General features: G+C 34.5%; 6 protein-coding genes, 1 long non-coding RNA gene and 2 pseudogenes across 8 annotated transcripts; 5 read left to right on the top strand and 4 right to left on the bottom strand.

The window, feature by feature from the left end:
• Positions 1 to 144: 144 nt before the first annotated feature.
• LOC111392251 (peptidyl-prolyl cis-trans isomerase FKBP53-like) lies at positions 145 to 4,531 on the bottom strand. 2 transcript variants are annotated; one of them, XM_023017571.1, is made up of 11 exons: positions 4,417 to 4,531; positions 4,262 to 4,335; positions 3,716 to 3,954; positions 3,399 to 3,553; positions 2,501 to 2,855; positions 2,180 to 2,374; positions 1,668 to 1,890; positions 1,186 to 1,273; positions 1,045 to 1,086; positions 899 to 947; positions 145 to 517 (listed from the first exon to the last, which is right to left on the bottom strand). In XM_023017571.1, the coding sequence occupies exons 1-11, from the start codon at positions 4,427 to 4,429 to the stop codon at positions 436 to 438; spliced, it is 1,515 nt and encodes a 504-aa protein (XP_022873339.1). In that variant the 5' UTR covers positions 4,430 to 4,531; the 3' UTR covers positions 145 to 435. The 2 variants fall into 2 exon arrangements, with proteins under 2 accessions (XP_022873339.1, XP_022873403.1); XM_023017635.1 differs by having other exon boundaries at positions 2,180 to 2,371.
• A 2,274-nt stretch (positions 4,532 to 6,805) lies between these two features.
• LOC111403745 lies at positions 6,806 to 20,357 on the bottom strand (annotated as a pseudogene).
• A 29,135-nt stretch (positions 20,358 to 49,492) lies between these two features.
• LOC111392177 (probable calcium-binding protein CML13) lies at positions 49,493 to 55,398 on the top strand. The gene is made up of 2 exons (XM_023017478.1): positions 49,493 to 50,010; positions 55,097 to 55,398. The coding sequence occupies exon 1, from the start codon at positions 49,563 to 49,565 to the stop codon at positions 50,004 to 50,006; it is 444 nt and encodes a 147-aa protein (XP_022873246.1). The 5' UTR covers positions 49,493 to 49,562; the 3' UTR covers positions 50,007 to 50,010; positions 55,097 to 55,398.
• LOC111403735 lies at positions 51,032 to 53,240 on the bottom strand. Its single transcript, XM_023032346.1, has 4 exons — positions 52,424 to 53,240; positions 52,046 to 52,169; positions 51,746 to 51,955; positions 51,032 to 51,629 (listed from the first exon to the last, which is right to left on the bottom strand). Exons 1-4 carry the CDS (start codon positions 53,238 to 53,240, stop codon positions 51,032 to 51,034), a joined length of 1,749 nt encoding a protein of 582 aa, XP_022888114.1.
• A 1,787-nt stretch (positions 55,399 to 57,185) lies between the features above and the next one.
• On the top strand, positions 57,186 to 60,019 carry LOC111392125. The gene is made up of 4 exons (XR_002702222.1): positions 57,186 to 58,204; positions 58,304 to 58,711; positions 58,797 to 59,174; positions 59,260 to 60,019. It is a non-coding gene; the product is annotated as an uncharacterized LOC111392125 (long non-coding RNA).
• Positions 60,020 to 85,493: 25,474 nt separating this feature from the next.
• LOC111403923 (probable pectinesterase/pectinesterase inhibitor 59) lies at positions 85,494 to 88,303 on the top strand. The gene is made up of 2 exons (XM_023032948.1): positions 85,494 to 86,485; positions 87,490 to 88,303. Exons 1-2 carry the CDS (start codon positions 85,525 to 85,527, stop codon positions 88,182 to 88,184), a joined length of 1,656 nt encoding a protein of 551 aa, XP_022888716.1. The 5' UTR covers positions 85,494 to 85,524; the 3' UTR covers positions 88,185 to 88,303.
• An 895-nt stretch (positions 88,304 to 89,198) lies between these two features.
• On the top strand, positions 89,199 to 90,716 carry LOC111403726 (annotated as a pseudogene).
• Positions 90,717 to 108,167: 17,451 nt separating this feature from the next.
• On the top strand, positions 108,168 to 111,838 carry LOC111391957 (NAC domain-containing protein 7-like). The gene is made up of 4 exons (XM_023017273.1): positions 108,168 to 108,547; positions 109,796 to 109,979; positions 110,126 to 110,397; positions 110,806 to 111,838. Exons 2-4 carry the CDS (start codon positions 109,820 to 109,822, stop codon positions 111,445 to 111,447), a joined length of 1,074 nt encoding a protein of 357 aa, XP_022873041.1. The 5' UTR covers positions 108,168 to 108,547; positions 109,796 to 109,819; the 3' UTR covers positions 111,448 to 111,838.
• A 3,984-nt stretch (positions 111,839 to 115,822) lies between these two features.
• Positions 115,823 to 121,086, bottom strand: LOC111391877 (monocopper oxidase-like protein SKS1). Its single transcript, XM_023017185.1, has 9 exons — positions 120,679 to 121,086; positions 119,678 to 119,787; positions 119,293 to 119,563; positions 118,854 to 118,992; positions 117,926 to 118,292; positions 117,071 to 117,436; positions 116,895 to 116,973; positions 116,322 to 116,524; positions 115,823 to 116,244 (listed from the first exon to the last, which is right to left on the bottom strand). The coding sequence occupies exons 1-9, from the start codon at positions 120,823 to 120,825 to the stop codon at positions 116,124 to 116,126; spliced, it is 1,803 nt and encodes a 600-aa protein (XP_022872953.1). The 5' UTR covers positions 120,826 to 121,086; the 3' UTR covers positions 115,823 to 116,123.
• Between the last annotated feature and the right edge of the window lie 2,466 nt (positions 121,087 to 123,552).

Here is a 123,552-nt window from a genome sequence, read left to right as displayed (position 1 = left end):
GGGGGGGGGGGGGGGGGGGGGGGGGGGGCAACCAGGTTAAATCATGTCACAACAAACTATTAGATGGGTTTTGGCGCAAAAAAATAGAAAATAAAAATAGAGTGGGGGTAAATTAAAACTTATGTTTCTTGTGCTACATCATGGTACTTGACAGAACCATAAAATAATGGTACCAAATATTCTTGGATGAATCATTATACAATGTTGCATGGCACTTGAAAGACTTGATTGACAAAACTGTAATATTGTTTGGATCTAGAACAAGAAAAGATGTAGCGAGATATTGGGAAACAAAACCAAGACAGAAATAGCAAAGTAGATCTCAAAATTTCATCCTGCAAAACGTTGCTGCACTTTTACAACCAGTTACAAAATTGGAATGCACGGCAAAACTACCCTGACAGGTCCAAAATGGAGGTGCAAGATTTATTGTGCTCAATTTACATCTGCTAACTCAACGTCAAATACCAGCCATGAATTTGGTGGAATAGTCCCACCAGCTCCTTTAGCTCCATAACTATATTTAGAAAACCAAATAGTTGTTGGTTATGCACACGTGAAGATGAAGTGGAAGATTTTATTCAAAATCTACATAGACAATAGACTTCCCTGCCTACAGAAAGATAACAGAATTTTGCACGAGCAGAAACATGCCAAATGGGAAATTTTCGCAATGTGAAATTTTGCTATGAGAAGCACGTTAGAATGTGCTTAAAAGTTTTCAAAAAAGTAATTTACGAATTAGTTTCTGGAAAAGCTGTCAGTCAAAAAGCTAGCTTTTAAAATCATGTATGACAAAATAAGTAACTTAAAGTTGCCATACATGCTGTAGAATGTGTTGTCGATTCCACAAAGAACATCACTAAAACTAAAGAGCATGAAGAGATTAATTGCATACCCCATGGCAGGTGGAATTGTAAGTCTCCTTTTGTCTCCAATACGCATGCCTGATGATAAAAGGAAAGGAAACAAATTATCAAAAATCTTTTACAAGCAATCAACAAAAGTTTATTAGAAGGAAGTATGCACGATTAAAATAATTACCATTAACCCCAACATCCCATCCCTTGATAACTTGTCCTATACCTGCAACGACAAAGTGCATTAATTAACACAAAGAATTGAGAAATTTCTTGAAGCAAAGAATTGAGAAATTTCTTGAAACACTTGTTGAACACAACATACCTAAACGAAATTTGAAGGGTGCCTTGCCAATATTCGAGTCAAATATTTTGCCATTCTTCTTCAGCTTGCCAATGTAATAGACACTAACCTGTATATCAGAAAGTAAAGATTTGTTTTGTACAAGTGTTGAAACATGTTCCAGAGGATCTTCACAAAAAGTCAAAACCATGAAAACATAGTCACATAAATAGAATAGTCTTGTCATAATTATAGTTCTCGTGATTAATAGTTTTGAATGCCAACCTGCAGCCTTAAATACATTTGATGTAGTGGGGAAAGATAAGTAAAGACCTCAACCCAATTTGAAAATAACACAATTTGCTTTTGATTCGTCCCATAACGTTGTTTGGTTTCATGTTATTACTCATATATTCTTTGTACAGAATTTTGAATGTGCTTTTAGATGGTCAAGGGTAAGGGCAGTGAGGATGATGGCTAACAGAGTGAATATATGAGTAACCCATAAAAAGAGTCCGAATCACCTTTTTCCCTAAAGAAGCTCTTTTCCCATCTGGTTTACCCATGGCCACCTCCTCTATGACCAACCCATTTGGGTACGTCCTCACTTGCAAAGATTTGGCTTCTTGCTTCTCTTCCTTCTCCACGATGGATCCATTTTTATCTATTAAACTTTTATCTTCATTCATGTTCGATGCAATCTCCTGTGTTTTATTCTGTTTACTTTTCTTCTTTTTTTCTTTCTTCCTGCATGATTTTAACGGATAGAATCAATATCAAAAGATGATATTTAGTGTATGAATTATTTCAAGGTACATAAAAATCATTAGACCTTTAAACACCTACCTACCACAGGGAAAGAGAGAGTATAAAGTGTGATTCTTTACAACGTATTACTATTTATTAAGTTGAAATGAGATACAATTTTGGATCAAAATCTTGGTCCACAAACAACAAAAACAACATTTCTAAGATTTGCAACTGCAGTGTTTAATTAAACAACTAAAAGACTACGTGTCGGGAAAGCAAAACTCACTTCTCATTTGTTGGCTTCGAGTCATTTTCCATCTCAGCCATTGGCAGCTGCTCTGCATCATTGGAATCTGCAACAACAGTTTCCTGAGCCTTCTTCGTTACCTTTTTCTTCTTATTCTTTTTCTTTTGTTTAGCATCATTTTTAGACAAATTATCAGGTGTATCTGAAGAGCCATGGGGTGTGTCGTCTTCTCTACTTACAAGGGTGGAACAAGAACATAGAAATAAGTAAACAAATGTTTAAAAAAGCAACCAATTTTAGAGTGTAGATACTAAAACTAATCGGCTACAGTCAGACAAAATTCAATATACAAATTCCCACCTTCCATGTTCTCCATCTCGACCAACTGCATCAATCTTTCTTTTCAAATTTTTGCTTGCTTCAGTTTTTGGTTTCTTTTTCTGGGATTCCGCATCTGCATTATCATCTTTGATTTGTTCTGATTTTGATATGGAGTTTGAAAAATGCGTTTTGTCTCCGCCTGTAGATACTGGAAAACCATCTTCATCTTCACTTTCCAAGACAGGAACATCGTGTCCACTCTTGACCACAAGCTGCCGATCAGAATCCACGTTATCATCAGACATGTTCGACCGAATTTTCTTCTTTTTTGACCGTTTAGACACACCATTCTCATAGACAGGCTTTTCATCATCCACTATTTCTTCTATTCTCACTTTTATGATGGACAAAAACACAAGAATGAAGAAAATATTGTCAAAAATAGTGATATGGATATGCCAGAGATGTTATTATGCAATTCATGGTAACATGGATAATTTAACTGGTAACGTCAAATTTCTGGTTAACTTTTTATCCATCTTTTGTCAATTAATCAAAAATCTACTTCCAAGATACATGGTAGAAATGTCATTTTGACACTAAAGTCGTACAAGTTAAAACAAACTGACGTGGCAGAATGTATTGGTAGATAATCTTCCAAATATCCATTTCCTCCTCCTTCAGAGACTAAAAAACCAGGACTATCTTAAACCATCAAAAAGCATTTGAAGGGAGGAAATGAAAAGGGACCACTAAAGGCACAAAGAAACCACAGAACAGTTTCACCCCACAATTGAAACAGGGGCCATTCACTCTCATGGAAGATTGTCTTCCTCATCTATTGATCAAGAAACAAGATCTTGAACTTGTTAAAAGGATTTAGCTCGAGGCAAAATGCAATTGGAACACAAGACAACAGATTACTTCCAGAAACTACCTCCACTGTTGGGGACAGGAGAAGTTGGGATTATGCCAAGATCATCATCATCATCAATAAAGACACCATCCTCATCTTCACCTTCAGAATCATAATTCATAAAATCATTCTCATCTTCAGAATCAATCCCCACGATATTCTCTTCATAAGCATCGCTTAAATCATTGTTAAAGAAATAAAACAAAAAATAGCTAAAAGCATACATGCACACTTTTACTCTTGATCCATATAAAAAATGTTATCTTACAAAGAAGCATACAATAAATAGCCACGAATATATACAAAGTATTAGTTAAGAAACAACTAAAGAAGGATACGACCCAGAATCATCTCCAAGTTTGTCCTGATCAGTTTCACCATAGAAGAAACCGGAGAGATGCACACTGTGAGGGCCAATAACCGAGAACATAACTTCATCCTCCTCCTCAAACTCGAGATTCAACGTGCAAGTCTCAAGTATTTCAGGTAGCAATGAACATAAGTAAATGGGACTTTTATCTCCCACATTACACTGAACTTTGCTCTTCTTAGTTGAAGAACCACTACCCAGCGTTGCCTAAATATCAACAACACAAGCAATCAATATTTCATGATCCAGGGCATAAACCCAAGCCATATGCCAATCCGGGAAATTAGAGCTTAAACACTTTATAATTTTGCAAAAACATGATAATTCAGGGTTAAACATTAACTATAAATCCATAATCAGACTGCGTGTGCGTGCGTAATAGTATATTGACAAACGGCATCTCTAAGCTCTCAAGTTCATATATATTAAATAAAGCATTTCAGAAATTAAAAGCATACCATCAAAACATTAGAAAGATTACAAAACTTACTAGAAAGTAAAGTAGAAAACAAACCTGAGATATATGAAGTCTTCCCCTCTCATTGTCGTACCGATGGATATAGGGTTTGCTTGGTTTTACTTCAATGCCTAGTCACAAAATCAAACATAAAAGATACATAAAAATAATGGTTTGTCTGATTATAATTATGTCTATGTAAGTTCGCATACCCCAGAAAGCCATTGGTGATGTGGAATTGCAGCGTAGTTCTCTAAACCCTAGGAGAGTGAAACTGTGCACTTTAGAAGCTTTAAAACCCTAGGGAAGGCAGCGGGCGGGGCAGCAGCTTGCCGGCCCCATCTTTTCAAATTTTAATTGTTGGAATATTACTTTTTTTTTTTAAATGTGTGATTAAAAAAAAAATTATTTGATTTACGTATAATATTATTTTATAAAAAATTGTGTTGTTGAAAATAAGAGAGAGAAAAAGAATGAGAACGAGAATAGGGCCAAACAGGGGCTATATATTTTTTTTTTTTTTTTTTTTTTTTTCCCACATTTTCAAAATTTCAAGTTATACTATTATTAGAAAATGAAGTACAAATTCAAAATGAAATTTTAATGAGTGAATTCTCTAAAAATATAATTATTTTTAAATTTTTCTTCGCGGTGCGGGGTGGATTCTTTTGGCCCCGCTAGAAGGAGTTTTTTTGCTATCACTATAAAACCCCAACGCCAAAATAATGGGGTTATGGAGGCACGGAAAAGCATCCTACTTGGGCAAAGTTGTGACACGTGGAAAACAAAGGTGGGAAAATGTTTTCATTTATATTTCATTTAGGCGATGTATTCATTTGAAACTTTTAAAAAATATATTAGAATTTAAAAAATTTAGATGTATTCAATTAGGACTTTTAAAGACTCCCTAAAAGTTATGGGGGATTCAATTAAAATTTGTAAGAAGTCTCTATAAATCATACTATATTCAAATAGATAGTGATTTTTAGAGTGTTTTTCTACTTATTGGACCAAATTCAAAAGAGAGTCTCTCACATACTCTGAAATTTATGAAGATTTCACAGCCCTGAAAAATATGTCTATTTTCTTTCAATTCTAGGATTTTTCTACATCTCTTCAATCATTTGTTGTAATTAATTTATGATTATTCTGTATGTATATACTTACTTTTGAATTAAAATTATATGCAATTATTTCAAAATGTAGAATTTCATGTAATCGATATAATTTTTTTTTTATTTTTTTGGTTAAGAATAATTTGTGTTCTTAAAAATTATGTTAAATTCGTTAAAAAAATAATAAATAAAAATAAAAATTGGTTATGTTCTTAAAAATTAATGTAAAAGTTTTTTACTATTTTCTTTGCGCCAAAATTGAATTACTGGACTTTGACTAGTGAATTTACTCAAGAAAATGTTGTGGGCATCATGGTTCTCAAAAATATTACATATGTAGTAAGAAAGATTGTAATTTTTCAAGTATACAATGAATTTGCAAAATGAAAAGTCTTTAATCAAAGTTTACAGAAGTCCATGAAAAAACTTTTACTAATTATTAACAAATCCATAGAAATCAAAGTTCATAAAATTCATAAAAGTCACTCACTTAAAAATAATAATAATAATAATTATGGAAGCCTTTTAGTACCGAGGGCAAAGTCTTGAATGACTGTTATACTTATGCACATCAATTTCTCCAAAACTTAAGTAGACACCTACCAAATAAATAAAAAAATTGTCACTTAAGTAAAGTATATATGTTTATAAAAAATTTCTCCAATACAATTTAGATAGAACTCCTTGTAGATACGAGTAATAGAAAGTGAATATTGTTGAGAAAACCTATTTGCTTTAGAAAATCTTCTGACTGTAAATGCTTTTTTAGACGATTGAAGTGACAAAATCCATTCGTATTTAGTATTGATGGTTCATGGTTTATAATTGTGAACATAGGCAAACTCTCTCTCTTGAGATACAAATAAAATTCAACATCAAATGCATTTACCAAACTAGCTGTAAAGAATTCACGACTGTCTACAACAAGAAGTCAGGCCCTGCTCGAGGAGATTAGAACCAAATCAGAAAATAATTAGTGGACTTGGCTTAAAGAATTCAAGACATACTCAAAACCTTGTTAGCTGGATGTGTACTACAGACATCTGTTACAATAAAATGTGTTGCTTGTGGTCAAAAAGCACTTTGATATTCACTAGTACTCGACGTGACAAGAATAATAAAAGATAAGAACATAAGAATTTGGTCGGTGCTCTAGGATAGTCTTAGTCCATTAACTCGAGTGCGCAGTCTCAAGGAAGTAAGAAATGCTCTGATCAGAGGAAAAAGATAAAAGAGCAAAGTGAAAGAATCCTTGCAGAATAAATTTCCTTAATACATGAGATTAAAAGGGAAAAGTAGACAATGGATCAAGACAACATTCACAAAACGGATCCAGTCCTCAGCAAAAGAACTGTGCCCATAATACAGTCGTTCTTAAAATTTTCACCATTAAGTTAGAAGGAATCTATCTCCAATTCGGCTGCGACGCTACATGATGCTCGAATAAGGAGTCAGGAGAAACTAGTGAATGTAAAATGAAATTAACTTAGTAACCGAGTTCTTGTAAAATTGTTTCCATTGACGGCCTCTCCTCCGGAGAATCATGTGTACACCACACAGCAACTTTCGCAATCTTTGCAGCATCAGGTTCGAAGAAACTCCCGTGAAGATTTGAATCTATGAACTCTTGGAATCTGCACGACTCTGCAGCAGCCCGCAAGGAACTGGTATATTTACGCTTCCCAGAAAGGATCTGGAAAATAAGCACCCCAAAAGCATAAATATCACTTTTTTCGGTGAACCTTCCAGTATTAATGTATTCAGGAGCAAGATATCCCATTCCGGCACTGGCCTTGAGTACTGAGAAGATGGTGTCATTTGTGAGAAGCTCGTGCAGGCCCGAATCAGATAGCAAAGGTTTAAATTGCTGGTCGATGAGCACGTTCTTAGCAGAAATGTTTTGGTGAACCAGAGAAAACTTGTTTATGCTTACCGCGTGTAAGTACTCCATACCTGCTTAGAAAAAATAAGAACCTTAGATTTGAGCGTAACTGATAAACCAAAGTATCAGGGATTCATGAAAATTTTGTGTTCCACGTACTGAACTACAGAAGGCATTATGAAAAGCAGACCCGTGGGATTTTAATTGAGTGGTATTGTGCAGCTTTGTGTTGTGTAGTAAATACAACAAGAAACGACCTATATAATCTAATAACATCTTCCAGGATCTAAAGAAAGGACAATGAGATGGAAGTTTACAAAGTTAGACTGTCAAGTACAACAAATGGAATAAACGGCGGGAGGATGTTTTGGAACCAAAGAGAAATGGAACTCGTTGGACACTAATGTAACTTACCATGCATGTTTGGTACGATTACTAAACAGTATAACAAAATTTTTGTTAATACTGTGAATGATATCAAATCCCCCATACCAAACATGTCGTCATTGTGTTATAATTGCTTTTGAAACTCTATCAAGAATTTAGAAGTGAACTCACCTTTGGCAATGCTGTTGATGATAAAAACTCTGGTAGACCAGTCTGTTGGGAATCTACTTATACATGCACAGCGGAATTTAAAATAATTTTCGATTCCCACCAAGAATCGCCTATGCGTTTAGATAGAAATTGTGATAAGATTGTACCTTTTCCAGATCTGCAATCTTTTTGCTTTTCTTTTCGTTCTATCAACCTTGATTCGCCACCACAGCTGTCCAATTGTCCAGCCTCCAACGGTGATCCACACAGAGAATAAGGTTGCAACTTCTAGGGTTTTCTCTTGTGCCAGCAAGAATAATGAAAACCTTATGGACCTCAAACCCTAGTTATGTATTTATATAAACCCAAACAGGCTCGACCCGGTCCGGTCCAATAATTAATTAATCCAATTAATTAAACCCGGTCCGTGAATTAATTAATCCAATTAATTAATTCGAAAATATAAATAACAAATCCAATTAATTAATTTATCCAACGATTGTTAAATTAACCAATTGGCAATTTGCAATCTTCCAATTCTCTTTTGTGTGTGACCCATTAGGTTCTCGACCACGATACCTAACGACGTGAAATATTATTTCGATCTAATCAAAATTGATAAATTAAAACACCCTTTTAATTTATCGTCAATTCACATTCGCCGTCCCTGATTGACATCTAGCAATGTGTCAGGGCAATACATGTGACGGGAAATGTCACGTGGTATGACAAAACCAAATTCGTTCGTTTACCGTAAAACTATAATCCCTTCGTCAATATGATCCGATCAATTACGAGATATGGAATTGTGTCAATCTCGATCATCGATCATATCTTTCACTCCACTATTAAGTCAATATAAATCGAAAACTCTTTTTCGACTTATGAGTACACCTTGGCCAAGGATTTGATCATTGACTTAATTGAATAAAACGCAGATCATAATCTCCTACTATCTAAGAGTGACGAATCCTTTATTGATCAATCACAACCTTCATACGATTCTTGACGTACCCGAACGATATCGTATTAGCGGCCCTTTTCAGAGCAACATCCAACACCGCCAAAGTATGACTGTCCTCATATAAGGTACTATGACGACCTCAAGTCAAAGGACCAATTCCACTACCGAACGTTAGAGATTAACCACTGACACTCAGATAGTTATCCATGTGGAATCTCTCGACGGGTCTCCAATGTTTTGTTCTATAACAAAAACATCCACATGTTCATTTAAGTGTCACCACACTTTAGCTTGTGAGATCAGCTACTTACTTCACAAGTAAGAAATGCCACACGTGATGGTCTATCCGTAATAACGATATCCGTATCTCGTTATTACTTACGACCACGGATGATTTAAGATTCAATCAGATGTAATTTGTATATCACAATCACAACTCCTTGTGATTAACAAATTACAAATATTTGAATCTACGGACTCTATTATTTATTTAATTGTCTATTAATTAAATAATAGATCTGCCATTTAATTGCATTAATTATATATAAAAGTATTTATGTCCAAAGTTGATTGGACCTAGGGCATAATACTTACACAGTCAAGAATCTGACCATCTCCCTCCTTGACATCGAGATACCGAAATAAATTTCCATTTGGAACAAGATCATAAACAAGGAAACACTCGCCACGGCCTCGGGAACAGCAAAACCCTCTCAGTCTAACTAAATTTTCATGTCTCAGTGAGCTTAGGACATTCAATCCCTTTAAGAATTCAGCTTCCTCAGACTTGCAACTAGTTTTCGTGATTCTTTTAATAGCAACAACAGATCCATCGCGTAAAATTCCTTTATATGTCACTGAATAGTTGCTCTTTCCCAACAAATTCTTATCTGCGAAGTACTGAGTAGCGGTCTCTATCTCTTGTGAATTGAGCCTAAACTTCTGCATAACCTCTTGGGAGAAGCCAAAACGCTGATTCTCGGCCAATGGATCCCACCCGTTGGAGTATTCAAGACTGACAGGCGGAGAACCATTCTTCCTAACGACCTTATTGGCCTGGTCGTACTGGGACAGCTATCAGACATATCAAACGCGCTCCCGATTTTCTGTTTACTACGTCGATACCGTATGAAGGTAAGAATACCTATGGCTGACACGATAACTGAAACCACGACTACTCCGACAGCCACCGATACTGGTGAGGTCTTTGACGACTTCGAACATTGACCATTGGTGCAGTTCAAGTTTAGATTGGCAGTCTCGGGAATGTCTCGTGTCGGGTGTCCAGTTGAATCACCACCATAAGGTTCAGGCCTATTAGGATCGACATTGTCTAAAGCATTGCAACTTCTCAAGGATGGAAAAAAAGATCCACATAGCCCAGGATTATTCTCGTACTGAAATCCATCAACCAGTCTCTTCAAAGCTTCATTAATCACAAAAGTTAAGTCAAAATAACATTCTTGAAGTCTAAAACAAACATATAAAAGAACACATTGACTAAGTGAATGAAAAATTACCAAGAGGAACATTTCCAGAAAGATTGTTGTTTCTGACATTTAGGACTTCAAGCAACGGAGCATAGGCTAGTTTTGTAGGAATTGATTCAAAGAGGTGATTAAAACTTAAATCGAGTCTCATTAATAATCCCATTTCTCCCAAGCTAGCAGGAATTGCTCCAGATAACTGATTTGATTGTAGAGCCAATACATTCAGCATCTTCAGAGATCCCAGTTGGGTTGGTATGCTTCCAATGAGCTGGTTATAACAGAGCTGCAAAACTGCACAGAGAATGCACATTGAACTGTAGATTCGAATCCAAAATAATCAAATTGCTTCTGCATTTGAAATTTACAAGAACATCCAAATATAAAAGTGATCAAAACTTGTGATGTAAAAATTGAGTTTTTTTATAGAAGCAACCGAACAAAAATCTTACAATTACAATGCACGAGCATATCTGCAGAAAAAGGTGAAGTTTTAAAAAAAAAATACATGAACTAAATGTCCAGTAAAAATTAGAAGTTTCTGATGGAGGAAAATCCCCGAAGTATTTTGGGTAATGCACAATTGTTTGCCAGAATATTGGAACTTTTAGCAAAGGATATAAATTGAATGCAAAAGGATGGTAAATAGATCGGAAAAGAACAATTATTATGGCAAAGTTCTTATCTTCATCCAACCCAGGGGGATATATAGTGAACAAGATTTTAGCTTGATCTTCATCTTTAATACCGATCACTACTATCATCAATCATTCCATAAAGGTTTAATTTATCAAAAAGAAATCCCAGATGCTCAAATTCTACTTTGCTTGGCCAAAAAAAAAAAAACTGCAGAAACACCAGATTTGAGAGGGGCAACCCAAAATAACAAAGATAATCAAGAAAAAGAGTAAAAAGTAGTTTCCTTGTGTAAGTGTTATGCCCTAAATCCAATCGATTTAGGTTGTAAACACTTTTAATATGTTTAATGTATTTAATTTTGACAAGATCTATTATTTATTTAAATTAATTTTGCGATAAATAATATTAAATAATAGAGTCCGAAAATCCAAGTTTAAGTGATTTGTTAATCACAAGGAGTTGTGATTGTGAGATACAAATTACGTATGATTGGATCTTGAATAAACTGTAGTCGTAAGTAATAACGAGATACGGATATCGTTAATACGGATAGACCATCACGTGTGACATTTCTTACTTGTGAAGTAAGTAGCTGATCTCACGAGTTAAAGGATGGTGACACTTAAATGAACACGTGGATGTTTTTTTATAGAACAAAACATTGGAGACCCGCTAAGAGATTCCACATGGATAACTATTTGAGTGTCAGCGGTTAATCTCTAACATTCGGTAGTGGAATTGGTCTTATGACTTGAGGTCATCATAGTGCCTTGTATGAAGATAATCATGCTTTGATGGTGTTGGATGTTGCTCTACCAAGGACCGCTAATACGACATCGTTCGGGGTATGTCAAGAACCATATGAAGGTTGTGAATGACCAATAGAGGATTCGTCACTCTTAGATAGCAAGAGATTGTGATCTGCATTTCGATCAATTAAGTCAATAACGAAATTCTTGGTCAAGGTATACACATAAGTCGAAAAGGAGTTTTCAACTCATATTGACTTAATAGTAGAATGAAAGATACGATCGATAATCAAGATTTACACACTTCCATATCTCGTAGTTGATCGGATCATATTGACGAAGGGATTATAGTTTCATGGAAAACGAACAGTTTTGATTTTGTCATACCACATGACATTTTCAGTCACATGTGTTGCCCTAATACATTACTAGATGTCAATCTGGGACGGCAAGTGTGAATTTGTGATAAATTAAAAGTATGTTTAATTTATCAGTTTTGATTAAATCAAAATAATATTTCACGTCATTAGGTATTGTGGTCGGGAACCTGATGGGTCGCACACAAAAGAGAATTGGAAGATTGCAAATTGTCAATTAATTAATTTAACAATCATTCGATAAATTAATTAATTGGATTGGTTATTTATATCCTCGAATTAATTAATTAGATTAATTAATTCACAGACCGGATGTAATTAAATGGATTAATTAAATATTGGACCGGATCGGGCCGAACCCGTTTGAGTTTATATAAATACATGGCTATGATTTAAGATCCATATTGTTTTTCATAATTCTTGCTGGCACAAGAGGAAAAATCCTAACAGTTGCAGTCTATTCTCTGTGTGGATTTCATTGGAGGCTGGACAATTGGACAGCTGTGGGAGGCAAATTCAAATTGCTGGAAAAAGGATAACGCAAAGGAGTTTGCAAAATTTAAAAAAAAATGTATATTTCTCTTCACAATTCTTATCTAAATACAAAGTTGAATCCTGGTAGGAATTGAAATTATTTAATTCCGCTGTACTTGTTTAAGTAAATTCCCAACAGTGGTATCAGAGCCAACTTTATATTTGTTAGGAACTTATTTACATGTTGATTAAATTAAAGGTTGATTTCTGCCTGTAGCAGCGACTGAGGCGCTGCTGTAGTAGTGCCTTAGCCACTGCTACAGGCAGCATCGCCCCTGTCGGCTATTGGGCGAGACGGCGCCAACCGGCGCCGCCAACAGTAGAAGAAGAAATAAAAAAAATCTAGGGTTTACGTTTTGGGGAAGATGGAGGTGGGGGCTTCTATTGCAATTAATGTAATTGCGAGCCCCTGCCTGCAATTAAGAGATATGGGTGTTTTTGCAATTTTGTTAGAGGGGTCTGTCATGCAATTTACGAAAGTGAGGGACTTGTGTTTTAATTTCGAATTGGGTTAAATTACAATTTTGAAAAATGGTTTTTAAATTTGAATTCAAAATATTTTTTGAAATTATGATTTTATTGGATTTGACCCATATTTCTAATTAGGCCCAAAATTAATGATATATTTAAAATTTGACAACTTTTATATTTTTGTTAAAATTAGATTTTAACTTAAATATTTAACTTTGACCCTAGATTGAATTTTTATTTTTGAGTTTTGTCCTAAATTAAAATATTAATTCAATTTTATTAGAATTGGACTCTAATATTATATTAATTAAAATTTGATTTCAATTAATACTACTTCCCAAATGCAAATTAAAATTTAGAGTATGACTCTAATTTAATAATTAATTAAAATTCGATTTTGATTATATTACTTCGCCCAATAATTATAGAATTAGAGTTGGACTCTAATGCTGGACTTAGTTAAAATTTGATTTTAATTAAATAGGCCCGCTAATTAAGTTAATTAATTAATATGATTAATTAATTATTTTGACCCAAAATTTTAAATTAGTTTTAATGACTATAATTGCTAGATTTATGAGACATTGTATATAATATTAGATATTATACATACGAAACATTTATGTTGTGAATGTTTATTTATGGATGATTATGGACTCGACCACATGGATGAGTTGAATGGTTGATTTACTTCTTGTTATTTTATGGGCCTGCAGCCCTTAATTATTTTGAATCTGCGAGTCCGTTATTATTATTGTTATTATGGGCTTGCGAGTCCGATTTCTTTTAGGTCTGCGTGCCAACTAGTATGGGATACATGTTGCAGCTTAATTAATTGAAGGCGCAAGAAGAGGTGGACACCGTGGAGATGGTGCATTGATGTTGATCCAATGTTGTACTATATATATATATATATATATAATTACTTGATGAGACCATTGCATGTTAAATCCCTCATTAAAATATTAAGTTAGTATTATTTGCCTTCCATCATTATAATGAAAAACGAGAATCTTAAATCGACCTTAGTTTGTTGAGTACACTCAAGACTGGTCTATTAGGGATATGTTTGACACTATGAAATATTTGATATTTCTGAATGATGAGTTTGACTTAACTAAAATTTATCTTTTGTTGAGCACGCTCAAGGAAATAAGGTTTAGAGGCATGTTAAGCTAACACATAAGATGTGTGAAGACAAAAGAGTTGTCAGCTTAATGATCTAGGAGTTGTATGGAGATACAATTGATAACAATATCTACCCAAATATTTTATTAAAATTTGTTGAGTACACTCAATATCTTGATACGACGAATGGGATCCCAGCCCATTGGGAATTAAATGTGGATTCAAATAATTAATGTATGAGGGTCATGAATTTATTTTAAACAGTGGGAGCACGTTTAATTAAAGTTCATATTGAATTTGTGCATCTGCATTATAATACATATTAATTCTATATTTTTCGTCATTTACAGTTTTTGAATCATGAGTAATCATATGAATTTGAGAGGCATACTGGATGCCAACAAACTGACCGGACCAAATTTTCTCAATTGGCACGGCAATTTGAGAATCGTTCTCAAGTATGAGAAAATTGGGTATGTCCTTGAGCAGCCATTTCCAGTGGTGCCTACTGAAAATTCCACTCAAGAAGAGGTGGTTGCTTACAACAAACACAGTGACGACGATAACACTGCAGCATGTGTGATGCTTGCAACTATGTCACCTGAGTTGCAGAAGCAACATGAGGGTATGGATGCTTATACTATGATTTTTCATCTCAAGGAGTTGTATGATGAATAATCTCGTGTGGAGAGGTATGAGACCTCTAAACAATTATACCAGTGCAAAATGGCAGAGGGATCTTCAGTCAGTGCTCATGTGCTGAAGATGATTGGTTTCATTGAGAAACTAGCTTCATTGGGTTTTATCATGGATCATGAACTAAGTATTGACTTGATTCTGCAATCTCTACCAGATAGTTATTCATAGTTCATTATGAACTTCAATATGAATAAGATCGAATACACACTCCTTGAGTTGCTTAATATGCTTAAAACTGTGGAGTCCAATGTCAATGCTAGCACTTAGCATGTCTTAGCTATTCATTCCTCCAAGGGCACTAAGAGGAAAATTAATGGAAGTTTTAAGAAAACATCCAAAAAGGTTAAGGGCAATAACAAAGCAATCAAAGCGGGCAAGGACAATACCAAATCTGATGACCCATGCTATCATTGTGGAGTGAAAGGTCATTGGAAGAGCAACTATAAGGCTTACCTCGCTAGCTTGAAGGGAAAGAAGTCTTCTGAAACTTCTACTTCAGGTATTTTTGTTATCGAGATTAATATGTCTACTTCATTAGCTTCTTGGGTATTAGATACCGGATGTGGATATCATATTTGTATAAATATGCAGCGACTAAAGAAAAGTAGACCACTGCAGAAAAGAGGAGTTGACCTGCGCATGGGGAATGGAGCAAGAGTTGCTGTATTAGCTGTAGGGACATACTTCTTACCACTGCCTTCGGGCATAGTATTAGAATTAGAAAATTGCTATTTTATTCCCGCAATTATTAAAAACATTATTTCTATTTCGTGTTTGGACATGAATGGTTTTTCAATTAATGTTAAGAATGATCGTTATTCGTTTTATAAATATGAGATTTTTTATGGTTGTGGTGTGTTGCAAAATGAAATTTATATTCTTGATACTGAGTCGTCTATTATGAATATAGAAAATAAAAGACATAAAAGTGATAATCTAAATAATACATACCTCTGACATTGCAGATTGGGCCATATTAACGACAAGCGCATTTCCAAGTTACATAAAGATGGATACTTGGGGTCAACTGATTTTGAATCATTTGACAAATGCGAGTTGTGCTTGCTAGGCAAAATGACCAAGTTCCCTTTTACTGGAAAAGGAGAAAGAACCACAGAACTGTTGGGACTAATACATACTGATGTACGTGGACTCATGTAAATAACCGCCAGAGGTGGATTCTCTTACTTCATTACATTCGTTGATGCTCATTCTAGATATAGTTATTTGTATCTGATGACATTCAAATATGAAGCACTTGAAAAGTTCAAGGAATTCAAACTTGAAGTAGAGAAATAGACTGGTAAAAATATTCTCACGCTGAGATCAGATCGAGGTGGAGAATATTTAAAGAGAGAATTTTTAGATTATCTAAAAGAGAATGGAATTCTCTCGCAGTGGACTCGGCCATATACACCGCAACATAATGGTGTATCTGAACGGAGGAATCGCACTTTGTTTGACGTGGTGCGATCTATGATGAGCTATGCAAACATCCCAAAATCATTTTGGGGTCATGCACTAATTGCTGCGTGCGATACACTTAATCGTGTCCCATCTAAATCGGTCGACAAAACTCCGTACGAGCTATGGAGAGGAAAAAGACCAAACTTATCTCACATGAAAGTTTGGGGCTCTGACGCTTATGTAAAGCAGAATGAATCAGATAAACTTGAGGCTAAATCTGATAAATTCATATTTATGGGATATTCAAAAGAGACGATTGGATATCAGTATTATAATTCTGTTGAGAAGAATGTGTTCATCTCAAGACATGTCATATTCCTAGAGAAAGAGTTTATTCTAGGAGAGGGTAGTGGGAGCAAACTAGAACTTGAAGAAGTTCAAGAATCCACAGATACCGTTGACCAATTAGATGAATTTGAGTCTGATCCCACACCTGTTGACGGACAGACTCTTGATCAGGATGTAGAGAACCCTGAAGACACTCCAGCTCAGCGTAATCTCCCAGAAGGTACGAATTCACGATTACTAATCAAGTATTATTAGTCGAGGATGATGAACCTACAAATTACGCAGAAGTGAAGTCAAGAAACCATGGAATCCGAAATGAACTCAATGTATGAGAACAAGGTTTGGACCTTGGTCGACCTTCCAGGTGGGATAAAACCGATAGGTTGTAAATGGGTTTACAAGAAAAAGGTCGATGTAGATGGAAACGTCCATACATACAAAACAAGGCTAATAGCGAAGGGTTACACACAAAGACAAGGCGTTGACTTTGATGGAACTTTTTCACCTGTAGCCATGCTGAAGTCGATTCGGATTTTGCTTGTAATAGTTGCATACCATGATTATGAGATATGGCAAATGGATGTCAAAACTGCTTTCCTTAATAGAAACTTACAAGAGGAGGTGTACATGACACAGCCTGAAGGTTTTGAATCCAAAGGAGCCAACAAAATATGTAAGCTAAATCAATCCATTTATGGATTAAAGCAAACATCTAGGAGCTGAAATTTTCGTTTTGATGAGACAATCAAAATGTTTGATCTTATCAAAAATGAAGATGAACCGTGTGTTTACAAGAAGACAAGTGGGAGCGCGGTCGTATTCCTAATATTATATGTCGATGACATATTATTAATGGGAAACGACATTCGAATGCTTCAATTGGTAAAATTATGGTTGTCAAAGAATTTCTCCATGAAAAATATGGAAGAGGTAACGTATATCTTGGGAATCAAGATCTATAGAGATAGATAAAAAAGATTACTAGGTTTATCACAGTCTTCGTACATAGAAAAAAATTTGAGAAGATTTAATATGGAAGAGTCTAAAAAAGGTTTATGTCCCATGTCACATGGGATTTACCTTTCAAAAGATATGTGTCCTAAAACACATGATGAAAGGAGTTGCATGGATAAGATTCCTTATGCTTCAGTGATAGGATATATCATGTATGCGATGCTATGTACGAGACCAAATGTTTCATATGCTCTAAGTGTTTCGCGCAGGTTTCAAGCAAACCCTGATGAGAAACACTGGATAGCGATTAAAAACATTTTTAAGTACTTGAGAAGGACTAAAGATGTGTTCTTGATCTATAGAGGAAATGAAATGAAAATTCATGGGTATACTGATGCTAGCTTTCAAACTGACAAAGATGATAGCAAGTCTCAATCAGGATATATGTTTACTCTCAACAATGGAGCGGTTAGTTGGAAAAGTTCCAAACAGGAGACAACCTCTGATTTAACAACAGAGACCGAGTACATTGCTGCTTTTGAAGTAGCGAAGGAAGCTGTCTGGATCAAGAAATTCATTAATGAACTTGGAGTCATTCCTAGCATTGTTGATCCCATACCTTTATATTGTGATAACAATGGAGCCATCGCATAAGCGAAGGAACCGATGTCTCATCAACAATCCAAACATGTGCTAAGGCGATATCATCTCATCAGGGAGATTATACAAAGAAATGACGTAACGATAGAGCGAGTTCCCACAGATGACAATATTGCAGATCCATTGACAAATTCGTTATCACAACAGAAACATGATCGTCATGTAGACGCTTATGATATTAGATACATGAGTGATTGGATCTAGTGCAAGTAGGAGTTTGTAAGTGTTATGCCCTAGATCCAATCGATTTAGGTTGTAAACACTTTTAATATGTTTAATGCATTTAATTTTGGCAAAATCTATTATTTATTTAAATTAATTTTGCGATAAATAATATTAAATAATAAAATCCGAAGATCCAAGTTTAAGTGATTTGTTAATCACAAGGAGTCGTGATTGTGAGATACAAATTACGTATGATTGGATCTTGAATAAACCGTGGTCGTAAGTAATAACGAGATACGGATATCGTTAATACGGATAGACCATCCTGTGTGGCATTTCTTTCTTATGAAGTAAGTAACTGATCTCACGAGCTAAAGTGTGGTGACACTTAAATGAACGTATGGATGTTTTGTTATAGAACAAAACATTGGAGACCCGCTAAGAGATTCCATATGGATAACTATCTGAGTGTCAGCGGTTAATCTCTAACGTTCGGTAGTGGAATTGGCCCTATGACTTGAGGTCATCATAGTGCCTTGTATGAGGACAGTCATGTTTTGACGGTGTTGGATGTTGCTTTGACAAGGGCCGCTAATACAACATCGTTTGGGTATGTCAAGAACTATATGAAGGTTGTGAATGACTAATAGAGGATTTGTCACTCTTAGATAGCAAGAGATTGTGATCAGCATTTCGTTCAATTAAGTCAATAACGAAATCCTTGGCCAAGGTATATACATAAGTCGAAAAGGAGTTTTCGACTCATATTGACTTAATAGTAGAATGAAAGATATGATCGATAATCGAAATTGACACACTTCCATATCTCGTAGTTGATTGGATCATATTGACGAAGGGATTATAGTTTCATGGTAAACGAACAGTTTTGGTTTTGTCATACCACGTGACATTTTCCATCACATGTGTTGCCCTGATACATTGCTAGATATCAATCTAGGACGGCGAGTGTGAATTTGTGATAAATTAAAAGAATGTCTAATTTATCAGTTTTCATTAAATCAAAATAATATTTCACGTCGTTAGATATCGTGGTCGGGAACCTGATGGGTCGCACACAAAAGAGAATTGGAAGATTGCAAATTGCAAATTAATTAATTTAACAATCGTTGGATAAATTAATTAATTAGATTGGTTATTTATATCCCCGAATTAATTAATTAATTTATGGACTGGATTTAATTAAATGGATTAATTAAATATTGGACCGGACAAGGCCGAACACGTTTGGGTTTATATAAATACATGGCTAGGGTTTAACATCCATATTATTTTCATAATTCTTGCTGGCACAAGAGGAAAAACCCTAACAGTTGCAATATATTCTCTGTGTGGATTTCATTGGAGGTTGGACAATTGGACAGTTGTGGGAGGCAGATTTAAGTTGCTAGAAAAATGATAACGCAAAGGAGTTCGCAAAATCAAGAAAAAGGTATATTTCTCATCATAGTTCTTATCTAAATACAAAGCTAAATCCTGGTGGGAATTGAAAATGCTTAATTCTGCTGTGCATATTTAAGTAAATTCTCAACACCTTGCACACATTATACTAAAACAGTAAGAGAGAGATAGAGAAATGAAAAGCTGACCTTCTAAGCTTTGCATGTTACCGATCTCAGATGGAATCACCCCAGAAAAATTATTAACGTTCAAGTACAAATCACTAAGTTCAGCCAAGTTCTCAATATCTTTTGGAATCTCCCTGTCTAGAGAGTTATAATGCATGTACAAACCCGTCAAGTGTTTAAGTCCACCAACCGCCGACGACAGTTTCTCGGCTAACCCTTTTCCCTGCAGAGAAATATTAGCCACTTGACCTTTCTCATTGCAGGCGATCCCCTCAAAGGACCCATCACATGGATCACCTGAAATAACCCATGACGTCAAATAAACATTCTCAGGGTCGAGACTTAATTTCAAGTCCATTAGAGCAATCAGTTCAAGGTATGCATATATGGGTTTTAGAGATGAAAATGTGAGAATTATAAGGAAAAAGAAGAAGAAATGGGAGAAACCCATGTTCTATTTTGGCTCAGAATGGTGGAGTGTGGGATTTTAGGCTATTTCGGGGTGTTTTATGATGAATTTTTTGGTTTTCGATTTGCTCTTCTAATATGTTTGTGGTGTTGTTTTTGTTAGTTTTTCCGATGAGGTAGAAGTCTCAGCGTCAAAGCGTGTAGGCAGAGAGAAACACAGTTCTTTGAGGAAATACACAGAAATGACTCAACGACTGTAGCAAATTTTAACATTGGACTTTGACCCATTAAGTCAATTAAAAAAAATTAGTTAAAAAATAACTTTACACACAAAAGGGCGATTTTACCCTTCCACATTACAACCTGTTTTCGAAGCCTGACCGACCGATCCAAAAGAAAATCGACGGAGGAGTTGCCACAAAAACAGTCCGATCATTTAACGTCCATGGTTGAGTGATATTAAACACCGAGTTCCTGCATGCCATTACTATAGAGTATCAGTCGCTCCAACTTAGGGGTAACGAGTACATGGTGCCAGAATATATGCTCAGGTGGGTCAAAGGAATGTCGTCGAGTGTCGAGGAAAAATGATGGAAGGGTTGTACACATATGTACATTCCAGTTTGCATCAATAATCACTATGTTAAGTTGGAGATCGTTTTTGCTGACACGACTATATATGTGTACGACCCAAATCATTCATGTTTGACACAAAGCCAGCTCGAGCAAAACCTGGAGTCCGAGCTGTAATTGTTCCTATGATGGCCAGATGAGCGGGGATGACTGTACAGGACAGACTGCGGATCGTTCGAAATACGACGACAACGCAACAGTCCATAAGGTAAGTGTTTGAACTTTGTTGTTTTCATCTTTCAGATTTAGTTTTTAGCTACACAGTACTGAACCGATCTATTCTTGTTCAATTGTAGCGGCGACTGCGGCATATTTGTTATTAAGTACGTTGAATTTTTAAATATACAACATAAGGTTGATGAAATCAACCAATCGTGAATACAGAACTGGAGAAAGAAGTTAGCTTGTGATTTGTTCGAATTTAATGGTGACCCGTAAATTTGTATTAAATATATGTAACATTCGAATTGTAAATTTAATTATTTTTTGTGATTATGAAATAATTGTAAATTTGTGTTCAATATATATAACATTCAAATTGGAAATTTAATTATTTTTTTGTAAGTTGATTTTTTGTTATTTTTACACATATGCCGAGTATGGAACTTTTTTTTCATATGAATCATTATAAATAACATTTATCAAGAATAAATATTGAACATTGAACATTTATGAAGAACAAATATTGAACGGTGTAAAGTAAACGGAAATATTATTCATTTAACGTACATGTCTAATTGTCATTTGGGGAAATTTGACTGTTACAAAAATTATCGAGTATACCCTATGGCTCTGCACCTGCCACACCTACGCGGTCAAGGAAACTCTTCGGTAGATGGTATTCTAAATGTATTTGGACATCTGGGACCACGCGGTTCAACTGCTGGTGGCAACAAAGTATCAAACGGGAGAATGTGCTCGAGAACTTCCCACTCGGCTTCATTCGGCAGAGGAAATATAGTCTCAGCATATGCTGTTCTTCAAGACTTAGTCATACAATACAAAGAGCATAAGGTTCTTGTTGCAAAGCCTCGATACATGGTCACCGCAACTGCATGCTCACATGGAAAACTCTCTAACTGAAATCTCGTACTAGTGCATGTGTTATTAGTCAAGTCCATCATATATGCCGTCTTATGTGCACATTGCAAGGAGAAGCGGAACTCGTCTAGTGCTTCCACATTCAACTTCCTCGCAACCTCTGCCGCGTTAAAGATTTTCTCCTCTTGAGTTGGGGCCAACACGCTAGTGCAACTCTATGATGCCGCACGTCGGTCATAAAATCATTGTTGCAGCTTGTTACGAATGTTCTCAATCATTGCGAGAATTGGTAACTCTCGATCCTTCTTAAACAATGCATTGAGAGACTCCGCATTATTTGACGTCATGATGTTGTATCGATGTCCTGAAAAGTATGACCACGCCCAATGTCCGATCCCCATGTTCGTCAGATACTCCAACGCCTTAATGATTTACTTCCTATATCGAACATGAACTTATTACACTCTTCAGCACTATAAGTTTCGACTGCTCTCCTGGCCAATTTAGCATAGCTCTCCTCAACGGATCCCATTAAATCCTTCGACGCACATTCTTTGGCCTTCCAGGCTTTCTGGTAGCTTATGACCACTCCATACTCTCGACGGACGTCATTAATGATGTTCGAAGATCCGTGGATCGTCCGTGGATTCTGATACTTGTGCATTATCTGTCAACCAATAAACCATGCTTGAGCTTGCCTGTGATCGTTTCGAAAAATTCCCACTTTGCAAGTATGTTCCTGTGAAAACCTGCGAATTACGAAGCACTCATTCGTATCCATCTTAATTGCTCTCAAGCGCCAATTGCAACTGTCATCGACGCAAGCAACTGTTAACAATGACTTGTTTGATTTCTTTACCTTGAACTCAAAGTTATATTTTAATGTCAGCCAGTGCACAGCTTCCTGCAAATCTTTCTTAGTTTCAAACAGTTGCTTGACATACAAGTCCTCGTCATCGGGAGCCACATGAGATGAATTGGAGGACGGTCCACTTGTTCCAACCTCTGAGCTCCTACTCGGCTCATGTCTCTATCGGGAATTGTCTTCAACTGTCGATGAAATTCTGTGCGTAATAGAGACATCACGATCAGGAGCAACTGCCTCAAGAATAACCACATCATCCGCAAGAACTATCTCCACTGTCTCCCAAAAACTTCGATCATTATTATCCCGCCTATTTGAATCTTCGCGTTCACTTTCGACAACATCCTTCTTAACTAAAGTCATACCAAGAACAGTTGGAGTCTGATGCATTTTATTCAATTATAATAGATAATTCAATTCAACATCATTAGTAATGAATATCAGTGAAATCAGAATGGATGAATCCCCATAACCGCTGAATAGATATCTCAATTGCATATCGTATTGAAATTGATCGATATTCAGCTTATTTTGTAAATAGTGGTACACTTCTGAGTATGATGTACTCTCTGTTATGGGAATTGTAATATAATCACATATGTCACTCGTCCATCTCCATTCCCACTGATTATTTTCATTCAACTCGAAATCACCAAAATAATAGACGGAGATTATCATATTTGCATGAGGAAATAGAATTTTTTTTAATAACTTACAACAAAAAAATTCATATATTTATTTATTTAATCAACTTTATTTATAAATTATAAGAAAAAATCAGTGCCAACAAAAATTAATTAATTAATTAACAGTTTTAACAATCGATTTTTGTGGAAATAGAAGCACAAAAATCGACTGTTTGGTTATTTAACAGTCACCTGTCGGCTATTTAACAGCCGACAGTCGGCTGTAACAGCTGACTGTTTGGATGTTTTGTGTATGAATTTTTTTCTTCTACGGTTCTAAAGAAAAAAAGTATAGATCTGTTCAAAAAAAATTTTGTTATAGCTAAGATCTATTAAAAAAAAATTATACTAACTATTACTATATCGAAATTAAATTTCTCTACTCAAACATATACTAATTTACTGAAAACAAAATTGAACATGCGTAAATATACTTACTGATTTGAAGTAATTGTTATGAAAAAAATTTCGGTTTCAACGTTTGAAAGTTTTTTGAGATTTTGAGGTTCAAGTAGATGAAAGATGAAAGTTTTTTCTGTATTGAAAGCTCGTTTTGAAGTTTTATAAATGGGAAAATGTTTGGTTTTCAATTATTAACTAAAAGGGTAGTAAAGCCCTTTCAACAATACATTGTTTTGTAATTGTATAATACATTTAAGGGCATCTTTATCTTTTACCATACAAGAGGTCAATGTGATAATATTCAAATTTTCAAAGTCAAAGTGAAATTTTGAATATTTGACTGGGTCAAATTTAAAAGTACCCCCAATTCTTTGCTGTTCACGTGTTTTTGTTTTTTACTCCCTCTCAGTGATGTCAATGGGGCGGGGTCGCCCCAACCCCGCCCCGCCCCCGACCCTCGCCTTAAAAGGGGAGGGGTGGGTTCGGGGCAAATTTTTGCCTCGTTTACTGCCCCATTTATTTATTTTACACATTTTCAAAATTTTGAATTATACTATTAAATTATAAAATACAAATTCAAAATAAATAATGCTCAAATTAACATCAATATTCAAAGAAACACTCGAAAAAACTTTTTAATATTCACGGGGCGGGTTTGGGGTAGGGTGGAACCATCAACTCGTCGGGGCGGATTTTTTTGCCCCATTCGGGGCGTGGCCCTGTCGTGACGGGACGGGACGGAATAAATTGCCATCTCTACTCCCTCTTATGTTAAACGTCAAAATTTAGCGGTAGATTTTACTATTTGGCCTAATTTTATATCCTTTTAATTTATCCATGGAAAAATCTATATTGTCCTTAATGAAATAATTCTTCTTATATTGCACGATATATCCCAATCTTTTTGAACTATATTCTATTTTGAATTTTTGAATATAAATTCATTCTATGATCTAATAAATTGGATTAATCTGCAACATATTATTCATATTTTTTATTTAATATAATATATTCTTCAGATGATAAATTTATATTTTTTAATTGAGAAATAATATTTTTTATTTCTTCTAACATTCTTTCTAATAGATTATCTAATTTTTCAATTGTATATCCTGACATTCAAGCATACAAATAATCCATACGATTCTCTAAGATCTTAAAAAAATTCGTTCAAATTTTAGCAAAAATTAATAGTCATACCTTAGTTCTGATCTGAGTCTTTATTCTTAGAATCGAGTGAACTTCAAACTCTAAAAATGTAAACTGCTTCCTTCAATGGCCTCTTACCTTCACGTAATTTTTACTATTTCAGTTTCTTGCTCTCACCGTATCAATTCTAAAGAATAAATCTCTATATTTCAATTAAAGAAAAATTCTCTTTTTACTAAAATAAGAAAGAAACTTTCTCTTAGATCCTTCAAGAATCTATGAGAAAAAGATTTAAAAACTCATATTGATATCAAAATATTGAAATTTTATTTCTATAAAGATTTATACAAGATTTCTATTTGATACAAAAGGATTTCCAGAAAAACTAATTTTTCAAATTGAGGATGGCTTAAGAGTAGTTATCGATTACAATTCGAGATTTCAAGATGTGTCTATCCTCCCATAATGCCTCTATTTATACAAACTTCTCTAGATCTATTATTGATCTATTTACATCATTGCACACATCAGAATTTTGAAAAGGCGCACATCTCTTTCTATTATTGTTCTCTTGGGGTCTACATCTTCATATGTAGCTTCAACTTTTTATCCAATGAGCATCTTCCCCTCTTTTCTTTATTTCTTCACATGCAGCTGAGATAATCTCTTACTTGGCAAGATTCTCTGATAGTGGTAGGATATCCTGAAAATTGATATCTGACGAATTTTGCAATATAGTCCTTTAAAATTTCTAATCTTCCATGTCCTCCATTTGAAACTAGCATCCAATTTTGATATTAACATAAACATGAGAATTTTTTATCATACAAATTTTTAACAATATTATATATTGCTTTGATTTCAAGTGCTCTCTATGCCTAATCTATGACTTGGTCACCTTTGGAACTTTTTTATCATTTTTTGTAACATCTATTTGGAAATTGGTTGCAATATATCCAATTGAGATTATGTGTTCAACTAGATAATAAACAATTTCATCATATTCAGGACTTATTGAATAGAATTTCAAATATATTTTTCGTCCCTTGGCAAATCTGGATATTTCTTTTATGAATATGTCATCAAATTTTGAAATTTCAATCAAATCTTTTCGTGGATATATCAAATCCAAAAATCCATAATAAGCAATAATCTTTATGAATGAAGGGTCTCCTCCTTTCATGACTGTCATTCTAGGATAAACATTATTTTTTGGAGAGATGAAATATGAATCACTTATTTTTATTTCATAAATGATTTTGACTATTTTGGCATATTCTTCTTCTTTTGGATCTAAAGGGATCATATGATCATGGTCTTGGTCTATGATAATGATAGTTTTGAAATTTTTTTGCCTCTATGTATCACCACTTTTTAAGTTGGTGTTGAATCTCATTTTTTATCAATTGGTATGGTGTCACGTCTGGGTCCACTGCTGTTTCCAGCTATCCCTATTAGGTATTGATTTGGAAAACTTATTTCTGAGCTCTTTGGTATATCTGTGTTAGACAGTATATCTTTTAGCTATGCTACAATAGCATCAACTTGATTTTTGAGTTTTATAGCCTCTTTATGATGTTTAGTAGTAATATTCAACAATATTTTTATATTAGAGTTGAACATCTATGATATTTGTGTTGCTCTAGTATTTATGTCTTCAGATTCTTCTTTAAGAAAATCTGTCATTTTTTGAATACGTATGATAGATTGGTATAAATTCATGACCCTGACTTTATCTATCAGCAAATTCTATGTTTCTACAGATAAAATCTGTAAGAAAATTATTAACTCCTTAAATATGAATTATATCAAAATTATAAAATGCTAAATAAGCTTGCCATCAATGGAGCCTTCTATATTGAAATTTTGATGATAGTTTATTTCTGACTAATTCTGTAACTTGAGAATTATCAGTCTCAACAGTAGATTTCTTGGATAGTAAGAATAATGAGAACTTTTTTATTCTTCTTATAATTGCTAATAATTCTTTCTCATGAGTGATATAATTTATTTCTGCTTGATTAAAAGTTTCATTTGAATATCTACAAATCTAATTTAAATCTACTTTTAATATTGCTGCCCAATATTTATTTGAGATATCAGTGTTAACAATCAAATTATCTTTTTCATCTAATAATCTTAATTTTGGTAAATTTTTACATTCTTCTTTTAATGATTTAATTATTTTTGTATGTTCTCCATCATTTAGTATTTGTTTTTTTAAATAAAATTTGTATTTTATGTCTTTTTTTAGAAAGATTTTCAATAAATCATTCTGCATAATTTAAATATCCCAAAATTTTTAGAAAGTACAATTCATTTTTTTTTTACATTCATTTATAAATTGTAATAAATAATTTCTATATTATTCTTTACTATTAAAATATATCAGTATGTCATCTATATAAACAATTAAAAATTCGTTAATTTTTTTAAATATATTATCCATCTTTCTTTGATATATTTGTGCTGCATTTTTTAATCCAAATGTCATTAGTAACCATTCATATTTTCCTCGAAATATACTAAATGCAGTATATTGTATATTATTTTCTTCCATTTTTACTTGCCAAAATCCTGATTTACAATAAAATTTAGAATAATGTTGTTTTCCTTTTACAAGATTTATTAAAACTTCTTTATTTGGTAAAAAAATCTATCAAATTTAGTATATTTATTTAATTCTTTATAATTTATGAACATTCTAGCTTTTCCTCCAACTTGTTCTGAATGTTTCATAACCATAAAGGTTGGACTACTATGAGGTTCATTACTAGGTCTGATAAGTTTTTGTTCTAATAATTCTTTTATCTGATTTTTGAATTCTTGTGTATCTTTTATAGTATACATCATTGGTCTGACTCTTATTATAAAAATTTCTATTAATTTTATTTTGACTTTAGGGTGATGTGGTTTCCAAAATAATAATGAATTTTCTCCATAAACTTTTTATAATTGTTCAATAATTTTTTCTATAATTATTTATATTCTCGTTTTTTAGAACTTTTTTATACAATATTCTTTTATTTTTTATTTCATTAAATATGATTGGTTTTTTCTCGCATTTATCACCATGCCAGGCTGGCTGAACTCTACAAAGTCTAAGTTCTCTTGAAATTTTTAATAAGTGTGAGCAAGGTGTTTGTAACATTATCATATAATTATTTTGTTTTTAATATTGAAATTGTTGTATAAAGTCATTTCCTAATAATATATCACATTCTAATTTATCATATTTATATGTTTTATTTATCGTAACTTGTTTACTTCCAATAATTATATTAACTTTATCAACACTATTAATTATTTGAGTGATTTCTCTTGTAACTCCAATTATTTTTATATTACTATTATTATTCCATTATTTTACCAAAAAACTTTTAAATATTGATATATCACTTCCTGTGTCTATTAAAACACAAGTTATGTTTGTTTTTACAATAATAACTTGTATATATACAGTTAATGGAAAACTTATCTGATTATTCATTTAGTTCTTTTTACATAATATAGTTTGTCCATTATGGACTATGTATAATCATTCTCTTTTTATATTATAATCTTCTAATTCATTCAGAAAACTCATTCCTAAAAGTATATGGGGGTTTATATCCACACTCTTATTTATATAACATGGTACTAAAAGGTTTATTTCTCCTATTTTTATTGGCACTTTAACTTCTAATTCTGAAATATGTATTTGTCCATCAAAATTTACATATCTATATTGATCAGTTTTATGGGTTTTTAGACCTTTATTTCTGATTGAAATTATATGACATTCACTAACTCTTGTATCTATTAGTATATTTAGTTCATTTATATATTCTCTTCCATTATAATATTCTCCTTCTATTTTCACATTTCTAGCATTTCTGTAAAATTTTATTTCTTTTATATTACTAAATTCTTCTAACTGATTTTTATTAGGTATTCTAAGACTTTTTGATCTTTTAATTAATTTTCCAACCTTAAATGTTATATTATTAGAACATTTTCCTTCAGTTAATTCTATTATTTTAGGTTTATTTTTTGTTATACTAAATTCACATTCTTCGTAATTAAACTTATTTATTTATTTGGTTCTATTATTTTGCTAATATCATTATATTATTTATGTACTTCAATATATGGTTTATTGGAATAAATATTTCCATAATTAGAATTGGTAAATGTAAATAAAACTCTATATTCTATAGTCATAATTTGATTACCTGGTTGCATAATATTATCTCTATGTAGCTTAAAATGGAATCCTAAAATTTCATTAAAATTTCTATCTTTCAATGATACATAATATTTTGGGTAGCATGTAAATATTATTTTTTGATATGCTAAATTTTCTTCTATTGTTCCTAAATGACTATCTTTTAGATTTATTATTCTTCCATCATGTAAGGTTATAGTTAAGGGTGAGTCTATCCCTTCTCTGAATAATGATTTAAACATTATTTGTATTCCTGCAAGATAAACATATTGGAATTTTTTTTCCCTTTGTTTGTTACCTACCTTTGCTAATAGTTCTTCAACTGTATTTTTTATTAAAAGATTTAATTTGTGATTTCCATATGCTGTTTTTATATATATAGTTTTATCAATTTTATGATATTCATTTATTGTTATCTTTTCTCTTTTCCAAATTCTATTTAAAACTTTCCATTTTCCTATTTTTAAATCTAAAAATAATTTTTGAATTTTCTTAAATTTATTATTATCAAATGTTACATTTAATCCATAACCTTCTATCCCTTCATATTATTGTATATTTATATTATTATTTTCTATTTCCTTATTCATATTCTGATTCATCATCCTCTGTTTTACTTATATAGACTTTTTGGTTATAATATTGTTCAAAATCTGATATTTCACTTAATTTATCTTTTATTTCGAAATATTCTTTTTGTAATAATTTAATTTTCTTTTTTTATTACAGTCAGGATTTATATGACATATTTCCCTACAATTTCAATATTTACATTGGCTTTTATTTTTCTGTTGACCATATGAGATATTTTTTCTTTTATAATATATTCTTCTAGATTTTATATATATTTTTTATTAAAATTTCTAAATTTTTTAAACTTTTTATTTTTATATTTTCTTTTATTAACCCTTCTTTCAGGATTACATCCTCATTGTATAAGGTTTTCCATATCTTCACAGCATATTCTAATTAATTTTTCTGATTTTTTTCGATAATTGTCTTTGTTGACATATATATGTAAGTGTTTCAAATAAAAATTTTATTCTTGAACCTAAAGTTCTAGGTATTCCAATATTATCTCTGACATATTTTTCAAATTATATTTTAAAATATATTCTCCATGAATTTGGTAACTTATTATAGTACATGTTTTGGTATATTTCTTGATTTTCATTACTATAAAACTGAGTATAATAATAATTTCTGAATTCAAAAGTATGTTCTTTAATTTTACACATATCACATATTGTTAAATTTATTAATTTAATTCTAGCATTATATTTTTCTCTTATTGCTTCTCCTTTAAAATTTTTTATCCAATTTTTTTCTAAAAATTCATCTGAAATATATTCTACTAACTTTTCTATACTTTATCTATTGGATTTTATTATTTCTGTCTGTACATTTCTTTTTATAAATATTTTTGTATCATTACTTATTCCTTCCCACCAATTTCTAATTACTCCTTCAAAGGATGCTATTAAAAATCTATTTTTCTTTCAGTACTTTCCATGTGTCATCTTTATTATATAAAAAGAATAATATAGCCCCCGTTTGAGCCCCATTATTTGTAAATTATAATGAGATTAATAGTGTGTTTTTGAAAAAAAAAGTGGTTGAAAAATTTTTGATTTACGTGTAATATTATTTTATTGAAGATTGTGTGGTTAAAAGTTATAGAGAGAAAAATTTAATTTAATATAATGAGAAATAATGGGGCTCAAACGGGGGCATAATTGAATCTGCCCAAGTTAATAAAGTTTTTTTAGTATCTATTTTACAATTTAAATATAATTTTGTTCCTCCATGGTTAATAGATTTATCATAGTTATCATTTAATTCAAATATATATCTATATTTATTTCCTTTAAATGGTTGTCTATCTCTTACTTTATCATAAAATTGTCTATATGATTTATTATATATAGGTGCATAATATTTATCCGAATCTTATAATTCTTGTTTAGAGGTTCTTATTGGATTAGATCCTCCTCCAGTATTCATTAAAATTTGATATTCACTTATATCACTTCAGTTTAATTGATCAAAATCTTCTATAAGTAAATCTAATTCCTCATTCATATTTATTTTATTGATTTTCTTCTATTTTTAATTTTCCTAACATTTTTTGTCTAGATTCTTCTTCTTCTAATATTTTAAGTAGTATGTTTTTTCTAAATTTATCATTCATACTCTATGTTTCTATTACTATATTTTCTTTTTTCAATATGTTTCTTTCCTATTCTGATAATTTCTTTCTCTATAAATTTTTTATCTATTTTATTTTCTTTATTTTTATTATTTTCTTTCAATTCTCTAATTTTAATTTCTAAAATATTTATATCATTTCTTGTTTCTTTTATTTTATTTCTTAAATCTTGAACATCATTTATTAATATTTTTACTAATGATTTTAATTTTTCCATATATTCACTTGTTGTCATCTTAATTTTTTCTTAATCATCTTTCTAACATATAGGTTAATTTACATCTTTTATCTTCTTTTTCATCCATTATTTTTTCAAAATATTCTATTAGCTATATCTGTATTTACTAGTTCTTCTTTTACTATCTTAAAATATTTACTTTGTATTCTTAATTTTTCACATTTTAATTTTATTAATTGTTTTTATTTTACTTTTATTCCATCTAGTATTAATATTATATCTTGTATTTTTTCTTGTGTCTTATTTGTAATTAATCTATTCAATTTTAAATTTATATAATCATTCACACTCATACTTTTCTTTATAATATATATATTAATTTCTTCATCTTCATATATTTTAATAATTTTTTCATAGATATATATATCTTTTATTGATTCTATTATTATTAATTTTTCTAATATTTGTTCTTTTATTTCTTTAGATAATTATTTGACTATTGTTAGTGTCATTATTTTTAATTTATTAAGAATATGTTTTAAAAATATATAACTTCATTTTTCTTCTTCTAAGTGCCAATAATTATTTATTTTACTTATTTTAATTTCCATGATCTCTATTGCTCCGATACCAATTAATCTGGGGGGTGCTACTTTGAGCAAACAAAAAAAAATAAATCAAATAAATCTATGTAAACTATTTATCTAAATTCGAGTAATGATTAACTTTAAGGAATAAAATGGAAGATTTCTATATTGTAGTGATTTGTATGTAATATTTATAAGGAGGGGGTATTTTAGGTACTTTAATTGGTTGAAATGGTCAAAGGCTAGTTTGGAAAAATAGCCTCTTCATTTTGGTCATTTTCTTGTATTTCCCAAATTTAGCTCATATTTGATGATCATTATTTTTAAAAAAATATTGAATTTTAAATAGTTACTTTTTAGCAAATGTGTTGTTTTTTTAAAAAAATAAAAATAAATTGATTTACATCTAAACTATTTCATTATACAAATGAGTGATTGAAAATTAGTATAGGAATTTAAGAGTTGTGTTATAAAAAAAGACAATAGGGACATAATTTATATAAATTACGTTTGTTGATAAAAAAAAAAAAATGTTCAAGAGAAATTTCAAAAACCTTCACTAGGTTCGTAACATGCTAGATATTCTGTTTTTAAAACTTTCAGAAACAAATTAGTCGAGAATATTTTTTTTTTTAACTTTATCGTTAGATCTTTGGTGTTGATAAAATATTTGAATATATTGTTGAATAATATTTTACTATCTGTTCCTAGCCTTATTCGATTCTCATTATTTTAAAAATATATTTTTCTTGCTCTTTTATTTTCAATCATACGTTGAACATTTTTCAATAAAATAATATTATACACAAATTTAAAAAAATTCTTTATTTTTTAGCCACATATTTTCAATAAAAAATATTATTTTTAATGCGTTATTTCCAAAAAATGAGCTCAAACAGTCAAACTCACCACTAGTCTGTTATGTTTTCCTCGCTTCTTAATATATTTTTGTTTAAAGCTAAAATAAATATTTTTAATGGATTTATATTTATATTTTTTCAATCTCTTATTTTTATATTTTTCATAATTGTAGGGATGACAATTGAAAAAGGGAGAGGTGGATAAGAGTGACCCTACCACCCTCGGTCATACTGAGGACTTTTTGAGAGAATTTTCAATTGGGCGATCGCACCACTCTATTAGAGTGCGCCAACTCAGTGTGTAGCCCACCACACACTACGAGATTGTGGTCCACTAGCCAAGATGGCTCCTCGACATTGGACAGACGCACCATTCACTGAAAATTCAGCGGGATTTTTTGGCATAGGAGTGGGAGGGAGCTAGCAAAATAGGGATTAAAATATATCTGTAGGATGGCAAAATCCCCTCCTCTTCAACTCGCCATGTTCCTGCACTGCCCCTTCTCGAAATCTTTTTATTTTTATATTTTATATTTTTAATTTAAATTATATTTAAAGTGTAAATAAATAAAGTAAAACGGAATAGTAAATAAATTTATTCAATTCCCTGCTCGCACCGCCTTCTAAAGTCCTCTACGGGAACATTAATGATTGCACATCCCCATTGTCATTCATATATTTTCTTTTACTTACTTATTTATTTTTCAATGCTATTTAAGTATTAAAAGAATATATTGAATAAATTACAATTTAAAAATAATAATAGTAATTTAAGCAAAGTAGGGCCCAGCGAGAGTTTCTTTCTCGTGTTAGCTTTTTCTATTAGGTCCAAAGATAAGAGACAAGTGGTGCAGGGAAGTGCGACACTAAGATGGTTTTATTGCCATTGACTTTCTGCAACTATGTCAGGACTCGTGAATATTGAATATGTTCTAGCACTTAAGTCCCATTTTGGAGGGAAAAAAAAGGAGTTTTGAAATTGTATTTTTGGAGAATGTGGTTAAAAAATAATGAAAATTTTTATGTTCACGTTAAAAATAGGGAAAAAGAAAAAAATGTATTTTAAGATTAATGACCCGATCAAGGCCTAGTATTTTTATAATTATTTAGGTGAAATACGAATGAGATATTGAATCGTTGTCTTGTGTGCATGCATGCACCTTTCATAAGGTGGGTAATGATGTACTGTTTGCTAAACTATCTGTTTGGTTTAATTAAAATTTAAATCGAAATTAACAATTGATTTTGGTCATATATTTTGTGAAATCTGCAACTTTTCAATCATACATTCCCTCATTTTTTACTAAAAGTCATTAAAATTTTGATTTTTAGCTAAACCAAATAAAGATAAATATATAAAAATTGCTCACCACATAAATATATAATTGAAAATAAATTTGAGAATAAGTGAATTTTAGAACCAAAAAAACATTATTGCTTGCAAATGGACAGTCCAAATTCGTTTAGCGACAAGTTAAGGACCACTTAGTTCTTGTTTGATGGTCATTATAAAGAGAAATAGGGAGAAAATGATATTTTAAATAATTATTTCTTTTGAAAATGAGTGATTAAAATATAGAGAATTTTTTAATTTTCGTGCAAAATATTTTATTGTATAAATGTATTATTACAAATATAAGTATGAAAAATAAAGAACTTATCAAACAGGTGCTTAATTAAGCACCTGCCACCTGGTGTTCCTTTACCTGCACGATTGCCCCATCGCATTGACTTACATCGGCAAGAGATTCCCTTGCATTAGCCAAAGAATTTTGAATTCAAAAACACACCCCCTGCTTGTTTCACATTCATTTCTTATTAAAATGAAAAATATGATCATTATTCATCATATCAAGCCACCAACTCTAAATCTTTATCTTTTGTGTGGCGCCCATAACGGCTATATTTTTCATCTTTTTTTTTATAAAAATGGGAAACAAACGCCCCCTCAATAATCCAGGAGTTTTGAAATTGTATTTTTGAAGAATGTGGTTAAAAATTAATGAAAACTTTTATGTTCACGTTAAAAATAGGGAAAAAGAAAAAAAATGTACTTTAAGATTAATGACCCGATCAAGGCCTAGTATTTTTATAATTATTTAGGTGAAATACGAATGAGATATTGAATCGTTGTCTTGTGTGCATGCATGCGCCTTTCATAAGGAGGGTAATGATGTACTGTTTGCTAAACTATCTGTTTGGTTTAATTAAAATTTAAATCTAAATCAACAATTGATTTTGGTCATATATTTTGTGAAATCTGTAACTTTTCAATCATACATTCTCTCTTTTTTTTTTTTATTAAAAGTCATTAAAATTTTGATTTTTAACTAAACCAAATAAAGATAAATATATAAAAATTGCTCACCACATAAATATATAATTGAAAATAAATTTGAGAATAAGTGAATTTTAGAACCAAAAAAAACATTATTGCTTGCAAATGGACAGTCCAAATTCGTTTAGCTACAAGTTAAGGACCACTTAGTTCTTGTTTGATGGTCATTATAAAGAGAAATAGGGAGAAAATGATATTTTAAATAATTATTTCTTTTGAAAATGCGTGATTAAAATATAGAGAATTTTTTTAATTTACGGGCAAAATATTTTATTGTATAAATGTATTATTAAAAATATAAGTATGAAAAATAAAGAACTTATCAAACAGGTGCTTAATTAAGCACTTGCCACCTGGTGTTCCTTTACCTGCGCGATTGCCCCATTGCATCTACTTACATCGGCAAGAGATTCCCTTGCATTAGCCAAAGAATTTTGAATTCAAAAACGCATCCCTGCTTGTTTCACGTTCATTCCTTATTAAAATGAAAAATATGATCATTATTCATCATATCAAGCCACCAACTCTAAATTTCTATCTTTTGTGTAGTGCCTATAACGACTATATTTTTCATTCTCATTTTTATAAAAATGGGAAACAAACGCCCCCTCAATAATCCAGTGTGTTCGACCCTGCACACCATCATTGCTGGACCATCAATTATTGGTCCTCAAGACTTGACGTTCCACCAACTGTACTAGTATTTTTATGCTTACGTAATAATTTATTAATTTACTCTTGCTCTATGGCCAGGAGCCATCGAAGGACACCATATGGCGCCTCCCTATCGGTGGGAGGACTGACTACTTGGGCCCATTGGCCAAACTACTTTATTCTTGTTAATTCCTTTATTTTATTTCTAGAGAAATTAATTTCTTTATTTTTATTAATTAGAATGAGACTCGAACAAAGCCTAAATTTTTATTTATATAAAGGATTTCTAAGAGATGTACTTTCACTTGCGAAGGATGGGAAATTAAGCCCTTGTTTGAGCCCCTTTTTTCTAAAAAATTATTTTTTTTAAAACTCATTTTTAACCACACATTTTTTAATAAAATAATATTACATGCAAATTTAAAATATTTTCTTAATTTTTAACCACACATTCTCCCATCAATCTATTATTTCAAAATACATTTTTTTCTAAAATGGGGCTCAAACATGGGCTAATAAGTTAATTGATATAATGAAGAATATCATTTCCAAATCCCATCACAAGGACAATTTACAAAAAAGAAAAATGCTAATAGTACATAATTTCCATTACATAAGGGTGTCCACCCTATCACATGAGGGTGGACTCCACATGAATAAAATATTCAAAGGGGGCTCTATGTGAGATGGGGGCACCTTTATATACATATAATTATGTACTAGTAGCATATTTCTTACAAAAATGGCCCTGCTTGATGTACATAATTTTTTGTCCATCAAGGTGTCCTTCACTTACATGGGATGGGGTCCACTTGAATGTTTTATTATGGTGGACTCCACCCAATGTGAGTGGAGAACACCTTTATGTACAAAAAAATATGTACATGTCGATTTCTCCTACAAAAATACCACTAAAATTAAGGGTATTTTGAAAGCTCATATTGAAAGCATTTTGAAAGTAAAAAAATATGAGTAAAATTGAGTGTCATTTTTCAAAGTAAAATGTCACTTTTATTAAAAAGTGATGTGTTGCTTAAAAAATTGAGAAATTTCAAGAATGTGATAGAAATTTTGACAAACACTAAAAAGTGAAAAAAATTAAAAAAAAAAAAAAAAAAAAGTGAAGAACACTAGGAAAAGCGACAAAAAGATTTTTTTTTTTTTAAAGGATAAACACTAAAAAGGTGACAAAACACAAAATAAAACATTAGCATCAGCTCAATAAAGTTACAGGATAAAAAGTGACACAACCACCGTCTCTCCTCTTTCTTCATTCACCGCCAAGTATTTTTAAGTTAGTTCGTCGACAAAACGCAAATTAAAACGCTAAGCATCTTTATATTAATTCATTACATATTTAACTCAATTCACTGCCAACTCATCCAACCCGTTAATCATATTAAAAAATTTTGGAAGTAAAAAAATACTATGTAAAGTTAAGTGACAAAAATTTCAAAAAACTGATAGAAAAAATGACACGCTATTAAAAAGTGACAGAACCTCGAAAAAGTGACAAAACATCATCCAAAACCTTAAAATATATCATTTTGTGCAAATTCAACTACTCCTACACCACCTTCACCAAAGCCAACCCTACAAGCAAGAGCTCACTCAAAACATTACATCAAACACCAACATTTGGTTTTCAACTAAAACTTCGTCAAAAGAATATACAAGAACCAAAATACGACCTTTGCATTCAATTGGAAATCCATTCTACCATAGCTCAAATTGTAACACCAAAAATCTAGAAGAATACACTGAATAATAGAACAAAGAAGAAAACTAAAATTAAATAATACAGTAATTATCGCTACCATAGCCACCATCTTACAATCAAAATAGAGATCATTCTATATAGTATTTTTCTTACTCTCATTAGTTTCTGCTTCTCAATCTATTTAGCATGAGAATCCTAATGGCAGAGAAGAGCAAATAAAAGCATCGGAGATGACCAATGTTGTCAATTTTATCCCGTAAGTCGACGGATCGTAACAAGTAGTAAAGTGGACCTTTTGAGTCCGGATTATCGTTCCCACAAGAACTATACTTTAGTACTCAATTTATTATTCCTAACTTCAATTTGATGAAAATAAACAAAAAAAAATGATTGAATGTGATTTATAAATCTAACTACTAAAAATTTGAATGGATACAACAAAAAGCGATTTGGAATTCAAACAATAAATGGATGTTAGGGCGGAACAACTACACCTATTGGTCACCTTTACTTCTAATATTGAGATTCATGAAATTAAAGTAGCGTTCGATTGAATTCTTCTATGATATTCAATTTACCCCTTTCGAATTCTCATTTAGCCTATTTAAATAATTCAACTCCATATCTCTATGTGAATCAATATTATTTAAACGAAATAACAGTTCTAAGAATTTTTATAGGACCACAGCAATTAATATAGGTATCTCTATATGTTATATTAATTTACCGGATTGTAATATATGGTCTAAATAAGAATCTGTATATCTACGTAATTATTGTTGACGAAATCATTGAATAATTGGCCAGAAGATTCAAAGCATTAAAATATAATTAAAATCCATGCATAAAATATAAAAGAACAAGAATTTCAAATAAAAAAAGTAAAGGATCCCAATTCAGTTACATTGTTCATCCTAAAATTAAATTTAGCTACTCATATTACTGAGAGAAAAGCAAGAAGTTATTATGGAAGATATCACCGGGTTTTGAATAAGAATGTAGAATAATAATCAATATTGCATCAAGATCTTCTTCTCCTTCCAATTTATGCTTCAACCCTTGAATTGCTTGTTGTTTTCCTCCTTTGAATTCCTCTTTTGATTCACCAATTATGTTATCTCGTCTCTCAATGTGTGAAGAATTCCTCGAAAGTATGAGAAAAATGTATTTATAGGTGCCCCTCCGTTTTGTGTAGAAAGTAGGATTTTTATGAACTTTAAAACAGTCCAAAAAATGTACCCTAGACGATCCAGACGCGCGCCTAAGTGCCGCGTCAATTTAAGCGTAATGCCTAAGTGCTACGTCTGTGGCGCCTAGGCGTTGATGGTGGTGCCTGGGCGCTATGATTGCAGTGCCTAGACGCTGCCTTTCGGGTTCAAATTTCAGTTTTGTAGCGCCTAGGCGCTGTCTTTCTGCTTCAATTTCCTTATTTTTGATCTCTTCGTCTGCTTTAATTCCTCTTTTTTGCATCTCCTTTCCTAATCTTCAAAACAACACTAACAAACACATAAAAAACTTTTTATACTCACAAGATCTAGTAAATAATCAAGCTAAAATTGTGCAAAATTCATGAGCGAAACAAACTCATCAACTAGCGATAATCCTTGTCCAACATTTAACCCCAGTGCCGATGCTAAATCAGCATCATCTGCCCTCACAGCAAAGGCTTCTAGACATAAATACAACGAAGATGATAGCGATAGCTCTTGAATTACGTTTTGGTTTGTGGTTTCCGTGTGTGCGTTAGCTCAAGGGGTTTGGGATTTTGAGGAGTTTTATAACGTATTAGTTACGTTATTAAATTAATTAATTAATTAATAGGGTATTAATCAATTTAGATAAATTTTCAGGGTATTTGGCCTATTTTTTCCCAAAATTATTACATTTTACCTTACAACTTTGAGCACAAGCACTTGTAGCCCCCTTTAGAGACGGAGCCAGGATTTTAGTTCATTGCGGGCATAAATTTTTCTATGCCGAATGTTGAGGTTTTGGTCATGGATTTAATAACGATAAAAAATAAAATAATAGTACAACAATACTAAAAAGACATAATTTATATATTACATTTATTCCTTACGAGTTTTCATACTTTGATATCGTTTTACAATAACTTTATTATCGAGCTTCAAAAATAAATCTTTCTCCACATAAACAATTGTGCTATCATCCACCCACTGATCACCCATCCGATTGCGCAATCTATCATTTACAATGCTCATTGCAGAAAGGACTCTTTCCACGGTAGCGGTAACAACCAATAGAAGCAATGATAAAGTCAAATTTGTAAACCAATGGATATAATTTATCTTTCTTTGTCAAAACTAACTACTCAACATGATCACCAAGGTCATTCAACCCTTCAAATTCTTTGTTAGAGCACATGTTGAAAATAGAAGTATCAAGTTGATCGCTAAGTATAAGGACCTCTACTACAAAGAAATCTAATGGACAAAGCTCAGCAAGTTGAATCAAACTTTTCTTGTCAAAAGAAAAAAATGTATCTTGTGGACATAGACAAGCTACATGAAGGAGTAACTCTGTATTTACCTTTGAGAAGCGATCATTCAATTCTTGAAATTATAAATCGATGACAGAGTAGAACAAATCTTCCCGATAGTGATGTAAATTTGTAATTTCTAGAGGACTACGCTGTGGGTGACTACGAAGTGCACGGTGTACAAGCATATCATCCATGTCGGGCACATCAGTATAATGTCGTTGATAGAAAGAACATACTTCTTCCAAAAAGGAGTGCACCCTTCATCTCTTATTATTTGGAGTCGTCGTTTGCACAATTTCACCAATTGCATTGCATTCACAATATCTTGGTCTTTCCTTTGCAATGCCTTTGACAGTTCATTTGACATCCCAAGGACATTTCTTATCAACTATAGATTAAACACAAAATCAAATGTTTGTATCCACTCCAATAATTTTGTTGCATCAGATCTTTGATTACAACAATAAGATTCATCTTCAACGATCATTTCAAGTACATCACTAACTGAAGAAAACATGGCAAGTAAGCTGACCAAAGAATTATAATGTGAACCCCATCGTGTATCACCAAAACAATGAAGGGTTGTTTTTTTATTAAGTCCTCGTTTACTTAAAATCTCACCTCTTTCTAGTGCCTCAACAATAAAGTCTGATTTTTTTCTCGAAAAAAATCACAACGCTTAGAAGATGCTCCAATGGTATTTACCACATCACCAACAACACGAAATAAGTTCGTAATAAGAATGTTCTTCTTTGCCACAACTACAAGCGTTAGTTGGAGTTGATGAGCAAAACAGTAAATGTAAAAGGTACATGGATTCTATTTCAAAATTAGTGCTTTCAAACCATTAAACTTACCTTACATATTACCTGCCCCATCATAACCTTGTCCTCTCAGTTTAGACGTGTTCAAATTATATCTAGAAAAGACCTTATCAATTGTAGCCTTAAGTGATAGAGCTGTAGTGCTTGTAACATATTCAATCCCTATGAAGCATTTATTCACATGTCCACTGTTGTCTATGTAACGTAATACAATTGACATATTTTCCTTCACTGATATATCACGAGATTCATCAACTAGAATGGAAAATAGTGAATCGCCAATATCTTTGATAGTAACATTGATTGTCTCAACAGCACAAGCACTTACTATATCATTTTGAACATCAAGTGATGTCAATTTGCAATTTTGAGGAGCATTTTCCAACGTCACAACATTAATATCTTCATTATGAGTAGCTAAAAATTGCAATAGGACTAAGAGTTTACTTGGATTGAGAGAATTTTTAGATTTATCATGACCCCGAAATGATTGCCCTTGTCGCAATAGAACTCGAACACAATCAATGAATGCATTAAGATGGGGAATGTTGACCTCCAAAGATGGCTCCAACAAGTTCCCAAGTCTCATCCCCTCGAAACCTGCGCAAGTAGCACCCCATCAAGAGGCAAAGGCGGCCGAACGAGAAAAAGGTCCGACGACCGTTTGCACTCCGACGGTCCAGTCAATGGCCGGACGAAGATAAATATATAGAGTGCAATAGTATGGAGATGGGGGTTTGGCTAGAGAGTACAGAACATACCTTAGTTGTGTGAGTGAATCCATGTATATAGAGAAATGGAAGTGAAATGGGTCAAACGGGTTGGTGGGCCAAAGTCCAAGCCCAATAAGGAGGTGATCATATGTATATAATAATAGGCACTTCGGCGAGCGCCTCGACTGAACTCCTTAGGGCCTCGATGGCGCCTCGGCTGGCCTCATCAGAGCCTCGGCTTTGGGGCCCAATATGAAGTGGTAATTTATAGGCGTAACAGTAGTCCCCCAAGTTCGAGTCGTATTATTTATATGCGGATCGGATTTGAAATATAAACTGTCGAGTAGGCGAGGTCTTACAGATTGCCTCAGAAAGATGGGTAGCTCCATTAAGCGAGGACTTACGAACTGCTTCGAAAATATGCATCGATCTCTAATAGGCGAGGACTTATGAATTTCCTCGAGAAATATAAGTAGCTCTAATAAGTGAGGACTTAGGAACTGCCTCAGAAAATGTGTGCGAGTCAGAATAAGTAAGGACTCACAAATTGCCTGGAAACATATACTGCATATTTTTTTTCGAAATTTCGACAGCATCTCCTTTGTAATACGGACTAAATCAATCCCGTAATACAATACAATATATCCACATCACATATACCAAATAAATTTGGGGTCCATTTGCCCCTTCAAATGCTCATAACTATAAGGTGTGACAAATCACATTTTTCCAAAATATGTGCAGAGGGTCTGTCATACATTATAGTAAATCACGTGCTCGTACAACTCAGTGTATCAGTAGTGCTATAGTGAAGCAAGTAACATGATGTTGACAATAAAATGAAAATGATGATAACACGATATACGTACTGGCTGTGACGAAAATAATGTATGACATGCTAGAAGTGATATGACATTCATGCTTGGAAGCAGTAATGTGATGCGTATGCTAGCAGTAATATGCAGTATTCCAAGTCGGAGTCGTATTATTTATATGCGGGTCGGACTTGAAATATACGCTATTGTGATAAAGTTGATGTAGAGACGATGCTCTGAATGTAGTAGCAGAGGCGATGCTCTGAACTAAATATAAGTAGCTGTACTGATACTGAAGCATACCGATAAATATCAACCGTTGACTTTTTAAGATCAGCTGAGTGTATGGTTGCTACTGCGGTTGTAGGTTCAACTGTCTTTACCAAAGCGCTGACTTATAGGATGACGCGTGGGAGATGCTGAAGCTGAAGGTCGGGACACATCTTCGACTGAGGCGCTGAAGCTTCGATGCTGCTTGAGGAAGGAGCTCATCTGCCACCGATGCGCTGACCCACAGAGGACGACGCATTGAGAGAAGGCTAAAACTTTGTAAAGTTTAGGAGGAAATGCAGCCACCGAGGAGATGAACCACAGGGGATTTCGCGTCAGGTGCGTTTAAGCTTTGTAAAGTTGAGTGAGGAGCTCATCTGTCATCGGTACGCTGACCCATAAGGAATGACGCGTTGGGAGATGGCTAGAGCTTTGTAAAGCTTACAAGGGAACGTATTGACCGAGGCGATGACCCATGATGGACTCCGCGTCAGGTGCGTCTAAACTTTGTAAAGCTAAGGACAACATCTGGTGCTCACTAGGGGATAGACGTCCCACGAGTAACTCGAACTATCGAAGCCATAAGCAGCCTCGGAATGTAGAGGACTTAGAACTCTACTCGACGATAGTGAAGCGAGGAGAACACATCTCGCGAAGTCAGGGATAAACATCTGGCGAAGTGTCGACCTATTAGAGTTTTATAAGCTGGCCTCAGGTAGACGAGGGCTTAAAGCTAATCTCGACAATAGTGAAGCGAGGAAAAGACATCTCGCGAAGCCAGGGATGAACATCCGGCGAAGTGTCGAACTATTGGAGTTTTATAAGTTGGTCTTGGATAGACGAGGGCTTAAAGCTAAGCTCGACGATAGTGAAGCGAGGAAAAGACATCTTGCGAAGCTGGGGATGAACATCTGGCAAACTGTCGAACTATCGGAGTCTTATAAGCTAGCCTCGAATAGACGAGGGCTTAAAGCTAAGCTCGACGATAGTGAAGCGAGGAAAAAACATCTTGCGAAGCCAGGGATGAACATGTGGCGAACTATCGAACTATCCGAGTCTTATAAGCTGGCCTCGGATAGACGAAGGCTTAGAGCTAAGCTCGGCGATAGTGAGGCGAGAAAAAAACATCTTGCGAAGGAGGTTAGGAAAGCTCCTTTTGCAAGGACTAACACGTCTGACCTTGTGCCTCGTCCTTTACTCAAGGAACAAAAAATTCAAAAAATACTTCTTCCTTTATTCAGGGAACGAGGATTTATAAAATATCGACTCTTCCTTTATTCAAGGAACGAGGACTTCGGATTGTAGCCTCTTCGGAATAATGTAGTAATAGCAATTCGAGGAGAACTGATTGAAATGGTGGGCTGATGACGATGAGTTTGTAGTCCTCTTTTTCTACTCTTTTATTTCTACTTCTCCAAACTAAGTATTTGTGCCCTTGGAAGCGAGAAAGATTGCCGAACCAATAAAATTTGCGGGACAAAAACGAGGCTGAAGTAATGTGGCCATAAATATAATTCCCACTCATAATGTATGTCTCTTCGATAGACTAGAAAGACCAAATGACTAAGAAAATATGGCCCAAAAGGAATAAGTCTCTAGTCCCCAGAGTAAAATGAAATATTTAATTGGACAAAATATTAGCCCATATTTCTTCAAGCGGCCCGTTTTGACTCTACGTTCAGATTGTTCCCAATAAATGCATTTCTAGTTGTCTTTAGTGGTAAGAAAGTCTGACACCAACATGACCAATTGAACCACAAAAATCAGCAAGTTGTATGATATGACATATACGTTTTTCCAAAAATTAATTAGCACAAGGCACAATGTCAATATATCTTTTCCCTCGTATCTGCTTACCACAAAATCACGGCATTGTAGCTGTCGGTGCTCCAAGTTGTATAGACGGTGGTAGCCGGAGAAAGAGACAAAATCTGATTGAGCCAGTTTGCCTAGCACACGGTGCGCCTCGTGTTTTTCATTCACCAAGAGGATTACTTGGGACAGTTGCTCACATGGGCAGTCGTTGTTGTCGTTGCCTCGACGATCATAAACGAAAGTTGTAGGTGATTTCGTTGATAGCACCTTGAAGCTATATCATGGCCGAAGAGTTCTCATCTACCATATTATACATTGAAAGCTCTTAACAAAATGAGTCTTCATGTTGAAATAAGGAAAATCCTGTTGAATTTCGGAATTTTGATGATAGAATCTGTTGAATAATTTGTACAGCAACAAGGTGGGTTTTTAAGAATGTTTAGTTTTTGTAACTGTATGTGGTGGGGAAGAGATTTTATTGTGAAAGTTACATTATCCTTAATCATTCTTGGTCACCACAGTATTCCACTTTGCCCCAACTTGAATGTCTATTTTACAATAATGGCCGTAGCGCTAAAGATTCAAGATGCAAGAAAATATTGTTTTAGCTTACTGACCATTCTTTTCTCCGTCTGTTTATCCTTATGGCAGCTGATTATTCAGTATGAAAGCTAATTCCAATAGCACTTTTCTTTCATTTTCTACGATTGATCCTGCTTTCTTTTGGCAGAAGAAATTGCCTGGAAAACCATATTTTTCTGGTGTCGTATAACATGGTTAACGTACTGTTTTTCACAGACGGCGCCAATCTGTTAACCTCCAGAGATGGCTCCAACAGGTTCCCTAGCCTCGTCCCCTCGAAATCTGGGCAAGTAACACCCCGTCAAGAAGCAAAGGCGACGGAACGAGAAAAATGTTAGACGACCGTTTGTACTCCGACGGTCCAGTCAACGATCGGACGAAGATAAATATATAGAGTGCAATAGTATGAAGATGGGGGTTTGGCTAGAGAGTGTAGAACATACCTTAGTTGTGTGAGTGAATCCATATATATAGAGAAATGGAAGTGAAATGGGCCAAACGGGTTGGTGGGCCAAAGTCCAAGCCCAATAAGGAGGTGATCATATGGACATAATAATAGGCACTTCGACGAGCGCCTCGACTGAACTCCGGCCTCGATGGCACCTCGACTGGCCTCGTCAGAGCCTCGACTTTGGGGCCCAATATGAAGTAGTAATTTATAGGCGTAACAGGTAACATATGCACTTCTTACTTGTTGTGGCCGTTTATAGAAATTTGATTGAATGTGTTGCTCTTGATTCATCAAAGATTCACACTTAATGCGAGATTGATTATGTGCACTATCATAAAGTCCAATATGAGTATGAAGCCCTTTTTTTATCTTTCCAATATGTAAAACCTTCCCCAACAAAAGACTCACATCCACCTTACTTTCTACTTTCTAGAACTTGTTCTGAAAAGGTAACAATACAAACAATAAGCAGCATCTTTTTCTACACTTTACTCCAACCAAGGACCGAAGTCTTTAAACCAAGAAGGTTTGAATCGTCTAGTTGTTACTCTAAATTGTCATTTTGGAAAGTCGTGATCTTGGGTTTGACAAGGACCCTTTAACATATATGCTCTTCAAACTTGATCTTAGATGTTAGCATTGTAATTCAAAATTGGTATCCTTAGTCCAGGATCACTCGAAAGGTTTGTGACATCAAATTCCACATTATTCGATATCCCCCATCGACGTTATCTACATTCCCTTTTGTATCTCTTCATTTGAAATATAGATTTAAACATTTGATATCCAATTACTACTAGGAGTGGGAGTAATTTAAAATGACAAAAGAATCATAGATACTAGAAGCAACTCACAAAATTCAGTGCAATTCACAATTTCACGTAATCAATTCACAATGCATTTCACAAATTTTACATAATCAATTCATAGTGTAATACGCCAATACCTATATGCACTATTAGTCCAGTGCAATTCACAATTCCACATAATCAATTCACAGTTTAAATACTCCAATTCACAATTTCACATAATTGATTCACAATTTTAATATATACCATTTCCAAATTCCAAGCAAGGTGAACTTGCAATCGCAGATTTGCAGAGAGCCAGAGCCCAGAGGCAACAATGAACTGGTGGTCCGCTGGAAGTTTGTGCCGCTTTTGTTATATATCTATACATATATATATATACATTATTACAATTTACATAAATTGAAATAACAAAAAATAAGGGAAAAAAATTGGGGCTTCAGTGCTTCACCTTCTACGACTCTGCCTTTAGCTGTTTGGCTTCTTCTTTTGCTGGTGCTTGGCTGCAGCCGATTGGTGCCTTGGTGTTTGTCTCGTCTCGAGACTCGAAGGTTAATGAGCGGTCGATGGAGCTGAGGATGTAGAGTCAGAGTTGGAGATGTCAAGATGAGAGCTTAGATTGGGAGATGTACTAATGGACTGTCAGAGAGGGAAAGGAAACTGTGACTACTGTCGGAGACGACGGAGAGGGAAAGGGAATGACGAGCAGGGATCGATCACTGGTTGAAAGGGAAGTGGCAAAGTGCGATTATGCTGTGTAAAGCCGCAAAGGGACGAAGTCGTCTCATAGACAAAGGGTTGAAATGAATGAATGTGTATGGGTCAATTGATTCAATTGAATTTTGAGAGGAATGGATCTAATTGGGCTTGTCTCTCTGGGTTGGACATGGAAGTGAGTTAAACAAGGAAAAAAATAATTTGGGCCAAAAAGTCCAATGCGGGCATGTGGCCGCACTGGACATACTTGGGCTCTGCCCTTGGCCACTTTTCTTTAGGTCTCGTTCCGTTCAATGGGCTCAACTGCTACGGATCTTTTAACTTATAAAGAACAATGCTATTTGGAGTCACTCACTGTCGCAGTCGCCCTACGTGGCATACATGTGATAGTTAGTGATTTAATATATGAGGCAAGAAAAAACTACCACATTAAGTCTCCGTTTGGCCTCCATTCTCTTTCATTTTTTCGTTCTCTTATTTTCAACTATACAATATTTCATAAAATAATATTATATGTAAATTGAAAATTTTTCATTCTTTTTTCAACCATACATTCTATAAAAAAATTATTCCAATCATTAAAATTTGAAAAAAAAATGGCGGCCAAACGAGGGCTAATATATCAAATTTACGAACCATCACGTAGAATGTACGTTAGGCGATTATCGTAGTGAGCGACTATGAATAATATTACTCACTTATAAAAAATATATATAACAATGTAAAGTAAAATAATATTTCTTGAGAATCCCTCAAACTTTACTTTATTAGCCTCTGTCATCCTTTACTTTCCATTCTTTCCCATTATTTTTTCTGCAGTATTTATTTTTAACCACACATTCTTTATAAAATAATACTACATGCAAATAAAAAAAAAAATTTCTTATTTTTTAACTACACATTTCCCATCAATCACTATTCCATAACACTCAAATCAAGGAAAATTTGCAGTCGAGGTACCAAACATTTCGTTTATTGGCAAATTTGACCCAAATATTTCTTTTGTGTCATTGAAGGTACCAAACTTTTAAAAAATTCGCAGGTCCAGTCCAAAAAGATGGCTTCCGTCTGTTTGACCACCAAAACCGATCGTTGACCACAGTAATGATATTTTTAAGAATTTCCTCCAAATAAGTGAAGAGCAATCTCGACATTACACATTGTCCTTCCCATTATCGTATTCGTAAATTCTGAACTTAGTGTTCTACTCGTAATTTGAACCTAAAGAGCAAAAATCGTATCAGATCTTTCTTAATACATTCCCTGAGTCTGGGGAAAATTTTTCAAATATTATTTGCGATCTAGTATCAAGCTCATAAACAAAAAATTAGAGTCATGTAAAAGTGGGATTCTTCCTTTCTCAATCAAGCAATTGATATAAATAGTATAGATTCAAGCTCCCCTTTTACTTTATATTTTTCATTAAGCCAAGAAAACAAAAAATAAAAACAGTAGTATCATTAAAATTTAATCTTGACTCTACCTCCTTCTCACCCGCTCAAAAATACGAACTTTCCTTTTTCCTTCAAGATTTACTTCGAAAATTAACAAAACTTTCTTCATCATTTCCATAGAATCCCTTCCTAGTTAAAGAAGTCGACAATCGTATTTATTATACACCAAAATTGAATCTATATTTTCTACCTGCAATTGGCAGCAACATATGCGAGTTCATAAACGATGAAACATTTCACTTATTTGGGGGAAAATTCTTAAAAATATCATTACTGGGGTTAACTAACAGTTTTGATGATCAAATTGATGGAAGCCGTCATTTTGGATTGGACTTGCAAATTTTTAAAAAATTGGTGCCTCTTGTGACACAAATGAAAGGTCAGGGTTAAATCTACTAACAAGCAAAAGGTTTGGTACCTTGACTGTAATTTTCCTCAAATGGAGGGGGGGTCAAACAGGGCCAACCCTTCAAGTTCAAACGAAACTACGCTCTCGTTTGAGCCCCATTATTTGTAAATTATAATGAGATGAATAGTATTTTTTTTGAAAAATGAGTGGTTGAAAAATTTTTGATTTACGTGTAATATTATTTTATTGAAAATTGTGTGGTTAAAAGTAGGGGATAGAAAAATTTAATTTAATGTAATGGAAATAATTGTGGTCAAACGAGGGCTACATTCGCAGAGCCAAATCATTTCCCTTTCACAGATTCAAAACTAGGAAGGAGAGAGAGAGAGAGAGAGAGAGAGAGAGAGAGAGAGGAAGATGGGGAAAGATCTGAGCGACGAGCAGATGTCATCAGTGAAAGAGGCCTTCACGCTTTTTGATACTGACGGCGACGGCAAGATTGCTCCGACGGAGCTCGGGATCCTAATGCGTTCACTCGGTAGCAATCCGACCCAGACTCAACTCAAATCCATAATCGACGAGGAAAAACTTAATTCACCATTCGATTTTCCGCGATTCCTTGACCTAATGTCCAAGCACTTGAAGCTGGAGCCTTTCGACCGCCAGCTCCGTGAAGCGTTCAAGGTGCTGGACAAGGATGGGACCGGCTACGTTGTCGTTTCGGATCTCAGACATATTTTAACTAGTATTGGGGAGAAATTGGAGCCCGCGGAGTTCGATGAGTGGATCCGCGAGGTGGATGTTGGTTCTGATGGCAAGATCCGGTACGAGGACTTCGTTGCTCGCATGGTCGCCAAGTGAAATGGTAAGTTCTTGCACTTGGGAAAGTTTAATTTAAATGCTATCTTTATGGTTTCTGCAATTTTTTTCCTTTTTTTTGGTGCGTGTTTTAGCTATCAATTATTGTATTTAGGAATTTGTTGTTAGCTTTTGTGTTTTATTAGTTCTTACAATGGGGCAAATATAGTGAATTTATTAACTGGGATCTATAGAAGAAATTACTGGTTACGACAAAGTAATAATTGTGGAGAATTACTGACATATGAGATTGGATGCAAGTTTACCTTCGGAAAACGAGTAATTGAGTTATAAATGGGGGATAATAATGGAACAAAATCGATGCTTTTGGTACATGACTAATAGGAAACAGAAGAAGAAATGCTTATTGCTCTCGGGAGTCCAAGGATTGGCCTTCTTGCAGTGTACAAATAGCGAGTTGTAACGGATGAATTTGCAGATGCATCATGTCCACAAAGGGCAAAGGTTTTACAAATCCACAAAGGTAGATGTACTGATCTACATCCAAGCTGTCCTGTGCTTAGCCTATTTTCTGTTGGCTCCAATTATTCTCATTGCGGAGAGGGGGGTTGTGAGAGTGATCTTTCAAAATTTTAAGATGTATATCTGAATAGGAGAAGTGGAAACAAATCATTATCCTTCTTTATCAACGTACACAGGCATAAAGAGAGAGCTGAGAATCAAGAAAAAGGAACCTCATTTTCTTTTTCAGATTAACAGGCAGGAAGACTGCACTTGGCAGCACCTGTACGGAAAAGGAGAAAATTATTTTAACATTATCTTTTTTTCTTATTCCTTCGTATTCCCCCTTATACTTTTCTAACTTAAGGAAGGAGCAGTGTGATTGTGGGGGAATGCATTTCATTCTTGTACTTCCTTTCTTTTCTCTCCTTGAGAAGATTCAAACCTAAGAAGCACCGACACGGACACCGCAATATATAATGATAAATAGAAATCAAACTTGACATTAAATTCATCAATGTTTCTTAATGACATAAGTTCAAAAAGTAAAAATGAAATTAATTACATCATTCATCTTGAATCTCTTCAAAATCTTCATCTCCATCAGCAAATACCATCGCCTCCAATTCCGGTTCGTCGAGAGATAAATTAGCGACTTCAAGCACACCAATATCTTCAAATGTATCAAATGCATCTCCACCGATATCCCACATTTTAGTCTCTCCTTGTGAGTATTGCGCACTCCTCCTTGACAAGAGACGAAGATTGCTATGGACAAAAACCAAATCTTCCGCACGTTTTGGAGTTAGCTTATTCCGTTTAAGAGAGTGCAAAAAGGAATAAGTACTCCAATTTCGCTCACAACACGATGAAGAAGATGGTTGCCCCAATAATCTCAAAGCATAACTTTGAAGCATAGGTGTGCAAGCACCATAAATAACCCACCAAGTCTTTGGGTCCAAGCGGTAACGATCATGGATGGATTCAAAATCACCAAAGTCATCTTCCATAGTTGAGAATTTGGCATACTCCTTATTCACCATAATACGCTCTTCATTTGACAAGTACCTCTTAAAACATTTTATTCTTTCTCTTGAAATCTCTACATTTCTATGTGGAGCAAGTCGAGTGGGATCCTCATTAAGCCATTCCTCGCTATAGTACCTAAACAAGAGGAAAAAAATAAAAAAATGACAATTCATTCAATAACTAACTAAACATATTAAATATTATGATAATGTAAATAAACATTAAATGTATGAATTAAATTTAAAAATTACCTTGGATTTAGGGAATGAGACAAACAATGAAGTGGAGTGTTATTTTTGTTCCAACGATCTACAAGTATCCGATGAACAACATTGTAGAATGATGATTCCTCTTGTTGAACTTTTTTCTCATTCCTATAAATTATTCCTCTCACTTTCTCAATGATTGTATCCCACATGTCGTAAACCAAGTGAAGGCAAGGTTTATCCATATCACAAAATCTAAGCATGTCATAAATGGGAGAAGTGAAGGAAAGAACATAACTTATAGAGTCCCACCAAAGATCATCAAACACTTTCAATTTTACAAACCTTGCCTTCTTCATGTCATCTTCTCGATAAAGTGACCATTTTTCACTAATAACCAAAGCTTGAAGACCACATCGAATAAGCTTAAATCTTTTTAACATGACAATAATAGAAGCAAATCGTGTCTCTGCTACGGAAAGCAACTTCAAAGGCACAAATTCATTAAACATTCTAGTCTCATGGAATGGTTCATGATAAAATTTTTTATAATCATTACATCATCATGAAGATTAGTAATCCAATTGCATTCCTCATATGTAATCAAATTATTTTCAACATTCTTTGCGGCACAAATGTTCTTCAAAGCAAGATTTAGTGTGTGTACAACACATGGTGTCCAAAAAATATGAGGATACTCCAATTCAATTATTTGTCCGGCACCTTTGCAATTTGGAGCATTATCGGTTATTACTTGAACCACCTTTTGATGACCAATTTCATTTATAACCTCCTTCATCAAGTAAGCAATAAAATATTTATCTTTTGTTTCACCGAAACAATCAACCGCTTTTAAAAACATTGGTCCACTCTCGGTCACCGCCATAAAATTAATTAGTGGCCTTCTTTGTGGATCACTCCATCCATCACTCACAATGGTAACTCCTTTTTCCGCCCATGTGCCTTTAATTGGATTTAATAATCTTTCCACATTTTTTTTCTCTTTTTGAAGAAGAGTAGTTCTCAACTTGTTGTAACCGGGAGGCAAATATCCCGAAATTCGACTATTGGAAGCAAGAGTATAAGAACTAATGTAATAAGGATTTCTTGCAAGAGTAAAAGGCAAACCACTTGAATAAAACATTTTAGCAATTTCGGAATCCAATTGGTCACGTGTTGTCACATTAAAAGCATTTTCTATTGCACTATTCTTTCTTTTCCTTTCCTCCAAAACATAACAATCCTTAGAACCCATATTATTCGATGGCAATGGCACTCTTTTCCCCGCCTTAGTTTGCATTCTCAACTTGGCTTCATCTTCCATTTTTTGCATTTCACATATATCTTTCATAGTTACTTTTACACAAGCCTCAATTCCATAGCCTTGTAATTTTAACAAATGTGCCTTCACTCTTGTGTAAGAACTTGTCTTAGTTGCATTACAAAAATTACATTGCCAAATAATGTTACCACCCTTTTCATTAAATTTATCAAGTTTTGTAACATATTTCCAAAGAGGTTTAGACAAATCATCATCCATAGCATTATCACTCATAACTTCAAAAGAAAAATAATTTCAAATACTTAAGTAAAATAGGAGTGATATTACCCGAAACTTGAAAAAATATCTTCTTCTTTATCTTGCAAATGATTCTTCAAATGTGGATTGATGAAATTTTTGAAAAAGATGAAATAACAAAAAAAATACTTGGATGTTCTGAAATTTTCGCAAGTTACTGACTGAGGAAGAAAATGTTTGTGTTGTTATATAAGTTTGATTTGTTGTTGAAGGGTAAAATGGTACAAATTGATCAAATAAAGTATTGTACATTATTTTATAAAGGATTACATCCATTGAAAAGATACAAAACGTGTACAAAAGGAGAAAATTTACAGTGGTGGGCCCACAAATTGAAATTTGCTTTGATAAATCATGACTTTTCATTTCATTTCAGCCGTCTCTTCTCTCTTTCTTTCTGTCTATGCCTGACAATCAACAGGTAACAGGTTCTTCTTCTTCCTCTTCCTCTTCTTCTTCTTCTTCTTCTTCTTCTCTTTTTTCTTCTTTCTTTCCACTGGTTTCTTTTTTTCAGCCCACCAAAGCCACACGGCTCCGTGACTCCGACACGCGTCGGCGACGTGTCGGACGCGATCGGACACCGGTACGTCGTTGCCGGGAGCGTGTCGGTGCTTCCTAGATTCAAACTGAGGATTTTCCTCTACCCTTATTTTATTTCAAAATACCTATTTAATAAGTTTTTCAGTCCTGAAGCAGCCAACTGGTATCTTGGCAGGACAATCTCAAATTTTTCTTATCTGGCATTTCGTTATTTATAATTCTCAATTTTACTTTAAATTTTTTTTTTTATGAAGCTACACGTAGAACCCGTGGCTTCACACTGTATATGTTGCGTGATCTTTTACTCAATCATGTGACTATGTTATGTGAAGCTATAATAATGTTCTCCTTAAAACCAGTGCAAGTGTGTGTTGCATTTGGACGTTAAGAGAACAACATATTGCTATAGCTTTTACATGTAGCTTAAGGGGAAAGAAATAGAGATATTGAAATCATCTCTTGTTGCAAATAATCATTTTGACTTTAGTGTTGTGATCTTTTTCCCATCCAAAACGAATATTGACCTCCAAAAAGTGAAGCGACCATCAGAAGTTATCTCTATGTTTTTTCTTTTGCCCATTTTAAAATGTAGCAACAAGATACGACAGTCATGTTACTAACATGTAGAATATTTCGTCACAGAGGATGGTTGATGTTTACTGCTAAAGTGCAACTCAAGCATGTGTTGTCTATTGCATTACATGGTTCATAATGTAATAGACGATGAGATTTTGCTTGCTGCCAAGTGTCTCTTTGGTTCAGTTGTTCAAAATGCCTTCTTGGAGGCAGTGACCTTTTGATACAAATGTCCTTCATTTGCCTGGCCTTCCCGCCTTACTCCAAAATGTAACCTACTAACCTAAATTCTATGGAAAAATTGGGTATACGGTGCTAATCCAGTTTTGTCTGGTTCAAATGGATTCTTGGTCCCTACTGTCTCATCTAGATTAATATTGGAAGACCCTGTAGCAGGATTTTTGAGATTTTTCTAACCTACTTGAAAAACTTGAAATGGAAATATTCTAGATTTACAAGGAATCTGTAATTGGTTATTCGTGTCTTCTAGCTTGCAAAATAGAAGTTCAATTTGCGTATTATCACCATCCTTTTGGCAAGCATGTTTGGCATGGAGGATTGCACTGTACAGTATCAAGTAAGAAAAATATGATTCACTACACTGTGCAGTCCATACCAAATATGCACTTAATGATTGAAATTCAGTTAGGCCTCTTTATGAAATGGTTGAATGCTTTTTGTAAACTGGTCTTTTCTTTCAGATCACTTGGAAATCCTGGCTGTGCAAGCATTCTCATGAAGCAAGAACCCCGATTTTCTTCTTTTAGAGTAGGCTTTAATTTGGCATTGCGAAGTGTATTTTCAGCTGTCTTGTAGTTTTTGCATGTCTCGGCAGTTTGAACGGGCATTGTGTTTCGTTTGGGCAAATTTAAATCCATCAACATTTAGGATTTAGAAGTTGACCTGTGTATAGTTGAACTGTACACAAACCTGAAGATCAATGCTTTCTGTTTCTTGATCTAGTTTTTTCATAGTTTGGGCATAGCATTGCCCCTGGTATTTATACAATTTGTTCAACCATTGAATGCGGCACAATAGCGTGACACCGCGATTCACGAATTATAGAAATGAATAATTGAATGAAATAAAGAGGACCTACAAATAACAACACGGGTACTACATTACTTAAATGCATGAAGCTTGATTAAAACATTAGACATTGAGATTGTTATCATTCTTCATTTTATTTTAATGATTATCTAACTCGTGCACATTATTATTATTATTTACTACTACAAATGTGAACTACATTCCAAATAATACCTTCCCAGCGATCATCTCGTGTCTCTTGAAGAAGGATCTTTGTAGATGAGACTGAATTCATTGCATTCAAAATGTCTTGATTTTTCATTTGCAGTGTTTGAAATAACAAATCATGTTTTTCCAACACTTGCAACCTATTTGGGAGTGACTGTTACTTCACTATTTCAGCTGTCATATTTGACTTTTTTCTCTCATAGGTGGATTCTACTTTTCTCCTAACAGTCAAAAAATCAATTCTCAAAATAATTCCCAAACAGGATCTTGATAAATGCAAACTCATACGTTTTCATAGCTTTGTAACGCACCTTTTGCCTCCCCTAGTATTATATTGTTTGATCCGCCGTCAATAAGAATTTTAAGAAGTGGACAAAATGAATCAAACCATCTCAATAAGTCTTTTAACAAAGGAAAAATGTGAACTCCAACTCACTGCAAAGTACAAACTTGATGAGTCATAGTCATCGGTCCAATTTTAAAAAATTCAATAATCTATACCTCACAAAATAGCACGTGTTATCTTTCTTTTGCTGTTGGATAAAAACTCCAACAAAATGAAACAATTTAGCTCATGTTTGGTTTTGCTAAACCAGATTTTTAATAAATTTTGGTAAAAGTGGATGAAATATGTAATTGAAAAATTGATAAAATCACGAGTTTTATAAAATGTGCGATTGAAAATAGAATTTTATTACATTAACAGGGGGGCTAACAGCCCCCCAAAATTGAACCCCACCATAAGTGGAGGGTCCCATTTTTGTTGTTGTGTGGGACCCCCCATGGATGGGGTTCGGTCAAGGGCTGACAACTCTCCTGTTGCTATAGCAAAATCTTTAAAAGTAACCAAATCATACTAGGAATTATTATACTTACTCACTCATCTTTTCTTACTTCGTCCTTATGCCTCACATTGGTTTTTAATGGATTTAAAGATTTACAATTTCTATTCTAGAGGTTGAGTTGCAAAAAACACAAGTACTGGAAATGTATAAAATTGTTACTTGATTAAGGTTTGAGTTTCATGACCATGATGTACATAAAGGAAAATACATTCCTTCAAAAGTGCTATTTAAGTCAGTTCTGTGTATTCATATAGAAACGGTGAAAGGCCCAAGCCCAGATCATTTTTAGTCTAAGCCCAATGAAAAACTGGACTACAGAAAGAAAACGGAAATCTAGCGATATTCAAAAACTCGATTTACGAAATTGACGAAGGGCAAACCTTTTCTTCAGCTCCGCCGCGGCGCTATTATTTCTCTCCTCCGCCGGTAATTATATCAGCCACTCTTCTGGATGTAACAAAAACAGCAACGGTTTTGAACAATGTCTTGAATTTACTTATAATTAGTCATAAGACTCTATTTTTTGCTCGGGTTTTCTGTGTTTTGAGAAAAAAAGAGAAGGAAAAGGATGGCGTACGCAGCGATGAAGCCGACGAAACCGGGGCTGGAGGAGCCACAAGAGCAGATTCACAAGATCCGTATCACGCTCTCTTCCAAAAAACGTGAAGAATCTTGAAAAAGGTATTCTTTTGTTTATATTATGATGGAATTTGGTTATAAGTTTTGATGCCTATAATTAACTGGTTTCTAGGTGTACTTGTGTTGCAATTCCGTTCAGTGACAATTTATATTTCAGGAAAAGTTCATATATCCTTTTCATTATTGTTAGATTTATTTTTCAACATTTTCGTAGTTGTTTAAATGTTCTATTTTCTATCCCATTTACTGGGAGTCACCGGGTACCTATCTCCGGATTTTTTTTTCCCTGTTTCGAACTTTTTTTAGTTCCGATTAAGAGAGACATGGTGAGTGGGGGAAGAAAAGGAAAATTAAGTGGTGATTCAAAACAAGAGAAAGAAAAGGTACTTTATTTGATAACAAAAAATTGGTTATGCCATGGATATTTATATCGTTAGTTCATTCAAGAAATCGTCCATTTGGAAGGTACTCTTCGAAAATAAATTTGTTTTTATCCCTTCATACTGCATTTGTTTGTCAGAATTTGAATATTGAAAATGGTCAGTGCTACAGATGTCACGATTTCATAAATTAGGGTTCTTTATTTTGGGAAATTTAGTTGTAGAAATAGAAGGGAGAATTTCTGTGAATACTTCTGAATTTCAAGCTCAATGAACCGGATTGCATGTCTATCTCTCTTGAGATTATTTCCATTTTGACTACTTTGCTGAACTGAGTGAACCTCTCCATATTTCTCCCTCTCTGCTCTATACCTACACAAATATGCATATGCATCAGTATCTATATGTTTTGTATTACATTTTAATGATTGCTTGTGTAATTAATATTGATGCTACCAAAAATCGCACATGTTATTTCCCGAGCTTTATGATTGAGATTGATTGAGAACTTGGGCACGTCCCTTATTCCCATGGACATCCCCGTCCGTTCACACCTCGAGAGTGAGGCGGTGCTGACCTACCCACAAGAACCCTCGGAAGTGTAAGGAACATGTGATTATCAAGACTGCTAGGGAGTTCGGGGTCATGCCCTCTGAGTCCATTGAGACCGTGCTAGGAGCTTAAGAGGGTGAGATGACATGTTTTAGAGATATTCTTAAAGCCGGACTTAGGTGGCTTCTTTACCCTTTCTTTATTCATTTCCTGACCTCGTATTATTTGTGTTCAGGCGGGCCAGTTGGCCCTTAATGGATGGAGGCTACTGGTCTACTTTTTCATTTTATGTAGATGTCTCGAGGTCGAGCCTTGACTCGATCTCTTAAGAATGTGATATGAAATTCTCCTCGAGGTATAACTGTTTTGTTTATTTATCGACGAAGAGGGTTTTAGGACACTAGATACCCTGAGCTCACTTATGGATTGGAAATAACGATTCTTCTTTGTGAAATCTCAAGACCCTGACCATCCATTTAGCCCGAAGTGGGAAATCCCTAATAAGGATAGGTTCAACGAGGGCCAGGCCTACTTCGAGGTTTTAGAGATGGATAGGTTAAGGTTAGTGACTCCCCAACGGAAAAGATTGATGACCTGCTCGAGGATGATACCCTCGACCTTGCGAACGTGAGAGGCCTTGAGTGTATGATCTTCACCCCTTTATGCTTTTCTCTTACCATTCTTGAACTCTAGATCGAGCTAATGCCTTGTGTTTTTATTTTTTGTAGATTTGGAGATGTCTTCTGATCTATCAAACTCCTCGCGAACGTCTGCAATAAGGCCAAAGGCCTAAAGCCTAAGGTCCCTATCCCGTTCAAGGGAAAGAAAAGGGCTAGGGAGGTCACACCAAGACAAATCCCGAGTGGTTTAGGACAGACATCAAAGAGCCCTACCTCGCCATCGTAGCCCATCCCCAAGCTGCAAGCTTAGGATTCGACTCCTCAGGCTGGCTCAAACATTGTGGATCAGGATCACGTCCCCATGCCCACCAGGTCGTTCGAGGAGTATGCTGAATGCTCGTTGATCCAGAGAGCATTGTGGACAAGTATGAGAAGGAGGTTAACCTTCATGAAAGGGTCCAAACCCTCGAGCTACTCGCTCTGAAGGTATGATCTTGATGTTAACGCTGCTTTCCTATTTTTCTATTCTTTTTGGATTGTTCTGACATCGGGTATAATATTTACTTTGCAGTCTTTAAGTTAGCTTGAGGCCTGACATTGAACATCTCGAGCAAGTTAGAGGAGCTCGAGGCCAAGAATGAGTGGGCGAGGAAAAGGGTTTTCGAGCTCGAGAGAGAGCGAGATGATGCTAGGGCATATTTGAGGAGGACCTGAGATGAGATCGGGGTGGCTAAGGATAAGGCCGAAGAAGCTAAGCTCGAGCTCGTACAAGCCAGAAAGGGCTTTGAGGTTGAACTGGCCAGGGCTCTAGCTCAGGCTATTGAGGACTTCAAGAAGTCGGAGGAGTTCGGGACCCTCCTAGGGCAGTATGGGTCGAGCTCATATCACTACGGCTTGAGGCTTGCTCGATTATTTTTGCGGATGAAGCTCCTCGATGATTTGAACCCTATGTTAGAGGGATTGAGAACGTTTAGAGCTTGCCAATTATCTTGAGCTCTCTGCATCGGAGGTCGATGAAGACAATGATGACGGAGATGATGTTGGGACCCTTGATTAGAGTGATGCCGCCAATGCCATTGACCTCGATTAGGTCTTATCCCTTGAACTTTTGCTTACTAATTTTTGAAAATTTTTTAAAGTACATTGCCCGACCTGGGCTTTTACCTTTTGGAAATGCTATTACTAGCTTGATGTTTTGCGTTTATCAAATATTTGCTCATGCCTTGTCTTCTACGCATGTTTTTTTATCTGTTTTGCTCATGTGTTGTTTTGTGCATGTATTAAGGTCGAGATATATATATCGTGTAAAGTAGCAATGTATTATGATCCCAGCTCAAGTGTTAGCATTGTGTGATGCGAGCTATGGATTTTATGGGTCCTAGCTCAGACAATTTTTGACATTAAAGGTATATCTCAAGCAAGCATAAAGATCGTGTTTTGTAAAATATTTATCAAGTAGAGTTTGTGCATTTTTGGTTCGTCGTCTCTTTGACTATGATGTAAGAGCTTTTACGTGTTTAGCTTGTGTATTAATTGAATTTTTCAGTGCGTAGTTTGAGCAGGTATTGTCAAGGGATGTCGACAAAATATGACCGAGCTCAAGCTTCGTATTCCTTAATGTTATGATAAATCTGGGTCATCGACGTACGGGTGTAAGCCCGACCTAATGGGTCTCTGTGGTCAATCATGTAACCTTTAGTTAAATGTGTGGAGCACAGCCTTATGCTAATTTTAGTGTTAGCTGTACGCATGGGGCACAGTATTATGCTAATTTTAAAGTGTTAGCTGCTTGCACGCGAGAGTACTGTCTTATGCTAACTTGAAGTATTAGCTGCATGCACGGGACACGGTCTTATGCTAATATTGAGTTACAGGGAGAGACAATAATGCAAAAGAAAACTCTTATCATAGTAAAGTGCTCAAGGGTGTCCAGGCCCGAGCTTCTAAACATGAAAATTGTCGAGGCATGCAAGCCCGAAAAGCAAAAAGAGAAAATAAACTTCCAGTGAGCATGCAAGCTCAAAAAACAAGAAAAATGCTATAGCTATGGCCAACTATTTGTAATAAGTCTTCAGGTTGTCGGCGTTCCAAGGTCTTGGGTGTGGCTTTCCCGAGGTGTCTTTGAGGCTGTAAGCTCCGCCCTTTTACCTTCGTTTGACTTCAAAAAGCCCTTCCTATGCTGGTCCAAGGTTACCTGTAGGACAACCAGCTGCTTCTGCTCTTTTAATGACCAAATCCCCAACTCTGAACCTCCTTGGCTTGACCATCCTATTGAAGTATCTAGCTGTTTTGTTTTGATAACTTACAGCTTTAAGTGAAGAGGTGTTCGATTGCTCTCTCTTCCAGGTCTGTCTTGAGCCTCCTCAATGTAGGAAGTTTGACTTCAATTGGGATCTTAGCCTCTAAGCCAAAGGCTAACATGAAAGGTCTCGCTGGTTGTTGTTTTATGTGAAGTCTTGTATGCCCCAATCCTCCTTTGAAAATCTTGCAAAGTATGATCCGATTAGTTACTTCAGCGAGGCCATTGCTCTGAGGGTGTGACATCGGGGTCAGATGGTGTTCAATCCCAAAGTTGACAAAAATTTGTTAAGCTGCCTTCCATTATCTGTTATGAGCACCTTTTGCACCCCGAACCTTCATATAATGGGCTTCCATACAAATGATTTGAGTTTGGACTTCGAGATTGTTGCTAAGGATTTTGCTTCTACCCACTTTGTAAAATATTCCACTGCTACCGCCAAAAACTTCAATTGTCCTTTGGTCAAGGGAAAGGGTCCAAGGATATCAACTCCCCATTGCTCAAAAGGAGCTGAATAATGGATTAAAGTTAGCTCTTCAGTGGGTGCACGTATGACATTGTCGAACTTCTGGCACTTGTCGCACCTCCGAACACAATCTGCTGCATCTTGGCCAGTAATACTCATACCTTATGAGTTTGTAGGCAAGGGCTCGGGCTTCTTGATGATTCCCACTTATGCCTTCGTGAACTTCAGTCAAGGCTTAAAGAGACTTGGAAGGTCTAAGACATCTCGGGTAGGGGAGTGAAAAACATCTACAAAACAAAACTCCTCTAATGATACAGTACCTTGGTGCTCTAGGGACCAAATGCTCCTTTCAGCTCGGGGTTAGACGGTAGGTTCTTATCTACGATGCTTGGACTTGGGTACGGTTGTCGAATTTTGGTATATTTCTAGGAGTCGGGTCTTTCTCATTTTTGAAATTAAGATATGGGGTTACGGTTAAAAATGTTCTGAATTTTGGATACGTGTACGGGGATATGTTTTACAAAAAATATATTTTTTTAAATGATAGAAAAATACCAAAATAACAAAGAGAAAAATGGTTTAACTAAAGCAAATAACCACAATATTAAAGCAAAATAGTAAAATACCACAATTCAAATGTTTCATATAATGATAAAATCCATATCCAAATTCAAAGACTAAATTCTTGTAATTCGTTTGGTTGCAACACAGTACGAACATCCATGCACATATACCTAGCTAGCTCAGAAGGAATTTCAAGATTTGTACCACCAATATTAATCGCTCTAGATGTTGATGAACTAGAACTAAATGAAGGAATACTTGTATTGTTATCTAAATAATTTCATAAAATTTTGGAATTTGTTGAAATATTTTTTGAAAAAGAACCTTGGGAAGTAGAACTACCTTGATCTACCTTTTCAGCATAGTAATTATACATTTAACATAAAAAAGATTCTATATGCACATGTGATAATTTTATATTCAAAAAATCTGATATCCCCTTTATAGTGGCTTTTGTGCCAGTTAAATTAAGTCGAGGGTCCATTACTGAAACTAAAAGAAATAAAGAAGGCAATTCTTTCCAATATTTACAAAATTTTAATTTTATAGAGCGGACTATATCAGGAAAAGTGGGAAATTTCTATATTTATGAAATGCTTGTGAAAAGTAGAAAAAATATTGTAAAACAAGAGAAGATGTTGGGTAATAAATACCGCTACATTCCTTTATAGCATCGAAAAAAGGTTGTAAGAATTTTTTCACGTAAAATACAATAGTCCATTTTCAATCTTCCAAATTATGTTTGGGTCCGAGTGTATTCCTACCATTATAATATAGGAAAGTCATTTTATCGTAATTTTCACACGAATGTAACATAAGATATGTAGAGTTCCACCTATGTGTTACATCAGTGGCAAATGATTTCTCCTGCAATCCATACTCTGCACACAAACTATTAAATGCTTGTTTTTTTGCTGGTGACACAGTAATAAAATTTATTGCTTGTTAATTTTATCTAAAGGTGAACTTATATGTTTTAATCCAACTTTTACAATCAAATTAATAATATGACATACACAACGTTGATGAAAAAATAAATTTCCAAATACGAGTTAAGATCAGCAATAAATCTTTCAATAACAACTTTGTTCACTGCAGCATTATCAAAAGTAAAACTTCCAACCATATCTTGTATACCATATTCTTGTATGATATCTTTTAAAACCATGTATATGTTAGTGGCATTATGGGGATATTCTACACATCTGAATGCAATAATTCTTTTATGTAGAAGCCACATGTGATCAATATAATAAGTCGTAGCAGCAATATAATATTTTCTATTATAATCGGTCCATAAATCAGAGGTAAACGATATAACACTATTAAAACTTTTTAGACCTTCAATAGTAACTTGTTTTCTTCTGTTATATAATTTTATGCTATCTGAATGAAGAGTATTTCTAGAATAAGAAAAATGCCTGGGTTGGAGATATTTCTGCATGAGTCGGGTAAAGTGTATTGAGTTTATCATCGTAAGCGGCATCTCTGCTGCAGCCACGTATGCAGTCATTCCTTCACGAAATCTTTCCTGTGAATATACAAAGGTGAAAAGAATAGAATCAGAGCCGCCAAACATTAGTTCGATCTGTTTCGAGTCGAGATTGGTTGGTTTCGTTTTGCAACTCCTTAATACGTGTCTATTCAAATGCGTTGTGCTCGAACTGGGCTTCCAACTAAGTTATTTGCCACAGTAATTCCGACATGTTTTCCAAATATCTACTCCATTTTGAACACCAATTTTTTTACTTATCATATGTTGTCAACAATTCGATGATTCTTTTTTTGATCTTTTTGTCTCGAGTACTTGAACTTCTTCCTCTTCAATATCCTCCAAATTAATTGGAACATTTTGACATGCATCGTAGTTAGATGGAGTACTCGAGCTACCGCTAAACTGATTAACTTCATCACTTGTAAAATTCATAATAACTAGTATAATAAAAAATATTGAATATTAGACTGTAGAGTGAAAGAAATTGAATATATTAATTGTTATATGAGAAGTGAAAAAGAAGAAATTGAAACTTGAATAATTGAATCTGAATCTATAGTATAGAAATAATGCGAATTAAAATTGATAACAAAGTGATTTAAAATTTAAAAAATCACCCCATATTTATAGACAAAAAATCCACGTTATTTTTCAAATTTGAACTTTAAAAACGCTTCGTAAAAAATACAGCTAAAGCTGCCCCCAGCCCCAGCCGGCAACTATAAAGCTGTCTAAAAATACAGCTTTATAGCTGCTCGACTTGTTGCCTTATAGCTGCCAAGCTATACTTGCTGCCTCATTTTTTTTTAAATTTTTTGCTTTTCTTTTTTTTCCCTTTAATTTAGCTCAGGCCGAGCCTTATTGTCACGGGCCAAAAATGGCCAGTGACACGAGCCGACCCGAGCCACACGGGCTTGCTCGGGCTCGGGCTCGGGCTCGGGCTCGGGCCAACCTCTTATTTTGAGGCTCGGTTGCTACGAGCCACGAGCCAGGCGGGCTCGGGCTTTTCCCGAGCCGAGCCACTAGCCACCTGAGCCACCGAACTTTTTTGACACCCTAGGTAGAGTAGAAGTTATGACTTAATATTGCTACTGCTGAGTAATCAATTTCCCATATTCATGTGTATTTTTTTTTTGAATCCCGGACTTGATATTATTTCATTTGAATGTTGAGGATCCATTTGCTAGTTCTGGAATGGATGAGGATGAAGCAATATTTATATTTCCAAATAGGGGTGTCAAAAAGGCTCGGTGGCTCGTAGCAACCGAGCCTCAAAATAAGAGGTTGGCCCTAGCCCGAGCAAGCCCATGTGGCTCGTCGAGCCGGACGAGCCACACGGGCCATTTTTGGCATATGACAATAAGGCTCGGCCCGAGCTAAATTAATGGGAAAAAAAAAGTAGAAAATTTTAAAAAAAAATGAGGCAGCAGTAACTTGCTGTCTGGCAGCTATAAAGCTGTCTTTTTAGACAGCTTTATAGCTTAAGGCAGATATAGCTGCATTTTTTACAAGGCGTTTTTGAAATTCAAATTTGAAAAATAATGCGGATTTTTTGTCTATAAATATGGGGTGATTTTTGAAATTTTAAATCACTTTATTATCAATTTTAATTCGTGTTATTTCTATATTATAGATTCAGATTCAATCATTCAAGTTTCAATTTCTTCTTTCTCACTTCTCAGTTTACATATAATAATTAATATATTCAATTTCTTTCACTCTACAGTCTAATATTCAATATTTTTTGTTATACTAGTTATTATGGATTTTACAAGTGATGAAGTTAATCAGTTTGACGGTAGCTCGAGTACTCCATCTAACTACGATGCATGTCAAAATGTTTTAATTAATTTGGAGGATATTGAAGAGGAAGAAATTCAAGTACTCGAGACAAAAATGTCAAAAAAAGAATCATCGGATTGTTGGCAACATATGACACGTAAAAAAATTGGTGTTCAAAATGAAGTAGATATTTGGAAAGCATGTTGCAATTACTGTGGCAAAGAACTTAGTTGGAAGCCCGGTTCGAGCACAACGCATTTGAATAGATACGTATTAAGGAGTTGCAAAGCGAAACCAGCCGATCTCAACTCGAAACAGACTGAACTAGTGTTTGGCGGTTCTGATTCTACTCTTTCCACCTTTGTATATTCACAGGGAAGATTTCGTGAAGGAATGACTGCATACGTGGTTGCAGCAGAGATGCCACTTACGATGATAGACTCAATACACTTTACGGGATTTGTGCAGAAATATCTCCAATCCAGGTATTCTTCTTATTCTAGAAATACTCTTCGTTCGAATAGCATCAAATTATATAACATAAGGTTGTATCGTTTACCTTTGATTATGGACCGGTTGTAATAGAAAATGTTATATTGCTGCTACGACTCATTATATTAATCACCTGTGGCTTCTACATAAAAGAATTATTACATTCAGATGTATAGAATATCTCCATAATTTTACTAACATATACATGGTTTTAAAAGATATCATACAGAAATATGGTATATAAGATATGGTTCGAAATTTTACTTTTGATAATGCTACAGTGAACAAAGTTGTTATTGAAAGATTTGTCATATCATTAATTTGATTGTAAAAGTTGGATTAGAACATATAAGATCACCTTTAGATAAAATTAGACAAGTAATAAATTTTATTGCTGTGTCACCAGCAAGAAAACAAACATTTAATAGTTTGTGTGCAGAGTATGGATTATAGGAGAAATCATTTGCCACTGATATAATGCATAGGTGGAACTCTATATATCTTATGTTACATTCGTGTGAAAATTACGATAAAGTGATTTCACTCTATTATAATGGTAGGCATACACTCGGGCCCGAACATAATTTGGAAAATTGGGAATGGACTATTGCATTTTACGTGAAAAAATTCTTACAACCTTTTTTCGATGCTACAAAGGAATGTAGCGGTGTATATTACCATACATTTTCTCTTGTTTTACAACATTTTTTCTACATTTCACAAGCATTTTATAAATATAGGAATTTGCCACTTTTTGCTGATGTCGTCCGCTTTATGGAGTTAAAATTTTGTAAATATTGGGAAGAGTTGCTTTCTTTATTTCTTTTAGCTTCAGTAATGGATCCTCGACTTAATTTAACTGGCATAAAAGCCACTGTAAATGGGATATCAGATTATTTGAATATAGAATTATCACGTGCATATAGAATCTTTTTTATGTGAAATGTATAACTATTATGCTGAAAATGTAGGTCAGGGTAGTTCTACTTCCCAATGTTCTCTTTCAACAAATTCTGAAAAATTATGGAATTATTTAGATAGCAATACAAGTATTCCTTTATTTAGTTCTAGTTCATCAGCATCTAGAGTGATCAATATTAGTGGTACAAATATTGAAATTCCTTCTGAATTAGCTAGGTATATGTGCGTGGATGTTCGTAGTGTGTTGCAACCAAACGAATTACAAGAATTTAGTCTTTTAAATTGGTAGAGGTGTAACGAAAGGCAATATCCAATTGTATCAAAAATTGCACGTGATCTACTAACACCACCGGTGTCTGCGGTAGTATCGGAGGTTACATTCAGTTTAGGTGGTCGAATTTTATCAGATGAACGATCAAGACTAAAAAAAGATATATTGGAGGCTTTGATATGCTTGAATGATTGGGAATGTGCGGTATTACGTGTTCAAGAACATGTTGACAGTATAATGGCCGAAGAGTTGTGGTATATTCAAACATAGGATGTTGTAAGTTTTGAAATTAATATTTTTTCTTTAAGAAATGCATTTTTTAAATTTATTTGATTCAAGAAAAATTGTACACGAAATATTTTATTCATGTATAATTTTAACTTCGCCTACGTTGATTGTAACAGTTTCCAAGCCAAGAAAAAGGAGGAGAGTTGTAATTTATAACTTTTATTTAATTTGTTATTCGTATAAATTACATAATTTTGTAATTTGTAATTTTTAAATTATTTAAAAAAAATGTAAGTTTTGTAATGCGATTAAACATTTAAAAAATATTCAACTATAACTATTTTAATATTTTTAAATTCTTTATTTATGTTTATTCTATTTGTATTTTTTTTATCGGTATTCTATTTGTATTATTAAATTTACATGTACATGTAAAATACCTGTGCACTATTATCAGCCCCGTTTCTAATTTAAAGCATAATTTCTTTGCCTTCTACATTAAATAAATTGCACTACAACAATTGGCATGTGAAAAAAATGTCATTAAAAATTATTTAAAAATTGGCAAAAACAAAAAAAAAAATTTGAAAAAACCGAGCCAGCTCGGCCCGTAAAAAGCCCGAGCTGCGGAGCCGTATTTTTTGGCCGAGCTTTTGCTCCGCTCGAGCTCGGAAAAAGCCCGCTATGATTTACTCGAGCCGAGAGCCGGCTCGGCTCGTTTACATCCTATCTCCAACACTTCGGACTGAGAGATAGGATTTGAAGTAATGATATTAACATGGTGGGATTCTTATTTATTTTGCAATGTCCAAAGGCATAATTTTTCCAAAATGCACATTTTTGTCCATTAGGACTTGAGAACAATGCACTATTGGCTTTTCTAGTCTCCATCTTCCTTTAGACATGTCAATTTTTCTCTTGATTCAAAGATCAAGGTGTGCAGAGGACCTAACTGGAACAAGAAGAAACTTAAGTGGCTAATTTGGAAGGAAAAAACTTGGGGATCCCAGTGAAATTTTGCTTAAAGTTTGGTGGCCACCAGGCTTTTTAATCTGGAAGGAAAATAGAATTATGCAATGCTCATTTACAAATTGATGGATTAGATGGTGACTGGTGAGAAATACTGATTTTTAGGTCAAATTGTGCCCAAGGTGTGTGTATGTAATAGTTTAAATAGCTTTTCTAACTTTGAAATGATTGCTATAGAAGACTGGGTTTTCTTCATTTTCCATTCTTTCATGTCATTGTTCTTTTACCATTCCAATTAAATAGATTTTTCTCTGATTTTTTTTCATGATCTGAACTTCAACAGTGTGCGGATTTGGTTCGCGGTGCGAAGGACAAGATGCTCAGGGTCAAGGGACCAGTCCGGATGCCCACCAAGGTTCTTCATATTACCACACGGAAATCCCCTTGTGGTGAAGGTATTCATTCTGGCATAACTAGTAAAATGTGATTTAGTTAGTGTCAAGCTCTCTATATTAGTGCATTAGCTAAAAGAATTAGAATACGCAAATCTTAAAGCTGTCTGTGAATTGTCGCTGAAACTGTTGTGTCTATCATTTAGCATAATTATGTTTAGAAGTTGTCATCATATAATTCTCTGTTCTTTATTTTGCACTGAGTAGTGGATCACTTATGCATAATGCTTTGCACATTAATTCGATGCGTTCGAGTCACTTTTTGATGGAGAGCATGAGATACTTGATATTATTGACATTGATACTTGATCTGCAGGAACCAATACATGGGATAGGTTTGAGCTTCGTGTTCACAAGCGTGTGATTGACCTCTTCAGTTCCCCAGATGTGGTTAAGCAAATCACCTCAATCACAATTGAACCTGGTGTAGAGGTTGAGGTTACAATTGCTGATTCTTAGATTTGCCTCAGCCATATTTCGTACTTGTTAGTTTTTAAACCTTTCTTTCTATTCTGTCCTCTTTGGGGTTTCTGGAATTTGCATTTTGAATCTCCAAATACCGGGCTTAAGGTCTGTAGGGACGATGCCAATGGAGCTATGTTACTACGATGACTATTGCTTTGCGAGGAGGAGAAATGTTATTGATCGAATTTGCAGTTGAATTCTTTGTCAAATGGGTGTGAATCATCATTGATTTTTGTTAATGTTCTTTACTGGTATTTACTAGAGCAGTAACAGTTTTTGAATATCATTATTTACTAGGAGCTGAACTGCTGTTCATACAGTAAAAAAAAAAAAGAATTCTTTGTCAAATGGGTGTGAATCATCATTGATTTTTGTTAATGTTCTTTACTGGTATTTACTAGAGCAGTAACAGTTTTTGAATATCATTATTTACTAGGAGCTGAACTTTTTTTAAAAAAAAAAAAAAAAAAAAAAAAAATCTAAAGAAACTCTAATTTGTAGCTGTTCACTGAATTGAGTTACTACAAAAGTAAAACAGTTAATTTCCTTTTAATCAAGAACCCGACAAGAAAACAAAACCATAAACACAATCAAACCTATCAAATCCGAAAACCAAAATCCTATTTCACCTAAAATCCCCAACACCACTCCTAACCAGCCTAGAAATCCAGTGCCATACAAAACTCGAAACCCTTTCATTCATCAACAGAATAGAAGCCTCTGCTAAGAATGTTGTCGAAATCAATGATCACCATACGCTTGCATGTCTTATGGTTGAGGCATTGGATTTACTAGGTGGGATGGCACGAGAGGAATGTGAACCTGATTCAATTATCTTGTCGATCTCGTAGATGCTAAAATCAGTTGATCTCTGTTGACACACTAAAAGTGTAGCCCAAATTGAATAGCCCAAGGAATGAAGCTCAATTGAGGAATTCAGGATAAAGGCTCAGACAGGGTTATTAATGAATGTAGTGGAAACTCACGAACACAGTAACATCATCGCCCAAGCTTGCAAGACGCCCAAAATCTGAGCGAATGGAGTGCTTTACAGTCGCCCAGAGCGATGACCCTGTTCTCACCCATACCTTCGAATCACCCAAGATCTTAGCAAACATAAAATGTTATGGTTATTCAGAAATGCAGTTATTGAAACAGTTATTGAGTAACCATATCACATTTCATGATTCAAGGAACCCAGTTGAAGGCGGTTGAACGACAAAGAGTAGTGGCAGCAGTTAGAGATGGCAGTTCCACGACAAGTTAACCACCATAAAGAAAGTGGGTGGTTATGAAGCAATCAAGTAGTTTCCAAGCGGTTTGTCACAAAGGAATTATCAAGGGAATATAAAAGGAAGAGGAGACATAGAGGAAAAGGACCCCCGAATCAAACACTCTCAAACAGAAAATATGTAATTTCAATTTATTAGTTTAAACTTAAACATTTCTTTTAGTACTCGTGTGCTTGCGCCCCTTGGAGACATTCTGTTTAGTTCCAATTGTAAATCATCGCCAATAAAACACTCCTTTTTAGGACTTTGTCTCAAGAGGTTTGTTCCTTATACAATCGTCTGATCCCTTTTTAATTGTTAGCGACTACTCGCGCGAAACAATTTAACACGCCCAGTGGGACTTTGGTGTTTGGTGTTGAAGATACAAAAGGTAAAACAATATGCCTCACAAATCTGATAAGGAAGCAGCAAGTGAGGGAGGAGTCCAGTCTGTGATCGAGCGATATGAGGGGCAGCATAACTTTCCACAAACAGAGGGACAAAGTCAGAGCAGTCACAGTCGTTACGAACTAATGACAGAGTTGAGTCTTCGAACCATACGTGCATTACTTAGAGAACTCACACAGGATGTCGTTGAACAGGTAAATCTACGAAATATTCATAATATGGAAAGATTTGCCCAAAATGGGAATGCACATTATGACAACATGGCCAAACAACTGAATACTTTGAATGAAATAATGAATAAGTTAGTAGGCCAAATTTGTCAGCCAGTTGTGTCTCTTGCAAATCACTTTCAAGCTAGGGCAATTGTGGGACATAATCCCCTAGTCCTAAGTCCAAGTCAAGGGATAGAACCACCTTTTCGTCCCTCTACTTCAAACCAGGGGATGGTGTAATGCCAAATCAGAATAGTGGTAATGGTACAGCTAACTTGGGGGGTAATCTAAATGTAAGAGACAATGTCCTAAATAATGGACAGAATGCCCCACGTGTTAATGATGGAATAAATATTTAGGCTAATGATAACAATGGCTCAAATCAAGGCAACTTTGTTGCCAACCAAGGACCAAACATCAGGCCTCAAGAAAATTAACCGATCAACCAACCTGTAGGAATCCCATATGACCCCAACGTCGTGTTGAGGAATCAAATTATGGAAATAGTACAGGATTAGATGGCTTTTGGAGTACGTCCTGTCATTAGGCCGATTTACACAAAGCCATATCCTGATTGGGTAGACCAAGCATATCCATGGCCTAGAGGGTATAAAGTGCCAGAATTCTCACTATTTACCGGTTTAGGAGAGGTGTCTACTCTAGAACACATAAGACAATTCACACTGCAAAGTAGTGAAGTAACAGACTACCATAAAATGAGGTTGTTCCCTAGTTCATTAACAGGAATAGCTTTCTCCTGATTCATCAATTTTCCAGCGAACTCCGTTCAAACATGGCAACAATTGAAGCAATTGTTCCATGCTCAGTTTTGTAAGACTGAGTCTGAAGTTTCTTTGGCTGATTTGGCGAGTCTGTGTCAAATGCCAAACGAATGGGCAGAAGGTTTCTTTTAAAGGTTCAAGACAGCAAGAAGTAAATGTTTTGTACCTCTGCCCGAAAAGGAGTTTGTCAAAATCGCTCAAAATTATCTAAACTTTGATTTGAAAAAGAAATTCCAAGACAAGGAATTTCCTGATCTTTTTCAATTGAACGCAAGTGTGATTAGGTATGAACGATTAATAAGAAAAGAAGAATAAATGAAAAATTCTAGCAAGAGGACTTTTTATAGAGACCCAAATTTTGATATTCATGCCATTAATGACGAATATTACGATCAAGCCGAAATGTGTTTGGTCGAATTGATTAAAGGAGATACGTATACTTGTCCTATAATGGCTAAGTCTAGACTGTCGGGTAAGGATGATCCTATAAAAGATGAAAACAAAAAGGTTAAAACATTCTCGTTCGATGTAACTAAAGCTGACTTTATATTTGATAAATTATATAAGGATAAACAGATAAAGTTGAGCTATAAACATAAATTGCCAAGTCCTGAACAAGTTAAGGGTAAAAAATATTGTAAGTGGCATAATGCATGGTCACATTTGACTAACAACTGCTTGGTTTTTCGTCATATGTTACAGGATGCCATTGAATCAGGACGAATTACGTTCGAGGATAAGAAGAAAATGGCAGTGGATGAAAACCCTTTTCCACAGCTACTTGGGGTGGACATGGTGACGACTAGTTTCAAAAATAAGTTGTCAAAATTCAAGTTGGTCATAGAGGACGGGGAAGAGGACCCTGGGCCACATTCCAGTGTCTTTGAACGTATCAAAGGGAAGGAGCCCAAAAAGGATGAAGACGTCCTATGTGCAAGATGCAAAAGAGAAGTGAGTACAAATACAGAGAAACCAGGGATATGGCAGCATCACCATCGCCCTAGTTTTTTCCCAAATGCTCAGCCTGGTAGAAGGCAAGGTACTATAGGGGACCACCTTTTGAGAGGCAGTTCAGGCCAGTAAATAATGGGAGAACATTCAGGCCACAACTTCGCCAACCAAATATATGACATTCGTTCCAATATAATGCAGGAAAGGTGATACCCTTCAACGAGATGACTAGAACCCAACAAAGGCGTTTTCAACGGAACTATGGACGAATGATGAGGCAACAACAGGGAATACCACGTTCTAAAGCGCCTAAACTGCTCAAGGTAGCCAATCAAAATATTCTCAAAGACAGTGAAGAGATTGGTATAGGTGTTACAATGGAAGAATTGCCAAAAACTTCTTCTGGGAGATCGAAGTTTGAGTGAGACAGAAGAGATGGAGAAGATCCAGATTAGCTCCTTACTATTCAATTTGGTACGTTACCTCCTGTCATAGCTAATAATTACTTACTAGCCAATGAGTCCAAGAACAAAGAGAAAGAAGAAGAAGAAAGGGAGGATAACGAAGAAGAATCATGTATGCTGGAATGTGAAGAAGGCCAAACTTCTAGAGGGGCCTATGATGATGAAGGGGATGATGGTATGACGGACATCGAAGAGGAAATTGGTTTGGAAGTAGAAAGAAGAAAGAGAGGGGTATCGTACAATACTCTGTTGAAGCAACTACATCGAGAGGGGGTTCGTGAAGTGGACTTGTTGGGGAAACCATCTGGGTGTTCTTTCGATTATTACGTGCTGTACGGGACGCCCAAAAGGAAAAAGAGAGTTCTTCGCTCTAAAAAGTATGGATCAACTCCAAGAATAATGCCTTCTCCCACAGGTTGGGTAATCGAAGAATGAGCATTGAAAAACAGTAAAAAGGAAATTCAGGAAATAGAAGCTCAGTGCGACATACTGCACGTTGACTTATCACAAAAGGATAACTCGACAGAGGACAAATAGGAAGTGAAAATAGATGTTGCCGAAAAGGTTATCTTTAAGAGACCAGGCATGAAGTTAACTAAACACTTGAGGCCATTGTACGTTAAAGTTTTAGTTAACGGCATACCTGTGGCAAAAGTACTTGTTGATAATGGAGCAGCCATAAACACCATCCCATCTAGGATGATGAGAAAATTTGTAAAGACAGAATGTGATATGATTTCAACGGAAATCATCCTTGCAAGTTTCAATGGAGGAGCAACCTCAGCTAAGGGGGTTATGCCATTGGACATAACTATAAGGACAACTACTAGGACCACAGTCTTCTTTGTAATAGATGGTCCTACTAGTTACAATGTGTTATTAGGAAGAGATTGGATACACGGAAGTCGCTGTATACCCTCATCGCTTCATCAATGCCTGATTTTTTGGAATGATAAGGGTGAAGAAGTGGTGCAGGCCGATCATAGGCCTTTTGTCGCAGAAGCAAACTCAGTGGAAATGTTCATGTACGAAGGAAATTATGGACCTGTCAGAGTAGTCCAAAATGGAGAAGAAACTCAAATTGTTGCATAGAGTGAAGAGCCATTTTTGGTAGATGCACTCACTGAAATGTTCAGTCAAATGAGGCCAAACATAGTGGCCCTCGAAGAGCCAGTAATTAGCAAAAGAGTAATCAAGGAATTTTAAATGAGTTGTAAGAAATAAAGGCAAATGGCCGATGTTCAGGCCTTCAAAGCCAAATTAATGACTTTCAAGAAAGAATGTAAGGACAAGACGAAAGAAGAAGCAGCCTTGGAAGCATTGAGAGACAAATTGGCAGTGTTCGAGTTGGAACAAAATATTGACCAAAAAGTCAACAAGGTGGTTTGTTTAGAAGAAGAAATGCCTATAAGGGAATAGGACGATGAAGTAATGAGGATCACCAAGCCTGGATACGCTCAAACACAGGACCCTCTGATTAAAGTGACTATTGGCGATGAAGGAGAAGATCGCCCAATATTCGTCAACCAGATGCTCGATCAAGAGGTTAGTGATAAATTAATCGCTTTATTAAGGGAATATAAGGATTGTTTTGCTTGGGAATATGAACACATGCCTGGTTTAGATAGAGGTTTGGTGGAACATAGATTACCAATTAAACCAAATTTTAAACCTAATAAACAACCTCCTAGGCGTTTTGCTCCTAATGTACTCTCTGAGATTAAGAAAGAAATAGAGCGATTTTTAAAAGCAGGCTTTATTAGAACAGCTAGATATGTCGAATGGTTGTCCAATATCGTGCCAGTGCTAAAAAAGAATGGTAAATTAAGGGTGTGCATAGACTTTAGGAAATTAAACATGGTCACACCCAAAGATGAATATCCAATACATACGGTAGATTCTTTAGTAGACTAGACTGCCGGACATGTAATATATTCCTTCATGGATGTGTATTCAGGATACAATCAAATTTATATAGTTGAGGAAGATATACACAAAACTGCCTTTAGGTGCCCTGGATCTCTAGGGTGTTTTGAATAGGTAGTTATGCCCTTCGGCCTTAAAAATGTAGGACCAACTTATCAAAAGGCAATGAACTTGATTTTTCATGATATGATAGGCAAGTTTGTTGAGGTGTATGTAGATGATATAGTGGTCAAATCCATTAAAGAAGAGGACCATTTTGAAAAATTGAGATGTTCATTTGAGCGAATGAGACAATATAAACTAAAATTGAATCCCTTGAAATGTGCATTTGGCGTTAATGCAGGAAACTTCCTTGGTTTCTTAGTACACAAAAGGGGGATTGAACTTGATAAAAATAAAGTGAAGGCCATTTTAGAGGTCAAATCACCTAGCAATAAAAAAGAACTGCAAAGGTTTCTAGGCCAAGTAAACTTTTTAAGACGCTTTATTTCTAACTGTGCAGGGCAAACTAAAGCTTTTTCGTCGCTTTTAAAGTTGAAAAATCAGGACGAATTTGTCTGGAAAGAAGAGCATCAAAAGGCTTTTGAAAGCCTAAAGACATATTTATCAAGTCCACTAGTGTTGGTGTCACCAATCCAAGGACGACCAATGAAAGTATATATATCGGCTGAACAAGAATCAATAGCTGGAATGGTCGCGCAAGAAGACCAATTTGGTGAAGAAATAGTGATTTACTACTTGAGTAGACGGTTAACAAAATGTGAATGTAATTACTCTGCCATTGAAAAATTATGTCTTGCATTGTATTTCACGTGTATGAAATTAAGGGCTTATTTACGGCCCGTAACCGTTTATTTGATTTCTAAAGTAAATTTGGTTAAATATATGTTCTCTCGCCCTATTTTACACCAAAGGGTAGGCCTTTGGACGTTAGTATTATCAGAATTCGAAATACAATACATACCCCAAAAGACAATCAAAAATCAGACTTTGGCTAACTTTCTGGCCGATCATCCATGTTTTGACATGCCTGAAGAAATTGAATTAGAAATCAATTCATTCGAATTAAAACCTTGGATTTTGTATTTCGATGGGTCAAAAACTTCTAAAGGTACGGGAGTAGGAGTAGCATTAATAAATTCTTTAGGGATTTGTTACAAGTTCGCATTCACTTTGGATAGGATGTGTACCAACAATCAAGCCAAATATGAAGCCTTAATCATGGACCTAGAATTAATGATAGATATGGAAGTAAAGAATGTGATCGTTAGAGGCGATTCTCAATTGGTAATTCACCAATTGATTGGTGATTTTAAGTGCCAAAGTGATTCCATTATAAGTCAATATGAAATCGCCCAAGAGTTGTTGGAAGAATTCGACCAAGTAGAGCTTCAATCTGTTAATAGGATATATAATGATGTAGCAAATGAGTTAGCCCAGATGGTCTCAGGGTATTCAGAGGTTTTAAATTGGAAATCTACTTATGAATATGGAGTAATATTGCCCGTAGTCCAAAAAAGGGCGAGAAGGATTGAAATTCATTGCATACAAGATGGAGATGCAATAGATTGGAGGACAGAGAATAAAATGTTCCTTAAAGAACCTAATAAAGGAGATAGTAGAAAAATGAAGTTGCATTTGCTAAACTATATACTGATAGATGAAGAGTTGTTTAAGAAACGCTCCGATGGTATATTGCTAAACTGTGTAAGTTTGGAAGAAGTCAGGACAATCATGGCTGAGGTGCACAAAGGGATATGTGGAGCTCATCAAGTTGGCCAAAGGATGAGATGGTTAATTATTAAGAATGGATATTTTTTGCCCAAGATGGGAGAATCATGTGTTCAATATGCAAAGAGTTGTCTAGCATGCCAAAAGTATGATCCAATACAAAGGGCGCCCGCAAGAGAGATGACACCCATTATCAAACTCTGGCTGTTCAAGGGTCGGGCAATAGACCTGATAGGGAAGATTTATCCCCCATCGTCCAAGCAACATACCTTTGTTATAGTTGCGACTGATTTTTCACTAAATGGGTAGAAGCGGTACCTTTAAAAGAATTCACCCAAAAGAGTGTCATAAAATTTATTCATGATCATATCATTTATAGATTTGGGATTCCAAAAACTTTGATGGTAGATCATGGAACTTCTTTAAATGGAGATCAAGTGAATAAATTCTTGAGCGAGTTTGGAGTTAAAGTAGTAAACTCCACACCGTATTACGCTCAATCCAACGAGCAAGCAGAATCTTCTAATAAGATTCTAAAAAATATCATAAGGAAAATGATAGATGAAAATGCCAAAAATTGACACGAATGTCTAAACAAGGCCTTATGGGCTTATAGGACGTCGCCTCGGTCAAGTACTAAAATTACTCCTTTCCAACTTACTTATGGATAGGAGGCCGTTTTGCCTATGGAAATCAACGTGCAATCGATCAGAGTGTGTTTGCAACATAAGTTAAGTGATGATTAGTATACCGAATCACTAGTTCAAAACTTATTGGAGTTGGACGAATTAAAGTTGGACGTCCTAGATAGATTGCAAGTTCAAAAACAAAGGATGACTAAGTTCTATAATAAAAAAGTTATAGCTAAGTCATTTAGCCTGGGCGAATTGGTTTGGAAAACAATACTCCCTTTGGATAGCAAGGATCCAAAATATGGCAAGTGGTCGCCCAATTGGGAAGGGTCATATAAAGTAAATAGCGTGTTGCCTAATGGAGCCTATCATTTGGAAGATTTAGATGGCACCAAGTATATGAGGTTCATTAATGGCAAATATTTAAAAAATATGTTCCTTCCTTATGAGAAACTAAACAAATAAAAGCGTAATCAAATCACGTTGAACGATCGTATATAAAAGGGGCCAGAACAAAATACGTTCAAATAAATTCTTTTATTATCAAACATTCATTACAAATTGCGAGATACAAAATACTAAATTCTTTATAAACTACAATTGAGAGCAAACTAACTCTCGGTCGATCGCCAAGTAAGAGGGTGAACTGGCCTTGATTGCCATCCTGATCGTACTGCTGCAAAGGCAAGTAGAGAGGTCGAGAAGCACTCTCAGCAAGCAAAAGGGAAGAGAAGCACCCTCACATCGTCTGCCTAATTGCATCGCTGCAATAACGGGCAAGGAGATTGAGAAGCACTCTCAGCAAGCAAGGGGGCTTGATAGGCATCCTCAAAAATTGCCTTCCATCATTAAACTCCTTGTAAAGAACATGGAGACAATGGGAAGAACTTTGCTGGTCAAAAAATATTTCCTATATCTACCATACCAAAGGGGACATCAAAACAAGTAGCAAAATGGGCGGATCAAATGATCCATTTCTATGGAAGACGAAAATTTTGGATCGATCGTTGAAATGTCAAACGATGGCAGCAAATTAGTTTTTGAAGAAAAGAATGGAAATGAAAATGAAAACTGCGAAATATACGTGCATTTATAGGGGTGTGAAGGTGAAGAGACAGAATATGAACGGCCGCATTCGTGCCTAGTAATTGGAGTCAAGTGGCCCAAAGTCTTGGGAAAAGAAACAGAAATACCAAGAGAGAATGTACATGAATCTTAGCATAAAGCAGTTAAATGCTTGGGGGGTTGACGATTAAGGACAACGTCAATTAGCACGCAAGTAGTCAAAATAGTCATTCATTAATGACAATGGCTGCTGTTACGACAGTTAGTACGAAGTTACAAAAGGAAAATTTAAGGCACTAGATGTCTTAATTACAATTCACCCCAGGCCGATCGAATCCTTTCCCTAAGTCTTCCCCAATCCTCGCTCTACTGAGAAGAAGCGACATTTGATTCAGCTACAAAATCGTCATCAACCTCCAACTTTTTGTACTGCTCGACCAAAGACTTGGTTCGCTCAATTCCTTGGGAAGCATTACCCTTTCTAGCAGCCAGTCTCGCCCTACAATCGTCCATTTTTGCTTAAAGCTCTTTCATCTCTGCAGTCAAACTTGTCATCAAAGAGTTTTTAACCATAACTTCGAAAGAGATTTCTTTCAATTCGACCTCGGCTTTGTTAATCTCTAGAAGCAAAGACTCTCTTTCAGATGCAGCGCGAAGATATTGAGTACTCCTGGCCTTCAGTTCAACATTTTTGGCCAGCAAGGAGAGGATGTCAGATTGGACAACCTTCAATGTCACTTTAAAATCAGTAGAAATATTGAGCGACGGAAGTGTCAGTGCTTGCGCCAACTTCGCACTTAATAGCTCAAGCTTATCCTTATGTTTAGCAGCACTAGCCTGACCAATGTCCATGTCCATAAAAGACACATACTCAAATATCGACTGCTTGAGGAACTGCATATCTTCCTCTGAATAAGCAGAAGGATAACCGGTTGAAGTAGGGTAAGACGTCTTGACTTGCCCCCAGGAAGTGAACAAGTCTTGGATGGAATGCACAATGTCATCAGCACCCTGCAAAGAAAAATACCAACATTGAGGGCTTTCGCTACAATAAACGAAGCAAAAATGAAAGTGAAGCAAAATGTTACCTCATCAGCAATCTTGGGAAATGGCATATCACCAGTTGGCTCCACCACCTGTGGAGACTTCCCCTTATCTAGGCGAGAAGACTCTGCCACAATGGGCAGACCCATGGGAGCCTCTGCAGAATTCAAGAAGCAACAAATCAGAAACCAATAGCACAATCAAAGGTAAAATATCAAAAAATGTATTACCTTCCGGTTCGATGTTTGGGGGGTCGGCGCCCTAGGAAGAAGGTGACTCTTCCATTGGTTATGATGAAGGTTCCGGGACTGAAGGTTTCTCTGTAAGCATAGTCCCTTCGTCAGCTAATTTGGACGAGGCAACTTTAGCAGAAGATGATGGAGCAAGAGCTGCCAACACCAAAGCCTTCAAAGGAGAGGCTGAACTTTTCTGAGAAATTCAAGTAAACCATTAGCACATAGAAAGGTTTCAAATAAACCATTAGCATATAGAAAGGTATGTTTGTGAATAAACAGAATTCAATTACCTTTCTCCTAACGATGAGAGGAGCGTCATCATCATCCTCCAAAATCGGAGATGCTGAAGCTGGCCGTTTGTGGCTTAAGGCATTCTTAGCTGCAGTAGCCTTGGCAGGTAGAGAAGTAGATGGACGAATAGATTGTTTAGCACGAGCAGGGGAGGAAGGATTCCTAGTGGACATAGGGGTGACGAAAATAAGAGAAGTGGAAGAAGTGTTTGGTTGATCCAGTGAATGATAAGCACGATTGACATCAGTTGCAAACAATCTGCACTTCACTGATGGCCAGAGTTGTTCAAAAGGGGGATGGATGGCACGGCTAGAATTGAAGGGGGGCTAATGAAAACTTGCTCGTCAAAAGAAGGTTACGAGCATCTATAGCTTGTGCCTCTACCCTATTAATGGTGTGAAAGCGGTCTGTCAAATTTTTAGAGTAACAAGGAGGAACAGGCTAAGTTTGATCAAAACCAAGTTGGCGAGCAAAAAATTGGGGAGCATATATTTCAACCCCAGCTTTGGCATTGGTTCCAGTTAAAATGTCATGGAACAACTCCCTCCCAGTCAAAAACTGAACCCAAACGAGCAGAGAAGCGATGGCACTGTCTAGGGTGGATGGAGTTTGCACATAATCTGGAGTCAAATGAGCAGGAAAAGGAAAGAAAGAAGGAATCGAATTTAAGGAATAAAAGAATGAAAAAATGTCCCTACTGGACATATGTACAGGGGTCAGTGGATCAATGGCTAGCCCATAGCAGCTAGCAGAACGATTGGAAATGGATGGAGAACCAAGTGGTGGAAAATATGCTCTCAACCACAGTTGAGTGAACCAAAGAGGCCCACTTCCAATGGGAGATGCACCATTCTTCAATTGAAATTGAAGAGAAGTCATGCCTCTATAAAGGGCAGCCAAAAAGAAGGAACACAAATTCAAAGGCCTACCACGCGTCAATTCATGCGCTATGGGTAAGTAGCTCATGGAAGGTTTCATACTTGGCACGCAAAGAATATATTTACAAAGCTAAATCTAAAGGAAGGCCACACGCTCAGAATGGGAAGGTTCAGCGTTTGAGTGATTATAAGAGGTTTGCAGGCTTGAGTAGGACTCAGTGAGTTTCTTGTCAAATTTCGGGGCGACACCGAAAATCAAAATATCAAGAAAAATGGTATTGCCCAAAGGTGGAAGATTTACTAGGGCCCCAACATCCCTTAAAGTAATAGACATGAGACCAAGAGGGAAAACAAAGGTATTATATTCAGAAGACCAAAAACTTAAAGCAATAAGAAAAAGCACCGGGTCAAAAATTGGGGGTTGAAGAGCGATTTCTAATAAATCAGAAATCCTAGCACGATCAAAAATTGCCTTGGTAGGACCATGGCCCACAAGGCGAGCATGCCATCTGCGAAAAATAACATCAGATTCAGGCCATGTACGAATACCTTTTTCGTGAATCGACCTCAGCGGCAAAGAGTCCAGGAACGGAGGGCCTTGAGTGCAAGGGAACAGCTGGCCCACCACCACTTGTTCGACGGCTTCGGCGTTGTTGAATGATGGACCCAGTTAGAACTCATTGAGTTTGGCATTGACTGGTGCAAGGAAGTTCGGATTTACATATGGTCGAGTAAGGATTTTCTGGAAATCTTTGAAACTAAAAGAGTTATCAAATTGGGTTTGTGGAGCCGCCATTGGGAACGAAATATAATTTTGTTAAAGTTTGCTTGAGAAACGTAGAAGGGAAGCAAGAAGATGAACAGTAATATTGCAAGAAAGAAGTGCGAAGTAATGAGGTGTGATTTAGTGGTGCGATGAAATGACGTGTCTTTGGGGTTTATAAGGGTTTGCAACGTCGTACCTTTTCAGGCTATGGAAGGAAATAATGATTGATATTCTTAGGAATTTCAAATGTTGCGGGAAAACACAAAATAAATATGGCAAAAATTAATAATTAGTATTAATTCTGCCATATTGGAGGGTAATTGTTGACATACTAAAAGTGCAGCCCAAATCGAATAGCCCAAGGAATGAAGCCCAATTGAGGAATTCCCAAATCAAATAGTCCAAGGAATGAAGCCCAATTGAGGAATTCAGGATAAAGGCCCAGACAGGGTTATTAATGAATGCAGTGGAAGCCCATGAGCACAGTAACATCATCGCCCAAACTTGCAAGACGCCCAAAATCTGAGCGAATGGAGTGCCTTACAGTCGCCCAGAGCGATGACCTTGTTCTCACCCATACCTTCGAATCGCCCAGGATCTTAGCAAACATAAAATGTTATGGTTATCCAGAAATGCAGTTATTGAAGCAGTTATTGAGCAACCATATTACATTCCATGATTCAAGGAACCCAGTTGAAGGCGGTTGAACGACAAAGAATAGTGGCAACAGTTAGAGATGGCAATTCCACGACAAGTTAGCCACCATAAAGAAAGTGAGTGGTTATGAAGCAATCAAGCAGTTTCCAAACGATTTGTCACAAAGGAATCATCAAGGGAATATAAAAGGAAGAGAAGATATAGAGGAAAAGGACCCCCGAATCAAATACTCTCAAACAGAGAATATGTAATTTCAATTTCTTAGTTTAAACTTAAACATTTCTTTCAGTACTCATGTGCTTGCGCCCTTTGAAAGCATTCTGTTTAATTCTAATTGTAAATCATCGTTAATAAAACACCCTTTTTTAGGACTTGTCTCAAAATGTTTGTTTCTTACACAATCGTCTGATCCCTTTTTAATTGTTAGCGACTACTCACGCGAAACAATCTCAATTTCCAATTAAGTGGCCAACAGATTTTGATCCACCATGTCTACGTGTAAAATTCTTATACACTTGTATTAATTGATTGCTTCGAAAACAGGCTACCAATGTATCATGTCATCTTGTCTTAGATTGGAGTTTCGCCTCTATATGTTACTTTGATTAAGGTGATGGCATCACTTCGCCTTCATTTATTTCATGGTCTCAATGGGGGCCATGTAAGCAAGTGATGTGCAATTATTATTATTATTATTATTATTATTTTTTAAGTTGGCTATTATGTGGCCAATAATAAGAGTCAGGGGCAGAGCCTCACTATGTCCAATAGGCTCAAACAAATAAAAAATATATTTATTTCTTTTTATTTTTTTAATATTAGCAATGGCCCATGATTCAATTTCACCACTACCTACCAGTAGCCCAACCTAGCTCTTACGCAAATCCAATCCGAGGTGAACTTAATTGGATGTTTTAATAAGGTTAGATTCAAGTTGCTAATTTAAAATCATGTATTAGTTATCAGTTTTGTCGATTGCATTCTGCATACATGTTGTGATTTGTGAATTTAAATTGAAAGTTGTGCTAAGATTGAGAGTATTCTGCTTGATTTTAGGCATAAGTTAATTTGGGTTTCACTTGCTTTTGCTTCCAGTTACTTGTTTTTGTTTTCAATTACTTGATAATAACGTTATTGTACAACGATATCAAAATATGAAAACTTGTAAGGAGCACGTTTAATTATAAACTGTCACTTTTAGTATTATCACGATTTATTTTATAGTTTTATCATCATTAAATTTATGACCAAAACTCAATGTTCGACGTAGGTTAAATTATGTCTGCACTGAACAAATTTTCTGGCTCCGCCCCTGATAAGAGTATCATAGTATGATGCCGCACGATATATTTGAATGTGAAATATGGATATAGATTGCTAGTTGAATGACAGCAAGATATTTTAAAATTTGAAAATCGTCATGTATTTTCCAGGATATTTCATGAATGCTTATCCCAAAGGCAAAGATAGAAAAATGAAAATCTTCTAGTAAAAGATAATATAGGTAATCTACTCTTGTATAATACCAACTTTGAGTGCACAGCACATGGCTAAACCCACTAATGAAAGCATGTTCAGACATCTGTTTTAGTTAATTAATTAAAAGGTGGAATATAGGCTTCTTGCTTGAAGGGTACATCATTTACTTCTCTGTGTACTGCTTAAGAATTAATTAATCTCTTAATTAAATGATTAATTCACATTACAAGTACGGAAAATACTCAACAAATTGCTTTCGTTTTGTCATTGCGGCGGCCAGCGGTTCACACGTCCATTTTGACTTTCTTCTATTTTCAGGAAAATTGCACAATAGGTCTCATCTTTTTACTTAAATGAGCAAATCCAAGTCTTCAACAAAATTTTGTTGTTGCGAGTCCTTAGCTTTTAACTTTTATAGCAATTGAGTCATAGTGTGATTTGGGTCCATTTTGACCATAAATTAATGATCTGCCAATTAAAAAATGGTGAACGAAAAAAGTAACTCTTAAATTTGGAGTCGATTACATGCATCTGTTTTGTCATTTTGTTTGTTATTAGATTTATTGCAAAATTTTAAATAAGTAGATCTTTAGAAACTAACATAGATCATAGTTAACTTTTATACGATCCTCACTCTTATAAACTTGTTCTATCTGAATTATGTCACACTTACGAATAGGGACATCTTTATGCCGAGTTAAAGTATGACTCAACCATGTAAATCTTCCCTTATTTTATCCTCAAAATTGTGATAATCTTCTTCTTGCCACCGAGCTCCTAAACCTAGCTAGCTAGTTATCCAACTCTCGTCTAATGAAAGTTCGATTAGTGCAATGGAGGGCCCCGACTTTTATTGAACATGTCTTTTGACCGATTAATTCTTCTCTTGCTAATTTTTACTATTTATACTCCAGTGTTACATTTTTTGACTTTTGGTTGTTTTCTTGATTAATCAAATAAAATTGGGGTTTCTTCCAATTTGATGAGTTCATCTTGGTACTCTAAATCAACAAGATCACCCTTTTTTCTCTAACAGTTAAAGACGAGGACATGACAAGGATTGCAATGGGGGGCTTGTGAGGCAAGAGTTGTTGACTACTCAAGGGTAGGGATTGGGATGTTGGGGCTGGAAAAATATTGTTTTCTTCATATATTTTTCTTTGTTACCTCTCATTCTTTTGACACCTCATCGTAAAATTTGATGAAGTCTAATAATGGGTCCCTGGTGCTAAAATTTGAAAATTGAAGACTCAAATGCTAATTTAAGTAAAGATCGAGGAGTTCCCTACTAATCCGTAGCTGAAATATTCATGGCGCAAAAATCGTTAAGCAGTTCATTCAGGTCAAGAAATCTCTTGCAAGAAACACATATTTTAGCCATTTCATTGAAGACTTTCTTATGAAGATGCCTCTTCTTTCCAACAAATTAATTACGCGATGACAGCACAAGAAGAAAATCTCTCTCTCTCTCTCTCTCTCTATCTCTCTCTCTCTCTCTCTCTCTCACGCCTTGAGTGTAATGGCAGTGATCCATGAAACAAGGATCTCGTCATTGCGAAGATAATGTATGAACTCGTTGAATATCACATTTTTAAATGCCCATTTCCCTCCATATAATGTCACTCCACCTCCAATATTTATGTGCAAAAACACAAACCCTTATAAAAGTTATAAGATTCTTAAACTTGTAATAATTGTAAATTCGTACACAGTTATTATGTCGACTACAATCTTCTTCTTCATCTTCTCGTCTTTCTTCTTTCTCGATCATCATGCTTTGGCAGACGACGAATCAAAGGATATTAATTGGTGGTGCAACACGACCCCTCACCCCGAGCAGTGCAAGTACTTCATGGGACGCGACCCAGAATGTTCGAAACCTAAATCGAGACAGGATTTCAGAACAATGACGATAAAAGTAGCAATGGAACGAGCCCTTGACGCGCAAACTCATGCCCAATCGCTTGGACAAGGTTGTCGAAGCAAAAGAAGGCTTGTCGCATGGAGGGATTGTCGTAATCTCATTGATGATACAATAATCCAATTGAATAGTACTCTACAAGGCATCAATACCAATGACAGTTTCACTGATTTTGATGCACAAACTTGGCTAAGTACCGCTCTTACATACATAGGAACTTGTCGCACAGGATCCCTCGAATTAAATGTGTCGAAATTCATATCTCCTATTGTATCAGGCAATGTTTCAGAGCTTCTAAGCAATAGCTTAGCCATTAATGGCGGGTTATTGGGTCAGGAGCCGGAGCAAAAAGACGATGAATTTCCTAGTTGGGTTACTTCTCATGAAAGAAAATTGTTGGCGGATTTGCAACTGGCTTCACGGGCTAATGTGATTGTAGCTAAAGATGGATCAGGAGCTTTCAGATCGATTCAGGCAGCTATAAATTATGCAACTTCAAGAAGGGTTGGGAATGGAAGAGTGGTTATATACATCAAAAGAGGTGTTTATAGAGAGAATATAGCAATAAATAGAAATATGAATAAAGTGACGCTGGTTGGTGATGGATTGAGATATACAATAATCACAGGCAGCAGAAGTGTTCCTCAGGGGTTCACAACATACAGTTCTGCAACTGTTGGTAAGGCTCAGTTCTCTCATCTCATGCTACGTTGTAGTCTTATTTACCTCGTCTAAAAGTTCCAAGTCTATGTTTGGTTTAGTTATAAAATTGAATTAAAATTTATCAAAATCAATAATTAATTTTGACCAAACATTTTTTAACGATTCAGCCTGTATCCTCAAACCGTTAATTTATGTACTGTTCGTTATGAGAGAGCCTAAGCCCATTTCACCCTTTATGTATTTCTATCGCATTTTTAGGATTCAAACTCATGATATTTTCCTTAAATAATACTTAACTTGAATCCTGGTACCAATTACACGAGACTTGGGTCGTTAACGGCTTGGACATAGAGGATGGGTCGTTACGAAAAAATGTGCGTTCTTTGTAACGACATGAGCCTCGTGCCCGACCATTCACTTGCATATCATTCGCTATGGGAAAGCCTAGTTGCTCAATTGATACTAGAATTTGACTTAAGTCTCTGATATGCAGAGATCTTGGATTCTAATTATGAGAAGGCGATAGAAATTCATGAAAGTTAAGATAGACTTAAGCTCTCCTATAACGGACACGTAAGAGAATGATTGTGTATGAGACTCGGGTTGTTTTATCAAAATCTATTAAAATATGATATTTGTCTAAAGTGAACAGGAGCTAAATAGTTAGATATAGAATATATTTATTTATTCAGATTATGGCATCTAAAATTCCTCGTTGCAGTTAAAATTAAGGAATAGAGTTGACAGTTTTTAGTCAATACGATAGATTATTATCAACTTATAAGAACCATTGCAAATTAAGTAGATCCATTGTTTATTTTGAACTTAGCCAAACATGTTTCCTTCATGCACAATAACTCTTTCAGACACTTTTAAAGCATTAAGCCAGCTTAGTTGCTTCACATGTTGATTTGTAATATATATTAAGCTCAATTCTTTCTTAATAATATCATAATTACTTCTTCATTAATCAAGTAATCTTTAGTTTAGAACACAAGCTAACCTGAAAACTTTTTTCAGGGGTAGATGGAATTGGATTTATTGCCCGTGGCATCACATTCCGGAACACAGCCGGGCAGAATAACGGTCAGGCCGTCGCCCTCCGTTCAGCCTCCGATCTCTCGGTTTTCTACGCCTGCAGCTTCGAAGGATACCAAGACACGCTTTTTGTCCATGCACAACGTCAATTCTATAAAACGTGTTACATATATGGCACCATAGACTTCATATTCGGCAATGCTGCTGTGGTTTTCCAAAACTGTATTATTTACGTAAGAAGACCCTTAGTAGGTCAAGCAAATGTAATAACAGCTCAAGGAAGAGGTGACCCTTTTCAGAACTCCGGAATTTCGATACAAAACTCGCGGATCATGGCGGCGCCGGACCTTAAACCAGTGGTGGCGCAATTCAAAACCTACCTGGGCCGGCCGTGGCAGCAGTATTCAAGAACTGTAATTCTCAAGTCTTTTATTGACAGTTTGGTGAGTCCAGATGGGTGGCTGAGATGGCAAGACTCGAATTTTGCCTTGTCCACTTTGTACTATGGCGAATACCATAATTTTGGACCGGCGGCGGGCACAAGAAACCGGGTTAAGTGGCCGGGCTACCATGTTATTACTAGTGCAAATGTGGCATCCCGGTTCACTGTTTCGAACCTTATAGCTGGCGGTGCATGGCTGCCGTCTACCGGTGTGCCATTTACGGCGGGGCTCTGATCAGATCAGTCTCTTATATTTGCAGATTATTTTCTGCAATTTATTTGTTGATTGATTTTGTCCATGTCATGCCATTATGACAATTAATTACTTATTAGATTTTTTTTCCCTTCTATTCATGTTTATTGTATATTAATCGAAAGATCACATGCATTATCTAGATAAAAAAAATGGTTGAACAAATTTAGAAGACATCAAGTAATAAACACAAGAAATCATCGCAATCCTTAGTAATATAGGGCCTGTTTGGGAGCAATTTTTTCTCCCAAAAAATTGATTTTTTGATCGTTATTTTATTATTTCAGCCATCATATTTGACTTTTTCTCTCATAGGTGAACCCCACTTTTCTCCTAACGGTCAAAAAATCAATTCTCAAAATTACTCCCAAACAAGCTCATAAAAGTTTGGTAAAATTAGTAATACAAAAAGTTTCTTCTTTTTTTTTTTTTTTCCCTGGAAAAATAAAGTAACACAAAAATAAATTAGTCTATTTGTTATTGATTAAACGTACAAATTCATGAACTATCTCATGTTTAAACACAAAAATAATCACTCATTTAATTTCATGTGAGTTAAAACATATATATAATGCCAGTCTTTAATAGGCAATTTCTACGACACTATTATAACAATCAACAGGAAATATTATGCATGTCACGAATTTATGTTCTGCACTTAATACTTTGAAATCAATTTTCTTAAATGGAAATCTTTAAATATATAGAAGAACAAAATATTGTCTTACAAATTATATTTCGGAGAAGAATGCGACAAAGACTGATCCTCGTATTTGGTTCCTATAGAGGATTAAACCAATAGCTATGAAATTTGCATTCTTTGTACTTTCAGCATATTTATGTCTCTTATTAATCTTTCCGGCAGGAGGCGGCTCCGGCAGCATAATCTGGTGGTGCCACCAAACGCCACATCCCAATCCGTGCAAGTTCGACATGAGGCCTGTGAAAAATGTAACATTTATTGGAAGATCCAAATTCCTAAACATGGCAGTCGACATGGCCTTAGGCCAGACATTTCATGGACTAAATCACATCAGATCCTTAAAACCAAAATACCTTAACAAGCACGAAAAGGCTGCGTTGTCCGCCTGCAGGGTGTTTTGCGAGATGACCATTCGCCACTTGAACAAGTCGACCCAAACCTCAGCCCAAAAACCTACCTCGTTCGACGTACAAACTTGGCTTAGCGCTGCCCTAACGAACATCCACACCTGTGAAACAGGCTTGACTGAACTAAATATTACAGGTAACATCCTTCCCTTAACGTCCAACAATGTTTCCAAGCTAATTACTAACACTTTGGCCATCAATGCCGCTTCTGCCTCGGTGGAGAAACAAACATTTCAAAAGGGCTTTCCTAAATGGTTTTCACCCAAAGATCGAAAAGTTTTGCAGTTTTGATCTGTAAATCCAAATATTGTGGTTGCTCAAGATGGATCTGGAAATTTGGGCACAATACAGGAGGCTCTTGATGCATCACTTCAAAGGGAAAATAGCGAAAGATTTGTTATTTATGTTAAGCAAGGGATGTATCAAGAATATCTCAAAATTAGCTATGAAATGAACAATATCATGCTTGTGGGAGATGGTATGGGGAAAACCATTATTACTGGCAGCAACAGCTATTCAAAAGGGTACTATTCAAATATTGACACTTCAACTGTGCGTAAGTACTATTTTTATTTTTTTTCATCGCTTTCTTGACTCGGAATACTTACAAAAACAGTTGAATTATTTCTTTCAGAAGTCCTTGGTGATGGATTCATTGGGCAGGATATCACATTTTGCAACTCTGCAGGAGCAGAGGGCTATCAAGCAGTTGCACTCTTATCAGCCTCCGATCGCTTCGTCTTCTTCCGGTGCGGCTTCTGAGGATACCAAGACACACTCTGTCCATTTTCACAGCGCCAGTTTTACAGAGACTGCCATATATACGGCACTATAGACTTCATTTTTGGAAATGCCGCTGTTATTTTCCAAAACTGCTTCATTTTTTTTTAAAGAAAACCTCCCAATGGACAAGAGATGGTTATTACAGCACAGGGCCGAACAGACCCGAATCAACCCACCGGCATCTCCATCATTAACTGCACTATTACGGCGGCGCTGTACCTTGTCCCTGTGATTATAAGTCAATTTAAAGGTTACTTGGGACGGCCATGGATGCTGTATTCACGCACAGTTTATATGAAAACATTACTGGACGTATATATTGATTCGGCAGGGTGGCTGGAAATGAAGGGGTATGATCCGTTGGTCTTAAGCACTCTTTATTATGGAGAATATGAAAATTATGGTCCAGGTTGTTCAACGCAAGGGAGAGTGAGATGGCCTGGTTTCAAAGTCATAACGGATATTGATGAAGCTGAACAATTCTCAGTCGATGACTTCATCGGCGGTCAGACATGGCTGCCGGGAATCAAAGTGCCGTTTGCTGGCGGTTTAGACTTCAAGGGCGATTCAAAGGAAAATGGTGACCAAATTATCGGTTGCATTATACACCGTGATCCCTGATTTTAGTTAAGTAAATTTTGATAAAAATTGATAAAGTATGTAATCTAAAATTTATGAATTTTGGTTAAAATTAATTATTAATTTTGTTTTAAATTTTATCAACTTCTTTAATTAAACCAAACATGAAATTTTAGGACTTCTAATCTTCAATACGAGTAAAAAAAGAAGGATCAAAGTAGTGAAATAAAATTAAATTAGTGTTCATATATATTTTCTTAGGCCCCTAGTTAAAAATAAAAGGTGGAATATGGTAGGGGCAGAGGGAATTTCCGATGGAGTGGTGAAATGCGTAGAGATCAGGCCTGGTCACTGCAACCCCCTTTGTGAGGAGGCACCCCTTCTCCCGAAGTTACAGGACTATTTTGCCGAGTTTGCATCTAGATCTAGCTACAAGGATGAGACTTTATTTAAAAATATGGAAAGTCAAATTGTAAAAACATATTCGATTTCTTAATTCGTCCCGACATGACTTTCTAGAACCGATCTAAGTAATGTGCTCAGGACAAAGTTCATAAAGGGGCTCGCTTTGACCGTTAACAGTAGGTAACCTATTCACTGTCTTCGTTTCTATCTCATCGTATCAAATTCTTGTTTTCCAATAAATTTTGATAAAAGTGATGAAATATATTTGAAAAATTGTAAATCAAACGAAATGTGTAATTAAAATTAGTTGCTGACTTTAATTAAAAAATTTATCAATTTTTTTAGCTACGCCAAAAATGGCAAGGAGTTCAAATATATTGTCCCTAATTTATTGTGTTCTTCACATGTTTCCAATTAGAAAATGACATCTTATTCGAAATTGAAGCATAATAAAAACGGACAGCGCGAAGTAACTTTTCCCTTCTCACTTTCTTATGTTTATTATTAACAGCATTCAGTGTGAAAATTTTGGACGAGGTATCAATCTTTAATCAATCATGCCATATGGACTCCTTTATAAGAGGCCGCTTTCTATCTTCCTTCCTTCTTTTTCTCTTCCCAAGAACCCACTTCTAGGTGGCATGGATTTTTTTTTCTAATGCAAAAAATTAAAATAATTAGAAAAATATACATATAAAACTTTTTCAATCCGGAGATGGGAGTATAATGAAAAGTTAAATAATTGTACCCCATACATACTTATTCCCACGCCATATGTTGAGTAAGTATCTCTTGGACTGCGTACTTTTCGAGCTCACTACTTGAAAGTGATTGTATGGACTAACTGAACCCCATATTTGGAAAAGTCCATAGCTTCCTCAAAATCTTCGTGAAATTATTTTACTCTTGTTTGGGCTCCATTAAAATCAAATTTTGGGTTTAGAAAAAGGTATTTTGGAATAATATATATATATTTTTAAATGTATGGTTAAAAAATAGGAAAAAAGTTTTGAATTTATGTGTAATATTATTATATTTGAGAATGCGATTGAAAAATAAAGAGAGAAAAATACATTTTAAATAAGATAAGAGTATCTTGGCATAACCAGTAATACTTATCCTCTAGTAGATGCCTAAGACCTATCCCATGATCCACCTGCTCCATAAAGCCACAAAACTACCAACTAGGTCGCTCATGTGTTGATTCCAAGGCGATGAAAGATTGAGATTTAATGGCAATAACGAAATATTCAAGATCGCACCACGAAAATAAGATTAAAGTAAAGCAGAAAAGAGAAACTAAATAGAAGAACGATGAATTTTATTAAACTTGACAATATGGAGAAATTACAAATGAACAACAAAAAGGTTTCTTTAAAATTGACAGGGAGTCTTTAATTTATAGGCCACGTCCATAACCCTAATAGAGTCCAAAAAAGTAAGAAAATTTAGTGGAATTAGGTTAAAACGCGTAAAAGGAAAAAAATCTTAGACGTAATTTGATTTCTTTTCAAATCAAGTCGAATACACAATCTTCATAATCTCCTACACAACATTGAAGATTCCTAACCTAATTTGAGTCACCAGCTCAACAATTTTCACATTGACTCAAATTTCGGTGCGACGAACGAAACTCCTATATTTCAAATCCGTCTACAATAAAATGAACTGACCAATCTCCTCAGCACAGTAATCACAACTCTCCATCGTTAAACCATCATCTTCTGCACGAAATCCACAAGTGACACCCAAACCCAAATCCTGGGCTCCCAAAATTCCATCGAAGAATTACTGTTGACCAAACAGGATCGAAACACACCTTATAGTTGAAACCATACTACATGCTCAATCGAAGGCCTCTTATTAGAACTATCACCTTGAACGTCCCCTAAAGCATTCCAAATATTAGTGACACCATCGTATCTACACTCTATAAGTCCAACCCTAGCAACTGAATACAGTGTATCTGCTAAAATTGGAGGCAAAACGAAATCATCAACGCTCTCCCTAGTAGTGTTTTTAACCAACTCAGAGCTCGTTACAAGATGTACTGTACTAAACTGAACTTCCACCAAGGTACTAAACTTGTCCAAATGTTTCTTAATTGGTTTTGCGCTTCCCTACAATATGTACAACTGGGATCTCTTCCATCCCTCCAGTACTACCCAGACACCCCTTCGAACTTTCAAAACTCCACCTCTATCAATACCCTTTTACATCCACGGTACTTAGCACTATGAGATTCTTTGTCAACTTTGGAACATGGTGAACCTCATCAAGTGTTCTCACCGTCCTATCTTGTAGCCTCAATCTGATCCGACCGATTCCTGCAACCCGACAAAATTGGTTGTTTCCCATGACAACTCTACCTTGCTTTACCGTCTCATACGTCTGAAACAAAGCCCTATTGAGATACATATAATACGAACATGCAAAATCCAGAATCCACTCCCCAGGTTTGGATTCTCCATCAGATATAGCTAACATTACATCTCCATTATCTGAAAAATTCTCAATAATGCCAGTCTCGTTACCTAATTGCCCAGCATGATTTGCATGTAAATCACTTTTACCTACAACTTGTTGCAATCTTTCTTAATATGTCCTTCCCTCTTGCAATAATAACAATACACATTGCTGTACCTTACCTTTGATCTATCTCTCAGTCGATCACCATGAGTAATCAGAGCATTCCTACCCCTAGATGTAAGATCTCCAACCAACAGCTCCATCTTCTCCTTTGAGAATAGGACGTCATATACCTCCTCAATGATCAGCGTGTCCCACTATACAATATAGTATCACGAAATAACGAAAAAGAATTGGGTAGCGAACACAATAAGATCGAGGCCAGATCCTCTTCATCATATTTTACTTCCAACGTCTCCAAATCTGCAACAATCTCCTTGAACACAGCAAGATGGTCCTGCAGTGACCCTCCTTTCGTCATGCAATGGGAATATAGCTTCTACTTTAGAGTCAGTTTGCTTGTCAGACTTTTTGTCATGCACAACTGTTCCAGTTTGAACCACAAAGTAGCCGCCGTCTTCTCCTTCAAGACATCCTGCAGAATATTGTTGGATAAGTGAAGATGAATCTGCGCTAGAGCCTTTCGATCCCTTCGTTGTTTCTCTTCCATAGGCGAATTTGCTAGCATCTTCTCAAAACCCAGCAAAGTATCGTCAAGATCCATTTACGTCAACACGGCCCTCACCTTTACTTGCCACAACGAAAATCTTGTATTGAGATCCAATAGCGGAATTTCATACTTTAACGAATTCATCTTTGAAAAATCTCAACTAAATCACGAAGAATCTGCAAGCTGAGCTCTGATACCACTTGTTAATCCCAAGGCGACGCAAAATTGAGATTTAATGGCAATAACAAAATATTCAATATCGCACCACGAAAACAAGATTAAAGTAAAGTAGAAATAGAGAAATTAAGCAGATGAACGATGAATTTTATTAAACCCTACAATATGGAGAGATTATAACTGAACAGCAAAAATGTTTCTTTAAAAATGACAGAGAAGTCTCTAATTTATAGGCGACGTCCATAACCCTAATAGAGTCCTAAAATGTAAGAAAATCTAGTGAAATTAGGTTAAAACGTGTAAAAAGAAAAAATTTTGGATGTAATTTGATTTCTTTAAGTCGAGTATGCAATCTTTATAATCTCCTACGCAATATTGAAAATTCCTAACCTAATTTGAGTCATTAGCTCAACATCAGGTACATCCAACAATTCTTCTTCACCAAGCTCTATGCTCAATTAACTCGATTAATTATTAGAAACCCCTCTACCTTAGTCATGCAATCTCCAAGTCTCATATATATCGATTGTGCTACATGTACATAATGATTTACTTACATGATATGGTAAAATATGATTGAATCAAAATTTTTTCGACCAAATAATAATAATAATAATAATTTCATCATATATAAATTATTATTTAACTTTATTATGTACAAGTAGCATTCCACATCCAATTCATATCAACTTGAATTCTCTTTCCACCGTACTGTCAAAATTTAATGTGGTGCTCGATTCTTCCTTATCCATCTTCTCCTATGGAAGAGAACCCAACAAAACTCCATATACAAAATCTTCCATAGCGTGCCTTAACTTGAAATTAATCTTTACTCGATAGCTCTTAACATAATGTCGTATATGTAGATTTAGTTTATGTCGTATATGTAGATTTAGTTTATCTTTATTCCATTCTCCAAACAAACCCCTTATGAGAATTTATATCATTCTTAAAATACCAATGGTCTGCAATTCGATCGGAATACTTCTTAATTTTGCAAAGTGGTCCCTGAATTATCCAAAATCATTTATTTATTTATTTTTATTTTTTTTTTCAGTTTTAGAAGTTAAATCTGTATCCATTCCAATGATACATGTTAGCCAGCACATAATTATTGAGTTTTTTTTTTTCCCAAAAATAGAACTTATCATGTTTATTGGAATGAAAATGTATAATGTTTGGTACATATTCTAATAGGACTTTTTGTTTAAAAATTTAAGATGTTTGAGAAAGAAAAAATATATTAATTTAAAATCTTTATCTTCAAATACTGATCACATTAAAGTCAAATTTAATTTTTATTATAACACAAAGTGGAGTTTCAATTGTTCGTTTGAAACTATATATCTCGTATCTTTAGATTCATTCTTGGGCCGGTCTTGTAGAGAATTGGGCTCTGAACGATTTGGGCTTCCATTTTACATTGCTCCAGGCCCAATGAATGATATCCTCTTGCTCTTGTTTGCACTTCGACATTATGGCATTACACACTAGGGCTGGGCAAATCTCCCGAACCGAATCGAACCCGACGGTTCTTGTCAAATTAAATACCCGAACGGGTATCTGAATTGAGAACCGACGGGTACGGTTCGGTTCTTGGTTATAGACCAAGAACCGAAAAATCGAATAAGAACCGAATCTTTCTATTTTTTTTTTTATATTGAGTAAATCAAATTATTTTAATTTTAATTTTTTTCTAAACAAATGAACAAATTAATGATTTCTAAATCCAAATTTTTGGCCCAATAATTTGTTTCATTTCTAATTTTTTAATTTTTAACCTAATTACCCATTTTATTGTTTCATTTCTAAGCCAAACAAGATCAAATCCACTAAATAACCTTAAATACCTACACTAAAGTGCATAACGTTGTCTCGACTCTCGCACTCACTCTTGCAATCTCGCTAATATTCTAAAACCTAAACAATCGTCGGCCGACACTCTGTCTTCCGATCGAAGCTGTGACTTCCGCCGACCGAAACTTTGATCGTAGCTTTCATTTGAACAAGGTAGTTTACTAGTCTCTAACATTCCAAAACCATTAAATGTATCATTAGTCGTATTTATATAATGTTGTTATAAATGTTAAAATGTTTAATTATAGTACCTAACGGAACCGAACCGAACGGAACCGAACCCGAACGATTCCATAATTATATTTGGACCCGACTATTCCATTTACTATATACCCGAAAAGTTTGGATCGGTTCGGTTCTAAAGAGAACCGACCCGTGCCCACCCCCTATTACACACATATATCACATAATCACTTATAAGTAATGTTATACTAATCATTTCAATTTTCTCCCATGCTTTTCATTCTCCACTATAATGTTATCATTTTCTTATAATATTATATTAACTATAATTGTGACCATAATATTGAATGGGACTCATAAACCAATTTGCAATCATATAATTTCTCCTGTTAAAATAATTACCCATTGTTAGGCTGGCTAGGGTTTCTTTTCTTGAGAATGTGACAAGTATAGGTAACAATAAAATTACAGATAATTATTATTATAACTTTATTCGTCCAAAATTTCTATTGTGCACACACGAGTGCACACGAAAAAGGTTAATCATACACTTGTTCGACAAGCCTTCGTCAAATAATTAACCTAGAGATTTATTATATCTAGAAAGTGATTGTAGTTAAGACAACTTTATGATCCACATAACTCAATTTTTTTTTTTTAAAAAAAGAAAAAGAAAAGAGAACTCTTTAATCTTTGTTTATTGTAGCAATTATTTTTCGTCGAATTCTTATTTTTAATATTCTATTAATTAGTAGATCTCTTTGATGATGATTTATATTAAAATATTTTATTTTTCATATTTTGAAATGAGAAAAGAATTTTTTTTTGTGCTTTTTGTTTATTTATTTATTAAAAATATGATGGAATAATAAGTTTTTTTGGGCGTCATTTCAAAAGTTAGATGATAAGAATGGGATGAAAAATCGTTGATGTAAGTGTTATAATGAGTAAAGATTAAGAACCTTAAGTACAATAAAAATATGATGTAAGAAATAAAAATTGTGGTGTAAATGTAAGATTCTAACATAATAAGTCCGACAGTTGGATCATGAGTCTAATACTTTCCTAATTAATTTTTTAACATGAATATAAAAATAAGAGCTTCTAGAATATACAAATTTCATTTAATATTTTTTATAAGGCCATATGTATCTCCAAGAAATAAGAGCTTCTAGAATATTTTTAGTAAAAATTGTGCATTGGAATTTTTGGCACAACCAGATACTGTTGATATTCGACGGAGCAAGTTTCGAAAATAGAATATGAATTTCCAGATTATGCCTATTATGGTCTAGGAAGATATCACGTGTACCGAATTTTTTTAATTAATCTCTTACCGACTACTCATAATAGGAGGTGGACAAATATAATTATTATATGTACTTTAAGTAGCAACACTTCCCAACCTCAGTGTTGAAACTTCTAACCTGTTCGACAATTGCCAACGTGAATTTCAACGGATGGCTATTGGGTTTCGAGTGTCGATGTTGGATAACGAGTGTCAACACCTAAGAAGAAATTATTTTGACTTCATTTTAACAATTCTTTGTCTTTTCCATTGAGAAAAATTAAAATAATTGACGTGTGAATAAGTTGAACATTTGAAAGTGTTGGAAAATGCAAACAAATGTCTTACAAGTTCCTTTAATAAGTTGGACTTTTGGGAATAGAACTTCATCCAATAAGTTAAACTTTATTGGTAATCACAATAGAGAAAGATTATGGTGAAGACAATGGTTTTGAATCCTCCAATATGGTACAGTAGAAATAAGGCAGAACTTAATGAATTGTGTGATATCTTCTTGGTTTAAAGAAGATGGATGGAAAAGGGCATCGCTTGAGGCAGGCTGTGACAATCATGTATGGGTCGTCAATTATGATGATGTGTTATTGGAAAAGAAGTCTCATCGACTCGACATGAAGATAGTCTTGAGTTTATAATATAGAATTCAGCTGCCAAATAACATTTGAAATAGGACTCCAAATCCCAACAAAAACAATGATGGAAGATAGGGCTGAACAAAAAAGGAAAAATAGAAAGTGATCATCCTCGACATTCTATCTCTATTTGGGAAGAATTTATAAACAACTTTGTTAATAAATAAATAATAGTGAATGAAGGATAAGTGAAAAGTAGTTTAGTCTATTGTATAATTGAAAATGAAATTTGATCATCTATAGATAATTTATAAATCATTTAAAAATTAGCCAAAAGGAGGCTTAGACTTAAATTTGGGTGGGGTGGGAGAGGGGGATTCATTGGACAAGGATTACTAGAATAATAGGACCTCGACAACACCATAATCATTCATTTAAGTCACATAACTAAAAGATACGATGAAAATATTCCGTAGATAGTTTTAAACTTGATACTTTGATCGTCAAAGGATAGGGACGAAAACCATTTAACATTAAAAAACCACAGTATATTTTGTTAAAAATCCAATGATGATTAACTAGTTTTATTAAAATAATAAAATTCGTTGATAATATTTTTAATTTTTTTTATTGAATATAGTTTATATTGTAACATGCGGATAATAATCCAATATACAATTTCAAAACAAACACATAACTAAAATTTCAAATTAAATGAAATGCAAAAAAATAAAAAAAATTGTCGTATAAAATTACTTTCAAACAAACTATATTATATAAAAGAAGTACGAGTCTAATACAAAATTTAATTAATGGAAGCCCAAAAGCCACTACAATTCCATCGGTGTAGCCACTATTTCTAGCACGATAATACCTCACATCCAAGCCATTGAAAAAAATCAAAGTGAACTTGATAATATAACTTTGTAGCAATATATGACATGAGGATGAGCCTATAGGCATTAACTCGAACAGTCTTCCATGGTATAAAAATGTATTATTCTTGGGGCCGGCCTTGTGATGAGAATGTGGTTTGAGGAGCTTTTAGCATAATTTGACATAATATGCCATGCATCGTGTTCTTTAAAATAGACTTTTAATTTTTACTGATTGTGTTGGATAGTTGTTAGAGCTCAACCGAACCAAAGAGTTTACATGATTTCTGATTGGTGGATCACTTGGTTATTCAGGAGTTTGTCATGCCTTCGGATGAGCAACCCCAAGAATGAGCACATCTCCCGAGAAAGAAACTTTAGGACCTCAAGCTCACACAAGAGGTGATGACATTGAGACGTTCTTTAACCATTAAGATGACCTAAGTGATTTTTAGAGTAATACTTTATCATGTTAAAATTTATTTTCATCCATTTTTGTTGACTAAGCCCCAGTTTGATCCCCATTAAATTAAATTAAATTACATTCCATTTTTCTCTCTCCTATTTTTAACCACACAATTTTTCATAAAATAATATTACACGTAAATCGAAAACTTTTCCTTCTTTTTCAACCACTCATTTTTCTAAAAAATATTATTCCCCCAATTTTTCATTTTCAGGTAATGGGGATCAAACAAGGGCTAAATTTTGATATAAGAAAAGGCCGTCTAAAGTCCCAATTAAGGTCAAACATATATTATCAAGGCTTAACTAAATAATCATTTCTTCCTTTTCGTTCTTCGAGATTTGAATTAAAATTTATTATCCACCAATAAATTGACATATCATGTTATCGATGCTTAACATATATGAACACCGAGACTCATTAAATCATTTCTATACATATACTTATATGCATCTAATTTCAATACTATTTGGGAGCTCTAACAAGTATATTATACCTTCAATGAGTATATAATACTCAAGATGAGCGTATGAATACGCATAGATGTAGGCCAAAGTGAGTGGAGATATTTTTGTAAACCCATCATTTGCATACTGAATTAAATGAGAAGACTGCTTACCATCTTTTCATTTTCATATACATCCATGGAAAAAGAAAAGGTCTATGTGAAACAATGAGTACAATATATATGTGGGTCCAGCCAAATCCTTGTACATCTGATTCTTGTATAAAATTAGTGTTCAGTGCCAAAAAATAATGAAGCTGAGCCCTTGTCTGGGTTCATTCTTTTGAAAAAAATACATTTTTGAATAGTATTTTGATATTATTTCAATCATACGTTTTTCAATAAAATAATATTAAACATAAATTTAAAATTTTCTTTATTTTTTGATCACATATTTTTCATCAATATACTATTCAAAAGTACATTTTCACCCTAAATGGGGCTCAAACAAGGGCTAAATATGGGTTTCTGATGTGATAAACAAGTGCAGTTGGTAATATTTGTAGGTGATAGTCCTCTCTACGATGGTTAATGACATTCAAAAATTCACCTGATTCTCTAACGTTTTAATGAGCTTAGTATCAATACTTGCTGTATTCCGAAATTAAAAAGATATATTTTTAAATAAACAAAAAGGAAAATAAAGAAGGTGACATCATTTTATGATATTTCTTCATCCTCTCCAAATTTGTCAAAAACACTACTAAAAGGGAGTACTATTAATTATTATACAGAAATATACACTAGTTGGATTTCTTCCCCACCAAAATTGCTAGATTTGAGCAATGAGTAAGGACATTTCCGTCTTTTTATCTCACTGTATCTTGGGAAACAACCAATAGGGACAATTCCACGTGGGCCTACAGTATAAAATATAAAACTAGTAGTAGATGCAAGTTGTAACATAAAATTATCCGCATTTGCAGGGTAGTAGGAGGTGATGATGAAACCTGGTGGGCCATAAGAAATATTATAGATGCCGCAAAATCATTGGTTGAAGTCACTAACAGCGAATGGGATTAAGCCACGTGTACCATGATGTTATTGCTGTGTCATTATGAAATTATTTGGGCCCAAACTCTCCCCTGGTTTTCAATATTTTGTGGAGGTTAAAGTACCTTTGTGCACTTTTTTGTGACCCTTGTATTTCTCAAGGGCTTCTACCTTATATGATACTCCAAGGCTACGTCTCAGCATTCCATCAGACGTTACAAGGTTATTGTCTTTGAAACTTCCAAAATTTTGTTTCCATTATTAAAAAATTGACTAGGTTAATAATTTTTGTTGAAATTGACTTAAGAAATAAATATTTTGAAATAAAGGTCCGTTTGATTGTAAGGATAAAATTTGAGTGGAATGAAAACGAATTCCAGAAAATTGAATTACATAAAACTCGTTTTACTGGAAATTGACAATTAAATGTATTTAATTGATATAATTTTTCACCTGAAAAATCTTGAAATTTTTTATCTTTTAGTGTACGTTTGGCTTTGTTTTCATGAAAATTGTCAACTAAAAAGACAAAATTTGTTACAATTGGGAATAGAATTTGTTTCAATCGCAAAAAAAAATTAAAAAAAAAAAGTGGCTGGAAATCCAATTCTCACAAAAATGGGAAGAATTGATTTTCCACAAAACCATGGAATTGGCACATGTGTGGAGGGAAGTTGGAAAACAAATTCCATGGAAATTTTTAGCAATCAAACAATACAAATTGGATGAAAATGAAAAATATTTTCCATGGAAAATCAAGACTATTAAACATGACCTAAGTTTATGTGTTTCTAATATCCATACAAATACGATACAACTGTTTCACACTATACTAGACTCAGCTCAAGTATTTCTTGAATGGTTGTAAACCGAACTCTTGGAACATAGCGCATGCTCAAGTGGGAAAGAGTTGATATCAAAGTACCAGCGGGTCTTGTAGTCAAGCTCTTTTTTGCTTGTGTAAATGAGATTAGATGCAAGCGACTGAGAGCGTTGTGTGAAGGTAATAGTAAACTTGAAAATTATAACGAAAAATAGAGAAATTAACTTTGGTTTTTCACATAACAGAGATACATATTTTAACAGTAAGGCAAAGTTACACTCAAAATAAATAGTTTACTTAATTGACAATTTTAAATAATTAAAAATAATTATTTTTAAAATTGTTAGTTTAGAAATAACTTATAAGCAAACTTCCAAATGAGTTAATATTTGAAGCTTGAATCGACGAAGACACAATTCTTTAAGCTCTGCTTTGATTTTTATTACAAAATAAATCAAGTTAAAGCATCTGAGGTAACTCTCTATCAAGCAAAATATTATGGAGTTTGATACTTGTATAGTTCACTTCTCTTTACACTTTCATTTACAAAATGTAGATGTGGCAAGGGCTTTCACATTACACTAGGAAGGTAAATGCCCGCCATGTCATCATCTGTAAATTTTTTTGTAATTTTCTATTTGTACAAATAATTTTATTCAAATAGTATGACAGATAGGGATGTCAATTGGGTTGAGCCGGTTCGGCTCGTCAAAGTTCGGCTCGTGGGCTGCTCGGGCTCGTCATTTTTTTTTCCTCTTTATTTTTTTTCTTTTTGTAGTTTGAATATAAACTTATTTGTTATTTGTAATAAAATATGTGATTTGAACATTTCAAGTTTTGGTATATACAGTAAAATCTCTACAAAATATAATGTTGGCGTCGAGAAAATATATTATTTCAAAGAGGTTAATTTACTAATAAGTAAATAATTTATGATTTATTGATAGATAATATGAAGTCAATTTTAGTCGATGCTTAAAAATATAATGAATACCAGAATTATCACATTGAAATTAGATGATGATGTAATAGCCATATGACACAGATTATTCAGAAGGTACTTAATACACCAAGGAATCATAATATATGTGTTTTCCCAAAAAAATAAAAAAAATAAAAAAAAGATTCAAGCATTAAAACCTTAAATAATTACTTTTAAAAAATGGAAAATATACCAAAAGTGTAAATGCATTGTAAAAATACTAGGATGAGTTGAGTTTTATTTTAGCACAAAGAAAAAGTAAGCAATAAGCCCCTGTTTGGTCACCATTTTAATTTAATACATTTTTTAATAAAATATTATTAACGTAAACTCAAAACTTTGCCTTACTTTATAATCATACATTTTCCAAAAAAAAAATCCTATTTCAAAAGATATTTTTTCCAAAATCATATTAAAATGAAGTCCAAACAAGGGCTAATTATAATTTCTTAGAAAAAATGTTGAATTGAAAAAATAAAATAAAAATGGAAGTATTCTAGCAAAAGGTTCTTTAATATATGTTATAAAACTTTACATATTTAATCAGTGATTATTTCCTATTTTCGTTGGGCCGTATATTATTTTAAATAAAATTATTATCATATGCATCTAATGAGATTATTAATTTAGTATATTGGATCGAATCAGATAATTATTTTATTATTATTTAAGCAATGTTAATAGTATATTTAGAGCCTGTTTGAATCTCATTTTTCTCCATAATATATTTTAGAATAGTATTTTGATGCAGAATGTGGAGTTAAAAAATAAAGAAATTTTTAGGACTTGCGTGTAATAATAATGTTTTACTGAAGAATATATGATTAAAAATAAGAAAGGAAAAACGTATTTTAAAACTGATGAAGACCAAACAAGAGCTTAACATTCATTTATTCATATTCTACGATATTTGTTATATTTATAAAGATCCCTACTTTACATCATGAAAAACAAAAATGATTTTATGTTCGGTAGGGAAAGCGAAGATGGAGTAAGGGCAGCACAAACGAACTTACATCCAGAAGTTCGCTAACCTGCATGCATCAATCCGTAAAAATCGAAACTAAGATCTTTCTTAAATAACCTCCAATTATACCAATAAATTCTTACCTTGTTACATTTTGCGTTTCGACATAATTATATTCATGCTTATTCGACACTGTTGAGCTCCTTCGTGTGACAAATATTTATTATAGCTGTTGAATATGTTGAACAAGATATGATCAAGAATTAACATTGGAAATGGAATTGAGCTAGGACTCTCAATTTGAAGCCCTAATATAAATTTGTTAACTCAATTTTGTAGGTTAATTAGTAAATGTAAATAGCACGTGGAATTTTTATTTATTTACTATTTTTTTGGGTTGGGTGGGCGAGGTTTTGTGGGGTGGGGGCAACTTAATGATACTGGCTAGCACACGCCAGACAGCAGAGCCGCCAAACTGAACTCCAACTCCACCAAGACATATCATTTCTCTCGGGGCCCACTTTCCACCACAGCCACCCTATACCAATATGTGCTATATTGCAAATTCCCTGGTCATCTCAGCTTAGCCAAGCCAAGCCAGGATCTTTCAATTATTAGCCGGCTTGATATGCATTTGGAGTAGTGCTGTCATTCTCTTGCCCGCCCGGTACACAAAATAAAGAATTGTAAACCAACCAACGGTAGGAACCCATCTGTGGTCGTTGGACATGGGGATATATATATATATATATATATATATATATATATAAACACACACACCCACCCACCAAAATTGCAATCCTGCACTAATAATTTATTGGGAAATAATTAAAATCTATTTTAGAAAGTAATATGGACTTTATGGGGTTATATTCACTTATCAATCTAATTAAGAGGAATAATTGACAATCCTCTTGTAAAATCTTCTAATTTTATGACTAATAGTTCACGCAAACTTCAAACATATCGAATTGTTCGTTAAGATTTTAAAATTTGATACAAAAGTCTTGAAAATCTTAAATGGTTGATCTTGTTATTAAACTTTGTGAAGCTCTTTCTATATTGATTATCACATTTTTAACAATCGAGTTGCAAATAAAGATTAACGAGGATATTCTAGAGGATTTTGATTCATTAATTCTTTTAGAATCAAAATTTGTTAAACTCTGTGTACGGTGAAGGCTTTGAACTCTGATTTCCACTTTGCCCATAATAGGAGGCTACTCCATGATGCGAATGATGTGCTTTGAGAAGTCGATGGTGGTTCATGTCACTTCATTCTCCATCAAGGAAACAAAGTGGTTTATGAGTTAACTTTTCATGCATTTTTATTTCAAGTTTCTTTTTTATGGACTATATTTACAGCTTGATTGGGAGGAATTTTTTATCCAAAAAAAATTAATTTTTTGACCGTTATTTCACTATTCGAGCCGTAATTTTTGACTTCTTCTCTCACAGGTGTACTCCACTTTTCTTCTAACGATCAAAAAATCAATTCTCAAAATCCCTCCCAAACGGGGCCTTATTTCTTTCTATACCAGCTTTTGCTCTGGGAAATATTTATTAATAGTTCGGTGATTGAAATTTAAAAAAATATATTCAAATAGTAAAGAAACAAAAGCAATAGAAAATAATCAATTATTTAAATTTCGTGGATCCAATTTCAAATTAATAAACAACATACATATTTTTAAGTAGCATTTTCTGAAACAAGTAAAAAAAATTAATTTTATCTTAATAACTTACACATCTGGTCAAAAATAAAATAAAATCAACCTGTACATCAGTTAATGTTATATAGTAATATGTTTAAGTCTCTGTTTGCAAATAATTTATGGATGATTTAATTTATAATTAAATAAAGAAACATGATGAATAAGTTGACGGTACTTATAAACTTGAAATAAAATTTTATCATTTATAAATAATTTATAAATTCTGTAAAATGGAGCCTAATTTTGATATATATGAATAAGCCTTCTTTTACAACGTGACGGGATTGAAACTAGATACGTTTCAACAGGCTCAAGCCCCGTTTTAGCCAGCTTAACTCTTTTTTTTTATAGCACATGACAAATTGTTAAGAAAACTCTCTCTCTCTCTCTCTCTCTCTCTCTCTCTCTCTCTCTCTCTCTCTCTCTCTCTCTCTCTATATATATATATATATATATATATATATAATGATGATAGTCGGTGGGGGTGAAGAAGCGTATAGGTCACGAGGAAGAACTGGTACGTTAAATGATGCTGTGGAAAAAAATATATGTAGCACTGAATTTGGTACCAAATTTTTATAGCTTTAGACCATAAATTTACATTTATAGACTCTGAAATTTCTCTATTCATTTACCGTACTACACTCAACTATACAAGTTACAAATGTTTCGGACAATACTCGACTATAAAAGACGATTCACACGTTATTATTATTTTGTACAGTTTAATGTATCAAACGTGTCTATATTTTTAGTGTCGTGTGCGTTTCATAATTTATCATCAAATTTTTAATCTCAAATTATTTTATTTTGACGTCAAATCGATGTCAGATTTCCCACATTTGAATTGTGCAAAGTAATTAGAACACTTGTTGTGCATTTAACTCTCCAAGATGGAGAATTATGGTGGTAATTATTGAGACAGTTAACAAACAAACCACTTCAATTTAATGAGAAAAGACAAAAGTAATTAATTACAATTATTAACACAAACCATTTCTTTTCCAAAGTACAAGTCTTCCTTTATCATTACCATCACATTGTAAAACCCTCTAACCCGAAAGTTAAAACTTTTCGACACAAGACGAGCTTGTCTATTAAATTTTTTTTAATACAACTCTTCACGTACGTATTAGATTCATTCACTGCCATTCTTTTACCCACAGTGAGAAGTCTCGTCTTGTCCATTTTAAAGATAACCTTATTTAAGGTTTTTCTACCACATCAGCAAGTAGGCCCAGAACAATTTCTTAGTTTCATTATTGTTCTAAAACAACCTTCTTTGTGCTAAAGTCTCGTGATCAAGAATTACCCGCGTAAATAGCATGTCAAAAAAAAGGATGAGGCTTCTAGTGACCAATTAGATAATGAGTGATGATAAAATTGGAATATAAATTTTAATGAATATGTCTAAAGTTTAAATGGATAAAAAGAAAATATAATTAGTAAAATGAAATATTCATGAATTAAGTGTGACCGTGCGCATTGGGGTCCCAATTTTGTCATTAGTAATGAACAAGAAATTGTAGGGACAAGGAACATAATAGGGAATGTTAGGGCTACCTTACCCCATTTAGACAAAGAGGTTTAGCTTTTGGCTTCAGACTGTCGGTTAAGTCACCGCTGAGAAAAGAAAAGAAAAATAAATTAAATTAAGAATAATTTATTGTCCCTTTTTGGTCTCTTATGGCCTCTCAGACAGACTTGTCGTTTGATGATTGGTCCATGGCATGACATCTCCCATTAACACCTAAAAAATGGATTAATAAGTCATATAATTCGTATTCACGTTAAGTTAATTTGAATGAATTAGTTTGAATATATTAAATAGTTTAAGCTTTGATGAATATATTCATGTTATTACGATATATATGTATATATTTTCACAAACCATTTTATAGAAATTTCTTAGGTGTTCGATCTTGAATTTGAAAAGACTTGAATTAGGTATGTATGAAGGAGAACACAAAATTTTAAACTTTTAAATGAGTTTATTCAATTCCCTCATGTCTTATTTTTCAAGAGAAAAAGAGTTTAAATAAGCTTGGACGATACTTAAATTTTTCTCTTTTAATTTGATTTAGGATTATTTGGAGTATAGAAATGTGTCGAGTTTAGATTCAACAAGAACATGATTTAAACTTGCACTTCAATTAACAAACAAAATTTGATGTTTTCTTTTCTTATAACTAAACTTGGAATATTTATGTGTTTATCACACAATTCTTGTCTCAATCGAACATTTGAAAAGTGACCATTAAACAGAACATTCTCTGAATAGAAGTCTCTCTCAGTTGCGAGTGGTGGAGGTGGCAGTTTCCCACAAGCTGCTCTTTCTCTCTCCATTTCTTTATCTTTCTCTCTCTCTATATCTATGAATGTATCTATCTGTGTGCCTATTTTGCGCCACCTTTTTTCGCGCCCTAAAACTTTCCCCACAATTCAGCCCACTGTTGATAGCGAGGGGCAATCAAATAAATCTGAGCTAGCTACATGATCTTTCATCATTAGGGTTTCTCGCTCTACTTTTACTTTCTCTCTATATTTCTCTCCTGATTTGGTTGTCTTTATATAATCCCATTTGTTCTCTATTCTTCCATTACTCAGTTTGCCAATCCGGGTTTTCTTTCCTCTCCTTATCCGGATCCGATCCAGTTACAGACAAGGAGAAAACATTAATCCTAGCACTTCTTGTTTCTGTGTACAAGAACTGCTAGGGTTCAAGTTCCGAGAAGCATATATTGTTCTTTCATAATTGCGTTTGTCTTTTAGCTGTCTGAATTTGGTCTTCCTCTAATTTTGGAGCATTATTGGAATATGTATTCATCTCTCTAGTCTAAAATCTCCATTCTCAAAGAAAACTTCTTTCTTGCTGAGACAATTTGGTTTTGCCAGGAAATAATTTAAGGTTTGATCTGAGCTCTCTCTCTCTCTCTCTCTCATATATATATATATATATAGACACACATACAGACACACATCCGTGAGTGTATGCGCGTATGATCTTTGTGCTTCTACCATTGTAAGCTATTAAACCACATTTGTTCTTTAATGAGACCTAATCATCCACAATGAGTGGAGCTGTGATCATTTGTATTTTTCTGTGATTCTATAGTGATATAAATCTCTTAATATAACTATTATAATGCTATTAATTAACATATAATCTTATATTTGCTTTTGAGCCATCCAATGAAAAATTTGTGCTTCATGCTAACTAATATATATTAATCTCATATATTACAAGGATAAATCTTCAACATGTCGCAAATCTTACGTGTGGACTAATTTGAAGATTACTCAATAATTCATGGTCACATCCCTAAAAGAAATTATGTTTGGAAGTTATTTATGTAGTAAAAAATAAGAATAGATTATATATCAGTTCGTAAATCTTAAACAAGAGGTCTATGCAGTTGATCCTCGGTTTAACCATATTACATAATGATTCACAATATTAAAAATTACTCATCTGTTGAGTGTATATATTTTCCGATTTCGCTCCTTAATTTTGTTAACTTACCTTTAAGATATTAATTATTTCTATTGCATAAGCCTGCAACATCTTTTTGACACATAAATGGGACCATTGGATCTGTGAACTTGTGATGCTAAATTGATGAAATTTGAAATAATCAAGAAAAAACCTAAGATCGATTTGATTAGTACAACGAATGTCTTTCAACATCCTGTCTAGTTAAATGTATTAAAAATTAAGCAAAAATGTTGTTACCATTTTAACGATATTCCAAGTCAAACGGTTACCTAAACTTATATTTTAGTGATGCATTCGAGTACTCTTGGTTTCTTTGTACTTTCTCCCTTCATATATATATATATATATATATATCCTTCTGACGTTGCATTTTTTTGTTGGGTGGGTAGTGATATAATTTTAGATTGAATAAAGAATCAATCTGTTCTTTCTTTCCCTACTTCAAATGTTATCACGTTTATTAATTTCTCATATATGTATAACTTGGTATTTCCTGTACAGCTATAAATGATGAATTAATGGGTAAAGAATCCTACATATGTGTTTTTCATTCATAATAATTTTTCCTTTTTATCTTATGTCACTTGATTTATATGATTGCTTATTATCTTTAAAAAACTGAGTCTCTGTATATTTACTATTGCTGATTATGCATTGCAGGTTTCAGATTTGACTCAGGATACTATGAATACTTTTCCACATGTTCCTCCAGGGTTTCGATTCCACCCAACTGATGAAGAACTTGTTGATTATTACCTTAGAAGAAAGGTTACTTCAAGAAGGATCGACTTCAACATTATTAAAGATGTTGATCTGTACAAAATTGAGCCTTGGGATCTTCAAGGTAGGTTGAAGACAACATAAGTAATTCTTTAACAACTTAAGCTTTTACATGAGTAAAATTGTCTTTGCTTTAAAAGGAAATTTTTAAATGATGTGATTCAACAAGGCGTGTAGCAATTCATTTTTATTTTTATTTTTCTTTAATAGAGCTATGCAGAATAGGAGCAGAAGAGCAAAATGACTGGTACTTCTTTAGCCACAAAGACAAGAAATATCCAACTGGAACACGCACAAATAGGGCAACAACAGCAGGATTTTGGAAAGCAACTGGTAGGGACAAGGCCATTTACTCAAAGCACGATCTAATTGGGATGAGGAAGACCCTGGTGTTTTATAAAGGAAGAGCGCCAAATGGTCAAAAATCAGATTATATTATGCATGAATATCGCCTTGAAACAGATGAAAATGGGACTCCACAGGCAAGTATATACATTTATTCTAACATTATATAGGGTTTAGGGTGATCTCCTTCAACTTAGTAGTAGAGTAGGGAGAGGCCTAAGATTCAAGTAGTCCCACTGCCCATTAATGATAACTGTGCACGTATCAAATTTTCGACGAAAAATTAAACCGTACATGTGTGAAAGGCTAGTTTGAAAGATGAAATATATGTATTTACGCCTTAACTTTTTGATATTGTTGTTCAAAAAACACAACCACCACTCTGCAATCTACTTAATCTATGCATGTATTACCAGATATCGACATTAGCACGTCCAGCTTAGCTTTTTTGAGTTATAAACGTGTTTGATTGATAGTATATATTACCGAGTGTTCGAAAAAAGGAAAAAAGATTGAAGTGAAAGTATAATTTGAATTTTACACAGGAAGAAGGTTGGGTTATCTGCAGAGTGTTCAAGAAGAGGATAGCCAGCATGCATAGAGTCAGTGAGCATGACTCGCCAATTTGGTATGACGATCAAGTTTCATTCATGCCGGAAATCGACTCACCGAAACAGCAGAATCTGGATTACCACTATCCTTATAATTCCTCCAAGAAGGAGCTTGATTTACAGTATCAAATGCCACCTGATCTGCACTTTCTGAATCAGCTTCCACTTCTCGAAAGCCCAAAAATGGTGCAGCCACCAACCAGCATGAGTTGCAGCTCAATTTCAACCTATGGCGGCATTCACATAAACAATTTATCACACTCTTTTCAGTCATCAATCCAAAGCCACGATCAGCACAACTTTCACTCAGTTTACAGAAACAGTACTACTGAACAACCTGCAGGAGATCAAATGACGGATTGGCGCGTACTTGACAAGTTTGTCGCGTCCCAACTCAGCCACGAAGAGGATGTTTCTAAGGAAAATGACTATTCCAATGCAGCAGATGCCGCCTTCCATGGAGGCACCGATGAATCCAATATGATGATGATCACACACTTGAACAAGCAAGAAACAGCACCAGAAACTAATGCCTCGACCTCATCCTCCAGTTGTCAAGTTGATCTGTGGAAATGAATCCAATAAAACCAATATGCAAACACTATATATATACTGATCATATAAGCATACAGATGTTGAGGGTAAACATCATTAATTTGTCCAGTTTCTTGTAAATAATAAAGCTAAAATTATATTATAAACTAACTACTGAACCTTGGACTGCCCACCTAGGATTAAGTTAAACGGAATGTTTTAGAGGACTAGATAGAAGAGTGAACAAGATTTTAGCTTCTTTTTCATTTTTAATCCCGTCCCCTTCTATCCACTACAACACACCAAACGTGTCATACAAGTATAACGCATGTAGCCAAGATGTTATTCTTGTAAGATAAGGGCTGTACTTTGCTGCAATAGTTGGAATTGCAGCATTCCAATATGAAATGATCTGATAACCACAGATTCTTTATGTTGTCTATCTGTGGATATTTGAAAATATGTTCAAGTGTTTGTACTGATAAATAGTACTAAAATTATAATATATAAATATCCATTTTGTTTGTAAAAATTATATAGAATTGCCTTTATAATCATGATTTCCTATGTTGAACATGCAAGAAAATGCATTTTTAGATTGAAGAATATCCAAGTTTATTCATTTCTTCTGGGTTGGATTTCCATTGTTTTTTTTTATTTTTTTTATTTTATCATTATTATTTTGTTTAAACTGTAAAGGGGTATTGGGGTTGCTACACTCTTGAAGGTATTTCAGAAAAAAAAAAAAAAAAATGGCTCTTTTCAGCTTTTTACATGAATAACTTTGACACTAATACCATCTGTTGGGGACAGGTACTTCAGATTCAAGGAAACGGTATGGCGTGTTCTGATGGGGACTAGACAGGATTGGGCTGTTGTTGTTCGGTCCAATGGTCTCTAGTGGGAAACATGCCATAAGAAGTCGCTGCTGCCGAGATTTGAGCAAAAAACAGTATTTCTGTTAACATTTTAATAAAAAAGACAATTTTAACTTTAGAATACATTTCATGCGCGCCCCGTTTGGCCCCCATTAATTTTAATTCTATTACATTTCATTTTTTCCTTTTCTATTTTTAACCACACAATCTTCCAAAAAATAATATTATACTTAAATCGAAAATTTTTCATTCTTTTTCAATCACTCATCTTTTAAAAAAACACTATTCCACCTATTTCCATTTCCCCAAAATGGGGGCCAAACGAAATGGCCAGTAGTGTTTGAAGTGTGAAGAGCTCTATTTAATCGTGATATCAATTAGATCAAATTATAAATTAACCACAAATGAATCGATTACATGTATGCAAGTAACAACTTGATTAGCCATTAATTACCTAATAGGGATGCATGAGATTGCTCGAGTAGGGAAGAAAATCGATCTTAGTAATGATTCAGCACCGAGAGTTTTATCAAACTTTATAATTTTTGAGGCATTCTTTGGCTTTACGGTCCACATACCACCAAAATAACGTCACTTCGAAGGTTGGCTTGGTAGTTAGCACAGTGGTTTCCAAAATCTTTTCAAAAAAGATTTTCTGCTTTACATGGAAGTTAAGTTTGTAATAATTCCTACGAAAAATTTAAAGATGAAGATGAATATTGTCCTGTACTGAAAAGATTTCACAGTAAATGGGAAAAAGAAGAATAAGCAACCATGGCACATTGTTTTTAGTTTAAATTAATAAGGTTCCAGCAAATAACTTTTTTGATCTATCAACTTAGGAAATAAGCAAGCTACACTAAAATACAACTTTTTTTTTTTTTTTTTTGCTTATAACTAAGAAAAAATTAACATTCCCAATTATGTATGGAAACAAATGCTTGCTCAGACATAGGTTTAACTAACTTTTAAGTTCAGGCATACATGCTCAGCTGTAACCAGGAACCTTAATTCAGGTGGATTAGACAGTTATGCATGTTATTAAAGAACAAAAATAAGTAAATAGCTTATTATAGTGTTCAATCTTGTTTAGTATTGTGTTCAATCCTAGATGTCACCAACAAGGGTTTTCAGCTTCTTACCATAGAAAACACAACAACAAAGAAATAATTCATAATTAAGCATAATGCAGAATTCTGTCGAGTGCACCTCAGTGAAAACACGAGGGGATGCTCGGCTAAGAATATCGACCCAACTTGCTTACCAAGTGAAAGGAAGCTTATTGCAAGAGCAGGAAAGCTAGTAAACTTCAAAATGAAGGTGACGAAGGATATCATTCATCCCCATATGGATGGGAATGCATGCTTTCACTTATAAATTCACTGCTTTGAAAAATATATGCCTTCAAGTAATTATACTTAAAAAATAATGGAATTTAGAAATAATAAGTTTAAGGACTATTAAGAAGCAAAATACACCTGTATTTGCTCTAAGATGTCAGATCATACTCAACCATTAATCTATGAGCACTTGCCACTTGATGTTGGATAGATGAAATTGTTGTTGAACTTGAAGTCTTGAAAGCAACCAAGAAAATGGTGTAGTAGAAACATGGATTTTTGGGACTATTTCAGAGATGTCATTTAGCTTCAGTATGAACTTTTGCAAACAAAGAAACAGTCATATATGTGTCGTGCGAGTGTGTGTGTGTGGTGGGGGGTGGGGGATGGGGGAGAGAGAGAGAGTGTGTGTGTGGAGTAGGGTTTTTGTCAGTGGTGAAGAAAAGCCCGACAGTCCCTATCAAGCAAATATAGAAAAAACCAACTCCACATGCTGATTGTGGGAATGTTCCTAACTCATTGACCTCAATCTTCGGAAAAACAGAGTGAACAGAATCCTGGAAGATTGAGAGAAATAATAATTGTAGCATGTTTTCAAGAATATAATGTTGTGTGTAAAGGAAGTTAACATCATTAACAGCATGGAAAACTTCACGTGACTATAATCATGTTCCAAGAACACTTCTGTTATGCTTGTTTATATTTTATGGTCTATTCAAAGAATTCTGACCGTTATGGTGCCTATATTGCTGCATTTGATGCCATGGACTGCCCTTTTTCTTGCATTTGCCTGCCAGGCGAGCCTACGTTGCTGAACCAGAATGTAGGCTATGTAGCGATGATATAAGCCACCCACAGCACCATAATCATGACATAGGTATTCTAAATGCAACGACATAAGAAATCACAATATCCAAATGTAATAGCATACTTATACAGATTGAAGAGAGTTAAAGAAAATATAAATTTAGATGATTTGTTAATGTGAATCCAAAAAATTTCTTGACCTAGGTCTAGATTGTTAAGGGATAAAATCCTATGTCGAATAGAGATGAAAATATAGATCAACTTATAAAATTTTGGGCTACTCCTCTTAATAAAGTTGACTTTATAAGATGGAATCTCAAGTCTTAACATAGTATAAGAGCTCATTAAACTCCAACGAACGATTCGATCAGACTGAAACTCAATAAATGAGTATATCGATTATTTTTAATTTCCTATTCTAAAAAAGAAAAAAAAAACTATTTTAAAATACTATTTTCCCAAAAATGAGGCTTAAACAGGCTATAAATTTTTAGTATACTTGGACAAAAATTTATGGAATTTGTGGTTGAAAAAGTGTGTTTCCTATAAAATTTATGGTTAAAATAAATTGTTGAGTTGAATTTAAATTTTAATTAACTATTTTAGTTGAACAAAGGATATTATTTGCTTCTTACTTATTAGTCGGCCTGCCACTAGGGAGACAACACATTCTTTAGTTACTAATTTATAATTTATGTCCCTCTCTTATCCATCCAAGTGGATACTGATCCCCATAGTCAACATAATAACAAGATTTGTTATTTATAATTTATTTCTTTCTAATTTTTAATGAAATTTTAGCTCCCGTTTGATTCCTATTCTTTGGTCACAAAAATGAAAAATATAACCGTTATCCATCACATCAAGTCATCATATTTGACTTTCTATCTTTTATATAGATCCCGTAATAACCATATTTTTTCATTCTCACTCTTAAAAAAGAAATAGGAATCAAACGGGATGTAACTACTTTTAATTTTTTAAGTAAATTTACTTGTTTCTCTCCTATTTGACTTTCCCCCCGCAAATTATGGTCAAAATAGATTCTTAATAGCTTTATCATCTCGAGAAAATCCACCTAATGATTTTGCATCTTTAAAAAGAATACTAGATTAATCAATTCAACAACTAAAATCCAAATTGACAAAAATAATGTAGTTTGCTATTTTTAATTTTAGTACTTCTTAAGTGATGGGAAGATTCTGACTTATAGTCGAGAACATTGGTAGTTGACGGTTGAAAGTGTTGTTCAATTTTCATCAACTGTCACGATCATCCGCCCTTACAAAATGACTGCTCGACGAGCTTCATAAGGTAATCGATTTGAGAGACAACCCCATTGCAAACTCCAATGCCTAAGTTAGTGAAATTATTTATCATAACACCTGTCTCTACGAAGTATCGTCAAAGTTGGCAAAAGTAAAATAAAAGAAAAAGTTATAATCACCAAAGTATGACTTTGGATACATAGTGAATGGTACACGTCTCTAACAAGGCAATCACCTATCTTCAGTAACACTAGATCACATGCACTGAGAAATTTTTGCACAATTCAACATCTCTCTGCAAGATCCCAGATAAACAAGTTACAACTCAAGTAAAAGAAGTGAAAAATGGGATATCCTGAAAGCAAAGACCAGTAGTAACCTAACCCCTCCCTGGCCCGGCCACTCGGTTCCAGTGCTTGCGATTTTCACCAGCTGGAAGTAGTAAAGCTCAGCAGAAAATGGATCACTATGGAAGATATTACCAGCATTGCAACTTGCAGCTTTGAGCAGAATTGTATGGTGGATGCTAAAGAAGAATATTGTGACCTGCAAATAACAAGAGTAATTAAGTAAGACATACACTGAGAGAGAGAGAGGAAGGGAGAAGAGAGATGGTTCTATACTCTTGCATGAGGCTAAGGGCACCACAATAGAGTGCATTATCAGGTACAGGCATTTCTGTTTTGTTACCATCGTCTTCAGGATTGACAATTCTCATGTATGTTTCCTGACCGAGGTACCATCTGTCGAGGTTCTCTGTTCTAAGGTTCCAGACACCAACGTTGTCAAGAGACACAAAAACTGCAGTCCATCCTCCAGCAAAAACCTACATTAAAGTTTACGAAGAAACGTATCATAGATTGTGGAAATGGGATTTTTAACTCATTTATTCAAAAAGTAAAATGATCTAACAAATAGTAGATTTCAAGATCAAAATGCATTGAGAATTAAAAGATTGCTCTGCATCCCCCAGCAGAAATCCATGGCCGCATTAAAAAAAAATAAAAATGGTGAATTAAGGACAGGAAGAGGTTGTAATAAGAATTAAGAGGAAACAAAATAATCCTGTTAATAATGAAAAAAGTAACGATTAAAGAAAAACAGCTCAACACGGGCTAACAACATATTGTCAAGGCCCTAATGTTTCTTTTTGCAAGCTAACCAACAAATCAGAGAAGGTTCGATGTAGAACATACCTGAGTAGTAGAGCGAGATATTGCATCCCACCTATTATATGAACCTCTGTTATTTTCGGTCCATTCACCGTAACCCATGCTGCAGATCATTAATCATGCAATAATTAGATTGGCACGAACGTGCTGCCATCAACCTCTACTCAAAAAATAAACGTCAGGTGCAGACTACTACTAACCCAGCCACAAAGAACGAATAACCATCCATGTGAAAACTCTGTACAACTGTATCATTGTTCTGCAAGATGATTTCTATGAATCCCTTGTATGTAGCATTGATAACAGATCTGTCCATCTTGGGTGGCCTGTCCAGGGGCTTATTCGGAAAATCAAGCTTGTAAGCACCCTTCACATCATATACATCTGCAAGCTTTATTGGTGTATCAGGATTGACAAATGAAATCCCATTAAATGTAGCTCTGAGTTTCCCATCAATCAACGTTGGTGGCAGACTCTTGAGTACATAAACATCAGTTACACTGATTGAACCATAATGGAAGGAACCCTGCGGATTAGGACGAGCTCCACTCGCAGATACATTTTGCCTGACCAGTTTAAAGGAGACACATTAATCAAGACAGATTCTATTGTAACCAATTCTCAAGAGAAAAGGGAAACGTGATTAGAATTTCATGCCAGAATTTAATATCCCACTATTTGTGCTAAATGATAATTTGTCATCTGACTTACTTAAACTTCACTTCATCATAGGGAATGGATTCTATTTTTTTTCTTTTTCATTTTTCTGAGTTTAAACATCTCCTCGTAGCATGCAAGAAAAAGTCATCAAACCATTTCTAACTAAAATATATTTGCATAGACCCAATAGGTTTCCGCTCATAAGAATGGCAGGATCTCAATAGAACAGTAGAAAAGGGAAGGGTAAACCAAAATTAATATGATCATTGTAGTTGCTAAGAGTCTAGTTATTTTAGATCTTCTAGTAGATCAAGAACTGAACCAAAAGGAGAAGAATACCAAATTTATAAGGACCAGGCTTGTTTTATTGTTGTATAAAGAAAAGAGTGATGGACCTGATGGACATGGCCTGGTTCAGTGAAAATGATGTGTCAGAAGCATCATTCGGAGGGTCTGGGAGTGGACCAGCTGCTTTTCCTTGTGAGTTGGAATAATGCAAAATAGCTACACCAGTGACTCTTTGCCAATTTGATTCATTCACAAACCTAGCACTTGCCACAATATAGTAATCACTACTTGCATTCTGATCCATGGTAACCAAAAAAGAGTACGACTGCCCAACATGGATGTCTAAGCTAGTATAGTTTTGTTGCGAGGTGTAATAACCCTCTGTTTCTGCCAGAAGCAAATTATGGTTCTGAATCCGAAAATTTAAGCACGTAGAGACTCCAACATTGTGCACTCGAATTCTGTAAGTTTTGCCTGCATTTTTCGAAATGAGCAAAGTAAGATCAAAAGAATTTAAGACAGCCAAAAATAGAAAATAAAGGTGGCTTAAATGACGACAGACCAAAGGACAAACTACAACAATATCGAAATTTTCACTCATTGGTACCCAAATTAGAAAATCAATACAATCAATTTGAAAGAATTAAATCCAGTATCCAAACAATTTATTTACTTTTCTAAGAACCAAAAGTAATCGGGCTCCATTAAGAAGTTGTGGATACTTAGGTTCTGTTCATTTTGAACATGTCGTGCATAAAAAGGGAGACCTAAAAACAAATTATAGGACATCAAAATACTAAGTAGGAATCCAAGATACCAGATTGTAAGCGAATGCTCTTTTTAGTTGGATAATTAAGGAATTGCAATTCAATTGCCGAAGATATAGTTGACAGAAATGGAAAACAAGGGCTGAAAGAGCACCTAATTATTGTCTGAAATTTCAAGATTTGGTTGACTACGAATACTACACAAAGGAAATAGAATAAAAAGTGTTTCTGCCCTATAGGATTGCCCAGTAATGTTTAAAAACGCGACCTGGATCGACATTGATAGTCTCATAGCCAATGCCATTGGGCACAACTGTCGAGTTGTATCCATAAGGTCCCTTCCCATTTATAAGAACTCCATCCGGCATTCCCAACTCTGTTCCATCATCAAGTCCTTTTCTCATAGCCTAATATTGCACAACAACAGACATAGTTATTGTCAAAGATAGAGGACCTTGTTCAATTATTTCTCTAATCATTTGATTGCATAATTATCTTGAACCATTCCTTTTATTGTTGTGTAACCCAACAAATAAGGTTTTCTCTATGTAATTCTCCAACATGATAGATAAACAATTCGCACTCATTGTTTCATATTACTGTCTCATATTGTTTGTAGTTTCTAATAGGCATAATACAATGAAGAAAAGTACATGGTCAGAAATTTAAATTGATGAGAGAACACCGAACCAGCAAGAATAACTAACCTTGTGGTTGCGAGTATACCAATCACCAATCATGATGACTATATCCTCATCCGGAGTAGTAAAAGGAAGAGGAATAATTTTGCGATTGGTGATAATAAAAGGACCAAATCCACCAGATGCTCTCTGCATGTTAAGTGATGGAAAGTAGAAGAAGCTACCAATCTGATCCTTGACCTGAAACTGGTATGTCCAACTTGATTTTGGAGGAATTGGGCAGTTTGTGCCCAGAACACCATCCTGCCAGGAAGAACGGCGCATCTGGATTCCAGACCTACCATCATACCACAAAAATCAAACCCTCAAGAGAGAGCAAAAAAAAAAAAAAATATTCAAATGCAATTCTGCTAATATCGTAGAGAATAATATACTGTGTATAAAAACATACCAAGTGATCAGGAGATCTTCATCCAATTTGTTCTTAACATTTACCACAACATTGTAATTAGTAGTGACGTTAAGAATGGGACCTGGGAACTTCCCATTAACAGCTATAACCTGAAAATTACAATAGTAAGTGATAAAACATACATTCAAAATCTTATTGAAATGGAAAGGCCTTACCCGCCAACTAGTGGAATTATCAAGCTTGACCAAATACAGAAAAGAAACCATTTCTGCTTCAACTTATTTCCAAATTACTACTCTAAACATAATCAAGTTGAGGCCGCAGAATTAGGAAAATGAATTTGAAACTAAGAGTTGATTAAACTGAATATAACTTGACGGAAATGAAATAAGAAATATCCAAATCTGCAATGCAAGTAGACAGCATTACGTCACAGCAACATTGACCATAAATAACCCCCAAAAAGGGACGCAAAGGAAGAAAATAACTCAATAATCATATGGGTTGTGCTACATATACATCACAACTTACAGATTGGTGTACATATCCATGATGTGGTGAAATATAATTGGATCAAAATTTCTTCAACCAAATAAAACATTCTCCACCCTCCGTTTGACACCATCTATTTGTAAAACTTTATGAAACGCTTTATGTTGACACATCATCTATTTGTAAAACTTTCCGAAACTCCTCATGTACAAGTAGAATTATTCATTTACAACTGTTGTGCCAGGTGTACGTCACAACTCACATTTGATTTGAATCAAACCGTGTGATATTTAAATTTACTACTAATGTGGCCATCATCAACTTCTCAAATATTAAACCATAGTTCCATTTGATTTGAATCAAACCCAACTACAAAAATAACAACTTAGAGAATAACGAGGGCATATGAAAACAGAAAAAAGGAGCAAAAATTAGACCGAAGGGGAGTCACATGACAAGAAGATGAAATCAAACTCAAAAGATTAGCAAAATGCGATACAGAACTGAAAAATCAAGCCGCAAACACAATTATAGGAGATAGAGGCGACCTGTTGAGGGACACCAAGCGGAGAAACAGTAATGTAAGAGAACTCCAACTGGAAATCGGCAAATGGGTCGGCACCAAAACAGAGACCAAATAACAGAGCAATGCAAATCCAACGAAGCAAAGCAAATAATCCCACAAACAAACCCATTATTGAAAATACTTGTATGAATAACAAACAATTGATTTATATAAGTTCCCAAACACTCAACCGTCAGTGGCTCTCTTGTTTCTTACATGACCATAAAATATAGAGTCTCCAAATGCAGAAAAACGCAAGCATACAATGCAGATTGCAAAGGATTCTTCTCAATTTCCTTGCTTGCTCTGATATCCAGGAAATTACTAAGACGGTATTGCAGGAATGAAACGGCTCTGTAGAATTCTCTGCAATTAGCACAAAAACAAATAAAAAACGCTGCTTTGTTTTTATTTTATATTATTATTTCTTCCTAGGAATGTGTGGCGCGATGTTGCTTTTTCCTTAACTTGTTACTGGTTAAACCTGTTGGAGTTTTATTAATAATTAATCCTTTTTTAATACAGCTCAGGGGAAATTGTCTTTACTTACTTCATCTTTGAATAAAAAAAATTTAAATATAAATTTTTTATTAAAAATATTTTTATATATAAATTGTCTTTTTTTACTTTTAATTATAGGATCCGTTTGATTGCAAAAATTGAATTGAATTGCCTAGAAATTATTTTCCTGAGAATTATAAATTATTGTGTTTGATTGGTATAATTTTTCACGTGGAAAATATTGAAATAAAAGTGTTTTTTTGTATTCGTTTGACTTTATTTTACATGAAAATTGTCAATTAAAAGAATATAATTTACTGGTATTGAGAATGAAATTTATTCCTATTGCCAAAAAAAATTCAAAAAATTTATCTATCTTTTAGTATTCGTTTGGCCTTGTTTTACATTAAAATTGTTAATTAAAGGGAAATATTTTTTTACAATAATTTTTAGAATTTGTTTCCATTGTCAAAAAATAAAAAAAATCGAAAAAAATGCTACATTAACCGGGAATTGCAATTCTCACCATTTTGGTGAGAATTGCAATTCTTTGAATTCATGGAAATTGGCTTATGTGACACCAAAGATGGAATTTCATTTCTAAAGAAAAAAAATGGATATCAAACAAAGTTAAATTGGAAGGTGGAATTCTAATTCCATTTTTCATAAAATTCCACCTCCAATCAAACACACCCTTCTATTATCTAAAAATAAATTTTTACACTAGGGTGAACGAGAACGAAATTATTTTTGGAAGTAATAAATATTCAATTTTCGTTGGTTTATTTTTCAAGAAGGACAACGGGTTGTTGTCGGTCATAGCACTAGTTTAGAGATGGGCTCTTCTGCATTCCAACGGTCAGAATTTCACTTGCATCTTGTGGGTCCCATGGCACAGTCAACATGTAGGATGGAACACGTTGCCTCTACTGCAACTCTGCAATGGGCCCTACACTTTCTACCACATTAACGTAATTATTATTATTAATAGATTTTAATAATAATTTCTGTTTGACTTAGGTTTATGAACGATTCAGAAATCATATATTACTTTTGGGTAATGCTGTTGGTACTTCCGGGTGTCCATTTTGGTGTCCAAAATGGATGGACCCCCGGCGCCTCAAGGTTGGCCGAGGCGCCTGTCACGCTGCAGGCGCTGAGTATTCATTTTGGACACCTCGAAGTACCCCAAGCATGGTCCATTACTTTTTTTCCCACATTGAAGAGTTCAAAAATATTGCCCTCGTTTGAGCTCCATTATTTTCGAAAAATATATTTTTAAACAGTGTTTTGATATTATTTCAATCACACATTTTTCAATAAAATAATATTACACGAAATTCAAAACTTTTACTTATTTTTTAACCACACATTTCTCACCAATACACTATTCAAAAAATTTATTTTCTCCCAAAAATGGGGCTCAAACAAGGGCATTATTATTAATTAACATGCTTTTATTTATTATGTATAATTATACTTAATATATATTTTTTCAATATTCTATAATTTACACAATATTTTATGAACTCTAATAAATATAGAATTGTTAGGCACCGTCTGATTCAACAAAATTTTCCCTAAAAAATGGAATTTGGATTCCAACTTTCACAAAAAGGGTGTTTGATAGCTTATATTTACCTTGAAATTGAATTTCTTAGATTTCTTGAAAATTGCATTTTTCATTGTTTTGAAGGAATTTGAATTCTACTGTAGCATTTTTATTTATTTATTTATTTATTTTCTTTCTTTCTTTTTTTTTTTTTGGTAATGGAAACCAATTTTAAAAATTATTGTAAAAAAATATTTCCCTTTAATTGACAAATTTCATGTGAAATAAAGTCAAGCGAACATTAAAACATAGATGATTTTCTTGAAATTTTTTTTTGTTGGCAATGGAAACAAATTTCATTCTCAATATCAGTAAAATATATCCCTTTGATTGATAATTTTTATGTAAAATAAAGTCAAACGAATACCAAAAAATACTTTTATTTTAACATTTTCCACGTGAAAAATTTTACCAATCAAACAAAATAATTTACAATTCTCAAGAAAACAATTTTTAGGTAATTCAATTCCATAAAATTCGATTTCAATTCAATTCAATTTCATCTTTGTAATCAAATGGTCCCTTACTATTTTATTAAGTTGGTAATGAAAAATAATAATGAATGATAACAAGGCAGAATAACATATTTGTATATTTATGCCGAAAATTTTTAAAAATTACAAATAAGAAAAATGGTCGACATAGTATCAATTTTCAAACCTTAAAACTAGAGAATTTTTTAGCATTTTAACAATTATTAAAATGTTGTCAACATAATAATCAAGTGGATTTGCTTTCCAAACT

The sequence above is a fragment of the Olea europaea genome, chromosome 1, assembly GCF_002742605.1.
Source record: "Olea europaea var. sylvestris chromosome 1, O_europaea_v1, whole genome shotgun sequence".
Lineage (NCBI taxonomy): Eukaryota > Viridiplantae > Streptophyta > Magnoliopsida > Lamiales > Oleaceae > Olea > Olea europaea.
The sequence above is the reverse complement of the archived record's forward strand: the minus strand, read 5'-3'. Positions and strand labels throughout refer to the sequence as shown.

Excerpts from the sequence above, each read along its gene's own strand:
- LOC111392251 (XM_023017571.1), bottom strand. Across the intron at positions 3,955-4,261 it reads GAAGACTTCATATATCTCAG|GCAACGCTGGGTAGTGGTTC; the intron begins GTTTGTTTTCTA and ends GTTGATATTTAG. Across the intron at positions 1,274-1,667 it reads GAGCTTCTTTAGGGAAAAAG|GTTAGTGTCTATTACATTGG; the intron begins GTGATTCGGACT and ends TCTGATATACAG.
- LOC111392177 (XM_023017478.1), top strand. The coding sequence starts at position 49,563 with ATGGGGAAAGATCTGAGCGACGAGCAGATGTCATCAGTGAAAGAGGCC.
- LOC111403735 (XM_023032346.1), bottom strand. The coding sequence starts at position 53,240 with ATGGATGATGATTTGTCTAAACCTCTTTGGAAATATGTTACAAAACTT. Across the intron at positions 51,956-52,045 it reads GATGACATGAAGAAGGCAAG|ATTTTGTGATATGGATAAAC; the intron begins GTTTGTAAAATT and ends TGACATGCTTAG. Across the intron at positions 51,630-51,745 it reads TCTCATTCCCTAAATCCAAG|GTACTATAGCGAGGAATGGC; the intron begins GTAATTTTTAAA and ends CCTCTTGTTTAG.
- LOC111403923 (XM_023032948.1), top strand. The coding sequence starts at position 85,525 with ATGTGCAAAAACACAAACCCTTATAAAAGTTATAAGATTCTTAAACTT. Across the intron at positions 86,486-87,489 it reads ATACAGTTCTGCAACTGTTG|GGGTAGATGGAATTGGATTT; the intron begins GTAAGGCTCAGT and ends AACTTTTTTCAG.
- LOC111391957 (XM_023017273.1), top strand. The coding sequence starts at position 109,820 with ATGAATACTTTTCCACATGTTCCTCCAGGGTTTCGATTCCACCCAACT. Across the intron at positions 109,980-110,125 it reads TGAGCCTTGGGATCTTCAAG|AGCTATGCAGAATAGGAGCA; the intron begins GTAGGTTGAAGA and ends TTTCTTTAATAG. Across the intron at positions 110,398-110,805 it reads ATGAAAATGGGACTCCACAG|GAAGAAGGTTGGGTTATCTG; the intron begins GCAAGTATATAC and ends AATTTTACACAG.
- LOC111391877 (XM_023017185.1), bottom strand. The coding sequence starts at position 120,825 with ATGGGTTTGTTTGTGGGATTATTTGCTTTGCTTCGTTGGATTTGCATT. Across the intron at positions 119,564-119,677 it reads GAAGATCTCCTGATCACTTG|GTCTGGAATCCAGATGCGCC; the intron begins GTATGTTTTTAT and ends GTATGATGGTAG. Across the intron at positions 116,974-117,070 it reads TATTCGTTCTTTGTGGCTGG|CATGGGTTACGGTGAATGGA; the intron begins GTTAGTAGTAGT and ends AATGATCTGCAG.